The 144,179-nt window shown below is 37.7% G+C and overlaps 1 protein-coding gene and 1 pseudogene across 1 annotated transcript; one reads left to right on the forward strand and one right to left on the reverse strand.

Annotated features, from left to right (window-relative positions):
• Window positions 1-293: 293 nt before the first annotated feature.
• On the reverse strand, window positions 294-113,253 carry SHQ1 (SHQ1, H/ACA ribonucleoprotein assembly factor). The gene is made up of 11 exons (XM_054595814.1): window positions 113,006-113,253; window positions 108,560-108,624; window positions 106,931-107,053; window positions 106,067-106,227; window positions 95,903-96,015; window positions 74,619-74,746; window positions 66,087-66,241; window positions 64,291-64,344; window positions 61,882-62,005; window positions 33,109-33,229; window positions 294-841 (listed from the first exon to the last, which is right to left on the reverse strand). The coding sequence occupies exons 1-11, from the start codon at window positions 113,146-113,148 to the stop codon at window positions 298-300; spliced, it is 1,731 nt and encodes a 576-aa protein (XP_054451789.1). The 5' UTR covers window positions 113,149-113,253; the 3' UTR covers window positions 294-297.
• A 21,816-nt stretch (window positions 113,254-135,069) lies between these two features.
• LOC129088459 (high mobility group protein B1-like) lies at window positions 135,070-135,740 on the forward strand (annotated as a pseudogene).
• Window positions 135,741-144,179: the final 8,439 nt, after the last annotated feature.

The raw sequence follows: 144,179 nt of genomic DNA on the forward strand, positions 1-144,179 counted from the left end.
TCAAGTATGTACAGTTTATTGTATGTCAAGTATACCTTGGTAACACTATTAAAAATACTAATGGGCTCTACATTCTAGAAGTTCTCGCAGAACTATTATTTTCATCCTCAAATATTTATTACACTTTGGTATAAATACTGTAGAAGTTTGCAGCAAGGAAACTAAAAGGTATTAACATTAGCTCATTAAAAAATAATGTATACACTTAGAAAAAGTACAAAATAAAAATGAAGAATTCTCAGTCAGGAAATAAAATCCAATCTGACATACTCTCAACAAGGAATAAACCCCTTAAAATCAATCCTTTGGAGTCTGCCAGTCGTCTCTGCCCTGTACACGGCTGGGGTTCCCAGCAGCAGAGCCCTCGGGTCTGGAAATCTGAACTGTAGACTTCAGTTGTCCTCCAAGCTCCTCTATCAGAGGCCCAAACCCGTCAAGAGCCTGGGATGAGGCCAGTGGCTTTCCCTGACAAACATCAGACCTCAGGATGGCAGAGTTTCTGCACACCCCACCATCATCAATAAGCAGGGCACTGCTTTCCTCAGGAAAGGGATCTTGCAAAGAATTTACTGTCTCAGACTCACTACTTTTGAGCTCCTCTTGTTCTGAACCTGAGTCTTCGGTCTCAGATGATGTGCTGTCTGAGTCCTCTAAATCACATGCCTCAGAACTGGAGGAAGATGTCTGCTGACCAGAAACACAACGGGCTGCTTCCATTGCAGCTTCTTCCTCCCAGACGAGAAGTGCTGCCGCTTCCAGCTCTTCCACTTCTAATCCCAGCTGGTCCTTTGTCAGGGATACTTCTTTCAAGACTTTTCCAAGAGCTGCCAACTTTTTGGACCTTGAAACCATTTTAAGAAGAAATATTAAGACTATTCATTAACTGGCCTGTGACAACACGGTGCACTGTTTAAAGCAATGACAAAATAAAGCTGGATCCATACTTTACATGACATATCAGGATAAATCCCCAAACAGGTCAAAGATATGTCAAATAAAGCTAGTAAACAAGGAAGTATGGGAGATTTCCTTTATGATCCTAGATTGAGGAAGGCCTTCCTAGCCATGATTCAAAATTTAGAAGCCACAAGAAAAAGCAAAGACAGATAAATTCAACTAATAAAGACCAACAATTTCTGTAGGGCAAAAAAGCCATCATAACTAAAGTGAAAAAGCTAATGCAAAATTGAGAAAGCTATCTGCAACTCCTATCACAGAGCAAGGCCTAATTTCCATTACTTAGCAGAAAAATGGGCAAAAGACATAAGCAGACAATTATCACAAAAGAAATACATATGGCTCTTAAATATATGAAAAGATATGCAGCTTAAGTCAAAGAAGAGAAATACAAATTGAAGTCACACTGAGATATATTTGTCACTTATCAAAGTGGCAAAATTCAAACATTTGTAAACAGTGTGAAGGCTATGGGGAAAAAGGTGCCTTCATGCACTAGTGGTGAGAGATTTTGATACCTAAGAAGCACCTGGCAATAGCTTTCAAAATTGAAAATGTACATACTACTGACCCAGCAATACCATATCTAGAAATTAAACATATGTGCTATATACTACAGGCCCAAGGTTTTTTACTACAGTATTGTTTTTAATACTCCCAAATGGGAAGCAATCTAAATATCCATCAATATGGGACCAGTTGAATAATTATATCATATCCATACAAAGGCAAGTCTACAGCTGCGTAAGGAATAAAGCACTCCATGGGCTGAGATATGGTAGTTATTTTTAAACCTCTGTGAATGTACTACTTATTCAAAATTTTAAATGTACAAAAAAGAAAAAAAAGCAGTATTAGAGAGTCTCATAGAGTGCTTTTTTATTTTTAATCAGAAAACCATTTCACATTATTTCAGAGAGATATTTTTCTAAATTTATCACATTTCATTATATTGAATAAATCAACTTTTTTGTTAACTTGGAAGTATTTAGTTGTTTTTTGTTTTTGAAAGAAGCAACACAAGCATACAGCTGTTCTCTAAAAACTATGTCTTTGTTATTCTATAGAGAAAAATCTGATGTGACGACTGAGAGGAGGAGGCAGTAAGTGAAAATGGTCACAGCTTCCATGTTCCCCAACTTCAAAGATTAAATGAATGTAAAAAACATTTAGTGGCTTTGAGGCAAACTGGATAAGGGTGAGTTTGTTAAATAAATTCATTTGTAAAAGTGCAGTCCATCCCATATTGAGAGAATAAGACTTCATTTCAACAGAGCTGGAGAGAATGGGTTCTACAATGGGAACAACTGAACAAAGGTGGGAATTTTTATCTAAGTGTCAACATATATTTGAGACCCTTTTCTCTCAAAGTATTTAGTGTAATAATGAGTTTGTGCAGGCATGCTCCCCCTATCTCTTGCTGCCTTTCACAAATGTAATTATGACCCAGAGATCCACTGCAATCTGTGTCCAAAGGTGGGTGGGAAGTACAATGGGGTGAGTGGGATAAGGGCAACAATTTTCTCTTACACAAGGAAAACCCTGAGTTTCAGTGCTGGAATTTCTAGAGCTTAGCAAAGGAAAGATTGGCTAGGGGAAAGAGGAGACTAGGTGAGACCTGTGGGAGTCAGGAAATAATTCACCAAAAGGCTGTAAACTCTGCATGAACTCGGGTCAGTGTGCAAAATCTTTAAAAGCATAGTGAGGGAATAAGATGATTGCAATATAATTCATATCCATGTTAAAGAGAGCTGCAGATGATGTCCACCATATGCATATAGTAAAAGTTTAACCACCAGAGGGAAAGGATTACGTCTGAGCTGGCGGACCAGTTTAAAATCTCTTTTCCAAGGCTCTGTCAGCCTGAGAACCAGTTCACTGACATCCTTCGCACTGAAGGAGGTCCTGCCTGCATAGTGACACAGCTTTAAGAGATAAATGAAGAGAGTAATGAACTTGGGAAAAACAACAATGTCTCTTATTAAATTATTATATTAGAAATAAAATGTTCAAATAAAAGCTTTTACTGCAGTAAATGTGAGCCTATACATCTTACATTTTTAATAGTCATTACAAATGCTTTCAACAATACACAAAGGATGATGTTTCACAAATGTAACTGCCCTTGCTCCTAAGGACACCCCCACAAATCAGTTTCATTTTTATTCCCACATTGCAGATGACGAAACAGAAGCTTGTAGGGTTAAGAGCCCTGCTGGTCTTCATCTACTAACAAGGGGCAATCAGGACTGGAAGCCCTTGTCTCAGTGCTCTTCTGCTGCACCATTTGGCCCCAGCGAAAAATATCCAGGATCTGAAAAAATTCCACCTTCTAGGATCACATTCTTCACTTTCCCACTTGGAGCTCTTTTCCACATCTTCCAAATAAGCACGTTCTGACTTGCACAGGCTCAGAAATCTCCAAAGACGCTATGGCTGGTATCTTTATCTTAGTAATCACAGAGTTGGTGCTAAATCTACCGCTCCTTGAAGGATATACATCTAAGCTTTAACTACAGAGGTTCAGAATAAGAGGAAAAAAACTGAATTATTTTGGTGGATATTAGTGAATAGATAAGTCAACTCAAGTTAAAACTATTTTGATCTTTGTTATTGTATATTCAATAACAAAGATCAAAAATAAAATAGTTATATCTTTCATTTATAACAATATAAATTTGGAATTTCAAAGTCCTTCACCTGTAATCCTGGCTCTTTTCACAAAGTACACCCCACACATGGTGGTACTAAAAAGTGTGAATTTATGTAACATGCAGGACAGTGGTGAGAATGAGCCATGTGACTGAAACAGAGCTCCTACCTATTACCAGCTAACTTAATTTTCATCCTTCAGAAAAAAGCCTGATTCTCCCTTTTAGTACTATATTACTTTTAAAGTAATCCATTTATCTAAGATATGTAAAAAATGACTTTTATGTTTGTTTTTGATTCTTCACCATTTTTGACTCATCCTATTTCTCATTATCCTACTCTTACTACCTCAAGCTGACTAGTTTCCTTAATTAATATTAAGGTACTGATAGCAATATGAAGTTTATAAAAACATTCTGAACGCTCTCCCTAAAGAATGTTAGGATAAAAGTGATTAAAATTTTCAAATATGGAGAATCAAGATGGCAGAGGAGTGAGTGGAAGTCACTCTATCCTCCTCCCAGGACCAACCTGGAATTACAACTAAATTGTGGAGAAATCACCTGGAACAAGCAACTGAACAATAGCGAGAGAGGAGCCTTGTAACCTTGGAGACAGGAGAATCGGCTTTAGCGCAATCTAACTGGTAAGGAGTGCGGTACAGACCTGAGAAGGAGGGCAGGGCACCCACGGGCCGCAGCACCAGAAGGATATTGAAACAGTCGGTTGGATCTCCCTGAGAAGAGCAGGGTCTAAACCAAAAGGGGGGATCTCTGGCCCACAGCACCAGAGCCCACAAAGTACACAGAAAACAGCCAGCTGCGAAAAGCAGCAGGGTTGCTCTCTGCCAGAGACAGGTGGCTGGAGACACAAAGAACTGTTTAAAGGGCCAACTCATAAATTTTTATTTGCAGCCACTTACCCTGGTCTCCAGCAAAGGTGGGGGCAGAGTGGGATAGATACACCTGAGGAAAGACTGGGGACAGAGGCTTTGGGGAGAGAACTGAGAGACTGGCCGGGATCTTGGTGCTGACTCATCCCCCATGCGGCAGCAGCCATCTTGCTCAGGCAGAGACCACTCTCCCTGAGCAGTACCAGCATCAAAGGACCCAACAGCCCCGCCTCCAGGTGGGATTCCACCCCACCATGTAAGCTGCCTGCTGAGTGTGGAGTGGCAGCCACAGACAGTAGATCCCTGGCTAAAGGGGGCACAGAGAGGTCTGGCGACACTTGAGGAGAGACTGGGGACAGAGGCTTTGGGGAGGGAACAGAGAGAGTAGCCGGCAGGATCCCAGTGTGGACTCTTCCCCCATAACGCGGCAGTGGGAGAGGACCCAATTATTCCGCCCCGAGGAGGGACTCTGCCCTGCCCCCAGCTGTCTAAGGCAGCCTGCAGCGTGCAGAGTGAAGAGATTAACAGCTGAAGGAGAAAGCCACAAACAGTAGATTACTGGAAGTCTCAAACAGACTGCCTATGGTCAGACAGGGACAACGTCTGACATCATCCGAGGCAGATCCAGAAAGTAAAAACAGCAGTCTCCTACCATAGAAGTTCACACCACAAAGTCAGGAAATCAAGACACATCAACTTAAGAATCAAGCAAAAGAGAACAGTCTCACAAATAATGGGAAGACAAAGAAATACGCCCCACTCAAACGGAAAGGAGCAATCCCCACAAAGAGAACTAAATGAAATAAGAGGTGAGTAAACTATCAGATATTGAGTTCCAAACAACAGTTCTAAAGAAGCTGAATGAGCTCAGTGAGCTCAGAGAGAATTACCAAAAACTACAGGGAAACTGTGAGAAACTTACTGCAAACTATATTAGCATGAAAAAGGACACAGAAACTATCAATAAGACACAAGAGGAAATGAATAATACAGTTTCTGAATTGAAGAACAAGCAGAAGGAATCCAAAGCAGGCTAGATGAAGCTGAGGACCGAATCAGCGAGCTGGAGGACAAGGTAGAAAAAAGCTCCCAGAAAGAGCAAGAAAATGAAAAAAAGACTAAAAATGAATGAAGAGGCATTGAGGGAAATGCAGGACAGACAACCTGAAATGTAATAATATCCATATAACAGGGATCCCAGAAGGAGAGAGGCGGAGCAAGGGATAGAGAACCTGTTTGAAAAAGTAATGATGGATAACTTCCCTAACTGGAGGACAGAAAAAGTCACACAAGTCCAGGAAGCACAGAGGGTCCAATTCAAGAGGAACTCAATGAGGCCCACTCCAAGACACAGCATCATTAAAATGGCAAATATCAAAGACAAACAGAGAATCCTAAAGCCAGCAAGGGAGAAAGAGGTAGTAACATATAAGTGAGCCCCGATACAACTAGCAGCTGACTTCTCAACAGAAACACTGCAAGCCAGAAGGGAATGGCAAGAAATATTCCAAGTCATGAAAAGGAAAAGCCTGCAAGCAAGACTGCTCTATCCAGCAAGGCTCTCAATTAAAATGGAAGGTGAAATAAGGAGTTTCCCAGACAAAAGAAGGCTAAAAGAATACACCTCCACCCAACCAGCACTGCAAATTATGCAAAAGGGACTGCTTTAAGAGGAAGAAAAAGTTTCTATGAATACCCAGTCCCTTCCAATACTTGATATTACCAATATTTTTAATACTTATTACTCTGATTGTGACAATGATATTATTTTAATTGTTCCTTCATTATTTGTTGAAACTAAACCTGTTTTTGTATATTTCTTGCCTATTTCTATTTTTTTTTTAAAAAGCTTTAAATGACTTTTTGGTATTCTATATCCGTTTATTGATTAAATTTTGTAGAACTTTTCTCCCTAAAAAAAAAAAAAAAAAAACCCTATTAACCATGCTTTAAATGTGTTGGAAATACTTTTCTATCCTATTCCTTGTCCTTTAACTCTTTTTATATGTATATTACTACACAGTTAAATGTTTAATATAGTCATATTTTCAATATTTACTTTATAGCTTCTGGGTTTGAATATTTTACCTCAGGTCATGAAAAATATTAGTTTGTATTATCTTCAAAAACTCCCTTATTGTCTACATATTGATTTTTAACTCATCTGAATATTTGTTAAATGTGCGAAATGGGGCTCTGTATTTGTTTTATTTCAAGTAATAATGGTCCATGCACTTTATTTGTTGAATAAGCCTTATTTTACCCACTGATTTGAAATATCAACTTAATCATATATTGCATTGTTAGACGGATACATACATTTGCCTCTAGAATGATCATTATAGTTCATTGATCTACTTGATTATTTCTGTGCTGGTGACATGTTGGTTTAATTGCTGAGACTTTATAATGGTTTTAAATTTTTTAAATATTTTATAATTAACTTTGACATTAAAAAGAATCTGCATTTAAGAAGGAAAGAGTAGATGGAACTCCTACCTTTTGCAACAACATGGGTGGAACTGGATAATGCTATGCTAAGTGAAATAAGCCAATTGATGAAAGACAAATACCATATGACCTCACCTACAAGAGGACTCTATTCAACAATAGAAACTAACGAACAAAATAAACCACAGGCATGGAAACATGGAGCAGACTGAAAGTGACCAGAGGGGAGGGGAAACGAGGACAAAGATGGAAAGAAGGGGAAGGGATTAGCCAAAGAACATGTATGAATGACCCATGGACTTGGACATCAGAGTGGGAATTGACTGTGGGAGTGAGGTGTGGGGATGGGATGGGTGGAGGGGGTAAAGGGGTAAAAACTGAGACAACTGTAATATAATAAACATGATTTATAAATTTAAATATAAAAGAGAATACTATTTATAATAGTAACAAAATATATAAAACAATAAATCTAACAAAAGATGTACAAACTTGTTATGGGAAATATAAATTTTTATTGAAAGACATTAAAAAATACTGAAATATAGAGTCATGCCATGTTATTGGAAAGAGACTGAACGTTTTAGTCTCCCCAAACTGCTTAAGAGATTCAAAGCAATTCTAATCTGAATGTTTGTCATGGTACTTGACAGGTTGATTCTAAGATAAAAAGCTACAGTGATTAAGAAAGTATGGTATTGGTACAAGGTAGACAGTGAATCAGTGGAACTGAATAGACAACTCAGAAACAGATCCATGCATATATGTAAACTTGATGTATGACAGAGTGAGCACAGCAGAGTGCATGAGGAAAGGATGGAGTATTTAATAAATGAAGCTAGGATAAGGTTATACATATGGGAAAAAATAAAATTGGTTCCCCTATTTCATAAAATACACAAAAATCAGTTCCAGGTGGACTAAAGACTTTAGATGCTTAACACAAAAGAAAAAAAATTTAGATGATAGTATATGAGAATATCTTTATGACATCTGAATAAAAAAAATCTCTTAGATAAGAAACAAAAAGCACAGCCATAAAGGAATATATTAATAAATTCTACAACATTAATATTAAAAACTCCTGTTTCTGAAGAGAGCTACAGGAGACTGAAAGATAAACAGCAAACAGGGAGAATATGTTTGCAACATATATAACCAATAAAGGACTAGTATCCAGAGCACCAGAAAAATCCTAAAAGTCAAGAAAAGACATTCCTAATAAAAAATAGGCAATACAATAGACAAGCATTTCAGAGAGGAAAGAATACAAATGGCTAATAAATCATGAAAAGATGCTCAGCTTCATTAGTTATGAAGAAAATAAAAGTGATAATTATAAAAGAAACTCTTTCACACCCTGTAGACTATCAAATCTTAAAATATAAACAAATGTTAGCATCAAGTCTGAACCAGCTGAAATAAATTGGTAGACTTATTGGAAAAGAGTTTGTCATTACCCAGTAAAGTCTAACCTACAGGCATTCTCCAAATCCTAGCAATTCCATTCCTAGGTATAGAGAGCTTATTCAAAACATTGCATACAAGTGCACCATGAAGCATGAATAAAGATGTTCAGGGCAGTACTTTCCTAATAACCCAAATTGGAAACCATTGATCAATAATACAATCTACAGAACAACAGATAAACAAATTGCAATACATTCAGATAGTATACAGCAGAAACACCTCTGTACATCAAGGATAAATCTAAAAAAAGTATTACATGAACGAAGCAAGTAATAGAACAACACATACAGTATGATTTCTTTACAGAAAGTTCAGGAGCAGGCAAAAATAAAGCTAAAGTTAGGATACACACATAAATGATAAAACAATAAGGAGAAGCAAGGTAATGATTAACACAAAATTCAAAGTTACCAGAATGAGAGGGAAATACAATTTGGATTGCTCTAGGAAACTGGTAATGCTATTTTTCTTAAGACTGGTTGTAGGTACATATATGTTCAGTTTATTAATCTTCCTTAAACTGTACATCTCTATTTTATATATTCCTCTATATTTCAAAAGAAAATATTTTAATGAAATAACTAAACTCTATAAATATTAAAAAGGCAGACCCAAGGCAATCTTCAATAGATAACTGAGCCCAATAGTTCCTTTAAATAATAAAGAAAACAATAACTGAGGGAAAGAAAGGAAACTAATCATTACCCAGAATTATGAACTAAAGTACAAATGATCCAAAAACAAGCTAAGTTATATAGACAGAGAATTTATCTAAAAAAAGCCAATTATTTGATAATAGAGCTTGATGATTATTTTTTTTTCCAAATTAGGTCTCTTCATTTAGCTATACCAGTCACAAACCCAAGCATCAGGCTCTATATTGTTCTCTCCCTTTCTTCTCAAATCCATTTTCGTTACTAAAGCCTACTTCCCTCTTTAGGCTACAGGCATCCCTGATCAAGAGAACCTTTCTCACTGGCTTAATAAGCTCTTCACACAACACCAGTAATCTTCTCACGTCACATGCTTAAAACCCTTTACTGGCTTCCCAATGCTCTTCAAATAAAGATAAAAATTCTTAATGGTTTCTTAGAAAGCACTATACAGTCTGGGCCTCGCCTAAAATCACCAGACAAATTTAGGCCTCTCTCCAAACCTCTCCCCTTTCTTTGTGCCTCCACTATCCTGGCCTTCTTTCAAATTCTCTCCTGTCATAGAGCCTCTGTACATGGCAGACATACTACATCTTCCCCAAGTCCACCACCTCTCTTCAAGTCAAGTCCCACTTGTACTGCAATACTCAAAGCAAGCAGTTCTCCAGGGAGCATCCCTGACATATTCTCCCTGCCCCAGCATTCACTAGGTCAGCTATCACATGCTTTTACAGCAGCATGAATCTTTTCTTTAGCAGTACTTTCAAAGTTTTTAATTTTACTTTTTGTGTATGTGATTATTTGATTAGCATCTCTCTCCCATTAGAACACAAGTTCCATGAGGACAGGGGGCATACTGGTTTTTTGTTTGCCAACAGTCTCTGAGCCTTAGCACAGAATGCTGAACATAGTAGGAACTTATAACAATTTATTGAATGCCTAAAGCAGCCAAACTTAGGATAATAAAACCCCAAAAGATGTGAGACAAAGTAGATATCTTGCATCATCTCCCACTCCCAAGCCTCAGGGGAGAGCCCACATCATGCTGGTAGATGATTATTAAAAAGTATGACCAATGGACATGTAACATTGTCCTACATAGACAATGAAAAAAATCTGTGTGGCTTTTGTTCAAGAACAAAAACAAAACTGTCTTCACACAAACCTGGAGCAAGGCAGGATCTTTCTGACAAAAAGATTAGAGAAGCCTGGTATTTACCATATGAAAATTTTAGATTTTCATTTGAAGTCATAGATTATAATAACACAGATGGGTAGTGTTGCTGCATTCAGAATGCTAGCTTCACAACTTCTTGAGTTTTGAAAGCTTGGTTTTTATAATTAATCCAGTATTTAGTATAGTAGGAATCCTTTGCCAATAGTTTTATTCTGATGGCTTCAGCTTATAAAACATAAGTCAAATCCTTTTAATAGCTATGTCCAGAAAACAAGTCTACATGACATAGGCTGACAACAGTAATTTGTTAAAAAAGAGTTTAAAAAATTAAAATACATATATATGTTTACTGATTCCAGAGAGAGAGAAAGGAAGGGGGGGCAGAGAGAGAGGGAGAGAGAGGGAGAGAGAGGGAGAGAGAGAGAGAGAGAGAGAGAGAGAGAGAGAGAGAGAGAGAGAGAGAGAGAGAAACATTAATGTGAGAGAGAAATATAGATTGGTTGTCTTCTGTATGCACCCTGAACAGAGATTGAACCAGTGACTTTTGTTGCACGGGATGACATTCCAACCAACTGACCCACACTAGCCAGGCTGACAACAGTAATTTTAAACATCAAATTGAAATGATATCAATTTCCTCCAGTAAGAACTAATTTTTCTGAAGCATTAAGATATTCTAAGGAGAGAAATAAAATCTAAATCGGCTGGCAAGCTTACTTGGTACTTACATGGCACAAGGTATTCAATACTAGATATATGAGTAAAAAGGTGTTTTATTCTTCGCTCAAATAAATTGTCTTTGGATTCTAGAAAGGTATCAAAAAAAAAAATGACACCCCCAAGAATAAGTCGGGGTGTATATGTAGCCTGGGTTATGCAACAAGAAAGAGTCTGGAGAAAACAAGAATCGTCAAAATAGACATTAACTTTTTACACTTCACTCTGTCATTTAAAGCACACCACATAATTATAAATTATAAATTGATGGTGCAAAGTGATATCTCATCCATCACAACACCAACAACAGTTCAACTAAACAAAGGGCAAAAGTGCCATGTCATTTGATGTATATTTTATCAGTTGATGTATTGTTGTGAAACTCAGATAAAACATGCATAGTAGATTTTTAATGGTATGTTATCTTTGTTCTGCTATGTAATTTTATATAAATAATAAAATGATGTAACCAAACAACGAGAGAGATTCTATATTTGAAAATAATGTTAAATTACCATGAGTTAAATGCTAAGTTCATATTTGAGAAATCTCAAATAAGCACTGATAAATTATTTAATTATTATGTTTAATCCATTTCATTCAGAACACAAAGGCTTTCTTTTTTCATTCATTCATTTATTTTGTTGGGTCTTGCGAGTAGACCACAATACTTTTTACTTTATTGAGTTCTGTAATATTGTTACTTGAGAAAAAAATTAACAAGTATTTATACCACTCTTGTAATTTCTTAAAATGCATACCTGGAAAAAAAATATACATGTTCACTCTAAAATATACAAAAATTAAGTATGAAATTGAAAAGCTGCCCATGAATCAACAAACCAGATATAACTTTCATGAACATAATGTGCTTCCTTGTAGGATTTTGTGTGAATATATAGACTTTTAATGTGGCTGAGCCTCGTCAGCGTGCGTGCGTGTGTGTGTGTGTGTGTGTGTGTGTGTGTGTGTGTAGCTCTACACATGCTCCTTTTTGTATTTGGCTTTCTAGTTATAATTTTTCATGACATTATGGTATTGTTGCCTCCTAAACAACAATTTCCAACTAATTTAGTATTTTTATTATTCCAATTAAATTAAAACAATTAATTTTACTAGAGAGCGGGGGCTCCCTGATACAAAAATTTGACCTTGATCTTATCTTCAGTACTCAGTATAATGCTGGCTGGCCACAGCCGGTGTTCAGTAAATTTTGGATTCAATCAGATTCTGAATTTACGCAAACAGATGAATCACAAAAAACAGAAATATTTAAAAGTAATAATTTAATAATTATAATTACTAACTTATTAATACAATAGTAAATATTTCATATAAACATGGTTTGATTTTGGAAGCTTTGTAATTCACATGTGTCTCCCCATATGACAAACAAGATTCAATGTAATGGCTATACATGATATCCTTCAGCTACACGGCAGACCACTCAATATACCTCCTGCTCAGGTGTATAATTTGGAGAAGGTCCTTCTCAACTGGACCATATTCTCTGTCTCTATATATGGGGACAGTACACAGGTGCAGACTCTGGGATCGTCAATTATTGGGCTTCACTCCTCGGAAAGGCTACATGTTTTCCAATGCCATACTCTCTGAGCCAATATTACTCAACAATAAGCAAGACCCATTCAAGTGATCTGAATGTCCATTCACCTGACCAAACATCCATACACTACTCTCTCTCTGCTTCTCTCTGGCAATACTTCCAACCTGCCTTAACTTTCCCAGGGTTAACTAAATAAGCATTCACAGAAAGTTATGTTTTGTCATTTATCTGGATAGATAACATTAGTGTAGGTAAATGCATAGATCCTTGCTTTGTGACTAGGATATAAAGAGAGAACATACACTGAAGATCCTAGAAGTGATAGGTTTAGTATTATGTAAAGTGAGGGTAAAATTGCTTCTTTTCACTGAAGCTTTTTACTAAATTAGAATATCTTCAATTCAACGAACATTTACTGAGCATCCTTAAAAAGTATCTGACATTTTGCTAGGTTTCAGGGTATCACAGTCCAAATGCCCTTTAGGACATTCACAGTCCAGATTTCTTTGGGCTCTTTTTCCTTGGATAACTAATTAACAGTGAAATCACAAAATCATTCCTCAAGGAATTATATACACCTTGTGATTAAACATATGTCACACTCCACACCCAGATATGATTGTCCATTTCAATTTTCTATTTTTTCCCAAATATTTTATTTATTTATTTTTAGACGGAGGGAAAGGAGAAAGAGAGGGAGAGAAATACCAATATGTGGCTGCTTCTCACACACCCCTTCACCCCCTCACCGTCACCAGGGACCAGGCTCACAACCTAGGCATGTGCCCTGACTGGGAATCAAATAGGTGGCCCTCTGGTTCACAGGCCGGCACTCAATTCACTAAGCCACACTAGCCAGGGCCAAATTTCTTTTTTCTTTTTTCCTTAAAAATGATAGTTGGCTTTTTATTCTTTAATATTTTAAATTAACATGTAAGAATCCCAAAGCAAGGAATAACCAAGGCCAATTTGTGCTCAAGAAATATGGGCACTATCACGACAAAGACTTGGCACACATAGGTTAGGTTTCTGTCTCTTCTTCAACAGAAGATAAAGCTGAAGCAAGGAGTGAACATATCATATCTGGCATGAAATCACAAGCTTCAGCAGTTGAATTTCTCTTTCTTTAATTTAGTTCAAGCAACTGGCAGAGAATGACTAGAGTCCCTGAACCCCAACTCCAATTTCCTCCATGAGACAACTAGAATTAGGCTTTGAGAATAAATGTTTGTGCTTCTCTTTGGAAATAAGGGATAGTTGTTCCTCCAAACTTCTAATCAAGTATCCTATCAGTAAAAACATGGTTGGTACTCACAAAACATGATTTTTGCCATCAATCTGATAGAGTAGGCAGACAGACATGGGCAAAACAGGAACAACAGGCCAGGTACAGAATGTCACCAGAACAGAAAGTCTTGGGTGACTACACAGGCAAAACTAGAGAAAACAACTAATATAGGCTAGGATCTCACCCCCAGGGTGACCTTTCCTCCCCTGGCATATCACTAGTTATGTGGTTTAGACTCCCTTAATGGAGGAACAAGGAGACCAGAGAATAACCTTATATGACTCCCATACAAGCCCTTTGGTGACCACTCCCTTATGCTCAGGACAACGAGATTCTAACCAACATCAAATAATCTTAGGAACAAAGACTTGGATCTGTTGACCACAGAGACATAGTTTTGGTCAAATGAGAGATGACATTTAGGCCCTTAGTTCTGTTTCAGCTGCAGGTCCAGAAAAGCAGCAAAACCAGATGTAGGGACACCATGGCCAACTTCAGGACCAGCTGTGATGACAAATGACCCCTAGTGCAGACCAATCAGTACAGGCCATGACCCTGAAAGGACACATCTGAAAAACTAATGAATATAGTATTGAGATCCTCCTTTAAGAACGTCCCTAAAATCCTGCCTTTACAAAACAGATAAAAACCCTTAAGTCAAGGGACCCAGAGCAAGCGCTCGCTCTCTCTCTCAAACACACCTCCACCTCTCCCTCTCTTCTTCCTTCAGGTGTGTTATCTTTGCGTCCTTTCCCCTAAGCTCCAAAGGTCCTTCTTTTGCTTCTGTAACTTGTTTCCTGAGTCCACGCAGCTCAGCTGACTCACTTCTTCTACCTTCATGACTTTTTAAATAAACTTTTGCATTAAGACTTCTTGGCTCTGAATTCTTTCTTAACCAAACTCAAGAACCAAGATCCCCTCTGCTAACAAATCCATATATTAAATACTAGCAAAGCCTAATTTCTTTCTTAAAAAATAAACAGTTAGGTCTGTTACAGTTTTCCTGTACTCCAAAAAGGTGGTTTTATGTGTTTCATGTGGTAAGTGATCTTCACTTTGGAGGCTACTGCAATAAAAGATTTGAAGAATAAATGTAAAAATCAAAATCACAATTTTACAATATTAAAAAATGTTCCAGGGAAAGGGGGTAAGACAAACATAAAATAAAAACAGAAAACACAATGGTTTATAAACGTAATAATTTATCATTTTAACAAAAACATGAGGCTTCCATGAGGAAGACAACACAAACATATGACAGCTCATATTTTCTTTCATTTAAACTTCCTGAAAGGTTATACTAAGTGAAAATATCTAAAAAATAGGTCAGAAATTTCTAATATCCATCCATTTAAACTTAAATCTGTCAAATTTTATCAATACTGTGCAATACTCAGATTTTTTTGATAAAAACTATTTCTTGGCAAGCTGTTTGAGAACAGTAAAATAATAATCAATAAAAAATTATCTAAAATAAGTATCTTATATCACTTAAAAGTTTGGAATTATACCTCAAGAAGGCCATTTCTCAACATCGTCCTCCACCCCAGGCATGATAATATGTTCTATAGCTCTATTTATTATTTTCCAGCTCCTATTTATTCAGGAGAGAAGTCAGAGCAGGAAACAAGACAACTCAAATAGTCAAAATCAATCTCATCATCTTCACAGCATGCTGGGAAATGTAATCAGTCCTCTATTTATTTAGAGGACTTCACACTTCTTACATTAAGGCAACAACTCCTTTCTGGATTATTAAAACAAGGATTGTGTTTTTAATCATAATAGGCAGAAAAAAAGAAAACTGTACTCAAAGCTGTCAGTTTTTTTAAAAAGCTTCCTGGCTACTCTATTCAAAGGAGGCTCATGACAAGACTCCTTAAACAGAGAACTTCCTGATAACCACACATGCACCACATTAATCAATGTAAGCCTCTTCTCTGAATGAGGTGGGAAAATTTTATTCAAAGTAGAGAATACTGGTTTACAAAACCTGATTAAATCAGTCCATACCAGAACTCCCTTGATTCAGTGGGTCTCCTACAGAGAGAATCCTCCAAAAGACCTTTGAAGTGCAAAAATATATAAGGAGGAAGAAGGAAAGGAAAACACCAATTTGCTCACACAGTAGCTAATTATACATTGTAAAAAGCTATAGTTCCAGCAAGCCAAAACCAAGGATTTAAGAAACCTGAAGCCAAGTATCGGAACCAAAACAAGTAAAGACAGGCACAAAACCACCCAGCCACAGCTCTAACATGGGCCTGACGCACACACGCCTCTATGTAGTGACACATGCAGGAACTTTGCAGTTCAGGAGCTGCCTGTGCATTTACCTTTTAATGTTTTTTTAAATAAAAACTCCTATCTACATTTTCTCCTCTAACCTCCACCACCTCAAAAAATTAATATGAAATATAAAGCCTTGCCCACATTTGCCTAAACCTCTATTTTTATTACTACATTATAATCATGATGCCCAAAGTACATGTATAAGTAAAAAAATAATAAATGAATGTCTCCAAATTTCTAAAAATTTTCAAATATGCCAAACTTATTTTTTTTTAAAGCTTGGATGCACAATGATTAGGATTTATGTATTAAGCCTCTCAGGTATCTTAATATCCCAATAATATTTCACTACCCTCCAATAGCATTTCAGCTCTTGGATAATCAAAATGTGCAAGAGACTAGACATTTGAGTTCCAGTTTTTAGTAAAAACAAAACATGGTATCATGAATTAGGAAAAGAACATTAGGTAAAAACTAGGAACACCTAAATAAATTATGGACTTCAGTTAATACTACATCAATAATAGTTCATGAATTGTGACAAATGTACCACACAAATGAAAGATGTTAGTAATAGGGAAGACTGTGTGGGATATCAGGGAACTCTCTGTACCATCTTCACATTTTTTCCTAAATCTAAAACTATTCTAAAATACCAAGTTTACTTTGAGAAAAAAGTGGGATAAAAATTACCAAAACACAAAACAAAACAAAACCCCACCCCAAGCAAAAATGCCAATCAAAAAACACTTCACAAAACATTAACATTTAGATATATAATTATTTTGCTAGTTTTTAAATATGCAAAGTTACAGGAAGCATTAATATCTTCACAAAGGTATTATTTTCATCTGAAGTCGGTAGAAACATTCATAACCCTAAGACATATTGGCATATTTTTTAAGGAAGTCCAACGCAGAGCCATGAAGTAAACCTTGTCTACATGAATCTACTGAGGGATCCAGTGAGTGAATACTGGCAAGTACTAACCCTCCCTTTTTTTTTTAAGGGCGATAAACCGCCCCCCCCCCCCATCCAGAATGAATTTGTGGATTAAATTAAAGATAAACAGCACAACTAAAGAGTAACCTGGCATATCAGAAAAAGCACGTTATGAAGAGTGATTTCAATTCAAAGGAGTTTTAACATGCTTGAAATTATGCACAATTCCTTCTTGAAATTTCTATGCACTAATCATTAGCATCTAATGTAACACCACATTTTACCATTAGCCAGAGAAGTAGCTTTCCATACAAAAATAAAAGCACCTAAAGTGTCTGATATCAGCATTTGGTATGCTGAATTTAACAGACCCCAGAATTGACCTTCAGTATTGTATTTTTATTATGAATACCAGTGACATGGGCAACAGTTGGTATCAAAACTCTTCCCTCAGCTATGGCTCAGAACAGTGTCATAGATGTAGACCTCTTAAGGCGTCTGCATGCTCCACATGCATCCCTCTCTGAGAAATGCCACTCACTAGTGGCAGAGTGGGCCCTGAGGCCATGTGTATAACATTTTGAGGGAACCCCCATCCTGAAGCTCACTATGACCAATGCAACTGGGCCATAAAAAGACACTGAACCACACTAGGCCAACTGCCTTCTCCCTACCTTAGAATTACAAACAGGGGAGTCAAGCTCATCTCTCCTGAAACTAGGAACATGTGAACTGAGGGTTGTAGATTACCATTTTCCATGTGCTTCAGGAAACAAGAGTGGCAGTAACTTGCAAAAAGAAGCAACATAAGAGACCACATGTCATCAGAGTAAGTGATTGCCACACTTCATGACTTGAGCTTATGTGGCCCAGCTCTATCCCCAGCATCTGGACTCATGAAGATGACCTGAAGCTTCCTCATAAAGGCCCCATTTTTACCATAAAAGTCTGAGTGGCTTTCTCTTATGTAACCAACTGATTTCCAAGTCAAGAATACAGAGAATCAAGAAATAAGGATTTCGTATCTGTCCCTGTAACTAAAACATTATGACCCCAGGCTAACTGCAGACTCTCTTATTTAATAATAAAAAGATACTACAAGGAGAGATGAAACTGTAATCCAAATGCAAAGAGCCTCACTCTCATTCTTCTAACACAACATTGTTACAACCAACCAGGAAATCTGTTTGCCATGTTCTTACATATTTCACTTGTTTACTCCTTGGCATGAAGTTATTTCCTCAGCCTGGAATGCATCCATACTCCCAATTATTATTATATTCAAATGTGTAACAGTACTATGCAACCAGATACCATTTTTAATGTTTTGGTATTAAGTCATATGCCTTCTTTGTTCAAACTCTTCTCCATATATCTTTTCCAGCTGTGACCCAAATGTTCTTAACTATTTCTTTATGGATATTCCTTAGAGACCTCAAATTGACATTTCTAAGATTGAACTCCATATTTTCCCCTTCCTCTCACTTCTCTTCCAAATTAAGTCTCTCCAATATTATTTAATTTTAGTAAATGCACCTCCAACAGCCCAGTTAACTGGCCAAGTCAAAATCTGGACCTCACCTTTGACTCCTCCCTCTTCTTACAACCCCTACCCTGCACCCTCCACATCTAATCAATTACTAAGTCCTGTCTTATCTGCTTCTCAAATCTGACCACTAGTCTCCTTCCCTATTCTGACTACCATACCTCAGGTTACTACTGGTTTTTTGCCTGGATCACCAGGTCTCCTAATTAGCCTTTCAGTCTCAAGTCCCATCTCTGCCCTACTCTAGCTTAGTCCCCACAATGTGACCTAATAGATCTTCCCAGAATCTATATCTCATTAAGTTGCTCATAGAGGCACTCTATATCTTAAATTCTTTAGTTGCTTCACACTCTCCCAGGACAAAATGCAAACATCTTTTTATGAGGTCAATGTTCTACATTCAATCTCTGGCTTCATTCCGTTCCTCCCATTCCTATAATATGAGCCGTTCATCCTGCATATTTGAACTCTTAAAAAGGGCATATTCTTCTGTCCCTATTGTCTGAAATACTCTTCACCTCTGATTGCCCACCAGCATCTGACCAACTCTTACACATCTTTTGGCTCTCAGCTTCAACTCTTCCTTCCAGAAGTTGTTTCCTATACTCCAAGACTAGGTGTGTATCCTCCTGGCTGCTTCCACAGCACCCACACTTCCCCACTGCAGCTGCTGTCAGGCCACAGCATCATACTCCCCTTACGTCTGTACTCCTCCTAGAAGTCAGCTTCCAGGTGCCCATTGTTCTACACAGTAGCCCCATCACCTATCTCATTCAGTACCCGGCACATTGCAAGACTCAATAATCAGTGGTTGAAAAAAATAAGTGATTCCACTTTCATAGTCAATATTGAAGTTTTACCTCTGCATCTGAGTTATTCCCATTCCCATAGCTTTTGGCAGATAATACAGGAACAAGAGAGAGCCAAAAGGAAGAGACCTATGCTATTCTCAGGGACATAACCTTATCCTCTCATAGGCACATAGAGGAAGCAACAGAAGCATCACAAAGCAATAATAAGGTTGTAGGTTTTCTACAATGTTAAGATTTCAGGGCCAAAATGGCTTAGGTTTGTTTACAATTGAGAGAGCTGTGGTCTTGGATTTACCAGATGTGCTAAAACTCATGAAGCTGTTTCCCTCTACAAACTTTCCACATTAGTGTCCAAAGAGTCACAAAGTAAGATTTCACTTAGTGGGGAAAAAGTAGGCTAAAAAGCAGTGAAAAAATAAATGTACAAAAGAAAATTAATCAGAGGAAACTACTTATTAGTTCGATGTAAGAAGTTTCAGCATTTCAAACACACCACCTCTGCCCCCAACTACCTACCTTAAAAAACTATATACTAGAGTGAGAAAAAAAAAATATGATTTAAAAATCTTCACAAGCTCAGATTTGTACTGAAGTCAGGATTTTAGATTTTAATTTTGTTTAAAAAAATTTCTATGTAGCAAAAACAAAATAATACCTTACTTGATCCTTGTCATTTCAAAATATACCATGCATTAAAACCATACAGTATCAAATTTTCTTCAGCAGGTATATACTCTTCTTATAATGAAGAATAAATTAGCTATTTTTAAAAAACACTATGTTGTGAATATTATGTTACAAAAGTAAGTAATTTATAGGGCACTATTATAAATATAAAACAAGTCACAAAATATTTTAGGCAATTATTTCCACTGGCTTAAAAAGGTACTGCAAAATAATTAGGATTATTAGAATAATAACATCAGCTACATTAGATGAAGTGATGAAGTGACTTGCTAAAGTCTTATGGCCAATAAGAGTTAGAGCTGGAACATATATTACAGTTCATGATTTTCCACTCCAGTTTATATAAAAGGGTATAAACTGGTAAACTTTCAGAATGTCAGAAGTATCACTGCTACTGATAAGAGCAACCCACCAGCAAAATAATGAGAGAAAGGGTAAAATCTTATATTGAATGAACATAAAAATTTCAAAAATAAGTCCGTACTTTTTAATGTGCTATAATTTTTCTTTTTAAACAATAAGAAATGCTCCCTCAATTGGGTCTCCTAGGTATCATTCAACTAAAATTTACTGTGATGGGCTCAAGTGCTCATTCACACAGAATTTACAATTCAGAGGGTGAAAGGGACGTGCACAAAGAAATCTGCACCTACAATACAAAGCAGGTGTGAGATGTGCCTAAATGATCTCTATACCAAGTGCTATGGGAATATCCAAGAGGAAGATAAATGAATCCTTAATTACCCTTTCTATAGGAAAAACTCTAAAGGGAGGACTTTTTTCTCTTTTTCCCCATATACCATCGGTAAAAACAACTGGTTCTCTACATGGCATATCTGGAAAAATATTAAATACAGACCCAGAAAAACTGAGACTATCACAGACTTATCCCTTATAATCTATGTGACCTCAAGCAAATCGTTTCCTGCAGTGGCCACCCACTTAAAACTTCCAATGAAGATTACAGTGAATAATGGGAGGGAACATTCCTTTTCAGAAAAATAATTTGCAAACTGTGTAACTCAGAATAAAAATACAGAAGTATCTGTTTTTAAGATCTGCAAATATGCTGAAAAAGATACAGATAACACAAGGAAAATTAACTTAGTAGTATGAAAGCAAAATTTATAATAACTATTGCTCTGACTTCATTAATTCAATATAAGAGTGACTCTGCTGCTATCCACATTCCAATAAGTCTTCGCTAAAGTAAATCCTGCCTATAAAAATGGGATGCTGTTCTTTGTGCTAGTCAGAATTTAGCACTTGTATTTCAAATAAAATTTTACAGTCTTTATTATTATAATAAAAAACAAATAGAGACTAAGAAAAATACAGAATTGTCTTAAAACATAAAAATAAGGTGCTAGCTTTCATTGATAAACTATATGGGAAAGAAATAAACCAGGAGATGAAAGGTGAGAAAGAAATAGTCATGAAAATCATGGATATTATTCACTGCAGTATAATTAATTCAGAGTCAAAAAAGTTCACAGCAACAATGATATTAGAAAGCTCGATTAAGTTGTGTTTGAAAAATTACAAATGAAATCAGGAAATTTAACAAACATTACGTAGATGAACAAATATCTTATTTTAAGGGGGAGAAAAACCAGCTGGGTTACACAAGAGTGAAAATACATAAAACCATACAAAGTGAAAATAACAAAGCCTATTTAAGAAAAGGGAGGTTGAGAAGATGGAGGAGGAGTGAATGGGAGTCACGCTGACCTCCTCCCAAAACCAAACTGGAATTGCAACTAAATAATGGAGTAATCACCTGGAAAGCAGTGGAGCGATAGTGGGAGAGGAGCCTTGGTGCCGCGGACAGTGGATTCTACTCTCACACATCCCAACGGGTGAGAATTGCGGTGGAGGCTCGAGAGGGTGGGCTGGGTGCCCACGGGCACTGGCACCAGAGGGACATTGTAACGGCCAGTTAGCTTCCCCCAAGAAGAACGGGGAAAGAAGGGAGGAGGAACCGGGGAGTCCTGACTCCCTCCCCGTTCTGTAGTCTCCATTGTGGGCTGAAAAGGCGTGACCCCAAAGTGGCAGAAGTGGGGCGCGCATGAACCAGACTGCCTGCGATTGAAACGCAGGCCGCACAGGGGGTGGATCCTTGGCCAAAGGGGTCACAGAACTGTCCAGAGACCCCTGAGGAGAGACTAGAAACTGAAGCGTTGGGGAAAGAACGGGAGGAGGAACCGGGGAGTCCCGACTCCTTCTCCTTGCAGTAGTCTCCATTGCGCGGGAAGAGGCCACACCCCCAAAGAGCCAAAAGCCGAAAACCCCACATAGACAGCCCCAAACACCCAGTGCAGGCGCGCACAATTGCACCGAGTGACAGGCGAGGGTTGCCCAGCGTGTATGTGACCTGCGCGGGCTGGCGAATGCTTGCACCAGCTGCCAAGGCTTCCCACAGATTTGCACCGATACCGCCTGAGAGGGAGTGCACAGAGTGGCAAGGGCAGGCGTAAATTGACGAGCCCGCCCGCAACTGCGGAGTGGCCCACAAAATTAGTAGAGCTGCCCAGAGTCCCTGGAGGAGAGACCAGAGACAGGATTAACCGGAGAGTCCTGGAGCTAACTTCCTCCCATTTCCGTAGTCCCCATTTAGCGAGGGCAAGCAACGCACCCAAAGCGCCAAAAGCGGGAAAAATACACAACAGAAGACCCTAAACTAACCAGTGCCACGGAGCTCTCTGGCCATGGGTCCAGATGAGTATGTGAGGTCGCGAATAAGGCCCCTGGTCTGGGGCAAGCACAAGTGATCCCAGGCAGGCGGGTGATCCTGCCGCGCCCGGAGCCCGCTGAAGGTGTCCGCGTGAGTGTGCAGAGAAATCCCAAAAAATAGCCTAACCCTGACCGAAGGGGTCACAGAGCTGCTCCAAGCAGCAGTCAGACACAGACATTAGACTCCTGGAAGGCTCAAACAAACAACCCAAGGTCCAAGAGGGTCAACAACTGACATCATCGGAGGCAGGCCCAGAAAGAAAAGTAAAGGACAAAAATACTTAACAGACTCTCAGAAAAATGGGAAGAAAAAGAAGTTCCGCCCAAAAGGAGTGGAAAAGGGGACTGCCCACAGAGAGAGCTAAATGAAATAGAGGCAAGGGAACAATCAGGTATTGAATTCAAAACAACGGTTCTAAGGAAGCTCAATGAGCTCAGCCAGCTCAAAGAGAACTATGAGAAACTGCAGAGAAACTATCAGGATCTTACAGCAAACTATATCAGCCTGGAAAAGGACATAGAAACTATCAAGAAGACACAAGAGGATATGAAGAATACCATTTCTGAATTGAAGAACACAGTAGAAGGAATCCAAAGCAGGCTGGATGAAGCCGAGGATCGAATCAGTGAGATGGAGGATAAGGTACAAAAAGCTCCCAGAAAGAACGAGAAATAGGAAAAAGACACAAAAAGAATGAAGAGGCATTTAGGGAAATGCAGGACAACCTGAAACGCAATAATATCCGTATAATAGGGATCCCAGAAGGAGAAGAAGAGGAGCAAGGGATAGAGAACCTCCTCGAAAAAGTAATGATGGAAAACTTCCCTAATGGGAGGAGAGAAAGGCTCTCATGGATCCAGGAGGCACAGAGGACCCCACTCAAGAGGGACTCAAAGAGGTCCACTCCAAGACACATCATCATTAAAATGGCAAATGTCAAAGACAAAGAGAATCCTCAAGGCAGCAAGGGAGAAGGAGAAAGTAACATACAAGGGGGTCCCGATACGCCTAGGAGCTGACTTCTCAACAGAAACACTACAAGCCAGAAGGGCATGGCAACAAAATTTCCAAGCCATGAAAAGCAAGGGCCTACAGCCAAGGCTACTCTACCCAGCTAGGGTCTCCATTAAAATAGAAGGGGATATACGGAGTTTCCCAGACCAGAGAAGACTAAAAGAATGCATCTCTACCAAACCAGCACTCCAAGATATGCTAAGGGGACTGGTTTAAGCAGATGACGGAAAAGAATGAGAGAGAGAGGAACACAGGTACAAAGAGAAAAGATGAGTAAGTTTCGATCAGTAATATCTCTCAATGTGAATGGACTAAATGCCCCAATCAAAAGACACAGGGTAGCTGAATGGATAAGAAACCATGACCCACACATATGCTGCCTACAAGAGACCCACCTCAGAGCCAGAGACCTACACAGATTGAAAGTAAAGGGATGGAAAAAAATATTCCAAGCAAATGGGCAAGAGAAAAAGGCCAGGGTTGCCATACTTGTATCAGACAAAGTAGATTTCAAAACAAAGGCCATAAAAACAGACCCAGAGGGGCACTTTATAATACTTAAAGGAAGAATCTATCAAGAAGACATCAACATTGTAAACTTATATGCTCCCAATTTGGAGCCCCCAAGTTTATAAGGAAATTGTTGGATGACTTCAAAGAAGATATAGACAGCCACATACTGATAGTAGGGGATTTCAATACCCCACTGTCAAAAATGGATCGATCTTCCAAACAAAACATGAATAAACATAGTGTGGCGCTGAATGACACACTGAATCAAAGAGACTTAACTGACATATATAGAACCTTACATCCCAAAGAAGCAAAATACACATTCTTTTCAAATGCTCATGGCAGTTTTTCAAAGATAGACCACATGATAGGACACAAAGCAAACCTCAGCAAATTCAGGAAAATTGAAATAATACCAAACTTTTTCTAGGACCACATGGCCTTGAAACTCGAAATCAACATCAAAGAGAAACTTCAAAAACTTGCAAACTCATGGAGACTCAACAATAGGCTATTAAACAATGAATGGGTCAATAATGAGATAAGAGAAGACATCAAAAAATTTCTAGAAGCAAATGAAAATGAACAGACAACAGTCTAAAACCTATGGGACACAGCAAAGGTGGTCCTGAGAGGGAAGTTCATAGCAATACAGGCTTACCTAAAAAAGATAGAAACATTTCAAATACAAGACCTAACACTACAACTTCAAGAACTGGAGAAACAACAACAAATAAATCCCAGAGCAAGTAGAAGGAAGGAAATAGTCAAGATTAGAGCAGAACTGAATGACATAGAGACAAAAAGAACAATTCAGAGGATCAACCAATCCAGAAGCTGGTTCTTTGAAAAGATAAATAAAATTGACAAGCCTTTAAGTAGATCCATCAAGAAAAAAGGGGAAAGGAACCAAATTAATAATACCAGAAACGAAAGAGGAGAAATAACAACTGATACCACAGAAATACAAAGGATCATCAGAAACTATTATGAACAATTACATGCCAAGAAATTTGAAAATCTTGATGAAATGCACAATTTTTAGAAAAGTATAATCTTCCAACACTGAAGGAGGAAGAAACACAAAAGCTTGAACACACCGATAACAGCTGGGGAAATGGAAGCAGTAATCAAGAAACTCCCGGCACACAAAAGCCAGGGCCGGACAGTTTCACAGGAGAATTTTGCAAAACATTTAAGGAAGAGCTAACCCCTGTCCTTCTCAGACTATTCCAAGAAATCCAAGAGGAGGGAAGACTCCCAGACTCTTTCTATGAGGCCAGCATCACCCTGATCCCAAAACCAGATAAAGACCCTACGAAGAAAGAAAACTACAGGCCAATTTCGCTGATGAACATAGATGCTAAAATCTTCAACAAAATATTGGCAAACCGCATCCAGCAATACATTCAAAAGATTACCCCCAACGATCAAGTGGGATTCATCCCAGGCATGCAGGGATGGTTCAATATACGCAAATCGGTAAACGTGATACAAAAACCACATGATCATCTCGATAGATGCAGAAAAAGCATTCGATAAGGTACAGCACCGATTTATGATCAAAACACTCAGCAAAATGGGAATCAATGGGGCATTCCTCAACGTAATAAAGGCCATATATGAAAAACCTACAGCTAATATCATACTCAACGGGCAAAAACTGAAAGCTTTCCCACTAAGATCGGGAACACGACAAGGATGTCCCCTCTCACAGCTTCTTTTCAACATCTTATTGGAAGTCCTAGCTACACCAGCCAGATAAGAGAAAGAGATAAAAGGCATCCCAATAGGAAAGGAGGAAGTAAAGCTATCATTGTTTGCAGATGACATGATAGTGTACATAAAGAACCCTGTAGACTCTACCCAAAAACTCCGCGACCTAGTAAGTGAATTTGACAAAACAGCAGGATACAAAGTCAACATTCAGAAATCAAAGGCGTTTTTGTACACCAGCAATGCAATAGAAGAAGGAGAAATCAGGAAAAAAATACCATTCGATATAGCAAGAAGAAAAATAAAGTACCTAGGAATAAATTTAACCAAAGACACAAAAGACCTGTACGCAGAAAGCAATACAACATTGAAAAAAGAAATTAAGGGAGACACAAATAAATGGAAGCATGTACCGTGCTCATGGATTGGAAGAATTAATATCATCAAAATGTCCCTACTACCCAAAACAATTTATAGATTCAACGCAATCCCTCTTAAGATACCAATGATGTATTTTACAGAAATAGTACAGACATTTCAAAAATTTATATGGAACCATGAACGACCCCATATAGCTGCTGCAATTTTGAGAAAGGAAAACAAAGTAGGAGGGATCACAATACCGGACATTAAACTCTACTATACTCAAAACAATCTGGTACTGGCACAAGAACAGATCCATAGACCAGTGGAACAGAACAGAAAGCCTAGAAATAAACCCAGGTCTCTATGAGCATCGAATATTTGACAAAGGGGGCAGAAGCATAAAATGGAGCAATAATAGCCTCTTCAACAAATGGTGTTGGGAGAGCTGGACGGCTACATGCAAAAAATTGAAATTGGATCATTAGGTGACACCATAAACAGAAATAAACTCAAGATGGAAAAAAGACTTAAATATAAGTCACAACACCATCAAAGTCCTAGAAGAGAACATTGGCAGGAAACTCGCAGATATCCCACGCAGCAATTTTTTCAGTGATATGTCTCCTAAAGCAAGGGACATAAAGAAAGAATAAACAAGTGGGACCTCATCAAAATAAGAAGCTTCTGCACGGCAAAAGAAAACATCAGCAAAATGAAAAGGGAGCCAACCATACGGGAAAAGATATTTGCTAATGATACATCAGATAGAGGTTTGATCTCCAAGATATGTAAAGAACTCACTCAACTCCACTCCAAGATGATAAACGATCCAATCAAAAAATGGGCAAAGGACCTGGGCAGACGCTTTTCCAAGGAGGAGATACAGAGGGCCCAGAGGCATTTGAAAGGATGCTCAGCATCACTAGCCATCAGAGAAATGCAGATCAAAACCACCATGAGGTACCACCTCACACCGGTCAGAATGGCCATCATAAACAGATCCAGAAACAACAGGTACTGGCGAGGTTGTGGAGAAAAGGGAACCCTAGTCCACTGTTGGTGGGAATGCAGACTGGTGCAGCCACTATGGAAAGCAGTGTGGAATTTCCTCAAAAAGCTGAAAATGGAACTGCCTTTGGATCCAGTGATTCCCCTGCTGGGACTATACCCTAAGAACACCAAAACGCCAATACAAAAGAACCTATGCACCCCAATGTTCATAGCAGCACAATTTACAATAGCCAAGTGTTGGAAGCAACCTAATGCCCATCAGTAGATGATTGGATCAAAAAGTCATGGTACATATACACAATGGATACTACGCAGCAGAAAGAAAAAAAGAACTACTAATCTTCGCGACAGCATGGATGGAACTGGAGAGCATTATGCTAAGCGAAATAAGCCAGGGGGCGAAAGACAAATACCATATGATCTCACCTATAAGCGGAACCTAACCAACAATACAAAGATGCAAGGAAAATATGACCAGCAACACTGAAAGGAAAAGAAATCAACAGAGACAAGAGGGAAGGGGGCGGGGGCAGGGAAAGGGAAGGGAAGGGAAGGGGAAAGTCAAAGAACATATAGCAAGGACTCATGGACAAAACCAAAGGGGAAGAGCTGAGGGAGGGAAAGAGGGAGGTGGCAAGGGAAAGTGGTGGGGGGGAAGGTAGAGACAAATGTGTTTAAAAAGAAAAAAGAAATAAAGAAATGCTTGAAAAGAAAATAAATAAATAAATAAATAAAAATAAGCTACCAAATTCAGGAAAAAAAAAGGGAGGTTATGTTCAGACTGGTAAGCTGAAAAAATTTTTCCCACGTAATCTGAAGAGTTTCTGTTAAACTCTCTTTCCTAACTCACTTAACAATGTATTATCCCTTTTAAAAAATTATTATGATAACAATGATTAGAATCTAAAAATTTCATTTCCTACAACTTAAAACCAGGGGGAAAAATGTTCATAAAAAAGTCTAACATTACCCATATCATCCTGAGGGCACCCTTCTTCTTTATGAGATATAATTTTCTCTCTTGTTAACAAGAAATGCAACTCATAGTTATGGGATCCAAGCACAAATCTCAATATTCATTACATGTTTATAAAATCCTCACCCTCAAAGAAAAAAAGATCTAAACCCATACAAATAGACTATCTCAATTTAATTTTATTATGAAAATATGGGGAATGGCAGCAGAGTACATAGTAAGTTCAATTAGCTGAAGGATTTAATGAAATGATGACATGCCATCATGATTCAGGGGCTGGAGATATAATCTCCATCTGGAAAAACCTAAATTTCCACCACAAATGCTGACATCGCCTGCTGAATATTGTTAGGCATTACCTTGAATGGTCCCTAAGCATTTTCTTTACAACAAGTATAGCTTTAAGATTTTTTTCTTATTTCACTCTGCAATATAACTGTTTCTCCTTGAACAGAAATCAGAAATAAATTCCATATAATGGTCTACTTGAAACAGGCATTAGAGCCAAACTAAAGTATTCATTGATCAATCAAAGTAATAATAACAACAGCATGATCATTTTTCTTTTAAGTCATGAATGATATTGTTCAATCGTTTTCCATAGCACCTAAGATTTAATCCAATCAAGAGCCCTCTTTTTGTGTTCTCAAGTAATAGTTTCTTAGTACTGAAATACTTTGCGAAGGTATGATACGAATCAGGTCTAAGGAGGAGAGAATCAAGATGGCGGAGGAGTGAGTGGAAGTCACACTGACCTCCTCACAGGAACAACCTGGAATTACAACTAAATTGTGGAGAAATCACCTCAAACAAACAACTGAACAATAGTGAGAGAGGAGCCTTGTAACCTTGGAGACAGAAGAATTGGCTTTAGCGCAATCTAACTGGTAAAGAGTGCGGTAGAGACTCAAGAAGGCGGACCAGGTGCTGACGGGCGGCAACACCAGAAGGATATTGAAATGGCCAACTGGATCCCCTGAGAAGAGCGGTGTCTAATCTAAAAGGGGGGATTTCCAGCCTACAGCACCAGAGCCCAAAAAATACACAGGAAACAGCCAGCTGTGAAAAGCGGCAGGGTTGCACTCCGCCAGAGACAGGCAGCTGGAGACACAAAGAACCGTTTAAAGGGCCAACTCATAAATTTTTATTTGCAGCTTCTTACCCTGGTCTCCAGCAAAGGTGGGAGCAGAGTGGCTAGAGATGCCTGATGAGAGACTGGGGAAGGAGGCTTTGGGGAGAGAACTGAGAGAGTGGCCGGTGGGATCTCGGTGCTGACTCATCCCCCATGTGGCAGCAGCCACCTTGCTCAGGCAGAGACCACTCCCCATGAGTGGCACCAGCATCAAAGGACCCAATAGCCCAGCCCCCAGGTGGGATTCCACCCCGGCCTGTGCTGTCTAATCCTCCTGCTGAGTGCAGAGTGGCAGTCACAGACAGCAGATCCGTGACTAAGCAGGCGCAGAGAGGTCTGAGACACATAAGGAAAGACTGGGGATGAAGGCTTTGGAGAGGGAACAGAGAGCAGAAAGCAGGATCCCAGTGCTGACTCATCCCCCCATATGGCAGCGGTGGGAGAGGACCCAATAACTCCACCCCCCAGGGGGAATCCGCCCGGCCCTGAGCTATCTAAGGCGGCCTGCTGAGTGCAGAGTGACTAGGTTAACAGCTGAAGGAAACAGCCACAAACAGTGGATTACTGGAAGTCTCAAACAGACTGCCTAAGGTCAGAGAGGGACAACGTCTGTCATCATCAGAGGCAGATCCAGAAAGTAAACACAGCAGTCTCCTACAATAGAAGTTCACACTACAAAGTCAGGAAATCAAGACAGATCAACTTAAGAAACAGAAGCAAAAAAGAAGAGTCACACAAATAACGGGAAGACAAAGAAATACCCCCACTCAAAGGGAAAGGAGGAATCTCCACAAAGATAACTAAATGAAATAGAGGCAAGTAAGCTATCAGATACTAAGTTCAAAACAACGCTTCTAAGGAAGCTCAATGAGCTCAGAGAGCTCAGAGAGAATTACAAAAAACTACAGGGAAACAAGGAACTGACTGCGAACTATATCAGCATGAAAAAGGACATAGAAACTATCAATAAGAGACAAGAGGAAAAGGAGAATACCATTTCTGAATTGAAGAACACAGTAGAAGGAATCCAGGCAGGCTGGATGAAGCCGAAGATCAAATCAGCAAGCTGGAGAACAAGGTAGGAAAAAGCTCCCAGAAAGAGCAAGAAAATGAAAAAAGACTCAAAAAGCATGAAGAAGCACTTAGAGAAATGCAGGACAGACAACCCGAAACGTAATAATATCCATATAATAGGGATCCCAGAAGGAGAGAGGAGGAGCAAGGGATAGAGAACCTGTTTGAAAAAGTAATGATGGAAAGCTTCCCTAATTGGAGGACAGAAAAAGTCACACAAGTCCAGGAAGCACAGAGGGTCCCATTCAAGAGGAACTCAATGAGGCCCACTCCAAGACACATCATCATTAAAATGGCAAATATCAAAGACAAAGAGAGAATCCTAAAGCAAGCAAGGGAGAAACATGTAGTAACATATAAGGGAGCCCCGATACAGCTAGCAGCTGACTTCTCAACAGAAACACTGCAAGCCGGAAGGGAGTGGCAAGAAATATTCCAAGTCATGAATAGCAAAGGTCTGCAACCAAGACTGCTCTACCCAGCAAGGCTCTCAATTAAAATGGAAGGTGAAATAAGAATACACCTCCACCAAACCAGCATTGCAAAATATGCTAAAGGGATTGCTTTAAGATGAAGAAAGAGTGTATGAATACACACTTCCTTCCAGAGTTGCCAATACTTGATATTACCAATATTTTTAATATGTATTAATCTGATTGTGACAATGATGTATTTTAATTGTTCCTTTATTACTTGTTGAAGCTAAACCTGTTTTTGTATATTTCTTACCTATTTCTATTATTTTTAAAAAGCTTTAAATGAGTTTTTGGGTTTTTTTATCCATTTTTTATTAAATGTTTGTAGAATTTCATCCCTAAAATAAAAAACCCATTAACCCTTTTTTAGATGTGTTGCAAATACTTTCCTATTCTATTACTTGTCCTTTAACTTTTTTTATACGTATATTACTATATAGTCTTAAATGTTTAATATTGTCATGTTGTCAATATTTTACTTTATAGCTTCTGGGTTTGAATATTTTACTTCAGGTCATGAAAACTATTAGTTTGTATTATCTCCTAAAACTCCCTTAGAATCTACATATTGATTTTAAACTCACCTGAATATTTCTTGTATAATGTGTGAACTAGGGCTCTACATTTGTTTTATTTCAAGTAATAGTGGTCCTCACACCTTATTTGTTGAATAAGCCTTATTTTCCCCATTGATTTGAAATATCAACTTAATTATATACTACATTGTTAGACATATATATGTTTGTCTCTAGAATGCTCTTTATATTTCATTGGTCTACTTGATTATTTTTGTGCTGGTGTCATGTTGGTTTAATTGCTGAGACTTTATAATGGTTTTAAATTTTTTAATATTTTATAATTAACCTTTGATATTTAAAAAAATAGATAAAATCAATCTGCATTTAAGAAAGAAAGAAAGAAGAGAGAGAGAGAGAGATGGAATCCCTACCTTTTGTGACAACACGGATGGAATTGGAGAATATTAAGCTAAGTGAAATAAGCCAGTTGATGAAAGACAAATACCATATGATCTCACGTCTAACAGGAATCTATTCAACAAATTAAACTAATGAACAAAATAAAGCACAGGCATGGAAACATGGAGCAGACTGAAAATGACCAGAGGAGATGGGGAAAGAGGATAATGGTAGATAGAAGGGGAAGAGACTTGACAAAGAACATGTATGAATGACCCATGGACTTGGACAACAGAGTGGGAACTGACTGTGGGAGTCGGGGCTGGGAGTGGGATGGGTGGAAGGGGGTAAAGGGGGAAAATTTGAGACAACTGCAATAGAATAAACATGATTTATAAATTAAAAAAATAATAAAAAAATAAAATTAAACCACAAAAATAAATCAGGTCTATAGAGCCGTTTCATAAAATGAAAATGCACTGCATTTTTAAACCAAATACAGTTCATTGAGTGAGACAATGGTAACCTTTTTTAAAATTTTACATACCAAGTGTAAGGAGGTCATTTGTGAGTATTCAGATCCTTAGATATGTTACCAAGAATCATGTTATTAGGCTCTGAACATTGTACTTTTTTACACTGAATAATGGATTCTGTAAGCCAGTGGTTAGCCAATGAATGCACAGCTCTGAGATTAGAATTTATTAGGTTTGTGTCCTGAGATGTTTATACAGGTGTGATGCACATACATGCACCCTCACACTGCACTGTAGGATATATTGTACAGTCCACAGTATGACACTAAATACTTATAACTGCCTGTTTTAACATTTATTTTCCAGGCTGTACCAATTTTTTTTTTAAAGTACAATTAACTTTTCAATCTTACCTCCTCCCTAAATAAATTCATCAAGCTACCCATATTGATTCAGTTACTTCTTCAAGTGTTTGGTATCCAAATGGGGCTTCTCTTTCATTAAAACTTATTCCCCAGGTTATTTCATTTTCTTCCTCCTTGGTAAGGAGGTATTTCAGAAATGGGAACATTTAAAATTCATAAATAACTCAAAACTTACTTGGTTTTCTGAATCCACACACAGTAGTCTGAGATGTAGAGATCATTTAGAATGTAGGCTGGGTCGCTTTCCTGAAAAATTTTGTGAATATCCAGTAGACATTTTAAAACTGCACTTTTACCTGAAGGAAATTATAAAAAACAAAATCATCCTTAAGAAAATATATCTAATTTTTTAAACTGAGAAATTCAGACACTGAGACATAATATATTTACAGTAGTTAAGAGTTTTAATTGGTTTTTTACAATATTCTTAATATTCCTTTACCGCATAAAATTACATCAGTACTATTAGGTCCAAAGCTTGTTATTTTTTTCCCTAAGGATTAGGAGTAAACCTTACACTCTACTGTTAAAGCTAGTTAACTGTGGTTATCCAAAAAAAAAAAAAAAAAAGGCACTATGAAACACAGGTAGGTACATTATACAAAAAGAAGCAAATCAAACTAAATGAATATTTACATGTATCATAACTTTAATTAGATAATGGTCTTCTATTCAAACTTTCAAAATACCATTGGAAATTATATTTTAGTTTTCAAACTCATTTTTTATGGCAACGTTTGTTTTTTGTTTTTTTTTTTTTGTCAAGGAATTATCTAGTACTCTGCTATGATATTACCATGGGTACAATAACACGAGGTGATAGGAATTTTTCAGTTCCATTATAATCTTATGGGACTTCCATCTGTCCTTGAAACATAATTATTAGGGGTATGACTGTACTTAGAAAGCCTAAAATTACATTTGATTAAATCAAGGTCAGGATAACTATCAAATGATAAATGTGGATGCCCCCCCGCCACAGGTCAATTTTAATTAGAAAGTAGGTAATGTTGAAGGCAGAATATGAGACAGAAAAGGGAAATATAGCAGGTTGTCAAATAATGTCCTTCTGTTCAACATCATTTCATTACAACTTGTAGGAACTTAACTCTTGTTTATATCAATTAGCCTATGGCAAAATTTTTTTTTTATATGTCTTTCACTTAAAGTTACAGAACCTATTGATGATGTTAAGTGAGGACTTACTGTACAATCAAAACTCACAGAAATGATGAAACCAAATTAGCTATGTTATCCAAATAGAAAAAAATTAAGGGAGAACAAACTAAACTGTAATAATTTTTGAACAGCTTTAATTGCCATAGAGAAGAAAATACCAGGTCAAGCATATGCCGATGTCAATCAATCTCAATCTCAATCTCTCGAGGCCTTCACCCATCTCTACCTCTCTCTTTCCCTCTCTCTGGGTACAGAGGAAGAAGTTTATGTTTATGATAACTACCAACTAAAAGTTTTAAAGTCAACAATATGTCTTTACCAAAAAACCCTCCAAGAAGAAAAAAAACTATTCACCTGAAATTTGTACAAGCACCTTTCCAGTGTTACACTACAGAATACTGCCTCTCACGATCACATCGCTTACTAATATTGCCACGTTAATAGAAAATACAGGATTTGGAGCTGGGCCTCACAGCAAATAATTCAATGAGTGAAGAAAAGGGGGTAGGTATGCCAGCTTGGAGGACAGCAAGAAAAAGTAGACATGGGACTTAAAATGCAGTGGGTTCAGGGAATAACAGAAAAAAAAAATCATTTGGCTGGAGCAGATAGATGATTCAAGTATAGAAACGGGGGTAAATAGGTGAGTTTGGTGGAAGTCGAACTATGATGAGGAGACTAATGCAATCGGACAGTACTGAGGTAAGAAAGCCTAAATGCAGGCTTTGCAGTAGAAATAAAAGACCCTAGTCTAGAATTTCTTTTTTTTATAATCAAGAAAGGTATGGAATTAAGGCCACATATTTAATGAGAATCCACAGCAACCATTACCTAATGCAATTATATAGCTTCACTTAGCAGATATGCCTTTTAAAGGGAGCTTGTCTCCTTACTAAGGGGCCCAGCAAATTTATTAGAAAAGAAGTTACACTGCATTTGCCTGTTTTGAAACATTATTTTCTTAAAAAAAAGACAAATACATATACACATGAAAAAAAAGTTACACACACACACACGCTACCTAAGTGATATTAACAGTGTTTCTCTCTACATTCATCGAATATGTGAGTGCCTGAAGTGTGCTTAACACTGTTTTACATGTGGAATTATAGTTATTTATTTTAATTTGCACTTTCCCTTAATTTCAAAATTCTTCACAATAAACATGTGCTTAACAAAAAAGTAGCCATACTTGATTGCATAACCAATCCTTGAAATACTGACAATACATGCTAAAAATTTTTATTCATACTTGAACATATTCTTAAAAATGTATTTTTGAAGAAGTGAAAAGCAATATTTAGATCAGGAGTTACAAAATTACAAAACTGTATGGAAAACGGTTTTGAAAAGGATGTTATATACTCTTCAAAAGCTTTGTTCTCACTGTAAGTCTCACACAATTTTCACAGTATGCTGTATGACAAATAAAGTAAAAGATAACTAGGTTACTGGCAGCTGACAATCTAGAAAAAAAAGTACACTACAACTGTCCTCCCCCCAACAATGTGTATGTTTCCCCAAGGTCACATTTGACTTCTTGTTCCCACTAAATCACCACAGATGACTAACCATCGTAACCGAGAGACTCAAGAAGCATGCAGCCTTTTTTTTTTTTTTTGTCTCTTCTGTACTGACTGCTCTTTCTGTCAGGTTGGCAACAACTTACCTAACAGCCATCAGCAAAGAATTAAAACTGGCCCTCCTCCAGGCTGTCACATGGCCACTGGCTAGAGCCTCTGGAGAGTCAAAGTACCTGGCTACTATGTGGCTGCATCAGGTCCTGGGCTCATCACACATCACATGGGCATAATAAACTGCACAGGCCTAAGTCCAACAGAATTATTTCTACTCAAAGACACTGCAGGGAAGTGACCATTTTCAGCCAGTCCACTGCTGGGTCCAAAGCAGGAAAAGTCAGGTACCTTATTCAGTAGCCATGGTAACTATTTTTACTGCAGCAATGAAGTGCTTCTCCAGGAAATTTAATCTCCAGAGAGCTAGGATTGACTGGATCCTTGCTTACGCCAACCCTGTCCATGGCAGAAAGGATTCTGGGGTCTCTTAATGAGAATTAAAACTAGTGGAAGTAGTTTAAAACTAATATCCTGGCATATAAATGGTAAGTGCCATGAATATTTTACCTCAGGGAAAATGACTGTCTAATACAAACAGGGAAACCTAATGACAACAAAAAGAAAGTATGGAGGATGGTAACAAGCAGGTGGGCAGTAAACAGTATTTAATACATTCTCTGGCTACTCGCTCTCCCACTTTCCTTTAAGGGAAAGGTAAACTAAGAACAGTGTGCTTTCCTATTCTGGACAGATGTGGCCTTTCAGGTTAATTTATCTTGAAACAGAGACAAGGTTGAGCTGTTTTAAATGCGGAATCAACTGGCTATTTGAAATCTTCCTATTAGTAGACTAGGTTTGGCAATAATCTATCATTGACAACCAGATCATGGTTAGAGGCACTTACATGACTCCCAACTCTAGGAGATTATTAGAATAGTAAATGCTTGTATAGGCTAAAAGCCAAATAATATAAATTGCTAACTCCATATAGTAAGAGCTATAGTTCTTTTCAACTATTGGTACATTATAGTTGCTATGTGGCTATAGTTTTCTGGGTATCTAGTTCTGTCATTTAAAGTTTTGAAATACACAAGAAAAGAAGCCAAAAAGAGTAAAATAAAAAGAGGTAGTTATTCCAAATACCTATAGAAAAGCACTGCTTGGTCTTTATTTGTAAAATTATCCCAGAATAAAAGCAAAGCAAACAAACAAACAAAAACACGGCTATCATTTTAAAGTACATAACTTAGTAGATATCTGGCAAGAATTCTGGCATTTTGATGAGACCACATTATCAGAAGAGAGAATTTATGAATTATTATTAATCCTCACCTGAGGATATGTTTATTGATTTTAGAGAGAGAAAGGAAGAGGGAGAAGAGTGAGGGGGAGAGAGAGAGACAGAAACATCAATTGGTTGTGTTTGCCTCCCATATGCACCCCAACTCGGGATCAAACCTGCAGCCTAGGTATGTACTCTTGCTGGGAAATGCCCTGTCTGGTTTCAGGAACTGTAACCCTGCTGACAGGCTGGAGGGCCCCAAGGCTGGAAATAATCAGGGAGGCCTTGGAGAAACAGGCTCCTAAGGAGACATAACCTGTCCCCTTAGCTCCTGCTAAGCTCCTGCCTCTGCTTTGCCATGGATGATTGGTGATACATGTCAGGTAAGTCATCTCGAGCTGAGGTATACAACCTAAGACAGATGCCAATCAAATATTGGCAGCGGACAAGTAATTGGGGGACATGGAGAAAGGGCAAAAAGGCCCACACCCCTCATCTCGGCTTGGGCATGGCCGGAGTCCTCATTCTATCTGAAAGAAGTCTCCTTGTCTCTTGGTGGCTCCTTCCCGCCGCCTGACTCAGGCTCAAAACAATACCAGCCCTGGGTCCTAAACCAGATCTGGAGGTTCCCAGGAAAATCAGGCCTAAAAGTAAATTCTTTAAAGTGTGCTTTGTTCTTCCCTCAGAAGCTGTAACCAGCTCCTGCTGAGAAGGAAATTTATACTATTCACAGACCCTAACCCTGCTCCCTTAGGCACTCTTGTATTTACTGTGCTCTCAATTTAGTCGTCTCTCTTGTTTACTTGTCTCCTCTGGGACCCCTGTAAATCAGTGTGTTCCTGCCATTTGTTTTCTTCAAAACATCACCCATTCTCTGTGAACATTAACATACGGATGTAATGAGATAACCTGTGCATTCCTGTTACCCAGTCTCACTGATAACCTTTTCAATAAAAGTCTTTGAACAAAGGGACTCTGGGCCTTCCCCATCAGAGGGATGTGCCATGTCCCCTCTCCTGTGTTTGCGATGACTTGTATTTATCCCCCTCATCCCTGACAACCTCAGGACAGGCTCTGCTGGTTCAGAGCCCTGTTCCCATTTCAGCTGGCCCTGGACGGTAACCCTCAGATCCAGCAGTGCCGCGCTCACCCAGACACGCTCTGTCCCCGTGAAGCAGTTGCTGCCTGGACCCGGGATGAGTGGCAACCTGAGTGGTGCTCCCACAGTGGTACGCCCTGTCTCACTGCCACACTACATACTCTGACCAGGAATCAAAACTGCAACCCTTTGGTGTACAAAACAATGTTCCAACAAGTTGAGCCACCTCGTCAGGGCATTATGAATTATTTTTAACATTAAATTTCATTGATTATTAGACCATAAAAAGGGACAACAGAAGAATTGTGTCAAATTAACCAAAATTAAGAGAATGAAAGTGCAGTCATTTGCATCAACACCTGGTCCTGTTAGGAAGTAGCATACAGCCAAGTCCCTAACAATACAAATGTATGTTAAATTTACCTTTATGAAAACTTCTTAGTCCATTTAATATTTTTATCCTCAAATTCCTCAGATGCAATTGAAGTTCTTACATTTCTGAATTGTAATAAGAAACACAGACACTTGAAGATAAAAGTTACTATTTAGAGTCCAAAATTTACAGTCCCCTATCAATTTTAAATTATTGTTATTAAAATTACATATATTATCTGTATAGCCACAAAAAAATTAACACAAAGCTAAAGTATACTCTGTAATTGTTACCTTCGCCTGGAATGCACAACCTCCAAATCCAACCTTTACTTACCATTAGTCTCAAATTGGACATTACTTCCTCTAAGAACTGGGTTCCAACTTTCCCCCAAGCTAGTTTAGGCACTTTCATAATTCCTAGCACAACTATCTAATCTATTGAGGTAGTTTGTAGCTACCTACTTGCTTTGCACCAAGTACCTTCTATACTACATCATTTAACCCTACTAAATTAGGTACTTTCTTGCTTATTTCATACATGAGGAAACTGAGGCTCAAGCATATGAAGGACTTGGCTAAGATCACAGCTAGGAAGCAACAGTCATCTAAAAATAGCTATGCCATTATGCAATAGACAGTGTCAGTATTTATCACGTCATGTGGCAAACTCCTAGATGAGAAAGAACATGACTTTTCAATTTTCTTCCCTGGTCTATAACAATGTCTAGCAAATTGTATTAACCCATTGAACAGAGGCTCGTTTGGAGCACACAGAACCTGGTCAGCTGCTCAGTGACCATATGCCAGTTATAACACCTTTGTGATCCACAGATTTAAGTTATTGTGTAATGCATACAATCTGTTTACACATTCCATTATATCTATTCCTTGATAAAAAAAGAATGCAGGTGTGCCATCTTCCTTACACCACTACACCATCCAAAGTTCAAATGATGAATTTAATCAAAGGCTATTTTTTTGTTCATTCTGTTCCAACAATCCCTGCCAAATTTACTGGTTTGAAAGTACAGCTTTGACATGAACTGTATCCTCCTCCTAAAGTCACCTTTCAAAACAGTAGTTGTGTTAGTTTAGAAATACATGGCCAACAGAGACCCCATCCAATTGCAACAATCCACAGGCCCTGGTGGGGTGGGGGGAGGGGAGGTTGGTTGGCCTCAGCTGGACTTTTGTTTAATGGCCTCAGACCAAGCATAGGCACCAGGTTTGAATATTTATTTGCCCCTACCTAGTGACTCACTGAGAACCTACCTCACATAAATCATGTACCACCAAATGCTGTTTCAGTGACTAAGCCTAACAAGCGGAGGCAGGCAGAGGCATATCTTGGGGTGGACTGGGCTTTTTGCTAAGCTGTCCCTGGCTAAGTGCTGGTGGAAGCTTAGACCCTCTCATGCATGCCCAAGCTCAGGAGAGGCAGCCACAAACTGGGGATCATTTTGTAGCTCCAAAGAGGTAACCCATGACAACCAAAGGCAGCACTTGACATTGACCTGCACCTGTAGTCCTTCCCAGGAGGACCCAGAACCAAGATGCCTGGTAGCAGGATTTAGCCCACATCAGAGCATGGCCAATTAGCTCCACATGTGACACCCCAAATGGAGATCTTGGCAGGCACCAGGCCCTGCTGGGGCAAATTACACTTTCATGGGGTCAGGCCCAACATAGCCACTTGGACACTGTGGTTGAGATTGATTCACACAGTCAGCCAGTCTGAGGGTCAACTACACCCACAGACAAGCCAATAGCCATCAAGACTCAACTACAACATGAGGGCTAACATAACCCACACAAGGGACATTCTTAAAGCAACTAGCTCAGGTCAGGCTGCACCACTGAGCCACACAAGATACCTACTACATAAGGCTACCACACAAACACTGGGAGACATAACAGATCTACCAAATACATAGAAGCAAATGCAGTAGGGCAGCCAAAATGGGGAGACAAAGAAACATGGTCCAAATGAAAGACGAGGAGAAATCCCCCCAAAAAGAATTAAATGAAATGAAGATAAGTAATCTACAAGATACAGAGTTCAAAAGAACAGTTATGAAGATACTCTAAAAACTTAGTGAGATCTTCAACAAACAGACACAAGCATTAAAAAGGACAGAGAAACCATAGAAAAAGAACTAGTCAGAAATGAATACAATAACTAAAATGAAGAATACACTAGAAGGAAACAAAAGCAGATTAGATGAAGCAGAGGGTCGAATCAGTGATTTAGAAGATGAGATAGCAGTAAACACCCAATCAGAGCAGCAAAAAAGAAAAAGAAATTTAAATGAGGACAGTTAAAGGCACATCAGGGACAACATCAAGCATAACAGCATTCACATCATAGGTATACCAGAAGTAGAAGAAATAGAGCAAGGGATTTAGAACCTATTTGAAAAAAATATGACTGAAAATTTTCCTAACCTGAAGGAAACAGACATTAACCCAACATGCAGAGTTTGAAATGGGAGGAACTCAAAGAAGCCCATACCAAGGCATATCATAATTGGAATGATGAAGGATAAAGACAAGAAGAGTATCTTAAAAGCAGCAAGAGAAAGGCAGTTAGTTACCTCCAAGGGAGCCCCCATAAGACTGTGAGCTGACTTCTCAACAGAAATACTTCAGACCAGAAGGGAGTGGCACAAAATATTCAAAGTGGTGAAAAGCAAAAACCTACAATCAAACTACTCTACTGAGCACTGATAACATTTAAAAATTGAAGGACAGAAAAACAGCTTCCTAGACAAGAGAAAGCTAAAGGAGATCTTACTACCAAGCCAGTATTATAAAAATATTTAAGGGACTTCTTTAAGAAGAAAAAAAAAGAGAGAGAAACAGCTATAAAGAATAACATGGCAATAAATATATACATATCAATAATCAATTTAAAAGTAAATGGATTAAATGCACCAATAAAAAGATGTAGGGTAGCTGAATGGACAGAGAAAGACACATAGATATGCTGTCTACAAGGGACCAATCCCAGAACAAAAGATTTACACAGGCTGAAAGGAAAGGGATAGAACAAGATATTTCACAAATAATGGAAACGACAAAAAAAAAGCTGGAGTTGCAATACTTAGACAAACTAGACTTTTAAAAAGGCTATAATGATAAAAGCATCCAAATCGGTAACAAGGAAGTAAAACTGTCATTGCTTGCAGATGACATGATAGTGCACATAGTAAACCCTATAGACCCCACCAAAAAACTACTCAACCTAATAAGTGAATTTGGCAAAAGAGCAGGATACAAAGTCAATATTCAGAAATCAAAGGTATTTTTGTACATCAATAATGAAATATCAGAAAAAGAAATCAGGAAAAAATCCCATTTGCTGTAGTAACAAGAAAAATAAAGAACCTAGGAATAAACCTAATCAAGGAGGTAAAAGACCTATACTCAGAAAAATATACAACACTGAAGAAAGAAATTAGGGAAGACACAAAGAAATGGAAGCATATACTGTGTTCATGGATTGGAAGAATTAATATGATCAAAATGTCCATACTACCCAAAGCAATTTATAGATTCAACACAATCCCTATTAAAATACCAATGACATATTTCACAGATATAGAACTAACATTTCAAAAATTTATATGGAACCATAAATGACCCTGAATAGCCTCAGCAATGTTGAGAAAGAAGAACAAAGTAAGAAGAATCACAATACCTGACATCAAACTATATTACAAGGCTATTGTATTCAAAACAGTCTGGTACTGCTATAAGAACAGATGCATAGATCAACTGAACAGAATAGAGAGCCAAGAAATAAGCCCATGTCTCTATGGTCAATTAATATTTGGCAAAGAGGGCAGAAACATAAAATGGTGTTGGGAGAAGCAATAAATGTTGTTTGGATATCTGGACAGCTATTATGTAAAAAAACTGAATGGATGGAACTGGACTGCATTTTGCTAAGTGAAATAATCCAGGCAGTGAAACACAAATATCATATGATCTCACCTAAAAGTGGAACCTAATCAACAAAACAAACAAGCAAGTAAAATACAGACAGAGACATTGAACTAAAGAACAAACTGACAGTAACCAGAGGGGAAAAGGGTGGGGAGGAATGGGGGAAGGAAGTGGAAGGGTCACCAAGGAACATGTATAAAGGACCCACAGATAAATCCAAAGGGGGGTAGGATTGAGGGTGGGAGGTCGGGGTGCACAGGATGGGGGAGAATAATGGGGAAAAATGAAGACAATTACTTGAACAACAGTAAAAAAATAAAAATAAGAGGCTATAATGAGGGACAAAAAAGAACATTACATAATGAGAAAGGGATCTATCCAAAAAGATGACATGACCCTTGTGAACATTTATGGATTCAATATAAGACCACCTAATTACATAAAGCAAAAATTGATGGACATAAAGGGAGAAATCAACAGAAATACAGTTAGAGTAGGGGATCTGAACAACCCATCGACATCAGTGGATAGATCTTCCAGACCGAAAATCAGAAAGGAAATAGTGGCCTTAAATGACACTCTTGACCAAATGGATTTAATTGATATTTTTGGAGCATTTCAACAGAAAGCAGCAGAATATATGTAATTTTCAAGTGCACATGGAATATTTCCCAGGATAACCATGTTAGGAACAACATAAGTCTCAGTAAATTTAAGAAGACTGAAATTATGTCAAGCATTTTCTCCAACCACAATGGCATTAAACAAGAAATCAATTACATGAAACTAAAAAACGGACAAACATGTGGAAGCTAAATAACATGTTAGTAAACAATAAATGGGTTAGCAATGAGATCAAGGAAGAAATCAAGTTACCTTGAGACAAATAAAAATGAACACACAACAACCCAAAATCTAGAGGACAAAGTGAAAAGAGTTGTAAGAAGGAAATTCATAGCAATGCAGGTGAACACGAAGAAGCCAGAAAAATCTCAAATAAACAATTTAATATTACACCTAAAAGAACTAGAAAAAGAATAACAAAAAAAAGCCCAAAGCAAGTAGAAGGAAAAGAAATAATAAGGAGCAGAGCATAAATAAACAAAATAGTCAATAAAACAATAAAAAAGATCAAGGAAACCAGGAGTTTATTCCTCAGAAAGATAACCTTTAACTAGACTCATCAAGAAAAAGAGATGACACAAATAAAAATCAGGAACAAAAAAGAAGAAGCAACAACTAATAACACAGAAATACAAAAAGTTATCAGAAAATATTACAAACAACTATATGCCAACAAATTGGACAATGTGAAAGAAATGGATAAATTCCTACAAACATACAATCTTCTAAAATTTAATACAGAAGAAACAGAAATTTTGAACAGACTGATTAGAACTAATGAAATCAAAGCAGTAATAAAAATATCCAGGGAAAAAAAAAAGTGCTGGACCAGAAGGCTTCATAGGTGAATTTTACCAAATAGTCAAAGAACTAACACCTGTCCTTTTCAAACTGTTGCAAAAAATTCAAGAGGAAAAAGACTCCCAAGTTCATTTTATGAGGCCAGCATTACCCTAATTTCAAAACCAGCTGAAGACACGACAATGAAATAAAATTACAGGCCAATATCCCTGATGAACACAGATGTAAAAATTCTGAACAAAATATTAGCAAAATGAATTCAGCAATACCTTCAAAAGATCATAATCATGATTAAGTGGGATTTATTACTGGGATGCAAGGTTGGCACAACATCCACAAATCAATTAACATGATACACCACATACACAAAATGAAGAATCAAAATCATTTAATCACATCAATAGACCATGAAAAGCATTTGACAAAATCCAGCACCATGATAAAAACTCTTAGCAAAGTGGGAATAGAGGGAACATACCTCAACATAATAAAGACCATACATGTCAAACCCACAGCTAACATGATAACCAATAGGCAAAAACTAAAAGCATTTACCTTAAGATCAAAAACAAGACAGGGATATCCACTTTCACCATTCTTATTCAACATGGTACTGGAAAACCAATCACAGCAATCAGACAAGAATGAAAAATAAAAGGCATCCAAATTGGCAAGGAAGAAGTAAAACTGTCATTATTTAATGATAATGACACAATATATACAGAACCCTAAAGACTCCACCAAAAAACTACTGAAACTGATAAATGAATTCAGTAAAGTAGCAGGATACAAATTTAATATTCAGAAATTGGTTGCATTTTGATATGCCAATAATGAACTATCAAAAAGAGAAACTAAGAAAGCACTCTCATTTACAATGTGTCAAATAAAATAAAATAAAATAAAATAAAATAAAATAAAATAAAATAAAATAAAATAAAATACCTTGAAATAAATTTAACCAAGGAGGTAAAAAACCTGTACTCGGAAAGTTATAAGAAAGAAATAAAGATGAAACAAATAAATGGAAGCATATATTGTGTTCTGGACAGGAAGAATGAACATCATTAAAAAGTCCATAGTACTGAAAGCAATCTATAGATTCAATGCAATTCCTCAAAATACCAATGGCATATTTCACATAGCCAGGACAAATAATCCAAAAATGTATATGGAACAACAAAGGACCCCCAAAAGCCTCAGCAATCCTGAGAAAGAACAATGTTGGAGGTATTATACCACTGACTCCAAACTATACTACAAGGCAACAGTAATCAAAACATCATGGTACTGGAATAAAAACAGACACATAGATCAATGAAACAGAATATAGAGCCCAGAAAGAGACCCGCACTTATGTGGTCAATTAATATTTGAGAAAGGTGGTAGGAGCATACAATGGGGTAAAGGCAGTCTATTCAAATGGTGTTGGGAAAACTAGACATTATACATGCTGTAAAAATGAAACTAGAGCACCCTCTTACATCATGTATAAGAATAAACTCAAAATGATTTAAAGACTTAAATGTAAAACTCAAAACCATAAAACTTCTAGAAGAAAACACAGGCACTAAAATCTATGACATTTCTCTTAGCAGTATTTTTTTCTGATATTTCTCCTTGGGCAAGGGAAACAAAAGAAACAATAAACAAATGTTACTACATCAAACTAAAAAGTTTTTGCACAGCAAAGGAAACCATCAACAAAATGAAAAGATAACCCACTGAATGAGAGAACATAATTTGCCAATGATACATCTGATAAGGGCTTAATATCCAAAATTTATATAGAACTCATACAAGTTAACATCCCTCCCCTCAGCATCCCCGCCAAAAAAAAAAAAAAAAAAAATCCAATCAATAAATGGGCATAGTGCCTCAACAGACATTTCTCCGCAGTGAACATACAGATGGCCAATAGACATATGAAGATGCTCAACATCACTAATTATAATAGAAATGGAAATTAAAACCACAGTGAGTTAATTACATCACATCTGTCAAAATGGCTATCATCAATAAATCAACAAACAAGTGTTGGTGAGGATGTGAAGGATAGGAAACTCATGCACTGTTGGTGGGAATGCAGACTGGTGCAGCCACAATGGAAAACAGCATGAAGGGTCATCAAGAAATTAAAAATGGAACTGTGTTATAACTCAAGGATTCCACTTCTAGGTTTGTAACAGAGGAAACCCAAAACACTACATCTAAAGAATATATGCACCCCTATGTTCATTGCAGTGTTATTTATAATAACCAAGATATGGAAGCAACCCAAGTGCTCATTGGTAGATGAGTGGACTAAAAACACATATACACATATATGTGCATGCAATGGGATACTACTCAGCCATAAAAAAAAAAAAAAAAATCTGACCAGTTACAACAGCATGGATGAACCTAGAGGGAATTATGCTTAGTGGAATAAGTCAGAGAAAGACTAAAACAATATGATTTCACTTACGTGTGGAATTTAAAGTACAATATAAACAAACAAAACAGAAACAGACTGATAGTTGCCATAGGGGAGGTGGTTTGGGGGACTGGGTCAAAAAGGCGAAGGGATTGAGAAGTACAGGTTGGTAGTTACAAAATATCATGAGGATGTAAAGTACAGCATAATGAATATAGTCAATAGTTTTATAATAACTATGTATGGTGCCCTTTGGACACTAGAAACTTTGGGGGAAGCACTTTGTAAAGTATATGATTGTCTATGCTCTCTTCTATATACCTTAAACTAATACAAAATAATATTCAATGTAAACTGTAATTGAAAAAAGATATATAAAATATATGGCTGGATGCCATTAAAATTATATAATGGTAGCATGTCCAATTTCAATTTCTTTAGATGGTTAAAAGTGAGGCAACCTAGTTCAAGGTAGAACATTAAAAAGATCCCATCTATATAGTAAGTACAAAAACAGAAAGGCTAAGAAGTTGAACAAGCATGGAAAAAAAGCTGTTGAAACAGTTATAATCTAAACACGGATTTTCAAAACTCCAAAAGCATCTAAAACTTCATAAATGTGGCTCTAATTTTAGGTCAACTATTCTACCTTATAAATACAGCATGTTGCTCAATGCCTGGTAGCTCAATTTAAAATAAATTCTTTTTGTTGTTGCTTTAAGACTATTACACTTCCTTTTCCCCACAGATGTTAGTTAATATTAAAAGATTGACTTATTTTTTGGAATTAGCTTAGTTTTGAATTGGGAAAACCAAAACTATGCAGAAGAAGTATATAGAAAGAAAAACAACTGGATTCCTGAAATGGCTCATGAATGGAAATAAACTCCTTGAGATCAGACTTATGAGACCCTTTGGTGATCTGAAATACTTATCATCATGTCAAGGTAGAAGGAAAGAAAATGAACTCTTTGATACCCTCACTGTATTAGAGTGAGTGCTTGCTTACTGTTAAATGGCACACTGGTAGAAGAAAATCTTGCTTCTCTACATTTTAATCAATGTACAGTAATATAATTTAGTAAGAATAACTAGGTATCTCTATCTATATGCAAGTTCAATTTATATTAAAAGGTTACATGACAATTTTGATTACAAAATTAAGATCTTAAGATTCTACTCCTAAATTCTGAAAGACTAAGGAAAGATCATTAAAAGGCTAAGCATAATCTTGTGCAGTTCTTAGCTAATTTCTCTATAAAGTAAAAATGATATTAAGAATCTGTTTGCTCCTGATGTCATGTCTTAGTTGTTTCATAGTTAATCTGAACCTGTTTGTTTCCACATGGATAAATTGAGGGGGAAATGCTTCATAACTACTGTGGCAATTAAGTGAGACAATCGACATGTAAACACCTCATAGATGAAAAGAGAAGAAGGGTAAAAGATTATGCTCAGGATCAAGGGTCCTGGGACTCCCTACCCAACTAACTGCAAAGTATGTGCCACGTATTACTTCTTCCTCCATACCACTGTTGGTGCTCTAGTTCAGTCCATATTAACTGTCCTCAAACTACTTGACTAGAATAGTGGTGGTCTCTCTTCTCCATACCCCATCAGCCTCACCCTCTTCAATGACTATGCTTGGTGCTACTGCCAGATGAAAGTGATTTCATGAGCCTCTCACAGACCACAACACCAAACTCTAGGGGTCCCTCTCTGAACCAGGCCGCATCTGTCTGCAAGCCACTGCAGCTCTCCACAATCCTGCTCCAACATACGCCATTCCCACCTCTTTCCTACAATTCTCTTTTGCATCCCAGCCCTCCAAACAAAACAGAGTATTTCCCATTTCCCAGACATATATAACTTTTATTTTCCTCTCCCTGATTTTTTTTTTTACCTTCTAATTTCCTAGGGAATACCTTCTTCCACTCCTCTTTTCTAAAACCTACACATTATTTAAGTAATAACTGCCAGTACACCTCACTCATCAGGCCTCTGATATTAGCTTCTTCCTTGTCAAACCCCTCTCCTTAGCCATACTCAAAAGCACCCAATGGAGTCAGAGTGAGGTGTTGGTACTGGAGTCCTATGATTGATCCTCTCCACCCTGAAACCCTGACAGGATCTGGCTGACAACAGTAATAATACAAAGTAAATGGAAAGAGAGGTAAGGGATTTTTTTTTTTAAAGGTTTCTGAGAGAATGCTGGACACCTCCTACCTCCTTCCACAACCTAATCTGAGAACCCACACAGGGTTGAGACTCAGTCTCTAGGTAGGATTGAAGGAGCACAGCCTGTCCAAACCCTCAATACAGCTGCAAACCAGCAGGTCCAAAAGAGTATGAGAAACAGCTTGGCACATAGCTTGCTTTATAATAGAAACCAAAAAATAATGACCCATAGAGGCTGACTTGGGCTCTTAGAATTGCCATGGCTCATAAAGTATATTTTAAATCTTTACAACACTGTTCATTTTTAAACTTTTGAAAAATTTTGTATTAAAGATCATTGTTCTCTCTACTTCTTTCTAAGATCCACAAACTAGCAATAGCCAATAGACTACATACACACAGAGCATGTATGTCTCCAGTTCAAACAGGCCTTCATTACTCCCAGTTTTCTTAAACCCTGCCATCCTCATTCATTCACTTGCTTGGTCAAGTAGCCATCTTGGTTTGCTTCTCCTAGTGTTAAGGGACCTCCACGCACTAACAGGAACCAATTAGATCAGCTACATTTCACCCTGTGAGGAGGTGGAAGCAGCTAAAATGATCCTCTTCAGCACTAGCTGTTATTTAGGACAAAAGGCAGCCAGAGCTCGCTCTGAAAGGGCTCGCTTCCAATCTTATATATGCACCTACAGCAGGCTAGGCACATTTTCGTTTTCTGTAAAGAGCCAGAGAGTAAATATTTTGGCTTTGTTGGCCACAATTAGGTGCAACTATGCCATTATATCACAAAAGCGGTCACAGGCATTATGTAAGTGAACAAGTATAACTCCCAATAAAGATTTATTTATGAGCATTAAAATTGAATCACATATAATTTGTATGTCATGAAATACTGTTTTTTCTTTTGATTTTTTTCAACATTTAAAGACATGAGAAAGCATTTTTAACTTACACGTTATACAGAATGAATTTGGCCTATGGGTGGCACTTAAGATAGTTTCTTAAGGGATTTTCTCTTTTGCATTTTGTAAACACTTACAATTTGTATTTTATCTTTTGTCTTATCATTCCTGTTACATTATAACCTTCTTAAGCGCTAAGACTGAGTCATACACATCCTTACAATTCTTGGCTGATTCTGTTATATATTTCCCCCTTATCCATGAGGATCACATTACAAGAGCCCCTGGTGATGCCTGAAACTGCAGATAGTACAGAACTCTATATATACTGTTTTTTTCCTATACATACATACATACCTATGATAAAGTTCAACTTATAAACTAGTCAATTTCATGAGATTTGTTCTTACTGTAATTCTTAGCAACCTCAGCATATGATTTCTTTTCTTTCCTTATTGAGAACTTTCACCTTTTCACTTAAAGGAAGCACTTTACAGCTTCTCTTTGGCATAACTGAATTGCTAGCATCACTATTCTTGCACTTAGGGATCATTATTAAGTAAAATACGGGCTTGTACACAAACACTGCGATACCTCGACAGATGATCTGATGATGTCTTAGAGGGCTACTACATGAATAATGGCAGACAGGACAAAGTGATGACTCATGTCCTGTGTGGGATGAAGCAGGACAGAGAGATTTCATCACACTACTCAGAACAGTGCACTATTTAAAACCTGTGAGTTGTTTATTTCTGGAATTTTCCATTTAATGTTTTTGGACCGTGGATCAGTATGGATAATGGAAACCATAGAAAGCAAAGCAGAGAAGGGGGACAACTGCAATGCCTTGCAGAGAGGTATTTAGTCTGTTGAATAAATGTCTGCTGTTTGTTATTTTTTCACATTAATTCCTACTTAAAGGCACTCTAAATTGCAAAAATATAATTCCTCCCTGTTTTCCAGAAAACAGATAAAGTATTATTTAATTTACTTCATCTAGGTCTCAAAATACTACACAACACAACCAACATTCATTACGGTCAAATGAAATGTTTTTGTTCGCCCAAATCTGTTTTAAATATGTACAATTTTCTGTCTTTATCCTCTTACTTTAAGAAAATAGACTTATAGTTACTTTCTTATAAATTCATATCAATAAAAATAACCTCAAAACTGACTTTAGATTTATTAAAAGAGGCACTAACAATAGAAATTTTTTAAAAGCCATTAATACTCAAACCATGTAACTAACTACCTGAGTAGTTAGTTAAAAATTATGAGCTCTGGCAGGGAGAGTGGGGCTCTGCTAGGGTCCCAACAGATCAGTGCTCAGCTTCTCTCTCCCTGGACTTCTCCATGAGGGAAAGAAAATTCCTTTTCCTCCTCTCGTCTCTTCCTCAGCCCCAATCTGTGTCCCCAAACTCTTAAACTGGTACATTTTTCCTATTTATCTGTATTTTTTATAATTTTTATATTGCTCAACTCAGAAACTGCAGAAATTAACAAAACTTACTTGACATAAAAAGCACAGGATATACAATGTAGATTTAAACTGGATATTAAGTTGACCTTTCAACAACATGAGTTTGAACTGCATGGGTCCACTGTTTTCAGTAAATCTATTGGAACATATTTTGGATTTGCCACAATTTGAAAAAACTCACAGGTAATAATATGATTTTTTTCACATTATCTTTTCATTTTTGTTATCTAGAATTCATAATACATATAACATCTGGAGAATTTTGTATCATATAAGACAATACTACTGTAGGTACTGACTGAATTCATCTTGTAAACAAATGATGTAAACTCATAGTATCAATAAATATAGTACAGTATCATAAATGAATTTCCTTTATGATTTTCTTATCATTTTCTTTTCTCTAGCTTATTTCATTCTAAGAATATAGCATATAATGCATAGCATATAAAATATGTGTTAATCAGCTATTTATGTTAGCAGTAAGGCTTTCCAGTCAACAGAAGCTTATTTGTAGTTACATTTTGGGGGAGTCAAAGGTATATGCGGAATTTTGACTGTAAAGGGGCCAGCACCTCTTAGCCCCTCATTGTTCAAGTGTCAACTGTATGTGTAAGTATTTAAGAGTCAGCTTATTTTGAGCAATTACCCACCAGGAAGCATTGTGATGTAACTCAATTTTCCAAACAACACTTACAATTTAAGATATTTTAAGTAATTGGTTTTTTTTGTAGCAGAATAAGCATAAGCTCTGTATTTGACAATTAAGAGGCAATTTCTTACATGTAAATCATACAGGAAATGCTGCCCACCATGGGGCATTTTAAGAAAACAAAGAATGCTTTATATAAATGTAACCCAGAAATTTTTGTAAGAGCAACCTAAAAAATTTCAGTGATTAACAGAATAGAGGAAAAAGAATTCTATAGAGATAAAGGGAATTTGATTTTCTACCCTTTCATGTTTATGCTCATATACTATAGCCTTCTATACAGGAGTGTATGTATAAACCCACAAATGCTCGGAGGATAAATAATACAGATAAATAGGAAAAATGTACCAGTTTAAGAGTTTGGGGACACAGATTGGGGCTGAGGAAGAGACGAGAGGAGGAAAAGGAATTTTCTTTCCCTCATGGAGAAGTCCAGGGAGAGAGAAGCTGAGCACTGATCTGTTGGGACCCTAGCAGAGCCCCACTCTCCCTGCCAGAGCTCATCTGCAGCTCACAGGCTCCACTTGGACACACCTCCTTTCTTCGATTAATTGGTATATATAAGTAAGTGGTCAGCAAAAACAGGCATAAACAATACTTTAATATTTGACCTGAATTCAGTGCCATTTAAATTTCCTGAAATTACCGACTGTTTCATTCTTAGAAATAGTGTATTGAGTTGGCCAAAAAGTTCATTCGGGTTTTTCCGTAAGAAAAGTGTTTATTTGTATTTCTCAGGTAAGTCACAATCTCCACAGGATTAACTTCATTGGAGACAATCTTGGTAGACTGTATTGTGACAGCTGTCATAGCAATGTGCATTAAAAAAAATCAAAATTCATAAATTTTTGTGTAGCTATTTTAATATTGAAGATGGAAGCAAATCAACATTTTTGGCATATTACACTCTATTATTTCAAGAAAGGTAAAACCGCAACTGAAACACAAGAAAGGTTTGTGCAATGTACGAAGGTGTTGTGACTGATCAAATGTCTCCAAAGTGGTTTGCCAAGTTTTGTGCTGGAGATTTCTCGCTGATGATGCTCCACAGTCAGGTAGACCAGCTGTAGTTGACTGTTGGGGGCCGCTCTGAGTGGTAACAGGGGCTGCAGTCCCACGCAAGCAGGGACCTGGGAGAGGTTCCGTAAATTCTTGGCCGGAAAACCTGTAATCCAGTTGATAGGCAGCACCCAATAACTCCAAGCGCCCCCCTGGGGAAATCAGGCCTAGAAGTAAATTACACTCCTTGAAGCATGCTTTGTTTCTTTCTCAAGCTGTGATAACCAGCTCACGCTGGGAAGGAAATTTACATTACTCATGGACCCTAACCCTAAACCATTTTGGTGCTCTTATGTTTACTCATCTCAGACCCATGTAAATCAGTGTGTTCCTGCCATCTGTCTTCCTCACACATCACCTACATTCTGTAAACTTAAGATACTGATGTAATTAGATTACCTACTCATTCCTACTACCTAGCCCCCACTGATAACCCTTTCAATAAAAGCCATTGAGCACAAGGGCTCGGGGCATTCCCCGTTAGAGGGAATTGCCATCCCCTTTCCTTGACAGACAACCGGTGTCTGGAACAATTCTTCCATCTGCAGGGAATCTGGGGACTTGGCAGGCCAGACTCCCCCATAGTTGATAGCGATCAAATAGAGACATTAATTGAGAACAATCAACGTTATACCACGGGGGAGAGATAGACGACATACTCAAAATATCCAAATCAAGCACTGAAAATCATTTGCACCAGCTTGGTTTTGTTAATCACTTTGATGTTTAGGTTCCACATAAGTTAAGCAAAAAATTTCTTGACCACAGTTCCACATGCAATTCTCTACTTAAACATAATGCAAAAGTTCTGTTTTTAAAACAAATTATGATGGGCGATGAAAAGTGGATACTTTACAATAATGTGGAATGGAAGAGATTGTAGGGCAAGTGAAATGAACCACCACCAACCACACCAAAGCCAGTCTTCACCCAAAGAAGATGATGTTGTGTATATGGCAGGATTGGAAAGGAGTCCTCTATTATGAGCTCCTTCTGGAAAACCAAATGATTAATTCCAACAAGTACTGTTCCCAATAAGATTAACTGAAAGCAGCACTCGACGAAAAGCATATGGAATTAGTCAACAGGAAACTCATAATCTTCCATCAAGATAACGCAAGACCACATGTTTCTTTGATGATCACACAAAAACTGTTACAGCTTGGCTTCGAAGCTCTGATTCATCTGCCATGTTCACCAGACATTGCACCTTCAGGTTTCCATTTATTTAGGTCTTTACAAAATTCTTTTAATGGAAAAAATTTCAATTCCCTGGAAGACTGCAAAAGGTCCTGGGACAGTTCTTTGCTTAAAAAGATAAAAAGTTTTGGGGTGATGGAATTATGAAGTTGGCTTAAAGATGGCAGAAGGTAGCAGAACAAAACAGTGAATATGAACTTTTTGGCCAACCCAATAATCACAATGGAGAACTGACTATTTAGAATGAGGAAGAAAACAGAAGGTAGAAATTATCATCTCCTGAGTGGTAAGCAGGGAATTAAGTGATAATATTAAAGAAGTCAAGAAGTCAATTCTGGTAACCAGTTAACTCAGATAGGAAAGGAACTATTCAACTAATTTTAGAGGCTTCAGGGCAAATCTTGGAATCACATAAAATATCAACTCCAAACTTTCACTGTGTTATTCTATCAACTTCCTTATACCAAAATATTTAGAACACCCTCTTCCCTGCACCCTTCTTTGTCTAAATACTACTCATCCGTTAAGTCCCAGTTCAAATCTCATGTCCTAAATTAAGTTTTCTCTGATCCCTAGTGGGACAGCATCACCTATCCCATTTTTGAACTACTTAGTCTGCATTTCATGTAAGGCACTTGCCACTGTCTTCTATGCATTTTATGTTTTGATGGACATCTTTACTCCCCTACTGGTACACATGCTCCAAATATAGTACATAAATCTCATTTCTGCTGCTCTTCATATTTACAGGGTACTCAGCACATAATGAAGGCCTTTTTACTAGGTAGGAACAAAATACCTGTTGAATAAGTTAAATTCATCAACCAATTAACAAATACTTTAGAACAACAGAGAACCAGAGTGGGGGCTCAGAATCAGAGGTCAAATCAGGCAGAGCTCCCATCTATAGGAGGTCACATGCTTAGGTAACTTAAAGATAAGAAGACAGTTTCCCTGGGTTTATATTTTCACCCACTATATTTGTCCTTTGAGCTACTTGTTAGGAATGCAATTTTTAAAAAACTACATGGTAGTTGTGCAATTCTAGGCCAACCCACCACGCCTTAGAATTCTTAGCTCCCTGAGAGCATGAGTCAGATTCCCTCCTCTTTACTATTTTATCTCCTGACACAGGACGTACTCAACAAATACTTGTTGAGTCACTCTCAAAATAATGTTAGCTAGTGTGCTTAAGGACTCAAATTAAAAGGCCTAACAATTCTTTAAATGCCCATAACTGGGAATTCATAAAAATTAAATACAGGTAAATGTCAACACTGGAAAATCCTAGTGATTTCGTCTTTTAGTTTTCAAGTTTGGGATAATCTTTACAATTCAAATAAAAAGAAGCATTTGGACTTTGGACTACATAGATACAATTGCTGAAAATAAATCCATCTTCAAGATTGCATCAGAATTCAATGCTTACACAATAAAGTTGTTATACCTCAATTTCTTGAACAATAATTTTTCTTAAAGTAAAAAGATCAGCCCCAAGCTCTGTACTATGGTTATTCTTTCCTTTCACATTGATCGTGTCAATATATCTATCTACAGAAAGGCTCAGGAAAGCAGTCATTTCTGAAAAATTGATTACTGAGGCCAGTGATGACTAATATGCAATGGCTGCTATTTGTATGAAATAAAACCAGCTTGTAATTGTTAACAGTAACTAATCTCCTGAAGACTGTTTCTTGGGTTATATTATAGCCTGCCATGTAGCTACTAGTTATCTGACCTCAAATGTTTATAGAAAGGTAGGTCTCTTTTAGCCTTACAAACAAAACAGAACCAAAAAAGCTAATTTCACATGTGTTATTAGCAAAAACAAAACAAAAACAAAAAATCTTTGTACAACGAAACTTACAATATTTCTGTAAAATGATAAATAAATTTAAATTTGAAACATAGATGCATAGTGGTTAAGAGCCCAGGCTTTTAAGAAAATCATTTTATAAAGGAAAAAATGACAATATATACAAAAAGAGACAACAGTATGGTGAACTCTCCTATTCTCACTGCCCAGTGTTAGTAAGCCCCAACTTGTGGCCAACCTTGCTTCATCTGCACCCTGCCCACTTTGTCCCAGCCCATTCTAGATTATTTTAAAGTAAATCCTAGGTTTCATATAATTTCATTTATATATATTTCAGCACTTCAAAGGGCACAGACTTTGAGTCAGAGAGACCTGGCATTAAATCCAAGGTCTACCAACTACTAGCTGTGTGCTTTTGGGCAAGTGACTGAACCTCTATGAGCCTGTCTTCTATCTGCAAAATATGATAGTAATCCCTGCTTCTCAGGATGACAATATGGATGAAATAACATAAGGTATCTAAAGAACTGAGCCTAATGTTGGCATATAGAAAGTAGTCAATTAAGCAGGTGTGGTTATTATTACTGTACTAGCATATTAAGACAGGACTATTTCTGACTCATTCCAATGAGGTTCACGAAGGATATAATGGATATCAAATATTCCCATGTTAAAAAGAGACATTAAACTCTCTATGCTAACCTTGTAAAGAAACTAACAAAAAACTGATCTGTGACTCTTTAAATCAATATTCACCTCCAGGAGTTGAAGGGTGAGGTCCAGAAAAATCTCTGGACAAAGTTATGAGAGTGCTGTGAGGTAGTTCTACCACCTTCCACGTGAGAAGGGAGGATGTCCTTCCCTGTTACTTTAAACCAAGACAAAGCAGATTTTAAGAGGAGCCCCTGGGCAGTGTAATCTACCTCCCCTGGGAATTGTGGCATACAAAGACTAGTGTCTGACCCATACCTGGTAAGAGACTTCCCCTTGGAGAAGCAAGAAGGAGTAGCCTGTGGTGCTGCGTAGAGTGCCTGCTCTGGAAGCAAGTGGCACTTGCCGCAATAGTGAAAGAGGCCTCCTCCCCACTACTGGCTCCCCAAGCAGGTCAGAGCTGGGGAAGGGAAGATTTCTTTTTTTAATCAAGTTCAAAGGGTATATTTTAAGTACTGCAATGAGACTCATAAAGTGACAGAAAAAGTTATAGAATATTTACTGTTTCTTGAGAATATATAATTGTATTTGTGTATGTGTGACATGACTTTTATAGGAGATATACATACACACACACACGCACACACCCACCTCCATCCACAAACAATGAGAAAAAGAATAGACAGAATGAGACCAAAGGGAAATGAAGGAAAAAACTGTTTCCCTTCCACACCCTGATGTTCAGCCCTGTCAATATAAAAGTTATAATACATGTTCAATAGTTGCTCATGAGTATAGGAGAAGAGTGCGAAATGCCTTCAAAAGATTATAAAATCTTATTCTAAAACTCATATGGAGGCTTCCAGTCAAGATGGTGGCGTAATAAGACATGGCTTGTCTCTTCACACAACCACATGAAAATTACAACTAAAATATAGAACAGCCATCACATAGGAACGTCAGAAATCAAGCTGAATGCAAGTCTGATAAGTACGGAACTGAATTGAATGGAAGTCTGACAACTATGGAATTAAAGAAACCACATCCATTCAGACTGGTAGGAGGGGCACTAATGCCAAAAGGGCTTGTCCAACACCCAAGTGTCTAAAAAGTCCAGAGGGGTATCTTGGGAACAAGGAGTCCCAGACCCACACCAGAACCCCCAGCCCAGGATTCCAGTGCCAGGAAGAGGAGCCCCCAAATCTTCTGGCTGCAAAAAACAGCAGGGATTGAGTCACTGGAAGAAACTTCTGGAGCCCCAAGAAGTTCTTAAAGAACTCACACATGTACTCACCTACTCAGACTCACTCCCTCTGAGCTCCAGCACCAGGGTAGCAGTTTGAAAGCAGTGGTATATAGGGAGAAAGTGAAGTGCCTGGCATCAAGGTGAGCAGAGGCCATGGTCCCTTTGATAAACCCTCCCCCTACAGAGCTGGCAAGTGGATGCAATATCTGACACTCCATAAACCTGGCTAACACAGACCCACCTTGGAGATCCCCAGAGGCTCTGCCCCACCCAACTTTCAGGCCTACCCAACCTGCTATTCCGTAAGAATGGCTGGTCTTTGTTCCTAAATCCTATCCAACAAATAGCTGGCTTCAGTGAGCCCTAGCAGCAGCCAAATTAGATTCACAGCTTGGATTTGCCTGGGAATCTCAAAGCCCAGTACAAGTAGAAGCCATCCCAGATTGCTATATAGCTCAGGCAGGGTGCTTATCCTGGCCTGCACCACCCAGGAAATCCCAGGGCCAGCGCACTCAGCAGATAGCTACAGAGCATCACCACCTGCCCCTGCACAGCTGATCCTCCACAGAGGGAAGAGGCTGATGGTCAGTGGCAAGAGTGATGGTCAGTGGTCAGTCCTTGCAGCTGACTGGCTTGGATAAATTCCTCCCATTGATCTGCCAACAGCAACCAAGGCTCAACTACAAGAAGAGGGTGTATTCAGCCCACACAGAGGGCGCACCTCAAATACCCAGCTTGGGTGATAGGGGACATTGTGCCACTGGACCCTACAAGACACCTACTACATTAGGCCACACTGCCAAGACACAGAGTCATGGCAGCTTTACCTAATACATAGAAACAAACACAGGGAGGCTGGCAAAACGAGGAGACAAAGAAACATGGCCCAAATGAAGGAACAGGTCAAAACTCCAGAAAAAGAACTATATAAAATGGAGATAAACAATCTCAGATGCAGAGTTCAAAACACTGGTTATAAGGATGTTTAAGGAAATTAATGAGGACCTCAGCAGCATAAAAAAGACCCAGTCAGAAACAAAGGATACAGTAACTGAAATAAAGAACAATTTACAGGGAAATAACAATAGAGTGGATGAAGCCAAGAATCAAATCAATGATTTGGAACATAAGGAAGCAAAAAACAGCCATGCAGACCAGGAAGAAAAAAGAATCCAAAAAAAATGAGGATAGTATAAATAGCCTCTGAGGCAACTTCATGAGGTCCAATGTTCACACCATAGGGGTGACAGAAGGAGAAGACAAAGAGTAAGAAATTGGAAATCTATCGGAAAAAAAATAGTGAAAGAAAACGTCCCTAATCTGGTGAAGGAAATCGACATGCAAATCCAGGAAGCACAGGGAGTCCCAATTATGATGGATGCAAAGAGGCCCCCACTCCAAGACACATCATAATTAAAAGGCCAAAGGTTAAAGATAAAGAGAGACTCTTAAAAGCAGCAAGAAAAGTTAGTTACCAGATGGTTGCCAGATGGGAAGGGGGAGGGGTAGAATGAGTGAAGAGGTGAGGGGCTAAGAAGTACAAATAGGTAACTGCAGAATAGCCTTGGGGATGTAAAGTACAGCATAGGAAATGGAGTAGCCAAAGAACTTATACGTATGACCTGTGGACAGGAACAAGGGTGGGAGGATTGCCTGAGGGAATAAGGGGCACTGGGTGGAGGAAGGCAAAGGAGGAAAAGTCAGGACAACTGTAATACCATAATCAATAAAATATAATTAAAAAGTAAAAATAATATGGAAGATTATAAAATTAATGAAATGTAGACAGTAGTACAAATAGTAAACTGTATGAATAATATATAATCAAATATTAAACTATGTCACTTCTAAAAAGAGTACAATTTCTGAAGACATATTAGAAAAGCTCTCTTTTGATCCCTTTTTCCTTTACTTTGAATGAGTAATAGCAGCTAAGTGATCCTTCCATGAAAGATGCTATCCACTCTTCCTACAAAGAAGGGAGAAGGAAGTAAAAATTGCTTAAGAAGAGAGGAAAAAAAGAGGGATGATCATGTGCCCCAAGCTAATTTATCCAGAGAGAGCAATTCCATGTGCAAGGTCTAGTATTGAGCACTAAAACAGTACTTAAAGAGGCAAACTAGGTTTTCTGATCTTACAGGAATTTGGATTAGACATAGAGCAACACAGAAAAACAAATATAGTTTTTTGAAACTGGGAAAGGAGAAGGAATACAAAATTAAAAATACCCAGAGTCTCAGTAAAGAATGCTTGTAAAAGTTGTAGTAAAATCAGGTAAAACAAATTCATGGCTCTTTAAAAATGCAGGTCTTATTCAATTAGTTATAGTGAAATATTCTATAGATTCTGAAGCCTTTCTACATTGGTTTTAGAAGCCTATTCCATTTAAGATCAGTATTTCTTTTGGGGAAAGCATAATTTTACTTTCAACTATGGAAACATTATAATGTATAATCTAGCATAACAAACAAAAAATTAATTATGATATGTAATAATAACTCAAGTTCAGCAGTCATTTATAGTAGATTAACTTTTGAAGGTAATTTTTGCAATTCAAGAATTGTCTTGGATGGAAGTCAAAAAGGAGTAATATGAAAAAACAAAGCTGTTTGTTTCCCACTGTTAAAAAAGATAGTTTTATTTATTTTTTTAGATTTTATTATGTATTTATTTTTAGAGAGAGGGAGGAAGAAAGAGAGGGAAGGAATCATCAATGCATCAATGTGTGGTTGCCTCTTGAGAGCCCCCTACTGGGGACCTGGCCCACAACCCAGGCATGTGCCCTGACTGGCAATCAAACCAGCAACCCTTTGGTTCGCAGGCCAGCGCTCAATCCACTGAGCCACACCAGCCAGGGCTGAAGATAGTTTTAAATTAAAGATAGAGACCTTGCTGGACAGCTCAGTTGGTTAGAGCATCATTCCGATATGCCAAGGTCATGGCTTCCATCCTTGGTCAGGGTACATACCAATGTATGTATAAATAAGGGAACAACAAATTAATGCCTGTCTCTCTCTCTCTCTCTCTCTCTCTCTCTCTCTTCTCTCTTCTCTCTTCTCTCTCTCTCTCTCCCCTTTCTCTCTTGAATCAATAAAATAAAAAATAAAATTTTAAGTAGGTTTACAACTGTTAATATAAAAAAATACAATAATAGATAATAATACAAAAATAAACTTTGTTTCATGTAACAACTATAAACTACTTTAACAGAAAAAGGTAATAAATTTAAGACAGATTTCTCAATAGTGGCTCTGCTATCCTATAATCAATCAATAATCCTTCAAAATAAAATATAGCTAGTTTAAACCAATGAGATGAATAAAAAGGTATCTTTCATTTAACTGATTCATTTTTATAATTATTGTCTGCTTTAAAAGAATCTACTTCGAACATGATTCCCTCCCCCACCCCCTAGGGTAAGAAAACTACAGCTTCCACAGAAGTCAGAGAAAAAGAAAAAAACTCAGGCACACTCTAGAAGGGATAAACCATTCAATGTGATTCTTCCCTTTAAGCCAATAAAGCCACCTAGAGCTTTCTTTCCCCTTTTTACCCTGAAGTGTGAAAATTAGGTGCCCAGAGCACTTACATCTACGGACAAAGGAACAATGACACTCCCCAGGAGAGAATATAAGAAATGACCATAAAGTATAGATGACTTTAAAATAAATGTGCCAGAATTAAACTGTACATAGAAATGAATGTCATCCCCATCAAAGTCATCACCTTAAGAATCATTTACTTAATCCAATAACGCTGTTACAGGTACTTTGGAATTTGTTTCCGAGCTTAGAATGTTCCACATCCTTAAAATTAACAAATACTTGTATTTTTAGGTTGGATTAAGCAATAGTCAAACATCCTCAGAGTAGCTGTGATTTTCTTTGGAAAGTCTTTCCTAACCTTCCAGTCAAGATTTCATACCTCTTCCTAGAGAATCACTGCACATGCTCCAGCAAAGCATGTTTCACTCCATACTGGAATTGCTTATTATTTATCATCTGTCATGAGGTAAAATTGTAAACTTCATAGGAACAAGAAATTTATCTTATTTATTATTATACCCACAACCCTAGCATAGTGCCTAGAAAATTACAGGCACCCAGGAAATACTGAATGATGATATGAATCATAATACAAAATTATTTGCAGTATGGTATGTATCTTCTCTATTTACCTCCCCACTCCTTTCAGAAAGAGTACTACACCTCTGCATGATTTGTGTGATTTATATCTGTACAGAGGGCCTATTACTTTATATACCTGGGAGTAAAAGTGATTGGATGAATGATTTTTATTATTTATGCACAGAAAAAAAGAAAAAATCATGATTGCTTCCTTAGACTAAATACTTCTAACTTTTCATTTTCAATTCTGTAATCACAATAATATCTTACCTAGCTGCAATATCTTTATAGTGTCTCTATAGGCTTTCATTACCAGCTTGAAATGGCGATAAAGTGGGTAGCACAAAACTCTTCTTCCAAAAGACACCAGGACTTCATGAACATTAGTCCAAGTCTGTAAAGTATCAGTTAAATAAGTAATCATTTCCATATTACACAAACAAAAGCACATCATGAAATATTTTCTATTAAAAATTGTAAGTTTGGATCATCATGAAGCCAAGTAGAATAGAAATATAAAACTAAAAAATGAGACTTTTATACCCCCTACAATAAAATATTTAACCTTGTTAGTCTTTGTAATTTCTCGTATTTTATCAACATATCACAAATGCTCTTTAAAAATCACATATGTAACAGGAAAGTTTTAAGAAGTCTCTTAAGAATTATAAACATGAATCTAAAACACATGGCACTAAACAAATACAGATGCACATAAAAGACATTTCTAAATGATACATGTTTCATGCTTTTATCCTTTAGGACTATTAAATATAGTATAGATGAAAGGTGTAGGACTTTTCAGTGATATGTGTTCAGTCTCTCTCTCTCTCTCTCTCTCTTTTTTTTTACTTTGGGCATAAGTAAATACAAGGTATTTACTTCAGAAATTTATTTTTATTCATCAAAGAGAAAACTAGTAATGTATGGAAAAAAGAATGTTTTATCTTAAATAGTATTAACCATGAGAAATCCAAAACTTACTGAAATCACAAAGGTGATTTCAACAGTGTACAACAGTTTTTAAATTTGAGTTTTGATAAAAAATGTAACCTATATGTAAAACTTAAATATAAAATTAAAACTAAGAGAGCAGCATAATTTCCATGTTTATTTATCCTTAGCGGAGACCTGATTAAGAATATTGAGTATCTGACAAAGAATAGTTTATATCTAAAAAGAATTATGAATTTTTTAAAAATTCTAGCAAAAACCGAAATACTTATAAAAGTTTGACAGCTATTAACATGTCTGGCAATTCTAAGTTCTCTCAAAAACAATAAAAATTTCAAAATAAAATCATAATTAGGTGAAGTTATTCATGTAGATTTTAATAACTGAACTATGAAATTAATCACCAATTCCGTAATTACCACAAAAACCAGTTTTCCCATTATAGGCTGACCGTGGCACTATGAAGAACCCAAACGAAGTCTAGAGAACAGAACTTCTCCATCTTTAATATGCACATGAATCCCTGCACGTCTGCTATAAATTCTAACTCAGTGTGTCTGGACTGATTCTATGTTCTGCTAACAAGCTCCCAGATGAGGATGCTGATCAAGCTATGGGTCCATGCATCACTCTTGAAGCAACAAGATTCTCTGGTAAAGTTAAATGTTTCAGTTCCTGTTTACATCTTATCTTTTACTTCAACAAAGTGATGCCATCAAACAGCTTTGAATTTACAACTTACAATGTACTATATCTAGGATATTTTTTTAAAAAGATTTTATTTATATTTTTTAGGTAGCAGGGAAGGGAGGGAAAAAGAGACGGAGAGAAATATCCATGTGCAAGAGATACATCAATTGGTTGCCTCTTGCAAGCCCCCAACTGGGGACCTGGCCTGCAACTCAGGCATGTGCCTTGACTGGAATGGAACCAGCGACCTTTCAGTTTGCAGGCCAGCACTCAATCCACTGAGCCACATGAGCCAAGCCTATATATCTAGGATTTTAATTGGGAAAAGAAGTATTTGTCTTTATTGATAACACAACTATCAATTGTTTTAACTGACACTTTTTGAAGCTTCTACTTTTAATTACTGTTTTGATGTATAACTTTCTGTCCATAATAGATATATTTAAAAATACTAGGCTTTCACATGGTAAGAGCTACACAAGTAGTTTATAAAAAATATATATAGAAACAATTATTACTGTATTAAAAGATTGATCAGATCTAACCATACTAATGTAGGACCTAAGAGAAGTTATTTAAGCTATATGACTTAAGTTTCCTTATCTGTAAAATAGCAATAATACTTCTCATAGACTTACTGAAAGGAATTAGTGAGGTAATACATGTAAAATGCTTAGCACAGTCCCTGGTGGTCAATAAGTGGCAGCTAGTACCATTAACGCCTAGGTTAGATTTCCATCTTTCAGCTCTGAGCCCCAATATATGCCAACTCACAAACATGCCTCAAACTCCATCCCACAGTCTTCCAAATAGACCATGTGACCACTCTTTCTCCGAAGTGTGTTCTCCCTCTCCCAATCTCCTCTCTGGTTTCATTAGTATACTATAATTAGAGTAAGAGTAACAAATGGAATCAGAATTTTATTTAAAAATTGGAAAACAAACTGGAAAAAAAATAAAGCTTCCATTTTTAAAAAGTCAACAGAAAAATAACTTTCTTAAGAAACAAAATCTAAATAGTTGCTAAAATCATACCTCAAACCAGCACAGTGTTGGACTCAGTTTTCTGATATTCCATGAAGATTCAACCTTTATTTGTTTTAGAAAAAGAAGAGTACTGTCACATTAGAGGTAAAGTCATTTAATTTCAAAAATAAAGCAAATATATCCATTTATTCAACTAGCATGTAAATGGTGTTGACATATATAAGAACTAAGAAATGTCTTTAATTGCAAAAAAGGAATTGCTTTACTCTTGCAGATGCTATCAAAGGCAAGTTCCTGTCTACTTTCCTAGGACTTCTATAAAGTAATGCTTTTCTACTGATTTAAGAGTCCCATAAAACAAAAGCTTATTTAAGCAGGGGCTTTGAAAGCAAAATTAAAGCAAAACAATGCTTGCTAAATTTCTGTCCTTCTCAACTAAGTTACTTGCCTCCTAGAGATGCTATTAAAAAAATCTGCCAAATGACTCAAAGATAATGTTAATGTGTTGTCCGTGGCACTTCAAAAGCTTCTCAAGAACTTGGCCTTTCACAGAATGCTTGTGAGAATAAGTATATTTTAAAGAAGGTTTTGAAGTTGCAAGACTTCATGATTTCAAATATGTAAATATAAGAATAAAGAACAAATTTTATCGAGTAAAACCAAACACAAACTTTTCTCACACAATAATATGAAGTACTGTTTTGCCAAAGAAATATTTTCTCCAATTGTAGTATCTTTTAAAAATGAATGGAAATAAAAGGCCTTTCCATTATATTAGGCACTTAATACACTCATTAATATTCATTTTGGAATCAAACACAAATCTTGAGTCACTTTTGAAATTTTTAGAATTATGACAACAAAAAATTTGGCAGATAAAATTCCAGTCCTAAAACTATGCTAATGCTAAGTGAGAAAGGCAGATTAAATAATAATACACACATTATGAGCCAATATAAATGCATACCTAATGTGCACAATGAAAGACAGCAAAAGAGAGACATCACTTCATAACAGTGGCTTTTTCTGGTGGCTGAGATTATAGAAAATTTTAATTATTTTCTTCAAGTGTGTACTTTCCTTTACAATGATATGAAGTATTTATGTAATTAAAAAAAAAAAAGCATAGGCTCTACTCAAGAAAAACCCTTAGAGCAAGGACAGTTATAAACAGCTGCAGGGCACACTAACCAGGAGACTTTTTTTGGTGTGTGTGGTTTTCCAGCTTTTCTTTTTTTTTTAATGTATAGGTGAGAAAAAATTTTCCAAAATAAAATGTGATTTAAGAAGAGATACAATACGGGAGTGGATGTGGAAGAATGTATAAGGGAGATAAATGGTAATGGAAAACAATACAATAAAATAACTATTTACAAAAGAAGAGATACAATAAAGCCTATGTTATGACAAAAGATCATTTAAGAATACTACTGTACTTTACTTTTACAATAGGATTTCTTTAAAAGATCCCTACACCTTGCATCTACTAACTGACAGCTCGGAGAAAGAATATAAATAGGTTGGTAAAGTACACCCTTGCCAAATGGCGACAGCCCCCTTATTTGGCCAATTAATCTCCTAAAGATCCTTTTTCTCTACCCTCAGTTTTACTTCCCCATTTTGCTATTTGTAAAGACTGATGCCAAGGGAGAAGAGAAAGAAACCAAATAAGCATTATGCTTTCAAGTTTATACCCATCACCAACAGACATATGCAACTCTGCCTCAGCATCCCCTAAGTAAGTCATCACAACAGGTCTTACTCTCAAGAAGAGGGTAATGTCTTAATACAGTTTACTCAGTACAGTAGTCTGTGCCAACAAGCACAGACACACATGCACTTACATTCTTCTCTCCTTCACTGACACGAGTTTCATAGCAATATGCCAGAAGGATATCAATCAGACTGTAGTACACTTGCCGAAGAGCTCTCTTGTCCAGCAGGTAAGATTTATGGACAAATTTTTGTAGCCGATACTTCTCTTCTTCAGAAAAAGACACTGGAAGAAAACGTATTTAAAAATGAGATGTTCCATCCAGTTGTACAGACATCCCCAATGTGGAAGATTTGTCAAAATCAGAACTTTGGTTACAGAAACTGAAATAAAATTATTTAACTCTGGATATATAAACAAATTGTAAACCAGACTTCATAGTTTTGTTAAGGTCTTTGCATTTGCTCAAACCCTAGTAAGGCTAAAATAAAGGATATCTAAACAATAACTATTCTTTATTTCCAGATTTACCTCCAACTTTTTTGCCACACTGTTCTGTATTCAAGGCATCTAAATGTCAGAATTATTGACTTTAAAATTAAGATAATATATTTTGATGACAAAAAAACTGTAACAGCTAAGTAAAGCACCCTGTACATATTTACTATCCCCTTTTAATGTTCTATTCAAAAAGTAGGAAGTAATATTCTCTATATTAGTCCATTTAAGTGCATAGTATCAATATTCTATATACATAGAAAGAAAATTATACATAAATACACAAACATGATCATATTACACATGAGACCTATGGAAGAGGATTTTGTTTTTCAACACAGTTGTTTCCCTTTTCTGCTTGGAAACTTCTTTTCATCTCCACCAATAGCCTCCTAAACATTTACAATTTAGTACACACGTTTCACATTTTTCTGGACAACTATGTAATCACAGACACACACACAAATGTACATATATACACGGGAGTTTATGCTCTCCTCCCCCACAAACAGATTATTTTCCTCCATCTAGCCTATCTCACTCCGTATTACTTCTGGCAGATCTCATCAAGTCTGTTGGTAGTAAATGTTTATAAAGAAACAACACTGTGTGGTAGAGCACACTCTGTGCAACCACATCCCCTACTGGTGAGCATTCACATGTCATCTTTTAAAGATCATTTCTAATTTAATGGGTGTACAGTAACTGTAGTAGGAAAAACACTAAAATGACTGCCAATGAATCACATTTGAGTGTAGGCAGAAACTGTGACTTGTTTCTATCCAGAAGAATACTAGAAAGGTGATAAGACAGTCCCTGTCATGACCATATTTTGTTATTAGCAGACTGGAGCCAGAGACTCAGCTGCTGGTGTTGAAGAAATAAGATGCCATGTGTGAGAGGGCTACTTAAGAGGGCACTGTGGGGGTCTCTAAAGTCTCAGAGTAACCCTACTGAAACCAAGCAGGGCTGCAGGGGCCTCAGTCCAACAAACTCAGGACTGAAATCCTGCCAAACGTCATGAGAGCTCAGAAAAAGAGCCAGAAAACAAAGCTGCCAACACCTACTACTTTTTTTTTTAAAGATGGCCCCAGCTGGTGTGGCTCAGTGGATTGAGCATGGGCTTGTGAACCAAAGGGTCCCCGGCTCAATTTCCAGTCAGGGCACATGCCTGGGTTGCAGGCCAGGTCCCCAGTGTGGGGGTTGGGAGGGTGGCACATGAAAGGCAACTTCACATTGATGTTTCCCTCTCTTTCTCCCTCCCTTCTCCTCTGCATAAAATTAAATTCATAAATAAATTAAATAAATAAAATACAATCTTTATAAAAAAGAGAAAGAAAGTAAGGATGGACATATTTGTCTACAGCCCTGCAAGATCCTACGCAGAGAACCCAACTAAGCTATACTTGACTCCTGACCCAGAAGAACTAAATCATATTAAGAGTTGTATCTAACTTGAGGTAATTTGTTATGCAGCAAGATGATACTAATATGACATATTGTTACTTCAGTAAGCATTATTTCATAGGTTTGCTGGTACTTTGGCTTTGCTCTCCCATTAAACATTTAGGTGTTTTGTCCATTTTTTCCCTTTGGATGGCTCATCTTGTTAAATTAAGAACTCTTTGTCTATTATAGATATGAACCCTGGTCATGTCTCTAAATCCACAGCGTATCTATTGACTTTGTTTATGTCATCCTGTGTCATTGAATTATTTGTTTTTTGTGTAACCTAATATGTCCATCATTTAAAAAAAAAACAAAAAAAAAACAAGAGTCTGGATTTATAGCCTTTGATAAGGTTTCTCCAAACCATGTATACATGAAGTCTCCTTTTAAGATTTCCTGTTTCCTTTCTTATATTTAAGTATTTAATCCACCTGGAAGTTATTTTTTCATATGCTTTTAAGATTTTAGTTAATTCCAAGTGAACAACTAATTGTGCCAGCAGTTTGTTCAGTAATCCAACTTTTCCCACTGTACCGAATTTAAGTGCATAGTATCCCCACCAAATTTATAAAATAGATCTGTTGTTTTTCTTGTTAAAAATTACTTCAAAACACTTTTTTCAGTTTTTGTCACTTGCATATACAATATTTTCCCCATTTCCATTATTACATACAATTGACAGAGAAGAGAAAAACTATTTCCTTTTACATGTCAACTACCTTTCCAAACGTTGGGTAAGTAGACAAAAAAAAAAGAAAACAACCCTAAGATACTTAACAAATGGTAATCATTTTAAAAAAATGCTATATCTATATTGCTAAGGCAAGAAAAAATGTGACTACAGTCCCCTCTAAATTTCCTTTTAGGCCTACCATTTAGGCAAGTTATCACAAAGTATTTATCTCTAACATGAACAAAACAAGAGCATTAATGGTTCCTCAATACAACACATAGAAAGTAACATATATCTTTGTCTTAGAGCAAGACTTAAAGAAAGAATAACAGTTAACAACATATGTATATTCAGTTCCTAGCTAGTATAAGTAAAACATGGCCTACTAATTGTCTTAGGTTTTATTTTAAAGAAACTTAAGTATTTAGATACATAAAGTACCTCTAAATAAAAGTGTAAATAAAAGTGTTGTCAATCTCCTACCTTGCAAAGTAATCCTTAATTTTTCTTCCATGTCCTATCAGACAATCTCTTTGAAATTGACTTGTTTTTAAACCCCGTAAAGAGGAGCGATTAGCTGCCAGTTCCAGCACTTCATATCTGGGTAATGCTAGGATAACTTTCAAACCTTTATCTCCAGCTTTTAGAATTGTCCATTATTTAATATAGGACAGGCTAAATTGTAAAAAAAAAAAAAGCTCTCAAAAATACCATGGCTTAAATAAGAGAAGCTTCTTTCTCATGCTACTCTCTTGAAGGAAAGATCCAAGACGGGTGGACCATCAGTATCTCCATAATACAACTTTCAGCTATGGTCCATGACAGCTTACTAACTCCAGGTTTTTACTATTTTCTGACTAATCAGAAAGCAGAATAAGAAGATGAAGGCAAGCACCATCTTTCTAAAGACCTGATCCAGAAAGCGCACATAGTACTTCTACTCACTTAGCAGAGCGGTCATGTGTCCAGCTCTAACTCAGGAAGCTCTTAGAGGAGAAAGGACTAATAAAAGACACTTGGCTGTCTCTACTGCCTTTTTAGAGCTAACATTTATTAAATTGCCTTTTTAATACCCCAACCACTCTTTTCATGGCTCATTACCCAGCCTCTTTCTGTCTCTGCTCAACAAAAAACTGGCTTTCTGCTCATCACAGCTGGGCAAAGCCAGGGGAATGGAATGTGATGACTCACATATGATGGCCCCCTGTTCATATAGTTTTCCAAACTCACTTCTGTCCTCTTTTAGCAACCTTAAGTTTCACATGGCTTCTTTTTGTTTGAAGACTTTCTTCCAGCAGGTTTACAGCCTCTCCTCTTGGGGAAAAAGTCTTAAATACACTTACTTGAAATTACTAGAAGCAATGCTCGTTTGCTTATTAAAATACACATAGTGAAAAAAAGTTTTAAAATATATTTTCATAATTACCCTTTTGAATAAGGTTGAAATCCTACGTTTAAAAAATAAAAAATATATGTATTTGCACAATCATTGCTTTCATAAATGACAAATATCTAAGAATGTATTTAATTTGCTGGCCAGCAACATAAAAAACTGTCTATTTTTAAACTTTATGCAGGCAGATGTCAGGTGAAGCATTCTTTAAGAAACATTTAAAAACAAAATTATTAAGACAGATAAACTGAGTGTCGACGGTCCCATTAAAGTGCTCATATGAAGTTTCCTTGATTTAAACAGAAGCTCAGTTCATTTAAAGAGATCTGACTTAACGAAACTCTCAGAAGGAACATACTGCATGAAAAAAGCATACCTGACAGTGTTTTAAGACCCCCTAGTATTCAGCAAGAAGGTCTGAGACCAGTTATTCCCTTAGGTACAGTCTTTGAGATATTCATTAATTTAGCTAATACAGTGGTACCTAAGTACTCATCATTAATTCGTGCTGGAACTCCTGACAAGTACCAAACTGACTCATACAAGTTCTAACAAGTGCAATGAGTTCTGAGCAAGCGCCAAGTGCTGAAACATTTTTTTTCTTGTCAAAATGCATTGAGTACAGGGTTTGACAAGTTCTGAAGCTGACGAGTACCAAGATATGACTACACCAGGAATGAGCCAGATGTTCATGACGATGCTATTATCTCAGTAGGGAAAAATCTTTATATCTTAGTTGACTAATAATGGCTTCTTCAACATAATTCTGAATCACAAGGTAAGTGTGCCCAGAACCATTAAATGACGCATCAACTCATTTACATGTTTATTAAGTAATCACACCTATATATGTTTAATGATGTATAAAGGTTGATCTGAGAATTGTGGGTTCTGATGTTAGGTTATGCACAGGTGCTTCCACGTTTCACAGATCACTTTCCACGACTCTATACATATGAAAAGCCTACTTGAATGAACTCCTCTGAATTATTGGATGCTAGGTAGCCCTAGCCTTTCCTTAAAATACCACCACCTTTTCTGAGTATTTTCAAGTCCCTTTTGGCCTAAGAACTTCATTAATAATACAGACACTTTTAAATTCTGAAATTCAAGCAAAAGAACAGAGATGGTAAATAACAATAATTACAAACCAGGAAATCACTAGAGATATCAAAAATCTGAGCAACCCAAGGTCTTTCTTTATTAAACCTGTAAATGGTATCACCAAGAGGGCACATGGGGAGGTTTGCATCATCAGGTCTGCCCAAGAAGCAGCACTGGAAGTAACTACAGATGCAGTGCCAACAATACTTGGATGATTGCTGCCACAAGAAATATTTGTCAAGCATTTGTACAACTTAGCTACACTGCAAAGTAGCTTTGCATATAGTTCAGGACAGTTCAATTAACTATGCTTCTATAAATAATGTACAGGCATACAAGAGCAAGCTGAAAGCTCCACTCACTGAGGGTAGAAATTGGTGCCCCAGCATTGAAGCAAATAGCCCAAGACCACCTTCCAACATTAAAAACTCCATCAATATGTTTGAAGGACTGCAAAGCAGGCTCCCCGCAAAATGGAAAGTGACCTTCTCACTTCACTTAGAACATTTCCTAGTTTAGTTATTTTACATCTTCCCTTCTAAATCCCCCTCCCAAATACCCCTGTCTTCTGTAGGTCAACAATGAAATCATCCATGATCTGGTTCCCCTCACAGGAATGTCAATCTGTCTATTACATTGTACACTTTCCGGAAACAGATCAAAGGAACCAGAAGCAAATGTGCTGCATTCAAACCCTTGGCCCGAATGGGTAGCTCTACAGTGGCTACAACTTTCAAGTTGAGACTTATAGCTCTACAAACACTGAAGAGTTCATTGGTGCCAAAGAGGATTCTCTTCCAGGAAGTTCATTGACTATAAATGCTACATGGTGTCTTTTCTAGCAGTCACGTGCCAGATTCTTGGGCTGAAGTTAACCACTGAAGGACAACATGGGAATTGTGGGAAGTCCATCCTCATGAAACCAGAGCTCAGTGGAAGCATAGCATAGTTCCATTTACAAGCCTTTGGGGAGAAAGATCAGGATCATGACAAAAATGAATATATTAATAAAAGTCTCTGCATTGTAACTCAGGGCTATGATGAAAATGATGAGATTCATAATGAAGGCAAAAGGCTTATGTGGAATTTAAAACAACTGTAGCTTAACATTTTATGATGAGGATGAGTCAAAAGTCCCCACAAACTTGCACTATTGTATCTGTCCAGCAACATCTGGCAAGAAAGCAAAGAGGTGACACCCTACTGCAGTGACACAGAGAGGAAGGAGGCCTGGAGGCAAAGAGGAAAAGAAGGGAAAACTAGAGAAGTAGTGTGCTCCTTGAGAACTTGAAAGTTTATTCCTTGGTGTATTTCTTTTCTTCCATATTTTATTCTGGTTTATCACACTTCAATTTATTCCTCTAATCTTCGGTGTCTCATATTTCAACAAGAAAAAAAAATGAAAGAAGAATTTCATTAACAAAGAACTCTCTTTTAAAGCTTTGTAAATGTACAAAAATTGTAATTTCACAAAAAAAAGCCATTCAATTTCTGACTCTGCTGCCACTGATTTTACTCTATATTAATCATGTCTAACAATTACAATATGCTAAGGACTTTAAATACATCATCTTACTCAATCCTCATGACAAGTGTATGAGGCAGGTATAGGATTTCCACAGTAAGATCACACAGCTAGCCTGTGGTGACCATAGTATTAAGTCCTGAGCCCTATATTTAGCTTACATTCTATCCTTAACTCTATACTTGACACATTTAGAAGAGGTACTTTTTGTACAACATGGACCTCAAGTTCTTCTAACTTAGATCATAAACTCCTGGTATTTTTAAAGGTGATTTTTAGAATGGATCACCACAATAGTTTAGCAGATTATGATTGTTCTTGAAGTACCAGGCTGGGTATATGCTATGGGACAGATTAAGATGAAGGATCAGGAGGGCCAGTGGTTAAAGAAACAGCCTGGCTTAATCTGTTAAAATTATACACAGAAAACTAACTCATAGCACATCTGACACAGAATAAAGGACCTAAAACAAGTCACAATGAGCAAAGTGGGGCAAATTATAATTTAAATCACATCTACATGTCACAGCTACAATCTATATTGCGTTAGTAATCCTATACCTGAAAATATGTCTATATAATGTGGGAAGTTTCTGAAAGATTCTTAAACTCAAATCAAACATATAACCAAGAATTTGTTGAAAATAATGTAACAAGAATCATTCTTTATAAATGAGTTGCTGCTGTGCAGGAGAGTCAATTCTAAAAGATTACAGGAGCAATTTTTCAATCCAGTAGAAATAACCTAAACTCTATCAAAACCTAACTACAAAAATATTAGTGTGCTATTTATTTGTTCTATAAATATTTATTCAGTACCTATTATATAACAGACACTATGGTAGACACTAGATATAGAGCAGATAACAGGTTATTGCATTGCTATACAGAAAATCAAAATATTATCATGCAATAGATACCCTATAGCTACTTTGTATTTAGTGATCAAAGGAGGTCACTCCAGAAAACTGTAAATAACCCAAATTTCCATCCGTAGTAAACAGCCCAAATGTCTGTCAATCATGATACAAATATACAATAGAATACTGGGCAGATATTAAAAATATCAGGTAGAATTTTAAGTGCTAATACCAAAAGAACAAAACATATATCACAAACTTGAGAAAAGCAAGGTAAGAAGAGAATGTATATGATTCTATGTATATAAATTTCTTAAAACAAATATTTAGATGTGGGTATATATATTAAAAATACCCCAAAACCATTAACAGCGATTACTTTCAGAAAGAGGAATTTAGAGGGGGGAGACCCTATATTCTATTTAATGTGTATGTACGTGTGTATTTCTTTTATTTAAACACTGAAATTTTATTTTTAATATGTAAATAAAAGCCAAATGAGTATGACAGAAAACATGGGCTTTCTATTCCAGATCTTTCTAAAATTTACAGACTTAATATACCAACTTCCAACTTAAAGGTGGTAATAAAATGACCATCTAAAACTAAACTCTTTGTGGATTACATCTGGCTTAATGTTAAATATGGCACAGTCATCTGCTGTGACTCCTAACCGCCCCCTGCCTTCAGCTTTCATCAATAAAAACTGACCCACCCACTCTCTTTAAGGTACAGGTATGAGGATAATCACTCCAACTTCTACATAAAATCAGTTGTGAAGAAATTGAGATGGTCATATCAAATTCATTAAACAGACAAAGTTAATAAAAATCTATCTTTTCCCACATCATTAGCAACACTCAAATGCCCTTCCCACAGAGGAATGTTCAGATCTCTCACGCAGATTCCTCGAAAACTACCAATGTCCTATGTGTTAATGCCCTTAAATTTACTAAAAAATAAATAAAAATTTTTAAAAGGACCCCACTGATTTGAAAGTAAAACATACTCCAGAAGAAATTTAGACAAATAAATTTAATTATTGAGTGGCATTTTCCAGCCCAGGTTGAAGACCCCATTTCCAAAATTAGCAAACCAAAATAGTAATATCTTCGCTCTCATAGGTGGTAAACCAATGAGCCTATTCTTGAGTTTCTCACCTAATGCAGCATGATTTTCTTGCTCTTGACTCTTTCCCAAAATGGTCATCATTTTTGAATATGTATCAGTCCACCAAGGATTATACTTCAAAATCTGTTCAACTGCCTCATCTTCAAAAAAGTCAGCTCTGGAGGAAAAAAACACTGAATGTCAGGTGGGCTTGTTATACAAACTTAGGCTGGTTTTCATGTTTTTAAATTTTATAACCTGTTACATATGCACCAAAAATACAGATTAATTCAGAGTACATTTCAAGGAAAGAGTGAGCACTGAATTTACTTTTTTCATGGTTAGTAAGCATCATAAAATGAAAAGTAAGCAACTGACTATAAGGATATTTGACATTTATGATCACTTCAAATGGAAGTTAAACACAGGCCAGTCATACCCTGACGTCTCCCCTCCCCTCATTGCAGTGGTGTGGGGTAAAGTGAGACCGAACAAACACACGAGGAACTGAAGCCTCAGCACTAGTGCTGAATTTGTACAAACAAACAAACAAAAAAAGAACACATGAGTAGAAAATTTAGGATATTGATGCATGTACCCATACACAGGCTACACACAAACACAGACATCACTATTTAGCATGTGCACTCATATTTTCTGCCAAATATACAACCTATTTTATTTAGTTTTGCTAATCTTAATAGGTCCTTAATTTAAAACTACAGGGGGGAGAAAAGCAAACTTTGTAGAGAACAGAAAATTAATTTTCCTGTACTTCACTGTCCCAGTTTTAACTGGAAAAATAGCTGCTATATTAAAAATATACACTTGGAGGACATTTTTTCAGAAAATAAGCTATCCTGAATTTCTAAGTGAGAAATTGGTATTCTTGGGCAAAGAATGATAAGAAGTATAACTTAGAGTGAAAAATTTGTTTATATTTTAGTTAATTAGAAACTCAAGGGATTGGTTGTTTTGATAAATTGGATTTTCTAGCTGATGGTTTTATGACATCACTTTTTTCTTTCAACTGAGATACTGAAATCTTTGTAATATTAGAAATATCACAGATAACAAGTTCTTTGTATGTGCCAACTACTGCACTAAATGCTTCTCATTCATTATTATTTTTTAATCCTCAGACTATCCCCATGGGCAGGGGATACTCCCTGCTCATTTTACATGGGTGGAAACTGAGGGTCCAAAAAGTTGCAGATCATGGCCAAAGTCAAAAACCAGTAAAAACTGTGGCCAGGATTTGGACCCACTTATTAAGTCTTACTCCAGAATCTAAGCTATCAACCAATATATACATTCTATTTATATGCTTGAGAAAATAAAGTACATAGTACTGGATAAAACTAAATTGCAATTATCTTGAAACAATAATTCTCAATATCAATTTTGGTCAGGTGTGCAAATCCTATGAGACTAGGATAAAGTAGTTGCTTTACAGACTAACCCTGTTAAAAGTCTATTATTAGCCATCTCTTTCTTTTTAAAGTGAAGGAAAACTCAAACTGATGGTTGCCAGATGGGAAGGGGGAATTGGATGAAAAGGTTAACAGATTAAGAAATACAAGTTGACAGTTATAAAATAATCACAAGGATATAAAATACAGCATAAGGAATCTAGTCATTAATACTACAATGACTATGTATGGTGTCAGGTAGGTACTAGAGTTATGGGTGGGGATAATTTATAAATTGTATAATTGTCTAACCACTATGTAGTACATCTGAAGCTAATTTAGTATTAAACACCAACTGTAATTCAAACATTTTTAAAAAATAAAGTGGAGGAAAACTTTTGAATTTATGTTCTACTATAGAATTTCACCCACCAATCAGGATGTAAACTTTTTCTAGGAAATGGATTTCAAAAAAGATAAATAATAAGATTAAGTGGCTAAAATGCTAAATAAACCAACAAAAGTATTAACTTTGTGCTACGTTCCAAGCTCTATGTTAGGCATTGTTACACGGTTGACATATTACATGGCTGACAAGACAGAGGGAGTCCTGGCCCTCACAAAACTTACAGTCTCACAGGAGAGTCAAACAATTACAATCCTGCATAAGTGTTATGACAAATGTTTTGGCAGAATGAAACTGAGATGATAAGCAAGGTCCCTGAAGCAAATAATACTGAAACCAACAGCTGAATAATAATTAAGAGTTAACCAGATTAATAAGAGAGATGGAAGAAAGTAATCTGGGCTCAAAGAATAGTTAGCAAAGGCTAGGAAACAAGAAGGCACATTTAAGAAAAAAAATTGATACTAGCTGAAAATAATGGGTTATGGCAACAATAACCTTGTTAAGTCATGATAAAAACTCTAGATGATTTTTATCCATAAGAACAACTGAATACTTAAAAAAGCTTTTGCATAGGGGACTGACATCATTGCATTTCAGAAACATCACTCTCACTGCTGTCTAGAAAATAGTTTAAAGGGACCTGAAGAAACAGAAATAATGGTGGCCTTGAATAAGATACTGGCAATGGGCAGGGAGGAAAGTGGATAGATTTGACCTACAGTTAGAAGCTAGCTAGAATCCTCTAGATAGATGTAGGAGTCAAGGGAGCCGGGAGTCAAAGTTGATGCCTAGGATTTGGGCCTCGACAATTCGGTGAACAACAGTGACCTTTGTTGAGACAGGAACACAGGATGCTAAACGAACATGACAGGAGAGATGATGACTTCTGTTTGGAACAGGTTGAGTTTAAGCTGTCCTTTTAGGACACAAATAAATCTGTCCAATAGGCAGTTAGACCTGCATGTCTGATGTTCAAAAAAGACATATAGGACAGTTAAGAGGGCCAAAGAGGTCAGAATTGCCCATGAAAAACTGTCAGGGGAGCAAAAAAGAACCCGAACACTGGAGTGCCATGGGCACTTAATGCAAAGGTAGAAGAGTCCATCTGAAAAAATACTAGGATTTTTCCTTGGAAGGAAAATGGTTTAAAAAAAAAATGGCTCCATAAAATAGTATCTCTGCCACCTCCATGCCCCTTCTCTTTGCCCCCCAAAATCTTTGTAATGTTTAAGGGATTATTTGAAGTGAAATATCACTAATACAGTCTAAGTAATTCAACTGTGATGGTTTTTACAGTGTCCATAATTTAAGAGTTTTGTGAATAGATTGGAGGCTGACTGAGATAGTCTACTTTCCAGAAAAAAAATTATTTGCAAGTTTTTAAATGCCATTAAATTTAATAGGGATTTACTGAGTACCCTCTACATGAATGCAGATCAGAGAGATGAAGATTGGCAAGACTCGTCCCCTGCCCCTCAGGACTCCACAATTTAATGAGAACCACAGACACACAAACAGAATGTTTTAAAAACAAGATAAGCCATAACACAGGAACACTGAGGAGCACCTCCCCTACCAGTCCAGGAGAGAAGGTACCAGGGAGTGATGACTGAGCCCAGTCTTAAAAGATCAGTAAAAGTAATTCAGGCAGGGTGGGATAAGCGAGAAAATAGCTGGCGAAGGGATACCATGGATCAAAGTGTGTGAGAAGAGATGCAGGTTGAGAAATGCAAACATTCATTACTGCTGCAGTACAAAAAGTGGGCAGGGAGTGGCAAAACAGACAGTAAGAAGAAGACTGGGTCTAGATCACAGAGAACTTTCTACGTCATCATAAGAAGTTAGAAGCTTGTGGACCCTGAGAAAGAAGATAACCTACTAAAAAGGGCCCCTGGTGGCTAACTGGGTTCAAACTTAAAAAACAAAACAAAACAAAACAAAACAAAACAAAACAAACAACAAAAAAGAGGGGGGCTTAGTAGCGATTTCTACACAGGGGCCTCTCATGCAAACTGTACATCAGGAAGAAGCGTGTACTGAACTGCCTGCCTGCACTATGTTCCTGCCATCTGAGCCAGACCTTATAAAGGAGTTCCTGGAATCCTATTTCATCCAACAGGGCTGAGGCTTTCCCCATCCAATTGGAGCTGGGCAGCTATATCCCCACTAGTTTCTTCAATGATCAATCAGAGTGGCTCTATTGTGACCAATCAGGAGAGTGGCTTTTGCAGCAACCCAGCTGCAAGCATTTGAGCCCTCATTTGCATGAGGATGGACCAACCAGGGATCAGGGGCAAGGAATTCTGTCTATGTAAGTTAGCTCTCCTCTGACTGCCAGTGTACTTTCCTTTTCCACCAAAGACTGTACAACAAACACTGAAGATGTCTCACTTCAGCAGAGTGGACCAGCACAGGGCACAGTAGATCAGCAAGCAGCAAAGCAGAGCTACCCAGTCAGAGAGGGACCTGATCCCAGAGCTGTGTGGCCCTGTGGTCACTTCACCCCAGGTTGACCTAATAGCTGTACTGTTTTCACAGCCCTGATTTTATCACAACGGAGCTATTTTGCACTGAATAAAGTTTCCTTCTTCACCATACCACATATTGTGGATTATTGCTGGCACTGAATTGGTGCCAATGACCACTAGATAACAAAGCTCATGCTTTAATCAAAGAAAAACCTAGTAAGAGTTTAAGCAGATTTTCAGTACATAAGATATTATACTGGTGGTTTTAGAGTTTATGGATTTGCAGAATTTCAGGCTGGAGGAAGAGATTAGTTACGCAGTAACTAGGAGACTGCTGCAATAAGTAGGACACAGATGAGGCTCAGAAAGAGATGGAGTAATGGTTTATTTCAAAGGTATGTTAACCTAAATGCACAGAAAAAAAATGGACAGGGCTTGTTTAAGGCAAAGATACACCTTTAGTAAAGAGGCTGTATCTACCTTTTAGATAGATATGCTTTGCTTCCTCACACAACCAAACGAAGGACAACAAATTTTAAAACAAAAAACAACCAGAACTGCCAGAAAATCGAACTGTATGGAAGTCTGACAACCAAGAAGTTAAAGAAAAAAATTCATCCAGACTGGTAGGAGGGGCAGAGACGGGCTGCTGGGGATAAAGAGGACACTCAGCAAGGCAGCCTACAGGGCGGGTGAGGCTGCGGCTGTGACCGCAGTTGCAGCTGCAGCTGGCAGATCAGGAAGTCCCGCATTCGCATGTGAAAAGTTCTCATGAAGAACAACAGGGAAGCAAGAGAGACCACACAACTCAGGGTTCCAGTGCAGGAAACTAAAGCCTCAAAACCTCTGGCTGTAAAAACCTGTAAGAGTTGCAGTGCCCGCAGAAACTCCCAGCCTCACAGGAGAGTTTGTTGTAGACAGCCACAGGGTCCTAGAACGTACACAAGCCCACCCACCTGTAATTCAGTACCAGAAGGGCCCAATTAGCTTGTGGGTAGTGTGGGAAGTGACTGAAAGTGGGTGAGAGCAGAGCAAGCAGCTTTGTTCCCTCTCTCACCCCTCCCACATACAGCACCGCAACACAGCAGAGTGGGTTGTCCTGCCCGGGTTAATACCTAAGGTTCTGCACCTTACAATGTAACAGGTGTGCTGTGACATAGAAAGAACAGATCAAAACTCTAGAAAAAAAACTACGCAACAAAGAGATAGACAACCTATCAGATGCAGAGTTCAAAACACTGGTAAATCAGGATGCTCACAAAATTGATTGAGCCTGGTGACAAAACGAAGGAAGAAATGAAGGCTATGCAAAGTGAAATAAAGGAAAATATACAGGGACCCAAAAGTGAAGGGAAAGAAACTGGGACTCAGATCAATGATTTGGAACAAAAGGAAGAAATAAATATTCAACAGGAACAGAAAAAAAAAACAAGAATTCAAAAAATTAAAGAGAGGCTGAGGAACCTCGGGGACAGCATGTCAACATCTAAATCATAGCGGTGCCAGAAGAAGAGGAAGAGCAAGAAATTGAAAACTCATTTCAACAAATAATGAAGGAGAACGTCCCCAATCTGGCAAAGGAAAGAGACTTCCAGAAGTCCAGGAAGCTCAGAGTCCCAAAGAAATTGGACCCAAGGAGGAACACACCAAGGCACATCATAGTTACATTACCCAATATCAGCGATGAGAGAACATTAAAAGCAGCAAGAGAAAAGGAGACAGTTACCTACAAAGGAGTTTCCATAAGACTATCAGCTGATTTCTCCAAAGAAAAATTACAGGCAAGAAGGGGCTGGAAAGAAGAATTTGAAGTCATGAAAGGCAAGAACCTACAGCCAAGATTACTCTATTCAGCAGACTAGCATTTAGATTGCAAGTGCAGATAAAGTGCTTCCCAGATAAGGTAAAGTTAAAGGAGTTCATTATCACAGGCCCTTATTATATGAAATGTTAAAGGAGCTTATTTAAGAAAAAGGAGAGTATCAAAACTATTGGTAGGAACAGTAAAATAACAACAAACTCACAACTGTCAACAACTGAACCTAAAAAACAAAAACAAACTAAGCAAACAACTAGAACAGAACAGAATCACAGAAATGGAGACCACATGGAGGGTTATTACTGGGGAGTGGGAGGATGAAGAATGTAAAGGTATATGGCATAAGAAGCATAATTGTTAGGTATAAAATAGACAGGGGGAAGTTAAGAATAGTATAGGAAACACAGAAGCTAAAGAACTTATATGTATGACCCATGAACTAAGCACAGTGGGGAGGAAATGCTGCAGGGTGTGATGGTGTGGAGAGCTGTGTTGGCCCTGTGGTCACTTCACCCCAGGTTGACCTAACAGCTGTATTGTTTTCACAGCCCTGATTTTATCACAATAGAGCTATTTTGCACTGAATAAAGTTAAAGGGGAGAAAAATGTGAGACAACTGTAATAGCATAATCAATAAAATATACTTTAAAAAGAGAAAAAAAGAAATAGGTGGAGTAAAGGAAACAGCAGAGGTAAATACAACTTTACGATAGATTAGAAGTATGGGATAAGAAAGAAGTCAAAGATGAATCCCAAGTTCTTAATCTGAATGAATGGAGTGAAAAATCAGGCACTTCATCATGGAGGAAATTCAGGAAAACTTTAAAGGTAAAATGATGAGTTCAATATGGAAATGTTGAAATAGAAAGGTCAGTGAAATGCCCAGTTGCTCTCTAAACCTTTAACCTGGCACTTATCACAACTGAAATACTCCATACCCCCCCACTAGAATATAAGCCCCGTGAGTAGAAACCTTGTCATATTCACAACATGCTCCTTGCTATCTGCAGGACCATCTAGTACCAAGTTCATTCTAAAATTATTTGTTGAACAAATAAATGTATACATGAAAAAAATGAATAAATGAAATTGTACTCTAATGTGTTCTCCTAAGCTTGGTGTTTTGAATAGAAAGACACTTTGGAGGTAGGTGATCCTCTTCTCAAGCTCATAATTACTACTTGTTGCATTGAATTCTCCTCAATAAATCCAAAACCCTGCTCAGGATACGATCTTCTTTAACAAATTTATAGCATTGAAAATTATAACTTAAAATGGGACCCCAAGTGATATTTGATCATTTTTGTCCTTTTTATTATCACAGATATTTTATGTTGACTAAATTATTTTATTTTCTCCCAAAAAAGGAAATAGGCAAGATTTTATTAACTGGTTGAAGTAAAAAATATGCCAGCGGTTGAAAAACAATTTGCCTGGGAAGGAAAACAGAAACACTCTCAGCAAGAGAAATACAAAAACTTGGCTATAAGAAACAAATGAGGAAAAACTATAAAGAAATGTTTTAAGATGTCTTCAACATATTTTAATGTAAAAGTAATACCCAAAAGGTATCATAAATGGCATTTATATGCCCAGCATTCAACTGGGCTGCAAAACATAGCAGGAAAAATCATATATGACATCCAGATATTATAACAAAAGATTTTAAAACAACAATAATAATCCAAAGTCATTCATATGTGCCTTTGAAATATATAATTTTTAAAAAATATATAATCAGTTTACCTCACCATTCTGCTTTAGGGAAAGTAAGATGAGTTTTCCTTAACCTCCTAAAAAACCAGACAACATGGGGAGAAATCATGACTTGGAAAGAGGATAAGTCAAACTTGACAATGGCATCTACTAAACTAATGTAATATATATTATGCACTACATGTGTATATTACATTACATAGATATATAAATGTGCACTATAATACACTCAATGTATTGTCTACATGGTAGGTAAGAATTTACAGTAAACTTTTTTTTTCCATTGCATTAACCATTGCAAACAACAAAAAAAGCACCAACCAAATTAAAAATTTAAAAGAATTTTACTTGCACTTCATTTAATATTAACACATTTGGGTGCCTAAGTCAACTAGTATAAATTGTAGGTAACAAGGTTCCTGATCCTGTCAGCAGCATAGTGGTATGAGACATCCTTCAGGGCTCTTCCCTTGAAGTTATAGGTTGGACATCTATAATTCAACAAAGGATTACCTGGTCAACATACAAACATGTATGAGAGATCCTCATATAGAAACATCTGAAGGTGTGTATATTGGAGCAAAAGGGTGAGGAGAAAAGAAGAAAGTACAGAGATGCGTGCCACAGACATAACTCAGTCCAAAGCTCACTGTATGACTCGGCTGCATGGCAGGAGTCAGTCCTAAGTAGGAGAGGGGTAGAATTAATATTCCTGCCTGAGTGGTCAGCACATACTGGGGCTGCTTTAGGGAAAGTAAGATGAGTTTTCCTTAACCTCCTCAAAAACCAGTGACGGGCACAGAGACTAAAGACAAAGGTGTGGCAGCTGGCCATTACCAGGCAAAACAAAACCACAAACATGTAGCTGCTTCCCCTCTCCCTTCCAGAACTTGCCTCCTTTCACCATCCCAGAGCTCACAGCAGGTCCCGGCAGAAGCTGTACCAGAGAAAGTGTCAGGTTATGGAGCATATTTTCAACGTCCTAAGGACTGGAAAAGCGGAAATATTTCTCCCTGAGTGGAAAACTCACACTGTGGACAATCCCAGGGCAGGGGCGGAGAGAAAGGTCTGGCAGCTACGATTACTGGGAGGAGGATAAAACCGCAAACACACAATGTGGCCTATTCCAGGGCACCCATGCCCCACCCATGACAACGAGCCCAGTAAAAGCACCAGAGATACTTCAGGTAGTGCAGCAATGATGAAACATCTAGTTATAGAAAGCAGTGTTGGGATCTCAGGGGCCCAGAACCCCATCGCCTACCACATTCACCCCATGGGGATAGTGCCTTGAACTAAGGCAACCTGGTCAGAGAGGGGACACTCCCCCTCCCAGGGGATACAGGGCATTTTCCATGGAAAGAGGGACAACTTCCCACAAAAATCCCTGAAGCCCCAGCAACGCAAGCTTATGCATCAGCACCACCTACAGGGAAACAAAAAGACCTCTTCTTATCTAACTGCTAAATAGAGAAGTGGTACTCATTTAAAAAAGCAGTTTTCAGTGTCCCACACATATGCTGCCTACAAGAGACCCACCTCAGAGCCAGAGACCTACACAGATTGAAAGTAAGGGATGGAAAATAATATTCCAAGCAAATTGGCAAAGGAAAAAGGCCAGGGTTGCCATACTTGTATCAGACGAAGTAGATTTCAAAACAAAGGCCATAAAAACAGACCCAGAGGGGCACTTTATAATACTTAAAGGAAGAATCTATCAAGAAGACATCAACATTGGAAACTTACATGCTCCCAATATAGCAGCCCCCAAGGTTATAAGGAAATTGTTGGACGAATTCAAAAAAGATATAGACAGCAACACACTCATAGTAGGGGATTTCAACAACCCACTGTCAAAAATGGACAGATCATCCAAACAAAACATTAATAAACATAGTGTGGCGCTGAATGACACACTGAATCAAAGAGACTTAACTGACATATATAGAACCTTACATCCCAAAGAAGCAAAATACACATTCTTTTCAAATGCTCATGGCAGTTTTTCAAAGACAGACCACATGATAGGACACAAAGCAAGCCTCAGCAAATTCAGGAAAATTGAAATACTACCAAACTTTTTCTCGGACCACAAGGGCTTGCAACTGGAAATCAACCTCAAAGAGAAACTTCAAAAACTTGCAAACTCATGGAGACTCAACAGTAGGCTATTAAACAATGAATGGGTCAATAATGAGATAAGAGATCAAAAAGTTTCCGGAAACAAATGAAAATGAACAGACAACAGTCCAAAACCTATGGGACACAGCAAAGGCAGTCCTCAGAGGGAAATTCATAGCAATACAGGCTTACCCACAAAAGATAGAAACATTTCAAATAAAAGACCTAACACTACAACTTCAAGAACTGGAGAAACAACAACAAATAAATCCCAGAGCAAGAAAAAGGAAGGAAATAGTCAAGATTAGAGCAGAACTGAATGACAGAGAGATGAAAAGAACAATTCAAAGGATCAACCAAGCCAGAAGCTGGTTCTTTGAAAAGATAAATAAAATTGACAAGCCTTTAAGCAGACTCATCAAGAATAAAAGGGAGAGGACCCAAATTAATAATATCAGAAACGAAAGAGGAGAAATAACAACGGATACCACAGAAATACAAAGGATCATCAGAAACTACTCTGAACAATTATATGCCAAGAAAGTTGAAAATCTTGATGAAATGGACAAATGTTTAGAAAAGTATAATCTTCCAACACTGAAGGAGGACGAAACAGAAAGCTTGAGCAGACCGATAACAGCTGGGGAAATGGAAGCTGTAGTCAAGAAACTCCTGGCACACAAAAGCCCAGGGCCGGATGGTTTCCCAGGAGATTTCACAAAACATTTAAGGAAGAGCTAACCCCTGTCCTTCTCAGACTATTCCAAAAAAAAAAAAACAAGAGGAGGGAACACTCCCAGACTCTTTCTATGAGGCCAGCATCACCCTGATCCCAAAACCAGATAAAGACCCTACGAAGAAAGAAAACTACAGGCCAATTTCGCTGATGAATAAAGATGCTAAAATCCTCAACTAAATATTGGCAAACCGCATCCAGCAATACATTCAAAAGATTATCCACCACGATCAAGTGGGATTCATCCCAGGCATGCAGGGATGGTTCAATATACGCAAATCGGTAAACATGATACATCACATAAATAAAAGACAAGACAAAAACCTCATGATCATCTCGATAGATGCAGAAAAAGTATTCGATAAGGTACAGCACCCATTTATGATCAAAACACTCAGCAAAATGGGAATAAATGGGGCATTCCTCAACGTAATAAAGGCCATATATGAAAAACCTACAGCCAATATCATACTCAACGGGAAAAACTGAAAGCTTTCCCACTAAGATCGGGAACACGCCAAGGATGCCCACTCTCACAGCTTCTTTTCAACATCGTATTTGAAGTTCTAGCCACAGCGGTCAGACAAGAAAAAAAGATAAAAGGCATCCCAATAGGAAAGGAGGAAGTAAAGCTATCATTGTTTGCAGATGACATGATAGTGTCCATAGAGAACCCTGTAGACTCTACCAAAAAACTCCTCAACCTAGGAAGTGAAATTTGGCAAAACAGCGGGATACAAAGTCAACGTTCAGAAATCAAAGGCATTCTGTACACCAGCAATGCAATAGAAGAAGAAGAAATCAGAAAAAAAATACCATTCGATATAGCAAGAAGAAAAATAAAGTACCTAGGCATAAATTTAACCAAAGACGTAAAAGACCTGTATGCAGAAAACTATACAACATTGAAGAAAGAAATTAAGGAAGACAGAAATAAATGGAAGCGTATATCGTGCTCATGGACTGGAAGAATTAATATCCTCAAAATGTCCATACTACCCAAAGCAATTGATAGATTCAACACAATCCCTATTAAGATACCAATGACGTATTTCACAGAAATAGAACAGACATTTCAAAAATGTATATGGAACCATAAACAACCCCAAATACCTGCAGCAATTTTGACAAAGAAACACAAAGTAGGAGGGATCACAATACCGGACATCAAACTCTACTACAAAGCCACTACACTCAAAACAATCTGGTACTGGCACAAGAGCAGATCCATAGACCAGGGGAACAGAGTAGAAAGCCCAGAAAAAAGCCCAGGTCTCTATGGCCATCTAATATTTGACAAAGGGGGCAGAAGCATAAAATGGAGCAATAACAGCCTCTTCAACAAATGGTGTTGGGTGAGCTGGACGGCTACATGCAAATAATTGAAATTGGATCATCAGCTGACACCATACACAGAAATAAACTCAAGATGGATAAAAGATTTAAATATAAGTCGCAACACCATCAAAGTCCTAGAGGAGAACATTGGCAGGAAACTCGCAGATATCCCACGCAGCAATTCTTTCACTGATATGTCTCCTGAAGCAAGGGACATAAAGGAAAGAATAAACAAGTGGGACCTCATCAAAATAAGAAGCTTCTGCACGACAAAAGAAAACATCAGCAAAATGAAAAGGGAGCCAACCATATGGGAAAATATATTCGCTAATGATACATCAGATAGAGGTTTGATCTCCAAGATATGTAAAGAACTCACTCAACTCCACTCCAAGATGATAAACGATCCAATCAAAAAATGGGCAAAGGACCTGGGCAGACGCTTTTCCAAGGAGGAGATACAGAGGGCCCAGAGGCATTTGAAAGGATGCTCAGCATCACTAGCCATCAGAGAAATGCAGATCAAAGCCACCATGAGGTACCACCTCACACCGGTCAGAACGGCCTTCATAAACAGATCCACAAACAACAGGTGCTGGCGAGGCTGTGGAGAAAAGGGAACCCTAGTACGCTGTTGGTGGGAATGCAGACTGGTGCAGCCACTGTGGAACTCAGTGTGGAGTTTCCTCAAAAAGCTGAAAATGGAACTGCCTTTTGATCCAGTGATTCCCCTGCTGGGACTATACCCTGAGAACACCAAAACGCCAATACAAAAGAACCTATGCACCCCAATGTTCATAGCAGCACAATTTACAATAGCCAAGTGTTGGAAGCAACCTAAATGCCCATCAATAGATGATTGGATCAATAAATCTTGGAACATATACACAATGGAATACTACGCAGCAGAAAAAAAAAACTACTAAATTTCTCGACAGCATGGAACTCGAGAGCATAATGCTAAGCAAATAAGCCAGGGAGCGACAGACAAATACCATATGATCTCACCTATAAGTGGAACCTAACCAACAATACAAAGATGCAAAGAAAATAAGCCCAGCATCACCGAAAGGAAAAGAAACCAACAGAGACAAGAGGGAAGGAGGGGGGGTGGCGGGGAAAAGGAAGGGAAGGGGAAGTCAAGGAACATATAGCAAGGACTCATGGACAAAACCAAAGGGGAAGAGCTGAGGGAGGGAAGGAGACAGGGGGCAAGGGAAAGTGGTGGGGGGTAGGCACAAACGTATTTAAAAAAATAAATGAATAAATAAATAAATAAATAAACCCAATATAATCATCAATCTAGGGTTTTATATTCACTGAAAATATTTTTTAAAAATTAGGGCAAAATAAAGATATTTTCAGGAAATAAAAGCAGTTTTCATTTCCATAAATGGTCTAGGCGGAGAAATAATCTATCAAATACTATGAATAAGCAAGATAACAAGGTTGCTCAGTGAGAATATGAACAACCTTCAGGACAAAAACTTTAATGACAGAGAATTCAAGATCAGTGTTTTAAAAAAAAATCAGTGATACAAGAAAGCTCAGAAAGGTAGTTTAATGAACTCAGAACTAAAACCAATGAATAAAAGGAGTATTTGACCAAAGAGATAGAAACTTTGAAAAAGAACCAAACATAAATTTTGGAGATGAAGAACTAAATATAAAAGATGAAGAATGAACTAGTGAGCTTAGGAAATAGAGCTGACCTGAAGGGGGAAAGAATCAGTGATAATGAAGATACAAATCTAGAAATGATATGCATAGAAAAGAGAGACTGAAGAGTTTTTTTAAAAAATGAGAGAATTCTACAAGAGCTATCTGACTCAATCAGAAAGAGCACTGTAAAAATGCTGGGTAAACCAGAAGGAGAAGAAAGGGAGAAGGGAACAGAGAGCCTATTCAAACAGATAATCAATGAGAATTTCTAAAACCTATTAAAAAAAAACAACACTGGATCCTTGAATCCAAGTAGCAAACAGAATACCTAATTATCTAAATCCACAAAGGCCTTCCAAGGAACCATATATTAAAACTGTCAAAAATTAATGACAAAGAAAGAATTCTCAAGGAAGCCAGCAAAAAGATGATGATAAACCATTGTATTATCATCAGTTTTTTCAGTAGAAATCCTACAAGCTAGAAAAGACTGAAATCAAATATTCAAATTAATGAAAGAGAAAAATTACCAGCCAAGAATAATATATCCCGCAAAGATATCTTTTAAATACAAAGGAGAAATAAAGACTTCTCCAGACATACAGAAGCTGAGAAAATTTACCACCAGAAAACCTGCAATACTGAAGGATATTCCACCTAAAACAAAAAGACAAAAGAATACAAGACTATGAGTAAGATGACTAACAAACAAAAGTGGGAAATTGCAACCCTTGTTAAGAAGATAATATACACTTAAAAATAGCATGAAGGTCAGCAGAGGTAAAAACATAAAAAGAGAGAAGACAGTATCTACTGCAATTTAGAAAAGAACTCACAGCACAAAAAAAAAAAAACAATTTGTGACAAAAACAAAAAGGGAAGGAGGTAAAGGTCTGAATATGCACAAAGAAATAGAGATTAGATGCAGGCAGAAGAAAAATGACTACTGCATATATATAACTTTTTTTTACATAAACCTAGTACTAACCACACACAAAAAAATCTAGAACTAAGAAAAATAACAAAAAAAGAGGAAAGAAAGGAAAAATCATAGAATACCACCAAACTTTTAAAAATAATAAAAAACAGAAAAACAAGAAAAAAGGAAAAATGGATACAGATACCAGAAAACAACAACAAAAAAATGGCTATAGAAAAATCCTTAAATATCAATAATCACCCTAAATGTAAAAGGACTTAATTAATCAATTAAAAGTCACAGAGTAGCAAGTTGGATCAAAACACAAAACCCAACTAACTACATGCTGCCTTCAGGAAACACGTATCAGTTGGAAGTACAAATAGATTCAAAGTGAAGAGGAGGAAAATGATACTACAATCAAATAGCATTAGAGAAAACATATCTGACAAAAATTTTTAAAAAAAAGTAAGACAAAGATGAACACTGTATAATGATAAAAGGGACAATACTTCAGGAAGATATAACACTTCTCAATATATATGCACCTAATCTGGGAGCACCAAAGTATATAAAGCAACTACTAACAGAACAAAAGGGAGAAACTGAGGAAAACACAATTTATAGTATAGGACCTAAATACCCCATTGACAGCAATGTGTAAATTGTCCAAACAGTGGGGGGAAAAAAGGAACCTGACCATTTTGGCTCGGTTGGGCATCATCCATACCAAAAGGTTGCAGATTTGATTCCTGGTCAGGGCACACACCTGGGTTCTGGGTTTGGTCCCCAGTCAGGGCATGTGCATGAGGCAACCAACTGATGTTTCTTTCTCATATTGATGTTTTGTCTCCCTGTCTTCCTCCCTCCCTTCCCCTCTCTCTAGAATCAGCTAAAGAAAAAAAGAAAGCATTCATTCCCACCAGTGATTATCCAGTATCTCTGAACCCTCAAGAAAAAGAAGGAAGGGAGAGAGGGAGGAAGATTTACGTTAAATAATGCATTAGACCAAATAGAGATCAACATTTAAGAGTTTTTCATCCCATAACACCAGATTGCATATTCCTCATTAGTGCACATGGAATATCCTTAAAGATAGACCATAGGCTGGACACAAAACTAGCCTCAGAAGATTAAAATAATACCAAGCATGTTCTCCAACCATGATGCTCTCAAATTAGCAATAAACTGAAAGAGGAGGGAAAAACCAGAAATAGGTGGAAATTGAAAGAACATGCTACTAAATAAGGACTGGGTCGAAGGAGAAATAAAAGATCAAAAATACATAAAGATAAAACAGAATAACAGTACAACATAGCAAAATTTGGGGGTTAAAGCAAAAGAGTAATAAGAGGGAAGTTTATATCATTTCAGGCCTACCTCAAGAAACTACAAAAATGTCAAAGAAGCTAACATTTTACTTCAAAGGACTAGAAAAAGAAATACAAATGAGGCCCCAAATCAGTAGAAGGAATAAAACAATAAAAATTAGAGCTGACTTAAACAAAATAGAAAACAAACTACATAAAAAAAATAAATGCAACAAAGAGCTGCTTCTTGAAGATTAATAAACTGACAAACCTCTGGCTAGACTCACTAAGGGAAAGAGAAAAGGCTCAAACAAAATCAGAAATGGAAGAGAAGTTTCAACAGACACCACAGAAATACTATGACTATACAAGAATACTGCAAAAGACTATATGCCACCAAATTCAATAACCTAGAAGGAATGAACAAGTTTGTAGAAATATACAACCTTCCTAGAATGAATCAAAAAGAGCTAGAAAATCTAAATAGACCGATCAACAGTAAGGAAATTGAAATAGTCATCAAAGACCTCTCAAGAAGTAAAAGTCCAAGACCAAATGACTTCTCTAATGAATTCTACCAAACATTAAAAGATTTGCCGTGGCTGGTATGGCTTAGTGGATTGGGTGTGGGTCTGTGAACCAAAAGTTCACCAGTTCAATTCTCAGGCAGTGCATATGCCTGGCTTACAGGTCAGATCCCTGGTTCGGGGCATGCGAGAGGCAACCAATCGATGTATCTCTCACATATTGATGTTTCTCTCCCTCTCTTTCTCCCTCCCTTCCCTGCTCTCTAAAAATAAATAAATAAAATCCGAAGGAAAAAAAAGATTTAATACCTACCATTCTCAAACTCTTCCAGAAAATTGAAGAGGCAATACTTCCTAACTGATTTTATATGGCCAACATTACCCTGACCCTAGCAAAATCACACAAAACAAAAAATAAAATTATAGATCACTATCTGTGAGGAATACAGATCCTAAACAAAAATCCTAAACAAAATACTAGCAAACTGAATATAACACTACCGTAAAAAGATAAAGTGGGCTTCATTCCAGGAGCACAAGGATAGTTCAACATATGCAAATTGATCAATGTGATATGCTGCATTAACAAAATAAAGGACAAAAAGCATATGATCAATATCAGTAGATTAAAAAGAAACATTTAACAACTTACAATATCCATTTATGATTAAAACATTCAATAAAAGAGGTATAGAAGGTAAGTTCCTCAACATAATGATGGCCATATATGACAAACCCTCAGCTAATATTATACTTAATGATGAAAAACTGAAAGCTTTTTCTCTAAGACCAGGAACAAGACAAGAAAGCCCACTCTCACCACTGTTATTCAACATAGTACTGGAAGTTCTAGCCACAGCAATCAGCAAAAGAAAGAAATAAAAGGCACTCAAATTGGAAATGGAGAAGTAAAATTACCACTCTTTGTAGATGACGTTTCATTACACAGAAAACCCTAAAGACTTCACCAAAAAACTATTAAAGACAATAAACAAATACAGTAAAGTGGCAGGATACAAAATCAATGTACACACACACAAAAAATCCATTGCATTTCTACATACTAACAATAAAATTTCAGGAAAAAAATAAACAATTTCCCTGGCTGGTGTGGCTCAATGGCTTGAGACCCAGCCTGCGAACCAAGGGTTGCTGGTTCAATTTCTAGTCAGTGCACATGCCTGGGTTGCGAGCAAGGTCAGGACCCCAGTAGGGGGGTATGCAAGAGACAACCACACATCAATGTTTCTCTCCCTCTCTTTCTCCTTTCCTTCCCCTCTGTCTAAAATAAATAAATAAAATCATTAAAAAATAAACAATTCCCCTTGCAATTGCAACAAAAAAAAATAAAACACCTAAAAATAACTTAGCAAAGAATATGAAGGACCTATACACTGAAAACTACAAGGCGTATTGAAAGAAACTGAAGACACAAGGAAGAAATGGAAAGATATCCCATGGTCATGGGTTGGAAGAATTAACATAGTTAAAATGTCCATGTTACCCAAAGAAATACACAGATTTAATGCATTTCCCATCAAAATCCCAATGTCTTTTTCAAAGAAATAAAACAAAAAAATCGTCAAATGTGTATGGAACCATAAAAGACCCTGTATAGCCAAAGCAATCCTGAGATAAAAACCAAAGCCAGAGGCATCACACTTTCTGACTTCAAATTATATCACAAAATTACCATAATCAAAATAGTATGATGTTGGCCAAAAAAAAAAAGAAAAGAAAAAAAAGACACACAGACCTATAAATCAGAATTGAGAGCCTAGAAATAAACCCACATGTATACAGGGAATTAATTTTTCACAAAGTGGCCAAAAACATATAATAAAGAAAAGAAAGCCTCTTCAATAAATGCTGTTGGGAAAATTGGAAAGCCACGTGCAAAAGAATAAAACTAGATTGCTGGCCCTGGTCAGGTGGCTCTGTTGCTTGGAGCACTGTCCTGTACACCAAAAGGTTAGAGGGTGATTCCCATTCAGGACACATATCTAGGTTGCGGGTTTGATCCCTGGTTGGGGCAAATATGGGAGGCAATATTGTACATCAATGAGTGTGTGTGCGCCTCTCCAATCCATAAACATATCCTGGGGTGAGGATTAAAAAAATTTTTTTAAAAACAGATTGCTGTTTGTCCCTATGTACAAACATTAGCTCAAAATGGGTTGAAGGCCTAAATATAAGACCTAAAACAATGAATTACATAAAAGGAAACATAGGTACTAAACTTATGAACCGTGGTCTTAGAGAGGATTTTATGAATTTGACTACAAAGGCAAAGGAGGTAAAGGCAAAAATAAATGAGTGGGACTATATCAAACTAAGAAGCTTTTACACTGCTAAAGAAACCCTCAACAAAACAAAAAGGAAACCCACCAAATAAAATATTTTTGTAAACAAGAGCTCTGAAAAATATATAAATAACTCACACAACTCAACAACAACAAAAACAAAACCCAATTTAAAGATAGGCGGAGGACCTAAACAGACCCTTCTCCCAAGAGGACATACGAATGGCCAACAGATATATGAAAAGATGCTCAACTTCACTATTAGGAAAGTGCAAATCAAAACCACAATGAGATAATCACCTCACACCTGTTAGAATAGCTATTATCAACAAAATAAGTGTTAGAGAGGTAGTGGAGAAAAAGGAACTCTCATTCATTGCTGGTAGGAATGTAAACTGGTACAGCCATTATGGAAAACAGTATGGAGACTTCTCAAAGAAGAGTTACCATATGGCACAGCAACCCCTCTTTGGGTGTTTATCTGATAAATTTGAAAACATTTATTCTTAAAGATATATTCACCCCTATGTTCACTGCACTATTAATCACAGTGGCCAAGGTATGGAAACAACCTAAGTGTCCTTTGATGTATGACTGGATAAAGAAGATGTGGTACATATACACAATGAAATTTGACTCTCATACAAAAGGATGAAATACTTCCATTTGTGACAACATAGATGGATCTTGAGAGTATCATGCTAAGCAATGTCAGACAGGAAAGGACAAAAAAAATATGATTTCACTCATATGTAAGATATAACACAGAAAGTAACAAATGAACAAAACAAACAAAAAAACTGATAGACACAGACAGCAGTATGGTGGTTACCAGAGGGAAGGAGGTGTGGGAAGACGAAGAGGGTAAAGGGAGTCAAATATAAGTTGACAAAAAGAGACTTGAATTTGGTTGGTAAACACACGACACAATACATAGATGATGTGTTTTAGAACTGTACTCTTGAAACATGTAGTATTATTAACCAAAGTCATGCCAATAAATCTAACTTTTAAAAAATGAGTAACACAATAGTCAGTCTTATGGCTATCAGATAACTCAGAAAGAACCTTTAACTCATGATTCCCACTCTCCAACTTTACCCATAACTAAATTTAACCACTTCCGTAAGAACTCTCCCTTGAGAAATGGAAAGAACTTTTCATGCATATTATTAAATCTCTTAGATGTCCTAAAAAATAGAACATACTCTGCTCTTATCCAGTTTCTCTTAGGATGTTGAATGGTTCGACCATTTGTCACAACCATCACTCAATGCATATGCACACCACAAGATACATGAGGATTTCTGCCATTCCAGTTGGTCTCCCACTGTGTTACAGGAGATAGAAATGTTAATCACAAGAGCAATAGCAGTTAAACTGAAATAATATAAATAAAAGAAAATACAAAACTCTAAATGGAAAGACTCATTTTCAATTCCTGGCCAACCCACTTAGTAGTGGTGTGACCTTGGGCAAGTCCCTTAACCTTTCCCCATCTGTTGTGAAAGCTGAATAATCATATGAGAGCACCTCATAAGCTGAAAGCACTATATTAATATAAGAATTATATAAAATTATAGCTAAATGTATAATAGTTTAGAAGTTGCTGGCACTAAAGTTGGGAAGAATGATAATTTAGGTCTAAATCAACTTATATTAGGAGAGCCCAGCATACACAGAGGCCAGGTGACACTCACTTCCTTGGAAGAAGTGTTGCTATCATAGACAATGAGACACAGCACAATCTCTCTCAAGTAATTATTTAATTATCCATTAATTACATAAGTCCCTTAGGAAAATTTAAGCCTGATAGAGATGCATTATATAGCTAACGATACAAATAATGCATGCAGGAAATAAAATACAGCCAGATTTAATATTAGATTTTATTTATATCTTACTACAAAAAGTAATTATTTATTAATTTGAAACAGGTCCTTGATTACTGATGCTAGGGGTTTAAAATGTTAGGAAAACCCTGAATTGGCCAAGAAATGAAGTAAATGTTGATTCATATTCTTAAAGACAATTAATCACAACAAAAAACCTACATAGCCCAGTATGGCATGGCACAGTTGGCTCGGTGTTGTCCTGAAGAGCGAAAGGTTGCCAGTTTGATTCCCAGTCAGGGCACATGCCCAGGTTGCAGGTTCAGTCCCTGGTCGGCAGGGCACATAGGAGAGGCAACCAATTGATGTTTCCCTCCCTCTCTTTCTCCCTCCCTTCCTCTCCCTCTAAAAATAAATAAATGAAATCTTTACAAAAATAAAAAATAAATAAAATCTTTTAAGTCTACTAAAAAAAAAAAAGTGCAAAAGTGCTTGAATTCAGTGTTCTATTTTTAAGCCTGGAGAAAATACTCAAAGAAGCATGTTAGAAGAGTTCTCTGCTGGAACAAAATGCTAAGAAGCAATATTCTACAAACATCACAGATGTATAACAGTGGTAGGTTAATTCAAATGTCAGTTAAAACTTTGAGCCATCACTAATTTCCCGAACCCAAAAAGCACATGCCTAGCATAGTTAAAAAGACAAACTTTTAAAATAAATGTCAAGTAAATTATTTAATCCTCAAAAAACTCAATACTCACAGATAATGATCAGGATCAAATTTGGCCATCTCAGCTGCCAGGCGTTTCTGCCTTCGTTCAGCTGCAGGAGTAAAATCTGGATCCTTAATATCGATGACATCACTGAATTCATCCTAAGGATATCAAGAAAGAATAATTGCTATTTCTTATTTTAGCACTCACAAATCTAATTTTTCACAAAATGCCAAAACAGAGGAAGACTCTAACTGATCAGTAAGTCACAATGCTACCTGTGACATTTAGATACAAATCCAGCAAGTGTTTGTTAAACATCTACTACTAGCCAGGCCCTGTTGGAAATTTTAACTTAAATTACCTCATTTAATCCTTACAGCAAACCTTTTAAAATATATTTAAGCTATAGAAGTTTAACATAAAAAAACAGAAGAGAATAAAGCCCCGCAAGCAAGCAGGAACATTTAATTGTCCCTTATTACCCCATTTACTCCTACAGATTTGAAAGTTATTAAAAGTATGTTGAAATAAATTTCTAGACTCTAGATGGAGCTATTCCTACCCTGGGTGCCATGGCAGCACACCAACACTTAAATGGAAACTTTCGTGCCCCTATAAATGCTCTACTTGACTAGAAATGCAGAGTATTCATTCAGTCAGGCAATCCTCAAACACCAAGTCAACTCTGCACTCTGCTTAGTTTCTTATTCCTTCTAACCTCAAACAAGGTTGACTATGTAGCCCCCCACCAATAAGTTATTTTCTGTTTTTCACTTCTCCAAATGAAGACTGCTTTATGAAGTGTTAAAGTTGTTTGTATCACTTAAATTGTCTTCTTTAATAATTTTTAACACACAAAATGGTTTGAATATCAGACATCTATACATAGACTTTCCTTTTGTTTCTTCCTATGGTCTAGCTCAGCACTACATAAAACTTACACACAAAACTATACATTCTACTTTATGAGCAGATTTATGAATTTTTAAGCACAATTTTAATGTATAGATTTTCCATCTGAAAAGTTAAAAATCAAATCCTAAGTAATATTCAACTTTACTGTAATCACTTTCATCTAGATTTATACATATTGATACATAGCATGTTTCCAAAGGCAAATCCTACAGAAAACAGGCAGATAAGGGAAACTGCCTACAATACCATATGGTCTTTTCTCTTTTCATCAGAACTGTGAGGTAAAGAAACCCATACCACACAAAATATTTTAAAACTATAACTTTTTTCTGTCTCCAACCTCCCATTTCCACTACCAACCCCAAGTACAGAAATTAGAAAAAGCTTAAAGAATATTAGTGAAAATAAATCAAGGGAAGTAATTTGGTAGAGAGTTGTAGAGCAAACTATTAAATCAGATTTGCAGGTGGAATGACAGGTTAGTGACTAATAATCAGGCTTCAAGTCCACAGTTGTAATGCAAAATCGCTACAGTGAAATGAGCTATGCTTCATTAGCTAGGGAGAAACTAGTGTGCAGACTCTCCACATAATCAAAATTTCTGCATGATTAAAAAAATCTCTCATCCCTACCCCAATCCATTTAGCTTCAGTAGTACCTACAACATTTAATCTAAGCACATTCTAATACAATATAAGGACCCAGGGACCTTTTTGGAAGTTATATCCAGAACATCTTAATACTTCTAAACAAACATTCTGAGCAAAAACCAGATTACTGGCTGTCCCCAAACTTAATAAAAATGTATATTCAAAAAGCTCTTTTGCAATTTACTTTCTAAAAACTTAGAATGTATTTTGCTATAGAAATACTACTATAAATAGTTAGATTCTTAGGGCAACCCACAAATTTATTCAACTAATAATAATAGTACTCGAAATAGAGTACTCAAGATAAACTATTTAATGAGCACCCAGCAATGTTTCCATAGGAAAATACTTTCAAAGATCCAGTTTAACCCCCCTAGAAATATCTCTTCCCAAGGAATGCAACCTAGCATCTTCCTCTCTTCCTAACCTTCCTCACCTGCTAAAATTAGCTCTTCCAGCCATAGAGCATGAAATGGCATTGATGCAGGCCATGGGGGAGGTAAGTTATATGGTACCTGCAGGACTTACCTCAGCTAGATGAATACTATGAAGGCCGTTTCCTGCCCATTGATCCCACATCCCTCTCCCCAGAATTCCTGAGTCACCACTTTCTTTGCTTATACTAGCCCCAAGGAGTTCCCTGCGCACGCACACACACACTCTTCTGAAGCAACCTGATGAAGTAGAAAAAGCATGACTCTGGAGTTAGACAAACCTGGATCTTTAAATTTTTATTTATTTATTTGTTTGTTTGTTTGTTTTTATTGAATGTATTGGAGTGACATTGATTAATGGGGTCAAATAGGTTTCAAGTATACATTTCTATATCTGTATATATTGCATTGTGTGCCTACCACCCAAAATCAAACCATCTTCTGTCACCATATATTTTGCCCTCTACACTCCACCTCCCCAATTTTTTTATTTTTAATTTTTTAATTTAAGTATAGTTGGTATACAATCTTATATTATTGGTTGTACTGGTTTCAGATGTAAATATAGTGATACAACATTTTTATACCTTACAATGTGGTAATCCCAATAATTCTAGTAATCATCTGTCACCATGCTAACTTATTATTGACTATACTCCCCCTTACCTTTTCCACCCATCTTCCCACCCCTTCCCCTCTGGTAACCATCTCTTTGGCCTCTTTTTACATGAGTCAAACAGAGAATAATAAATAACATATGGCTTCACTTATATGTGGGATCTGAAAAAACAAAACAAAAACAGACAAACCTGACTTTAAAACCCAGCTCCAGTCTAACTATACAACCCCTCTGAACCTCTCAGCTTCCTTACTATAAACACGAGTCTAGTGATTCCATCACAGGATGGGTATTAGTTTCCTCCTGCTGTTATAAGAAATTACAAAACACTGAGTGGCTTAACACAACACATATTTTTTCTCTGATAGTTCTGAAGATCGGAAGTCCAAATTCTGGTTCCTTTTTGGCAGTTCCAGGGGAGAATCTGTTCTTTGCCTTTCCCATGTTAGAAGCAGGCTGTGCTCATCCTGGGCTCATTGTCCCACATCACAATGCCTTTCCTCCCTCAGCTTCCGTCATCACTTGGCCTTCTCTTTTTTCACTGTTATTCTCTTACTTCCCTCTTATAAGGATCATGTGATTAGACTGGGTCCACCTGGATAGTCCAGGATGATCTCCCCATCTAAAGACCTTTAATTTAATCAGAGCTGCAAAGCCCTTTTGCCATGTAAGGTAACAACATATTTACACGTTCTTGGGATTATCATGTGGACATTTGGGAATGGTGGATGCAGATCATTCTGTCTACCACAGGCTATTGTGAGGATTCAATGAAATTATGTACAGGGCTTGATACATGATACGTTCAATAACGCCAAGTTTCTTTTCTCTCTGTCTCCCTATCTTACTGCTGTTCCTGGTTACTGGTTGACTTCTTACTGAGAGTCAGCCAGTAGGGAGTCCTATCCTCCCTCTCCTTAAGTTTCCTCACTTACTAATAGCAATAAAAAAGAAAAAAAATTGGGATTAAAATGTCCCAATTCATTATGTCACCTGGACTAGATATAACATCATAAATAGTATATAATCTGTGAGTCTTTATAGATAAGTCTACAATTCAGAGGATAAATGGATTAAAGTGGCCCTGGGCATTTTAAAACACTAATAGTACTGAGAATAAACTCAGATTTTTACCACATGACTCAAAGCTCTGTATAATCAAGCCCATCATTCTCTTCAAACTCATCTCCTATTTTCCCCCTTTGCTCAAATACGCCTAAGCTACATACCAGACTTATTTCCATTTCTGGAACTCCAAGCTCCTGCATTTACAGTTAAGTATCTTTCTCATCATTATTCAGTTCAAATTTGACTTTCTCAAAGGGGCCATCTCTAGATACCCTAGTTAAAGTAGTTAGCACCCTGCGGTTTCTCACATCACCCATTCTTTTTGTTCACTTGTCACTTTTTGAAATTATCTTGCTTATTTGTTGTTTTCATGATTACAGTCTATTTCTCCAATAGAATATTCCATGAGGGCAAGGGTCTGGCCTATCTTCCTTCTCATGATAGCCCCAGTATTAAATCATTCATCCAGCAAATAATTCATGAGGGCCTTCTCTGGTTTATAATGCTGAAGATCCAGAAATAAAAATGTAGACAAGATCCCTGTCCTCATGGGATAAATGGTAAGAAAGCAGTCATCCTTTCTTCCTTTCTCCTCCTCTAGCCCCTTGTCTCCAGACTCAGGACCTCCATATGCAGCTATGTGACTGATGCCCAACAGAACGTTAATGCCCACAGCAATGCCAGCCAGGCTTGTCCTATGCACAATCATATGCAGTGGCCCTGTTCAAACGAGACCCTCAAGAAAAATTGGAACAAATGGAAATTCAAGTAAAGTTAGCTTATGCTAGAGAAATCTAAGGCATCAATCAACCAGAGGGAAAGAAGAAAAGAGGATGAGATATGTTAAACTACAGCAAGTCAAAGGTGATTTAAAAAAAAAAAAAAAAAAGGATTTCCATGGCCACTGTAATTAAAAGTAGTTAAAGATGGGCACTGCCAAGGAAAGGATGTGCAGGGTTTAAGTCAGGCTTATGTAAGTTTCAGCATAGTTAACGCAGTGACTATCCAGAGAGATGAAGAACCTTGTGACATCTGGCCCGTGGATCTCCTGAAAACAATGTCCCCAGGTCACCAGTGTAGCCAAGGGAAGGACAGGGACAGCAAGCAGAGTCCTGAGCTGCTGGCAGCAGCAGTCCTGGGACATAGCTGGGTTGGCAAGCAGAGACTCTAGGACTGTTGTTGCTGGCAGCTGACACCACCAGGAGCTGTAATGAAGCCCTGACTTTCGGCAGACAAGGCGATTTTCCAAAGGCACCCTGGTGGCTGGCAGCAATTTCAGAAAGGAAAGAAAGATGGGGTTGTGGGGGGAGGGGACAGAAGGGAAGAATGCTGAAAGAGAATTTGTTTCAGCAACAATATTATTTTCTTCTCATCAGTATAAAATACAAAGTTCACAAGCAAACCCTGTGTAAATAGTTGGAGGGAAAAAGAAAAAAGAAAACCAGGAAAGACTCTACAGCCCCCCATAAAGAGTTATATTTGTCAATTAACAAAAGGTACCTGGGTACTGGAATTATGGATGTTCTACTTTCTTTGTTATATTGTATTTTTATAATGAGTACATATTGCTTTTATCATCAGAGGAAATAAAGCAATTTTTCTTTTAAGGGAAAAGACAAGACTAAAAATACTACTAAAATAAGAGTAGCTAACAAAACTTTACAGATATTTCTCATCCAGAGGCAGAGCTAGAAAAACTCTAAACTTCAGATAAAACATTAATTTGAGAAAATGGTGATGTTTCTTAAATACATCATTTAAATTAGAAGTGATTCTTTTAGTGCTCTTATTTATGCAGTAATTGTTTCTTTCAGCTACTTGAGTCACAGAAGTAGGGTTATGTGATTAATGTTCCATGGTCACTCAGTTTTCACCTGTATGGTATAAATGTCACAAATATAGCATCTGTAAATGCCAAAGAACGCTGCAAATAATACCAATTATGTAAAAATTTTGTGGCACTATCTCCTAAAACACATCCACCTGAATACCTCACAGAGGGCAGCCTTCAGTTCTTGCCAGTTTCTTTTCTCCCTGTCTCCCTATCCAACTGCCATTCCTGGTTACAGGTTCACATGATTCTCAAAAGTTCTGGTATTTCTTCATTCTCATGTACGGCACAAGTCCTCAAATTTAATTCAAGAAAGACATCAATATATTCTTGGAAGATGACATATGTCTAGTGGTGCATCCACAGGTGCAATGTGCAACGATGCCAGGATGGAGGAATAGCAATGTGGAGCTGATGTGCACAAGAGCCTAGCCAGGCCTGGCATAGGAACATGCTCAGGAGCTATCAGTCACTCAGGTGCAGAGTGGGAGGTGCACTTCCATGAACCAAATTCCCTGCAGAAGGCTGAGTTTCAGGATTCAACTCTTTGAAGAGTTTAGAAAAGTAATATGATACACATACATGCCATGTTTTATTTAACCCCCTCTAAGAAGTCTAAGTCAGCACCCTTTATTCAAATTCATTATTATTTCGAGTTCCAGCCAAGATGGAGACATAGATAGAAACACTCCACTTCCTTGCACAACCAAAAGAAAGATAACCACCAATTTAAAAACAATAAACAAACAGACAATAAACAAACAGAACTGCCAGAATAGCAAGCTGCATGGAACTCCAACAACCAAGGAGGAATAGAAACATTCATCAAGACCAGTAGGAGGGGCAGAGACAGGCAGCTAGGGAGGCAGAGAGGACCCATGGCAAGGTAGTGGACTGTGTGGGCGAGGAGGGGCTGGCTGACCGGGAAACTGAAGATTCAAAACCTCTGGCTGTAAAATACTATGGGGGTTGCAAAGGCGGGAGAAACTCCCAGTCTCACAGGAGAGAGTCTGTTGGAAATAGGCTAGAGCAGAGCAAAAGAGCAGCATTGTTCCCTCTCTGACCCCTCCCACATACAGCATCACAACGCAGCAAAGTGGGTTGCCCTGCCCTGGCAACTTCCTAAGGCTCTGCACCTTACAATGTAACAGGTGTGCTGAGACAAAGAACTATGGACCAAATGAAAAAAAAAAAATCAAAACTCCAGAGAAAGAGCTAAGCAATGAGGAGATAGACAACCTATCGGATGCACAGTTCAAAACACTGGTAATCAGGACACTCGCAGAATTGATAGAGCTTGGTCACAAAATGAAGGAAGAAATGGAGACTACACAAAGTGAAATAAAGGAAAATGTACAGGGACCCGAAGGTGAAGGGAAGGAAACTGGGACTCAGACCAATGATTTGGAACAGAAGGAAGAAACGCATATTCAACAGGAACAGAATGAAGTAAACAGAATTCAAAAAAATTAAGAGAGGCTGAGGAACCTCTGGGACAACTTTAAACGTTCCAACATCCAAATCATAGGGGTGCCAGAAGGAGAAAAGGAAGAGCAAGAGACTGAAAACTTATTTGAACAAAGAATAAAGGAGAACTTCCCCAGTCTGGCGAAGGAAAAAGACTTCCAGGAAGTCCGGGAAGCTCAGAGAGTCCCAAAGAAATTGGACCCAAGGAGGAACACACTAAGGCACATCATAACTAAGTTACCCAAGATGAAAGATAAGGAGAGAACCTTAAAAGCAGCAAGAGGAAAGAAGACAGTTACCTACAGAGGAGTGCCCATAAAACTATCAGCTGATTTCTCCAAAGAAAAATTACAGGCAAGAAGGGGCTGGAAAGAAGAATTTGAAGTCAGGAAAGGCAAGGAGCTACAGCCAAGATTACTCTATCCAGCAGGCTAGCATTTAGAATGCAAGTGCAGATAAAGTGCTTCCCAGATAAGATAAAGTTAAAGGAGTTCATTATCACAAGCCCTTATTATATCAAATGTTAAAGGGGCTTATCTAAGAAAAAGGTCAAAAACTAGGAACAGTAAAATGCCAACAAACTCACAACTGGCAACGCCTGAACCTAAAAAACAAAAACAAACTAAGCGAACAACTAGAACAGGAACAGAATCACAGAAATGGAGACCACAAGGAGTGTTATCAGTTGGGAGGGGGAGGAGGAGAATGGGGGGAGGAAGGTACAGGGCATAAGAAGCCTAACTGGTAGGCACAAAATAGACAGAGGGAGGTTAAGAATAGTATAGGAAATAGAGAAGCCAAAGAACTTATATGTACAACCCAGGGACATGAACTAAGCGGGATGGAATACTAGAGGGTGGGGGGCGGGGTGCAGGGTGGAGGGGAGATAAAGGGTAGAAAAAAATTGGGACAACTGTAATAGCATAATCAATAAAATATACTTTAAAGAAAGGAGAATAAGATATGAAACAGAACTCCTTACTGAAGAAATTAAATGAGTTCCTTTGCATTATAAAAAAAGAAAAGTACAAATTCATTATTATTTCTAGAGCAAATTTTTTGAATATGAACACTGAATTGGAATAAAAAATATTAAAAGACTAAAATCAGTTCAGATCATGTTTTGCCACCAAGATTTTATTTATATGTGTGTGTGTATATATATATATATATATATATATATATATATATATGTGTATATATATATATATATCACTTTGTTTCAGAACTTTTTGTGATCCCAGTGTTATATACATGGGGTTATAAACCTTTACAACTAGTGGTATTACTATTTATATCACCCCTTAGAGTTACGTCACATGCATAACTTTTTTCCCCCCTACATTGAAGAAAATATGCATTCAGATTGTTTAGAATAGCAATTTTCATTCCATTAAAATCTGAAGAACAGTTTAATGATTTTAGACAATCAAGCTAAATGCACGGGAGTAACAAAAATTTAATTCAATGGTTCATTTCTGCTGGAAAATAGAAGGAGGTAACCAGAAAGGGACAGAGAGGGGCTTCAATTATGCTGTTAATGTTTTCTCCTTTAAGCTGGGTGATGGGTATCTAGAGATACGATACATTTGTTAAGACATTCAGAAAGAGATAAAAAATAGTTGATAATAGCTTTTTGTATTAACCTAAATTACTTACTTTGTAAACATTCTATTAGATGTGAGAACTTCTAACTTAACAGGGACTTGGCTAAGGCTCACACTGTGACATTCCTTCATCTTCTCAGCATCCTGGCCCTTTTAAGAGTCTCCCCTCAGCAGCAGCAGCACTTAAGAATCCAGGTTCCCTAGCCTCAGGAAGCACTTTCAATCCAAATGTACAACCCAGACTTACCCTGCGTAATTTTTATGTTTATTCATTAATGGCTTTAGACAGGCAAGCCCAAAACAGACTGACCACAAACTAACTCAGCCTAAAAATGGAGGTCCGTTCACTGTATGTATTTTCTGCAGTAGACAAAACTGACTCTATTCTTACTACCTCAATGTAATTAGGAAGAGAGAATACAGAGACATCATAATGCAGCAGAAAAGCATTTCAGGTTTTTGAAGAAAATATTTCATCAGCCATTATTTGCTCCTAAGTAAATCTCAATATTATTCCCTTTAAAGAATCTTGAGAGCCTTTTATATTTTTAAAGGGCAGAGATCTTTCTAGCATCTTATAGCTGTTTTCAAAAAGTTTACACAATGTAGCATCTCCTTAAATTTTCTAAATGGCCTTATAAAGAGGTGAACAAAGTTATCTCTGTTTTATAAAGAGGAGATGACATTTGCTTTTAATCAAGTAATTGGAATGGCATCCTAAGTCTAGACAGAGGTAGAAGTGGGACTACTACATAGATCATTTACCTTTCCTTGGTAGACTCACATGTCTTACTATAATAAACCACATTCTAAATAGGTTTAACATCCTCTCCCCAGGCAGAGATGAAGTTTAAAAAAAAACATGAAACAGCAAAACCCTGTTCATTGCTGTTTCTTTCATTTAAAAAAAAGTTAAAAAGGTTAGTAGTTCACCAACATTTTCATCATATAGCACTCTCAGAATATGTTTTCTATAAAATAATGCAACAAAGTAATTTAACATCTCTCCTCTCCATTTCATTTATTTCAATCTCCCTAGATAGCCTAAAATAAAGTAGAAAATCCTACACTGAGGAAAAGAGAGAAAGTGGTGTCATTCCTTTCCAGCTTGACATGTAATCAAGTTTTAACAAGAGATTACCTTTAACCCTCATCAAGAGTAAGGAGACAAACATGCCTATTGTACACCAAAAACTAAACAATTTGATCAAACAACACAAACTCATTCTTACCAGGAACATTTACCTATAAAACAGGAGACACATTAGGCCATTAGTGCATGATTTTCATATAAAATACAAGGCTTTTCAGGAAGTATGAGGAGAGGGGGGTTCCATTTCATATTTTAAATACCTAATGTCTAGAACACTAAATGAAGTAGAGAAAATATTTAAGAGAATGTCTTCCATCTGAAATTGCACTACAAGTGGGCAGAACAGCCAGTGCAATGAAAGGGGGTGAATACCTGTGTCATGTGTGCATATAAGGAGCTATGCTTCATACTCGAAATAGTTCACCTCTTATAATGTATACGGACGCCCATTATAAGCAGAACTGAGATTACAATATCCATGTGGTAAAACCTTAGATACCCAGGTCTTTTGGGAAGACAGCATACCTGTAATCGCTGAAATACTCCCGATCGTAGGCCTCCAAATCCATAGTGGCCCTGCAGGTTCAGAGCACTTTCTGACACCTCTTTATAGGGGGACTGTTCAATTTCCCAATCAAACTCATCGTTGTCATCTTCTAGATCTTCCTCAGAAACATCAGAAGCACCTAAATGCATCAAATATTTATTTTTTACAACTGAATTTTCTAGGTTCAACTTGGGGATGTACCAAAGATGGTACAAGAATCTGTATATTCTTGACAGCCAATAAAATGGATCTAACCCACAGGTATATCAGTGATAGAATGTGTAAGCAATAAATGAAATGAAAGCAAACAGACCTCAGCCATATATATGCATAAATCTCACAAAAAATGTTAAGTGAAAGAAGCCAGATTAAAAAAAAACACATACTGTATGAAAAATAGACACAATTTGAAAACAGGCAAAACTGAGGATAGTGGGTACCCTGAAGAGGAGAATTAAGCAGCAAATGAGAGGAGGTACCATGGTAGGATCCCAGGGTATTAGAAATTTCCCATTTCTTGACTCAGGTGGTGCCTCTTTCCTGTAACTCACTGAATTGTACACTTCTAATCTCAGCTCAAATGATCAATACTTTGCCAAAGACAGAGATGCTGTTTCAATTGGTCCAAAATATGACTGACCTACTGGTTCAATGGAGTACTTTATGTCTTTAAACCATATGTTAACAATGATCTATTTTCACATTTTCACATGACCTCCTTATGTTGTTACCTGAACTATTTTCTCCAATTTCATATTTGCTATATCCCTTTTCCCCTAGAAACAAAGAGCATTCCAAATACTCTGTTTTCCTTTATTTTCTCCCAACTGCAATAAACATACCTATTTCTTCCACAAGTGGTTTTGCAGTCCTGGATTTCCTTGGCGCCAGAAGAACAGTTAACATGTTCAGCCCCTCAAAATACTGGCCAGGAGTTTCTTTGGGCAATTGAATGGTAAAAATTCCTTAAAGATAAATTTGTTTTATACTTAGCAAGATTAAAATATTCAAAGGCTTCACAAATACATCTATGTAATATATATCTTATTAAACATAATGCTATTTTATAGAGCTTCAAAATTATACCCTTACGCAAACTTAGTAAATAAATATCAAAATAAGAAAAAGGTTCTAACAGGGCTTTTCAGAACCAGTGATACAGCTGCCACTACTATAAAAAATTAATCTGTTAAAGCTGCAGAATGCTTTAGTCATATGCAATATCACCCTAATTTACTAATACTAATACTAATTATTGACAGTATTAAAATGCAATGGCCTGAGAAGGTAATAGCTTAGAATTAACCAGTAGCTACTGATAAAATTTATTTGTGAACTAGAGAGGTAACAACAACAAAAAAATATCAGGATACATTATCCAATGGACACTAGCAGGAATTTCAAAAATACACAAAATCTTAAATACAGCAGTTATGGCTTCATAAAGTTCTTTACAATCTCCAGAGCTACATCTTAGTCTATCTAAGGCAGACACAAATTCTACCTATGTACTTCTTTTCTTTCCTTGACTGGACTTACCAACTTCATCTAGGCTCTTCTATGAACTTATTACATTATTTACTACTCTTACATTTTAAAACATTTTGCTTCTTTCAGTGTGCTGAACCTTATCCTAATATATCAAATACAACTTAACCCAAAATATCTCTACATATAGCAACCTTCCTGAACCCCAGTGTACTTTTAAAATGTAATAACTTTGTTTCAATATGCAACTTATCTGCAATTAAAAACAGATTTACTACCAAGGAAGAGAGTTTCATTATACTTCATTATCACATTAATTATATTGCATTATTGGTTAGAACTTTATCATTTAACATTTTCATCCCATTTTTCTTCCCTTATCCTAGTTCATCAAGGTCAATAAATAACACAAGAGTATACAGTGTATTCTTATTCCATATCCAGTAACAAAGTAAAATCCAGGAGCTTCTATAAAGGGAAAAATAAGTGGTTTCACTGCTGGTTGAAATGATGAACTTATCAATTACATGAAGAAAATTCAATCAGCCTTTAAATGCCACCTATGGATAGCTTCCTTCTCACCTACATATTAGTAAATTTTAAGTTTGAAATTCTAGAAGTTTTGACTCACAGTTAAAATCACTTATATCTTTTATTGCCTCACACACTCTAACCTTTACTTTTAAAGACTTAATAAATGTAGGGGGAATAGGAAATAAATACTTGTAGAAAAGAGAACCAGAGTGTTTAATTTAACTTTACTGTGAAGAATACTGTGATGTACTTTAAAACACTGAAGAAATTGTCATTGTTAAGAAATCCATGAATAACAGCACTGAACACTGGGGAACTTGAGTGATAGGAACAGAATGCACTTGTAAATCACCCAAAAGGTCCTCACAGTATCATGAAAGATTTTTATGTAGTTATTCTAACATGAAGAATCCAAAGAACAAAACTAACAAAGTTTCCAAAGTAAATACCTTTATCTGCATCATAGGACCCTTGCTCATTTCCATTTTCTACAATTCTTCCAGGAAGAGTTAATCTGCAGATTTAATATAAAGTCGCATGAAGTCCTTAAATTACAAAGTATAATAAGTGACCATCAATGACAGTATACATTGAAACCCATCAACCATTTTAAAAGGAAATCCCTCAGCATGTATTTAACATTTCACAAACTAAATAACTTAGATTTCTTTCCTAGCTAAGAAAAAGGAAATCAGAGATGATTCACTCTCTGTCTGAAAAACTACTAGTTGGTCACCAGCAAAATATATACTTAAAAAGAAAAGCCACAATAAATATTAGTTATCACTATTGGTATAGTACTTCCCCTTCCCTAATGAACAGGTTAATTTACTAAACTGAGCCTGACTCACCAGGGGCTCAGTAAAAGTAGACTAACTGGCTTCCAAAAAAAGAAAACAATAAAGAAACAATAAAACCAATTGCTCCTATTGGTCAAATTACGATTCTAAAAAAAAAAAAAAAAAAAAAAGCAGAAAGCGAAAGTGTTTTCCTCAAATCTCATAATTACTATATAAGGATTTCTCCTTTCATACTAAAGGAAAAGAACTGATTTCCCTGTTTCCAGTTTTATCCTGGTTCAGTCAGCCTTGCATTGAGGCCCCAAAAGAATTTTTCTAAAACAGAAGTCTGACTGTCACCTTTCTATATGAAAAAGTTTCAATGACTGCTCCTCGCTAACTAGACAATTTAAATTAATCAGTACAGTATATCAAGCCAGCACCATTCCATCCCAAACTGAAAATGTGAGCTTCCTTTCCTCCTATAACCCCTTCTAAGCCCTTACTTCCTATTCTAACAGTAATAATAATAGTAATAATAATCTTGGCAGACCCTAAAGGGCACAGGACTTCACAACTTAGCTACTGCTGATCCCAACATTTCCTGGAGCTGCAATGCATTTTCCAAACCAAGGTCCCTTCTAAACCCAATATAAGGAGTCAGTTTATGGGTAAATTAGTTATAATTTTTACAAATACTAACTTTATTATCAGAATCTAATTGCATGCCAGCTCTGCCATTTTACCAGCTCTACAACTTACTTTATACAAGTTAATTAATTTCAATGCTCATATTCCTCATCTGTAAAAAGAGAAAAATAACAGAATCTATCTCAGGGTTACTATGAGAAGAAAATGCAAAGAGCTTAATGGCTGGTATAGTAGGTAAGCATTTAAAAGATGTAAACTATTACTATCAGCTCGTCTCTCTTTGACTCTTTATAAGTATAAATTCTTACTATATAATAGTGAAATCATATCTGTTCACAGATCTGCTGTTGGGAACCGTCTCACCTGGTTTCAGGGACTGCAGCCTCTCCAACAGGCAAGAGGGCCGCAAGGCTGGAGCTAAGCAAGGAGGCCTTGGGAAAATAGGCCACTTCGGAAAATAGGAAACAAAACCTGTCCCCCTAGCAGAGGCGCAGCACCCGCCTCCCTCATATCACCCTGCTTGGCCCCGGAAGATGGCTGGTTAGTTAACGACAGGTAAGATCCCTTGATGCCAGGGACATTAGTCGCAGACACAGTCACCAAGGCCCCATGGGGAAGGGGCAAAAGACCCTCACCCCTCGGCTTTGTCATGGCCAGAGTCCTCATTCTATCTGAAAGCAGTCTCTTCATCTCTTGGCTGCTCTGTTCCCCTCATCTGACTTAGGCTTGAACAAATGCTAGAGGCAGGTATAGCCCTACACTGGATCAGGTGGTTCCCAGGGACAATTAGGCCTGGAAAAGGAATGCATTAAATCCTATGAAACCTGCTTTGCTAAGAACGCCCTTGAGTTCATGAGTAATAGTGTTTGGGGTCCGAGCATAGGATGAGTTTATTTCCCCAGGTTTTAGGACCAAATGTGCGTCACTCTGTCTACCAGATCCTGACTCAGAAAGAATCTTATAATCCCTTTACTGTTCTCCTTAAACCATTTCTCCTTCCTTTAATCATTACTGTTTATCATTGCTTGATGAGTCTGACAAGCATGCTACTGTTTCCCTAAAGGAGCTAAACTCAATAAAAGCTCAAAGAGAAAGGTGCTCGGGGGTCTTCTCCTCTGACAGATTAGCCAGCCTTTTCTCCCCAAGAGGATCTTGCATTGGGCATTTTCATTTCATCTGCGATGCTGGGGGACATCACAGGACAGAACTCCCCCTTCAATCTGCCTCCCCTGCTAGACTCTCAATTCGTCAAGGAGAGGGGCAAGGTTTTATTCAACTTTGATGTACTATAACAAACTGTATTTTCAAAGATGGCCCATCTCACATCACTCCTCCCAACAGTGGGCTCTATGTCTCTGCCCTTTAAAACTGAGTGGGCTTTCAGAACTGTTTTAACCAATACAATAAAGCAGAAGTGACACTGTGATTTCTGAGGTTAAGTCATAGAAGATAATATGGATTCTGCCTTGGTTTCTGGAATACTCATTTTCAAAACCTTCTACTACCATGTTAGTAGTCCAATTCCCTGAAGGAATCACAAACCAGACCATGTAAAAAGGCTACACAGGGAGAGGTCCTGAGACAGCAGAAAGAGAAATACCCTCCCTACCCTCACCTGACTAGTCCCCAGTTGCTTAGGCCCTTGCTGTTCCAGATTCAGCCACCATGTGACCACAGGTGAATTAAAAACATCAAGCCAGAACAGTTCAGCCAAGCCCTCACCAAATTCCTGATACACAAAAACCAGGACAGGGAGTTAAATGACTGTTGTTTTATACCATTAAATTTGCTTGGTTATGTAGCAACAGATAACCGGAACAGCAGGCCCTTAATAAACAGAACAAACCTACTGATTATTGAACAACTGGATAAATATCAGGCATGGTAATGAAAACTATTATATGCATTATCTTAATCTCACATCAACTAATATTAGTTCAATTTTACAAATTAGTAAACTGAGACAGTAACTTGCCCAAAGTCACAGCACTCAAAGTGTTCTGAGACACAGATGTGGGTACCCAACTCCTAAGTCTCTGCTGTTATCAACGGAATGAATGAATTTGTGTGAAGAGTAAGTACTCTTTAAAAAGTTTCACACATTAAGAAAAAGTTTCTTAAATTCTCTTCACTAAAACTCCCCAACTTAAGCAGAGTGATTTTTACTTTGAAATTTTTTATTTTATTGTATTTATTTTGCAATCCTATCTCATTTAAGAACCCTCCAAGTCTCTGATGCCTCATCGGTAACATGGGTAAACAACAGAACCTACTTTGCAGAACTTCCCTAAAATCAAATGAGATAATCCACATAAAACACTAACCTGGAGTAAACCTTCAACAAATGTTTGCTAACACCACCATCATCTTCCCATTCTTAAATGTCTTAAATATCACCTCTTCAAAGACTTTCTCTGGCCACTTTATATAAACAGACTCCCTTTTATTCTCTATGGGTGCAATTTACTTCCCTTCAGAGTACTTCCTACAATTTGTAGTTATATGTTTACTTGTTTATTATTTTGCTTTCCCAGTTATAATGTAAACTTATGAGGCACCATTACATCCCCAATATTGAAAACAGAGCCTGGTATATACCATGGGCTTGATAAATAAATCAAAGAAGTAAATTAGAAAAGAAATAGGGAAGTGCAGTATATTCAAATAGGTGGATATGTGAGCAAAACTGGTTCAGGACCAGCGACGGAACCAGCTTGACTGGAGACGAAGGTTTGTATTAGGAAAGTACCTGGGCAGGAAAAGTAGTCTGTAGCTACACTTAAATGAGAAATATTAGAATAGATTTCTCCCTCCTGGGGAAGGAAGAACAAGGAATTGACAATGTTTAGGAATCATCTGGCAGTCTCCTCTGTAAAATAGGGCTAATAATTATGTCTATCTCTAAGAATCGCTATCCTGATTAAATGAGGTAATGTACACAAAGGACTTAACGCGTAGCTTGCCAGAACCCAGGGGACGACAAAACCAGAGAAGTAGCTAACGACGAGAAGGTAGGAGAATGAAGTTATTTTGGTGTCAGGCAGGCCAAGGAAGCCGAAAATTTCAGGAAGTAGGGGCCGCTAAGACAGAAGAGTCGATAAACAGGACGTGGATTGAGAAAAGTCAAATACGCCAGGCAGCTAAACAATCAGCACGCGCCGTCCCGGGCAAGAACAAAGGCAGAACGCTATAAAAGAGCAGAAACTGGAAACGTGGCATGGTCCCAAACGCCATGCTTTAAAATGACTCAGATATCTCTTTAATGTCGGGATTTAAGAAGGCTGAGGAAGAACAGCATCTAGAACGCAAGCCTAAAAGAGTTCACTTCCTCACCGTCAAAGAAGCTGCGAGGACTTCGGGGAAAGGCCCTAGTTCTTTCACCCTCCCTCGCTAAGCAGTTATCGATCTGTGAATGAATGAGTGTCCCCAAAATACACTCCCAGTGGCCAAACATCCGGAACTCGCCTGAGAAAATACGGCTTGGCGTAGAACTTGAAGTCGACCCCCTGGAAATAGACATCGAACTCGGAGACCCGAGCGTAGGGCACGCGGATGGCGATAGTCAGGAAATCCGGGTCCTGGCTGAGGTCGAACGCAGGTGTCAGCATCGCCACGCTAGCTCCAGTGCCCAAGTCGGTCACTGTAGTCGCCGCTGCCGCCCACCACCCAGACTCCCCCAGAAATCCCCACGTTCAAGTGCTGGTTTGGTTAGCCCCCGCCGCTTCCGACTAAAAACGGAAGTGCTCCTTCAGGGAAGAGGAAGTCCCGCCCCTCCACTATCTCCGTGGAGACGGGACGCTGTTTGTGAAGAGCAGGGGGAATGCGAAAAGCGGCTTTCTGCGTAGGTAGTAAGCCCAGATTGTAATTTGGAAGAAGGCGGACAAATCTTCACCTTAGACTCATCTACCCTCTTTCGATGTTCTTGGAGGCAGCTTAACAGCATTGGCTTTCCAGGAAGAAACCTGTGTTTGAATCCCTTCTGGGCCACTTCCCATCTGTAAGACTTTAGAAAAGTTACAAAACCTTCTATGCTTCAGATATCCCTTCTATAAAATGAGTATAGCACTAAGACCTAGCCTCATAGAGATACCGTGAAGGTAACATCAAATTATGGAAAGCTCTAATAATGTACCTGGTAAGTTGTCAATAGCAGCACCCTTATCGTGGTTTTCCTTGGCTGCCATCGGTTTGGTCAGCAATTCCCTCTTCTCACTTTTCCCCTTCGTTTTTCCCTGCCAGTGTCTATCCTCTTCCCGTCCCCCTCCACATTTGTCTCCCTTTTCCTCTTTCTCTTTCATAATTTCTTATGTGAATAGAGTTTTGCTGTTGACAGAGCATCCATCCAAATACTGTCTTTTAATCTGCACTATGGACTCTGAAGAATACAACTCAGAGAGATTAGTAGTATGTCTTATTATAATCATGGATTTTACAATTATCAGAACTCAGAAAGCCTGACTCTTAAACCCAGTTAGTGCCTGCAATGATGAATTATGATCCATCTGTAATTTTCCCTCTTTCCCTTTTCTTGACTTTTCTTCTTAGGCTTGTTTGGGGTCCTCTTTCCCGTCTCTTTTTCCTACTCTTCCTTGTATTCCCCCTTTAGACTATGCTCCTCATACTCTCCCAGTCCTCTCCAACTAATCTCTCTCTTTGCTTACATATATTTCCTCTTATTTTATTTCCTGTTATTCCACTAATAGATAGAATAGTCCAGGAAATAGTATTGATTTCCTGGTTTTAAATATGAGTAGAACAGGGGTGAAAGTCATCTCCTAAAATAGTGGACCAGATAACCTCAAAAGCCTTTTCAACCTCCAGTTTTTCATCAGTGCTGGAAATTAACTAGTACTCAGAAGAAAAACCACATTAACAGAAACAAATAAAAAATTTAAAATAAAAACCACTCTGCTTAAGTCTGGGGGTTTTGATAACAACGAAATAAGAGGTAGTCTGTAAAACAGTTTAAAGAGTGCTCTTTACACATTCATCTATTCCTTGGGGAGCAGAGAGATTAATTGAATTAATGGATACTTAGTATGTGCTAGCTCTGTACAAAATCCTTTAAACTGGTCTCATCTTCCCCTTCTATGAGGTAGGCATTATATATCCCCTGATTTACACAGGGTTGAACAACTAGTGAGTGATGAAATGGGAATTGAAAACCAAGTGAATCTGATTTCTGAGTTCAGGCTCTAAAATACTACAGACCTCCCTCTAATATTATCACCTACCCAACTTGTTTCATATCATGAGCCCAAGCCTCCCTACTTTAGGCCATATTGAGCTTTACAAACAGTAGTGTTACTGAACACAGGTCTGGCTGCCTTCCACTATGAAAGCCAATACTTGAGAGGCAAGTGTTGATGTAAAGGAAAGTGGTATACTTTCAGGTGCTGGTCACCTGTAAGATGAGGGACTCATGTCTCAAAACCCATCTCCACATCTCAGTGGAGGCTGAGGTATTTATAAGGAAGGCGAAGGGAACAGAACAAAGGGATCAAGGAAAGGGACTGAAAAGCTCTCTATGTGCTGACTAGCACAGTCCATCCCAATAAAGCAAGTGATAGTGCAGTGTGCATCATCCTGGTTTAGTCATCATAGATTTACATCATACTGACTTTATATCATCCTGGCGTCATGGTCAAAGCTCAGCAAATCTCCCGGAGCTTAGAAACCTGAAGGTTAGAGTCTGTATCTTTTAGAGTTAGTTCTTAGGATTCTTATACAAATATGCTGTTCATCTACATGCTACATATTAATCAGAGTCAGCACTTATAAACACAATGTCAAAAGAATGGTGGGATGGGTTACAATTTCCAACAGTTACAATTTTCCACTGTTACAGTTGGCACTCAATATTGTAACTGAATTGATACAGACTTGGAATTAGTAAAGTCCTCAAAAGGTCCCTTGAGATAGGCCTTTGGCTGGATCATTCCAAATTAGCTTCTCTATAAGGACTCTTTACAATTACCAAGAGACCTCATTCCTATAGGTCACAAGCATTAATACTTTTAAATTATTAATGTAAGAACATTAGCTGAGACTAAAGCTATGCTATCCACAAGGAAATTCTAAATTGAAATCACTTATCAAAGTAGAGCTATGAGCTTTTTAGATATTTTATTCTGGATTTGGCAACCCATACGCACAGGCTATACAGTTCATTGCTGCTGTTATTTATAGGAGATATATTCAGTACTGCATCTGCTGTATCACAAAATATTGATAGCTGCAACTATCAATATATTAATTATATTATAACAGGGTTTTGTTGGTATTTTTTTGCAAGTTATAGTTCACTTCAGTTTTGTATTTCTAATTAGTGGTAAATTATACAAGCTATAAGTTCTGTTAAAAAAATATGAACAAAGTCACTTTAAAATTGTATCAGAGTTACCATCCCAGGGGGATTTCCTTGCATGTCTTATGCCTCAAACCTTTGCAATATTAAAACAGGGCAAAATAACCTTTGGGGTGGCCCTAACTCAAGATTGTGTCCCAAAGAACTGTTTACAAGGAAAACAGGAAAGCAGATATTATGGCTACCAACTGATGACTACCAGAATAAAAATTAAAAGTATTCTTTAGAATAACTGTCACTATATGCACCAGTTGAAATGCCTTCAATGATGTAATCATTCCCCTTCACTTTCTCATAAATTCCCCTTGCCTTTGTCTCTTAATTGGAACGATATTTGAGTTTCTGCTTCCCAAATAGCTATTTTTCTTATCTCAAATAAATGGTTATTACTTTTCAATTTGGGCTTTTATTTTTAGGTTAACATATCTGATATTAGGAATGGGATCTGAAAATGGTTTTACCTTCAGGGACCGGCATTCCTTGGAAACAGTTATGGTACCTACAGAGCCTCTTTTGTGCTCACTGTTGCCACAGGCCACTATCTCCTTGACTAAAGCCCTCCTATGTTTGGAACTCCCTCCTTTTTTGGCTGAGGTCAAATACCTTTACCTGAGATAGGGAAGGGTTTTTCCCTCATTTCCCTCAGGGATCTAAGGGCAATTGCCCTGGGGATGATTGTCCTGGTGTTGGCATGCAGCATGTAGCAGGGGACTGTAGGAGCTTGCTGCTTCCTGTGAAACGATCTCTTTTTTTTCTCAAGAGGGACATTTCACAGCTCTCATGTTAGTAAGAAGCGCCCTGGGGGTGAGAAGTTCACAGGGGTTTCCCTGGTGGGTGAGGACTTAGGTGTTGCTAGCACTTTGATTTCTTTGTCTTCTCTCTGCCTATTATGTTGTTTGTCATAAGAAAAAGATTTCATAAAGAGATAAATCCAATCCTCTCTGGAACAATGAAATACATTCTTTGATTGATAAGCAGAAGTTTCTAAAAGATAAAATAATTTCTCTAAAACAACCCAATAAGAAACTTTGGCCATTTGAGTAGATACTTTAACATTTCGTACTGTTTGTCGTCCTGCCCAAAACCTGACAAGATATTACAAAAAATTTAATAACTATATGATTAGAAATTTGGCAAAATTAGAAACTGATTTTTCAAAGTCAACTAGGATTTTAAAGCTTCCTCAGGATCTTTCCAAGGCCTTCCTGACAGATATAATCAGAAATGTAAACACAGTCCACAACTGCCTGAGACTAAAAAAATCAAAGGGACAAAATAGGAAAGAAAAGCCTTTTAAAAAAAGCATAAGCAGCTGAAAAGATTCCCTTGTCTAAGCAGTCACTGCTAATGTATTTAAAAATTATTTATCGAGGACAAATACAAATCTTAGTTTTGAACATACGAACAGTAACTTATTATGTTATAACTTAACAAGGTTTTGCATTATTGTACCTGTTTCATGCCTGAAGTTTTTAAAACAACAAATCAGGTCTCTGGTTTTGTGTATATGTGTGTGCACCTTCAGAAGAAATTGTTAGAATTTTTTATAAAGAGCTCAGATTAATTGGCTTAAATAAATTAAGCACTTAGATAAATTAAGAAATATAATAGTCTGCTTCTTGAGCTCCTGAGTAGAGTGGATTTGGCCGTCTGCTGCTAACACAAGCCTAAGTAAGACAAAAGTTGGTGGGGAAAGAAAAAGGTCTTTATTAAAAATTTTCCCCAATTTGGGGACTTGGGAGACTCCCCAACTCCAGCCCAATCTGTCCCACAAAACAGAGAAAGAACCCAGCCACCCCTAGAACCAGAGAAAGTGTTCAGAAACCCCACTTCATCTTTATCTGTACTTCTGGAGCCCGCGGCTGCTGTATGGGCGTCTCTCTGGCTTCGGGCTCCCTTCCTGGAGTGTGCACTGGTGAGGCCGGCACCGTCATGCCCTGCCACAGCTGCTTTTCTTGGCTGGAGGGGCCCAGGGCCGCTGCCAGTCACGCTGCTGGTTGTGCAGGGGCTCCACCGCTGGGACGCAGCATCTGAGGCTGCTCATGCCCCCAGGGCTGGTGAGCACTCCTGCACCTATCTCAGAGGCAGAGAAGGGCACACAGCTGCAGCATCCTATTGGTAGCCACCAGGGTATGCATCCCCGTGGCATGGCCTAGCACACGGGACTCAGCTTTGGCACAAGCCACCCCCGACTGGGCAAGTGAGGGGCAGCAGAAGAGCCAAGTCTCCACCTGCCCTCTGTTTGAAAATCCGGGTCACAAAGTTACACACACACGGCAGAAACGTCATTCTTCCCAGCCAATCCAGGCTAGACTGGCAAGTATGTACCTCCCCTTGAACTCTAAAGAGGGCCTTTCCTTTCATCTATCCTGGTCGTCAGCCTGCACGGTATCTCTACACTGGGCAGGGAGTCTTGGGCCATGCTAGGTCGGTTGCGACGCAATGTGACACCAACAAGGCTTGCTTTGTTTACCCTTTACCAGGGGTATGGAAGTCTATCCTATGCTGCACTGCAGCATTTTTTCCTGAAACCCTGCGGAAATGCAGACTTCCATGAGCTGTCCCAGGCCTCCCTGCCTGTTCCCAGTGATCTCACCAGATCTCTCTGTATCACTTGCACTTGTAGAATTGTATTCCCTTCTGCTTTGCCATCTTTTTAAAAATATATGTAACTGTATCAGTACTTGGTTACATTATTTTTTCCTTCTCTTTGGGCCATAAGCTTTAGAGTAGTAACTTCTAGAGCAAGCTAACTTAGAAGTTTAGTGATGAGACCATTACATGGAGAATTAATTTGCATGTATGAGGTAAGAAGGTGTTATTTAGGTATGCTACAGGCTTACCTTAAACCACTTAACTTATTCTTCAAAATACAGCAGTACCTCGGAACTCGTCATTAATTTGTTCCAGTACTCGTGATGAGTGCTGAAACAGATGAGTACTGAAACAATTTTTCAAGTGACGAGTGATGAAGCATTTTTCTCTTGTGGGACGGCATCGTTACTCATACAAGGTCTAGCAAGTGCCAGGAGTCCCAAGCAAGTGCTGAGTGCTGGATCATTTTTTTTTTTTTTCTCATCAAAATGAAAGGAGTAGAGGGTTTGATGTGTTCTGAGGCTGACAAGTACCAAGATATGACTGTAACTATAATGTTGGTGATAAAGCAAATTATGAATAGCTTTAATTCTATGTTTAAAAGTTATATGTTGCACAAGCTTAAATCTGGACATTGGAATTTAAGCAATTCTTGAAATGTGTGAATGTCTCCTTGATGTACTGTTACACAGCAAAACATATTTATATATATAAAACAGAAGTAATACAAATTCTTTTCAATAATACATAATGTTGAAAAACATTTAATATTAAAGCTAACTTTAAGCTTGTTGGTTTAATTAAAACAGACACATCTTTAGAATTATTAACATTTAATATAATATTTTTATTTTACCTGGGTTTACAAAAATGAGTTTATGTTATTTTTGTTATAGCTTGGGATAAATTAATAACTAATGTCACATCAAATTTTTATGAATAACTAAATATCATTATTAAAAATTAGTTAATGTAAATAGAATAAAGGGGTTTCAAGGAAAATTTTTAGCAATAACTCTTTTATGGTATTTGTACTTAATAATAGTACTAATTAGTAGAATCTTACTTTCCCTAATTAGTAAAACCTTAGTTTTACTATTTAAGTTAAAAGATGAAAAATGACATCGAGATCATTTCCAAATAAGATGAAATACTGAAATATTAATTGTTAAATAAATCAAAGTTTACCTATTTTTTGGCCTCTTAATGCAGAAAAACTAAAGACATCTGGATCTACTAATAAAAGGATCATTTTGATGTAAGAAATGTTCAAACCTGTAAGAATTTTTATGAGTTACTTTGAGCCAAACTGACAATTGCCAGAAAGCAAAATCTCAATGGACTGAGAAAATGCTGTGGAGAATAGCAGTTTTGCATCTTATTTTTATACATTAGAATCAAAAGGACAGGGCTCTGCATTCTATTTTCAAGGGTTTTTAAGGGTGGATAATTTTTTTTATTTATTATTTTTTATTAATTATTTTTTCAAATACATTTGGCTCCGCCTTCCCCCCACCACTTTCCTTTGCCCCTCCCCCCTCCCTCCCTCAACTCTTCCCCTTTGGTTTTGTCCATGAGTCCTTGCTATTTGTTCCTTGACTTGCCCCTTCCCTTCCTTTTCCCTGCCCACCCCTCCCTCCTTCCCTCTTGTCTCTGTTGGTTTCTTTTTCCTTTCAGTGTTGCTGGTCTTATTTTCCTTGCATCTTTGTTTTGTTGGTTAGGTTCCACTTATAGGTGAGATCATATGGTATTTGTCTTTCGCCTCCTGGCTTATTTCACTTAGCATAATGCTCTCTAGTTCCATCCATGCTGTCGCGAAGTGCAGTAGTTCTTTCTTTTCTTTCTGCTGCATAGTATTCCATTGTCTAAATGTACCATAATTTTTTGATCCAATCATGTACTGATGGGCATTTAAGTTGCTTCCAACATTTGGCTATTGTAAATTGTGCTGCTATGAACATTGGGGTGCCTAGGTTCTTTTGAATTGGCATTTCAGGATTCTTAGGGTATAATCCCAGCAGGGGAATCACTGTATCAAAAGGCAGTTCCATTTTCAGCTTTTTGAGGAAATTCCACACTGCTTTCCACAGTGGCTGCACCAGTCTGCATTCCCGCCAACAGTGGACTAGGGTTCCCTTTTCTCCACAGCCTCGCCAGCACCTGTTGTTTGTGGATCTGTTTATGATGGCCATTCTGACCGGTGTGAGGTGGTACCTCATGGTGGTTTTGATCTGCATTTCTCTGATGGCTAGTGATGCTGAGCATCCATTCAAATGCCTCTGGGCCCTCTGTATCTCTTCCTTGGAAAAATGCCTGCCCAGGTCCTTTGCCCATTTTTTGATTGGATCGTTTGTCTTCTTGGAGTGGAGTCATGTGAGTTCTTTATATATCTTGGAGATCAAACCTCTATCTGATGTATCATTAAGGGTGGATAATTTAAAGGTGGTCCCATGGGAGAATCTCAAAAAGAATATTCATCATCTTTCCAGGTGTGTCATTTCAGGGTCATAGTCTGCACTGATTGCTTGGCCCCAGGGCAGGAATTCATGGGTCATTGTAGCTGGTCCTGATGTCAGCCATGGCATTGCTTACCTGGTTTTGGTGCTTTTCTGGGCCTGGAGCTGAAACACAACTGAAGGTTAGATGTTATCCCTAGGAGTTAACGCTTCGGTGAGTGGTCATAAAAAGATTTGTATGGGGTTCCTGTGAAGCTATTTTCTGCAACTTGTTCCGCCTCTAAAGATATCTAATCTGCATATAACTAGTGACATGACAGGGGATGAAAGGTCAGGGGTGGATCTGAAACCTATGACTAGCAACACGAAAGGTCTAAACCATATGATCAGCATTGTGCTAAGGGAGGAAAGACCAGGTCCTTGTGTTCCTAGTTTTGCCTGTTGGGCCTTTTTGCCCTGGTAACCTTCCTCATCTGGCCTATTGTTCTTGCCTATCTAACTACCTACTACATAAGGAGGAAGCTAAGAAAGGTTACATGAAATTCATTGATAATAGATTAGGGAAGCAGAAAAAAGCAAAGGAGGGAAATCTCTGGGATTGGATAAAAAGTAAAATAGATAAACACATAAATATTTTACATTGGTGGATGTGGGATAGTTAACAACTATTGGGTTGACCAAAAAGTTTATTTGGTGTTTTCTGTAGGATGGCTCTAGTATCATTTAGTTGTCTTTAACTTCTTTCAAAACAATTTCATTAGATTGCATTATGACAGCTGTCATATCAGCATGCATTTAAAAATCTTATCAAAGTCGGTGCATTTTGTGTAGTCATTTTATTATTGAAGATGGAAGAAAATATGCAACATTTTGGCATATTATGCTTTATTATTTCCAAAAAGGTAAACATGCAACTGAAATACCAAAAAAAAAAGATGTATGCAGTATATGGAGAAAGTGCTGTGACTGATCAAACATGTCAAAGCGGTTTGTGAAGTTTTATGCTGGAGATCTCTTGCTGCATGATGCTCCATTGTTGGGTAGACCAGTTGAAGTTAATAGCAATCAAATCAAGACATTAATTGAGAACAGTCAATGTTATACCACATGTGAGATAGCCCACATACTCAGAATACCCAAATCAATAAAGTTACGGGTGAAAATGAAAAATGTATCTTTTATTTTACAGAAAAAAAAACTACACAGACTTTCTGGCCAACCCAATATATTTACAGCACATCGGTGTGCACAGAACAAGATAACAATGAGATATTCCATGGACTGTGCCCATAGGGGCCTAGAAAAAGGAGATTACTCTGACATTCTGACATTCCAAAGGCATGTTATCTTAGATGCAAAGATAATAGACTCAATTAAGGTAAAGACTCAACTTTGTCAAGGAAGATGCTAGCGTAGGACATGACTACCTGCCATGACTCACTTTTTAATTAGGAAGTTTTAATATCAGACTATCTCACGTAGTCTCTGAGTTTGTAGGACCACCATGCAGACATCTCCAGAGCTTGTCAGGTTTATTATGTGGCCTTTCTTTCATCCACAGTCTTAAACAAAACTGAAACTGTGATAAGTTTAAGTAACGGGTGGTAAAGTGTAACTTGTTTTGTTTTCCCCAACAGTACTAAAATCACTTGCACTTTTCTTCATTTGCTATAGAAAAGAAAATCCAGTTTGCTTCCTAGGAATAATTTAGAGTCAGGTACACAAAGCTTGTTGAACATTGAGTATTTTTCCAAAGGAGTTTGACAAAACAGAAGCTGCTTGGTCCCTATTCTGCCTGCCAGGTCACAAGGATTAAGGCCATGTGGCTGGGGTATTTGTGTCACATACAGAGAGGGCAGTGTCCCTCTCCTACTTCTGCCAAGATGCAATTGAAGGTCAAGTTGACTTATATACTTGAAGTACAAATTGGCTGGTACTTCTCATGCTAAAAAGAAATTTAGAAGAGTTTTTTTTTTTGTTTTTTTTTTTTTTTTTAACTAGGCATGTGATACGGAGGTAGGACAGTATCTGCTAAGATGGGAAAAATACTGGAGGTAGGAGAGCTACCTGGCCCCAGAGAACCATGGTGAAGTGGAAGAGAGCTCTCCTCCTGAATCTTCAAACTAGCCTAGCTTTCCTAAGTCTACTGTTTTCTCAGCATCCTGTGAGGTCGTTCAATGTGCTGATTTCCCCTTGTGCTGACTATATCAATATTGTGTGTTTTTTTTTAAATTTCAACTCAATCATAATTTTAGGTATAAAATTTATAAACTTGAAGATGGAGGCATAAGTAAACATGCTTCGCTTCCTCGTGCAACCACAAGAAAAATCACAACTAACCTCAAAACAAAACACACCCAAAACTGCCACAAAATTGAACTGTATGAAAGTACAACAACCAAGGATTTAAAGAAGCCACATTAATCCAGATGGGTAGGAGGGGCAGAGACAGAGAACCAGGACAGAGAGGATGCGGTACAGTGCAGAGAGATGGCAGTAGCAGTGGAATGGATGGTCCATCATTCATGTGTGGTGGATAAAAATGAGGAGGGATACCTTGGGAGAGAGCAATCCCAGTCCCAGGTAAGACTGTGCAGCCCAGGGTTCCAGTGCCAGGAAGATGAAGACTCATAATCTCTGTCTGTAAAAAACAGTAGGGTTTGGGGCAGCGGAAGAAACCGCCAGTTTTTCAGGAGAGTCCATTTAAAGGCCTTCATGGTCCTAGAATGTAGGCAAACCCACCCACTCTGGGGATCACCACAATGTCGGTAGCTAGAAGGATGCCAATCGCATACTGGAAGTGGAAGTGCTTGGAAATGGGGCAAGTGCCAGACAAGCCTCCAGAAGCCAGGCAGCAGCATTGTCCCCTCTCCAAACAGTCTCCTCCACAAAGCAGTAAAGTTGGTTGCCGTGTCCAGAGCCAAATACCTAAGGCTCTGCCCCTTACAATTTAACAGGTGTGCTAAGACAGAGAGTCGAAGCAGCTCTACCTAATAAAGAGAAACAAACACAGGGAGGCTGATAAGTTGGGGAGACAAAGAAGTACAGCCCAAATGAAAGAACAAAAAACCCCAGAAAAAGAACTGTGTTTTGCTATGTATAATGTGCACCCATGTTTTTGTGTGCATTATTATGCCCATTATTATACCCATAGTATGTAATCATTATACCCATGTATAATGTGCACCCAGATTTTTCCCTCAGAAATTTGGGCAAAAAAGTGTGGATTATACACAGCAAAATACAGTATGTGAAACAGAGAGCCAACTTATCAGATGCAGAGTAAAAATGGAGGTGATAAAGGATGATCAGAGAACTCATTAAGTATGGCAAAAACATAAGGGAAGAAAGTGAAGGCTAAACTAAGTGAATAAAGAAAAATCCTAAGCAAACCAACAGTGAAGGGAAGGAAGCCAGGATTCAAATCAACCATTTGGAACATAAGGAAGAAATAAACATTCAACAAAAACAGAATGAAGAAACAAGAATTTTTTTTAAAAATGAGAGTATAAGAAGACTCTTGGACATCTCGAAAAGTGCCAACATCTGAATAATAGGGATGCCAGAAGGAGAAGAGGAAGAACAAGAAATTGAAAACTTACTTGATAAAATAATGAAAGAAAACTTCCCTAATTTGGTGAAGGAAATAGGCATACAAATCCAGGAAGCACAGAGAGTCTCAAACAAGTTGGACCCAAAGAAGACTACACCAAAACACATCATAATTAAAATGCCAAAGGTTAAAGATAAAGAGAATCTTAAAAGCAGCAAAAGGAGAGAGTTACCTACAAAGGAGTTTCCATAATACTACCAGCTGATTTCTCAAAAGAAACTTTGCAGGCAAGAAGGGACTGGCAAGAAGTACACAACGTGATGGAAAGCAAGGACCTACAACCCAGATTACTCTATCCAGCAAAGTTACCATTTAGAATGGAAAGGCAGATAAAGTGCTTCCCAGACAAGGTAAAGCTGAAGGAATTCATCATCACCAAGCCATTATTACATGAAAAGTTAAAGGGACTTATTTAAGAAAAAGAAGATCAAAACTATGAACTGTAAAATGACAATAAACTCACAAGTATCAACAACTGAATCTAAAAAATAAAACAAACTAAACAAATAACCATAACATGAATAGAATCATAGACGTTGAAATCATTTAGAGGGTTATCAGCTGGGAGGAGGAAAGGAGAATGGGGAAACAGGTATAGGAATTAATATACATAATTGGTAGGTACAAAATAGACAGGGGGATGTTAAGAACAGTATAGGAAATGGAGAAGCCAAAGGACTTATATGCATGACCCATTGACATGAACTAAGAGGAGGGTTGCTGGAGGGAATGGGGGTACCAGGACAAGGGGGGGTTAAGGGGGAAAATTGTGACACCTATAATAGCATAATCAATAAAATACACTTAAAAGTTTATAAACTTAAAACTACTTTTAATGTATTTTTAACCATTCGGTGTAGCATTGTCGATTTTATTTTTGTAAGACTTGGGAACAAGATGTGCCACTTCATGAATTTTCCAAGATGCTGGGCCTTTGGACATACGTGGTAAGCAACCTAATGCGGATGTATAAAAAAGTAATAAAAAAATAAATAAATAAAAAGATTTATGCTATGTTGAGGAGATAAATGTTTCTAAGTGTTGTGAAATTTAGTTGCCAGAAAGCCTATATTTCTAGAGATTATGAAATGCAGTCATAGATTTGCCAATTGCTTCCTTTTAGTTGTCACTAGAAATTAAAGTTTCTAAGGATTAAAAATACTATACTACTTAATATGGAAAGAATTAATATAATTTTCAGAAAATGATGGCTTAAGATACAGAGACATATTTTCATTAAAAACACAAAAATAATTTGTCCTGGTTATTTCAAAATCAGAACAGAGAAAGAATCATCTATCATAATTACACTGGCTAAAGTTAAATTGTTATTAAGTTAATATAAATATTGTAGTGATGGAAAGCTAAAACAATGCAAAGCTAAAACCAAAAAAAAAAAAGTACTATTAGCATGTTCTTAATAAGATACTATAAAGGGAAAACCAAGATTTTACATTTTATTTAAATAATCCCCTAGGCTTTTTATGATCCGTATTAGTTGCTAAAGTAAACCTAGTTTTCTGAATATTACATTTTGTTTACAACTATTCAATTTTCTGATTACCTGTATAACTTATGCATTGTTTTATTAAGTATTGCTACACAATGACCTTTAAGTCTATTTGACCAAGTGTTTTAAAATTTTTGATATTTTGACAAGCTTCCCAAAATTCAAAAAATTGAAGTTTTTTTCTTGATCTTTAAGAGTTTTGAGAACTTTGAAATTTCACAGATGTGTCTCTGAAACACTGTAAAGAATATTTTTTTACTCTTTGTAAAAGAGAAATATTAACATAATTAGGCTTATTTAATATATTAAATTACATGAGAAGCCTTGTCAAGTAAATAATGCTAAAACTTTGTTTATACTTATGTAGAGATGTTATTAATATTAATGTCCTAAAAATTATATAAAATTTTCCTAAAATCTAACATGTCCATGGGTAGTGCTAAAAAACTTACAAGTTTCCTCCGTCTCTTTAAAGTTGTTTATTTTCTCTGTTGTAATTCTTCTCATGTCTTTCAAATGTAAATATGCCCAAGAGTTAACGAAAACATTGTCCACAAAGAATAAAGAAACAAAAGATGTTTTTTAATTAAATTTTTTTCCTTTTATTGATTCTAGAGAGAGGGGAAAGGAGGGTGAAAGAGAGAGAGAGAATCATCAATATGGTTTTGCATTTTTCCCAGTAGCATTTGTTGAAGAGACTGGGTTTTTTTCTGTTGCATGTTTTTGGCTCATTTGTCAAAAATTAGTTGCCCTTAGACATGTGGGTTTATTTCTGGGCTCTCAATTCTGAAACATTGAGTGTCTGTTTTTCTGCCAACATCATACTATTTTGATGATTGTAGCTTTGTAGTTTAATTTGAAGTCAAGGGGTGTGATACCTCTGGTTTGTTCTTTTTCTCAGGATTACTTTTGCTATTCAGGGTCTTTTGTGGTTCCCTATACATTTGGTGGTTTTTTTTGTCCTATTTCTTTGAAAAATGCCATTGGGATTGTGATAGAGATTGCACTAAATCTATATATTGTTTCGAGTAATATGGCCACTGTAACTATGTTGATTCTTCCAACCCATTAAGATGGAATAACTTACCATTTCTTTGTGTCTTCTTCAATTTCTTTCAATAATGTCTTATAGTTTTCAGTGTATAGGTCTTTCATATTCTTTGTTAAGTTTAGTCTTCAATATTTTATTCTTTCTGTTGTAATTGCAAATGGATTTCTTTTTTCATTTTTCTCTGAAATTTCATTGGTAGTATACAGCAACAAAACAGATTTTTTTGCACATTGATTTTGTACTCTGCAACACTTGTATATGTCTATTGTTTCTAATAGTTGTTTTCTGTGGAGTCTTTAGGGTTTTCTATATAAAAGATTATATCATCTGCAAAAGTGACAATTTTACTTTTCCATTCACAATTTGGATGCCTTTATTTCTTTCTCTTGTCAATTTTTCTGGCTAGGATTCCAGTGCTATGTTGAATAACAGTGGTGAGAGTGGACATCCTTGTCTTGTTCCTGACCTTAAAGAAAAAACTTTCAGTTTTTCTCCATTGAGTATGGTATAGCTGGAGGTTTGTCATATGTGCCCTTCATTATGTTAAAGTAGTTTCCCTCTATACCTCTTTTAGTGAGTTTTAATCATAAATGGACATTGTAAGTTATTAAATGCTTTTTCTGAATCTATTAATATAATCATGTGATTTTTTTTCCTTTATTTTGTTAACCTGGTATAGCACGTTGATCAGTTTGTGTATGCTGAATCATCCTTCTGCTCCTGGAATGAACCCCACTTGATAGTGATGTATTATCTTTTTACATAGTGCTCCACTACATTTGCTAGTCCCTGCCAGGTATTGAGTCAGGGTAATGTTGGCCTCATAAAATCAGTTAGGATGTATTTCTTCTTCTCCAATTTTATGGAAGAGTTTGAGAAGGATAGGTATTAAATCTTCTTTAAATATTTGGTACAATTTACTAATGAAGCCATTTGGTCCTGGCCTTTTATTTTTTGAAGGTTTGAATTTCCTTATTGTTGATCAGCCTATTTAGATTTTCCAGTTCCTCATGATTTATTCTAGAAAGGTTACATATATTTTACAAACTTGTCCATTTCTTCTAGGTTATCAAATGAGGTGGCATATAGCCTTTCATATTATTGTTGTGTATTTCAGTGGTGTCTATTGTAACTTCTTGTCTTTCTGATTTTTTTTATGTCTTTTCTCTTTTTTCTTTGCGTGTTTACCAAGAGGTTTGTTAACTTTATTAATCATTATGAACCAGCTCTTTCTTGCATTATTTTTTCTGTTGTGTTTTTGTTTTCTATTTCATTTAAGTCCTGTCTAATTTTTATAACTGTCACTTTTTTTATTGTTGGTCAGTTGCAGTTGTCCTGCCTTTTTCCCCTTTGCTCACTCCTGACCCACTCACCCCCTACAGTCAATGCTCACCATATTGTCCATGCCTATGAGACCTTTATTCATATTTCTTGACTTGCCGCTTCCCATTCTTTCCCCCCAATATTCTACTGCCTCCTACCCTCTGGTCACTGTCAGTTTGTATGTTACTTCCATGTTTCTGGTTCTACTCTGTTCATTTGTTTGCTTTGTTGATTAGGTTCCACTTATAGGTGAGATCATTTGATATATGTCTTCCACTCCCTGGCTTATTTCACTTAGCATAATACTCTCCAATTTCATCCATGCTGTTGTGAAGAGTAGGAGTGCCTTCTTTCTTTCTGCTGTGTAGTATTCCAGTGTGTAAATGTACCACAGTTCCATGATCCACTCATTAACTGATGGGCATTTAGGCTATTTTTCAGCACTTGGCTATTGTAAATAACGTTGCTATGAACATTGGGATGCATAGGTTCTTTGAATTGGTGATTCAGGATTCTTAGGGTATAATCCCAGCAGTGGGCTCACTGGATCAAAAGGAAGTTTCAGTTTTAGTTTTTTTGAGAAAATTCCATACTGTTTTCCACAGTGAGTGCCCCAGTCTGCATTCCCACCAACAGTGTACTAGGGTTCCCTTTTCTCCACAATCACACCAGCACTTGTTCTTTGTTGATTTATTAATGATGGCCATTCTGACCAGTGTGAGTGGTACCTCATTGTGGTTTTAATTTACATCTCTCTAATGGCTAGTGATGTAAAACATTTTTTCATGTGTCTCCTTGGCCGCATTGTATGTCCTTCTTGGAGAAGTGGCTGTTCAGGTCCTTCACCCATTTTTTAATTGGATTTTTTGTCTTCCTGGTGTGGGGTTGTGAGTCCTTATATATTTTGGAGATCAAACCTTTGTCCAAGGTATCATTGGCAAGTATATTTTCCCAGGAGGTTGGCTCCCTTTTCATTTTGCTGTTTTCATTAGCTGTGCAGAAGCTTTTCAATTTGATAAAGTCCCGTTTGTTTATTCTTTCTTTTATGTCCCTTGTCCTAGGGAATGTATTGGTAAAAATATTGCTGTGCGGGATATCTGAAATTTTCCTGCCTACCTTCTTTATCTATCTATCTATCTATCTATCTATCTATCTATCTATCTATCATCTAGGATTTTTATGGTGTTATGACATATTTAAGTCTTTTATCCATCTCAAATTTATTTTTGTATATGGTGTAAGTTCGTGGTCTAGTTTCATTTTTTTGCATGTAGCTGTCCAAATTTCCCAGCACCATTTATTGAAGAGGCTATTTTTACTCTATTTATGCTTCTGCCCACTTTTTTGAATCTTAATTGACCATATTGACATGGATTTATTTTGGGCTCTTTATGTTATTCCATGGATCTATGTGTCTGTTCTTATGCCACTACCACTCTGTTTTGATTATAGTGGCCTTGTAATATAGTTTGATACCAGGTATTGTGATCCCTCCTACTTTATTGTTCTTTCTCAACATTGCTCCAGATATTCGGGGTCATTTATGGTTCCATATAAATTTTTGAAATATTTGTTCTATATCTTTAATATATGTCATTGGTATTTTGGTAAGGGTTGCATTGAATCAATAGATTGCTTTGGGTAGTATGGGCACTTTAATGTTAATCCTTCCAATCCATGAACACTGTATGTGCTTCCATTTATTAGTGTCTTCATTAATTTCTTTCTTTGGTGTCCTGTAGTTTTAGACTACAGGTCCTTTACCTCCTCCATTAAGTTTATTTCTATTTTGTTTTTCTTATTGCTATCCTAAATGGGATGTTCCCTCCTAATTTCTCTTGCTGATATTTCATTGTAGTGTACAAAATGTCTTCAATTTCTGAATGTTGAATTTGTATCCTGCTGTTTTGGCAAATCCCCTTATTAGGTCAAGTACTTTTTGGTGGAGTCTGTAGGTTTTTTTTTTTTTTTCACTTTTAAATCATGTTTATTCTATTACAGTTGTTTCAATTTTTCCCCTTTTTTCCCTCCTCCATCCATCCCATCCTGTCCCCTGCCCCCATAGTCAATTCCCACTCTGTTCTCCATGTCCATGGATAATTGATACAATTATAATTGTATAATTGATAATTGTTCTTTGTCTAGTCCCTTCTCTCCACCCTTGTCCACCTTCCTCATCCCCTCTGGTCACTTTCAGTCTGCTCCATGTTTCCTTGCCTGTGGTTTATTTTGTTGATTAGTTTATTTTGTCGAATAGATTCCTCTTATAGTTGAGATCATATGGTATTTGTCTTTCACCAACTGACTTATTTCATGGGGCATAATATTCTCCAGTTCCATCTATGTTATTGCAAAGTGCAGGAGTTCCTCCTTTTTTATTTTTTAAGTGCAGAATGATTTTCTTCATTTTTTTATATGTCAAGGTCCATTATAAAATATTAAAAAATTTAAATCCATTATAAAGTCTGAGCAATTAAAACATGACACCAGCACAGAAATGACCAAGTAGATCCATGAAATAAAATGAGTATTCTAGAAACAAACATATACATCTGTTTAACAGTGTAATATATGATTAAGTTGATACCTCAAATCAATTGGGAAAATAAGGCTATTCAACAAATAAGGTACATGGACCACTATTACTTGAAATAAAACAAACATAGAGCCCTAGTTCACACATTATAAAAAAAAACAATATTCAGATGAGTTAAAAATCAATATGTAAAATCTAAGGAGTTTTAGGAGAAAATACAAACTAATATTTTACTTACCATGAAGTAAAATATCAAGCCCAGCAGCTTTACAATAAAATATTGACAATATGGCCAATATGACTATATTAAACATTTAAGACATTACAGTAATATATATATATAAAAAAGTTAAAGGACAAGTAATAGAATAGGAAAGTATTTGCAACACATCTAAATAAGGGTTAATAGTATTTTATTTTTAGGAAAAAACTTCTACAAACATTTAATCAAAATATGGATAAAGAGATTGGAGGTAAAGAGAAGGCAGAGGAGTGAATGGGAGTCACGCTGACCTCCTCCCCCAAGACCAAACAGGAATTGCGACTAAATAGTGGAGTAATCACCTGGAAAACAATGGAACGATAGTGGGAGAGGAGCCTTGGAGCCCCGGACAGACAGTGGATTCAACTCTCACACATCCCAAAGGGTGAGAAGTGTGGTGGAGGCTCAAGAGGGTGGGTTGGGTGCCCACCAGAGGGACATTGAAACAGCCAGTTAGCTCCCCCCAAGAAGAACGGGGTCTAAATCATAAACAGGGACCCCTAAACTACGGCAGCTAAAGCCAAGAAAATACAGACAAAAACGCAACCCCGAAAAGCTTAGGGGCGCTCTCTGCCAGAGACAGGTGGCTGGGGATGCAAAGAAACATTTAAAGGGCCAATGCAAAAATTGCAGTGGCAGCCACCTTCCTTGATCTCTGGGTAGAGGTGGCAGCAGGGTGGGCCGGTGCCTCAGTAAAGACTGCTGAGGAAAACTGTGTGAAGAGAACTGAGACATCGGCCGGTGGAGCCCCAGTGATGACACAACTACCACTCTGCAGCTACCATCTCTCTCAGGCATAAGAGAATCGATACACTTGCCTTTTGTGCGCTCCGCACACAGCTTGTGCACATGAGAGCTGGGCGGCTGAGTGCACACTGTCTGGGAGGGCCTTGAGGAGAGACTAGAGATGGACACGTTGGGGAAAGAACGGCAGAAGAATCCAGGGAGTCCCAACTCCTTCTCCTTTCCATAGTCTCCATTGTGCCGGAAGAGGCCACACCCCCAGAGCCAAAAGCCGAAAAGCACACATAGACACCCAAAAACCACCCAGTGCAGGCGCGCACACTTGCCCTGAGTGGCCGGTGAGGGTTGGCGAGCGTGTGTGTGGACCCGCGCAGGCTGGCGAGGGCTCGCACGGGCTGGCGAGGCCTCCCACAGATTGGCACCAATATGGCCTGTGAAGCAATGCGCAGAGCGGCAAGGGCAGGCGTAAATTGACCAGGGGAGCCCGCAATTGCGGAGCGGCTTAGAGAATTAGTAGATCCCAGGCTGAAGGGGTCACAGAGCTGCCCAGAGTCCCTGGTGGAGAGACCGGAGACAGGATTAACCGGAGAGTCCTGGAGCTGACTTCCTCCCATTTTCGTAGTGTCCATTTGGCGAGGGCAAGCAACGCACCCAAGGAGCCAAAAGCGGGGAAAGCACACAATAGAAGATCCTAAACTGACCAGTGCGGGGTGCCCACCGGCCAAGGGGGCCAGATGAGCACGCAAGGTCGCGAATAAGCCCCCCTGGCCTGGGGCAAGCATGATAGAGACCAGGCCGGGAGGGGTGTGCAGGAACCTGCCCCACTGGGAAGCCCGCCGAAGGAGCCACAGTGAGAGTGCAGAGCGATCCAAAGAAATAGTCCATCCCTGACCGAAGGGGTCACAGAGCTGCCCCAAGCAGGACTCAGACACAGACAGTAGACTCCTGGAAGGCTCAAACAAACAACCCAAGGTCATGTAGGGTCAACAACTGACATCATCAGCGGAAGGCCCAGAAGGAAAACTAAAGAAAAATAAATAAATAAATAAATAAATAAATAAATAAATAAATAAAAAGACCCACCTACTACCATAGAAGTTTAATCCACAAAGTCAGGAAATCTAGACAGCCCAATTGAAGCAGGAGTAAAAATAAATAAATAAATTAGTAAATTGATTAAAAGACTCTCACAAAAATGGGAAGAAAAAGTTCCCCCCAAATGAGTGGAAAAGGGGACTCCCCACAGAGAGAGCTAAATGAAATAGAGGCAAGGGAACTATCAGGTATTGAATTCAAAACAACGGTTCTAAGGAAGCTCAATGAGCTCAGCCAGCTCAAAGAGAATATGAGAAACTGCAGAGAAACTATCAGGATCTTACAGCAAACTATACCAACCTTACAGCAAACTATATCAAGGAAAAGGACATAGAAACTATCAAGAAGACACAAGAGGATATGAAGAATACCATTTCTGAATTGAAGAACACAGTAGAAGGAATCCAAAGCAGGCTGGATGAAGCCGAGGATCGAATCAGTGAGATGGAGGATAAGGTACAAAAAGCTCCCAGAAAGAACGAGAAATGGGAAAAAGACACAAAAAGAATGAAGAGGCATTTAGGGAAATGCAGGACAACCTGAAACGCAATAATATCCGTATAATAGGGATCCCAGAAGGAGAAGAAGAGGAGCAAGGGATAGAGAACCTCCTCGAAAAAGTAATGATGGAAAACTTCCCTAATGGGAGGAGAGAAAGGCTCTCATGGATCCAGGAGGCACAGAGGACCCCACTCAAGAGGGACTCAAAGAGGTCCACTCCAAGACACATCATCATTAAAATGGCAAATGTCAAAGACAAAGAGAATCCTCAAGGCAGCAAGGGAGAAGGAGAAAGTAACATACAAGGGGGTCCCGATACGCCTAGGAGCTGACTTCTCAACAGAAACACTACAAGCCAGAAGGGCATGGCAACAAAATTTCCAAGCCATGAAAAGCAAGGGCCTACAGCCAAGGCTGCTCTACCCAGCTAGGCTCTCCATTAAAATAGAAGGGGAAATACGGAGTTTCCCAGACAAGAGAAAACTAAAAGAATACATCTCTACCAAACCAGCACTCCAAGATATGCTAAGGAGACTGGTTTAAGCAGACGAAGGAAAAGAATGAGAGAGAGAGGAACACAGGTACAAAGAGAAGAGATGAGTAAGTTTCTATCAGTAATATCTCTCAATGTGAATGGACTAAATGCCCCAATCAAAAGACACAGGGTAGCTGAATGGATAAGAAACCATGACCCACACATATGCTGCCTACAAGAGACCCACCTCAGAGCCAGAGACCTACACAGATTGAAAGTAAGGGATGGAAAATAATATTCCAAGCAAATTGGCAAAGGAAAAAGGCCAGGGTTGCCATACTTGTATCAGACGAAGTAGATTTCAAAACAAAGGCCATAAAAAGAGACCCAGAGGGGCACTTTATAATACTTAAAGGAAGAATCTATCAAGAAGACATCAACATTGGAAACTTACATGCTCCCAATATAGCAGCCCCCAAGGTTATAAGGAAATTGTTGGACACTTCAAAAAAGATATAGACAGCAACACACTCATAGTAGGGGATTTCAACACCCCGCTGTCAAAAATGGACACATCTTCCAAACAAAACATTAATAAACATAGTGTGGCGCTGAATGACACACTGAATCAAAGAGACTTAACTGACATATATAGAACCTTACATCCCAAAGAAGAAAAATACACATTCTTTTCAAATGCTCATGGCAGTTTTTCAAAGATAGACCACATGATAGGACACAAAGCAAGCCTCAGCAAATTCAGGAAAATTGAAATAATACCAAACTTTTTCTCGGACCACAAGGGCTTGCAACTGGAAATCAACCTCAAAGAGAAACTTCAAAAACTTGCAAACTCATGGAGACTCAACAGTAGGCTATTAAACAATGAATGGGTCAATAATGAGATAAGAGAAGAAATCAAAAAGTTTCTGGAAACAAATGAAAATGAACAGACACTTGCCCTGGCGCTGTCTCTATGGAGCTCAATGTACTCCGGACGGGCACTGGGCGACTCTGTGCTCGCTGAGGAAAAGTAATTAGACATGGGCAAAGGAGATCCTAAGAAGCCGAGAGGCAAAATGTCATCATATGCTTTCTTTGTGCAAACTTGCCGGGAGGAGCACAAAATAAGCACCCAGATGCTTCAGTCAACTTCTCAGAGTTTTCTAAGAAGTGCTCAGAGAGGTGGAAGACCATGTCTGCCAAAGAGAAAGGAAAATATGAAGACATGGCAAAGGCGGACAAGGCTCGTTATGAAAGAGAAATGAAAACTTATATTCCTCCTAAAGGGGAAACAAAAAAGAAGTTCAAGGATCCCAATGCACCCAAGCGGCCTCCTTCGGCATTTTTCTTGTTTTGTTCTGAGTATCACCCAAAAATCAAAGGAGAGCATCCCGGCCTATCCATTGGTGATGTTGCAAAGAAGCTGGGAGAGATGTGGAATAACACTGCTGCAGATGACAAGCAGCCTTATGAAAATAAGGCTGCTAAGCTGAAGGAGAAATATGAAAAGGATATTGCTGCATACCAAGCTAAAGGAAAGCCTGATGCTGCAAAAAAGGGAGTTGTCAAGGCTGAAAAAAGCAAGAAAAAGAAGGAGGAGGAGGAAGATGAAGAAGATGAGGATGAAGATGAAGAAGATGAAGATGAAGAAGATGATGATAATGACTAAGCTGGTTCTAGCGCAGTTTTTTTTTCTTGTCTATAAAGCATTTAACCCCCCTGTACACAACTCACTCCTTTTAAAGAAAAAAATTGAAATGTAAGGCTGTGTAAGATTTGTTTTTAAACTGTACAGTCTCTTTTTTTGTATAGTTAACACACTACCGAATGTGTCTTTAGATAGCCCTGTCCTGGTGGTATTTTCAATAGCAACTAACCTTACCTGGTACAGTATGGGGGTTGTAAATTGGCATGGAAGTTTAAAGCAGGTTCTTGTTGGTGCACAGCACAAATTAGTTATATATGGGGATGGTAGTTTTTTCATCTTCAGTTGTCTCTGATGCAGCTTATACAAAATAATTGTTGTTCTGTTAACTGAATACCACTCTGTAATTGCAAAAAAAAAAAGTTGCAGCTGTTTTGTTGACATTCTGAATGTTTCTAAGTAAATGCAATTTTTTTATTAAAAAAAAAAAAGAAAATGAACAGACAACAGTCCAAAACCTATGGGACACAGCAAAGGCAGTCCTCAGAGGGAAGTTCATAGCAATACAGGCATACCTACAAAATATAGAAACATTTCAAATAAAAGACCTAACACTACAACTTCAAGAACTGGAGAAACAACAACAAATAAATCCCAGAGCAAGGAGAAGGAAGGAAATAGTCAAGATTAGAGCAGAACTGAATGACATAGAGATGAAAAGAACAGTTCAGAGGATCAACCAATCCAGAAGCTGGTTCTTTGAAAAGATAAATAAAATTGACAAGCCTTTAAGCAGACTCATCAAGAATAAAAGGGAGAGGACCCAAATTAATAATATCAGAAATGAAAGAGGAGAAATAACAACGGATACCACAGAAATACAAATGATCATCAGAAACTACTCTGAAAAATTATATGCCAAGAAATTTGAAAATCTTGATGAAATGGACAAATGTTTAGAAAAGTATAATCTTCCAACACTGAAGGAGGACGAAACAGAAAGCTTGAGCAGACCGATAACAGCTGGGGAAATGGAAGCAGTAATCAAGAAACTCCCGGCACACAAAAGCCCAGGGCCGGACGGTTTCCCAGGAGATTTCACAAAACATTTAAGGAAGAGCTAATCCCTGTCCTTCTCAGACTATTCCAAGAAATCCAAGAGGAGGGAAGACTCCCAGACTCTTTCTATGAGGCCAGCATCACCCTGATCCCAAAACCAGATAAAGATCCTACGAAGAAAGAAAACTACAGGCCAATTTCGCTGATGAACATAGATGCTAAAATCCTCAACAAAATATTGGGAAACCGCATCCAGCAATACATTCAAAAGATTATCCATCACGATCAAGTGGGATTCATCCCAGGCATGCAGGGATGGTTCAATATACGCAAATCGGTAAACGTGATACATCACATAAATAAAAGACAAGACAAAAACCACATGATCATCTCGATAGATGCAGAAAAAGCGTTCAATAAGGTACAGCACCCATTTATGATCAAAAACACTCAGCAAAATGGGAATAAATGGGGCATTCCTCAACATAATAAAGGCCATATATGAAAAACCTACAGCCAATATCATACTCAACGGGAAAAACTGAAAGCTTTCCCACTAAGATCGGGAACACGCCAAGGATGCTCACTCTCACCGCTTCTTTTCAACATCGTATTGGAAGTCCTAGCCACAGCGGTCAGACAAGAGAAAGAGATAAAAGGCATCCCAATAGGAGAGGAGGAGGTAAAGCTATCATTGTTTGCAGATGGCATGATAGTGTACATAGAGAACTCTGTAGACTCTACCAAAAAACTCCTCAACCTAGTAAGTGAATTTGGCAAAACAGCAGGATACAAAGTCAACATTCAGAAATCAAAGGCGTTTTTGTACACCAGCAATGCAATAGAAGAAGAAGAAATCAGAAAAAAAAATACCATTCGATATAGCAAGAAGAAAAATAAAGTACCTAGGCATAAATTTAACCAAAGACGTAAAAGACCTGTACGCAGAAAACTATACAACGTTGAAAAAAGAAATTAAGGAAGACACAAATAAATGGAAGCAGATACCGTGCTCATGGACTGGAAGAATTAATATCATCAAAATGTCCATACTACTCAAAGCAATTGATAGATTCAATGCAATCCCTATTAAGATACCAATGACATATTTCACAGAAATAGTACAGACATTTCAAAAATTTATATGGAACCAAAAAGGATCCTGAATAGCTGCAGCAATTTTGAGAAAGAAAAACAAAGTAGGAGGGATCACAATACCGGGCGTCAAACTCTACTACAAAGCCACTATACTCAAAACAATCTGGTACTGGCACAAGAACAGACCCATAGACTAGTGGTACAGAATACAAAGCCCAGAAATCAGTGCAGGTCTCTATGGGCATCTAATATTTGACAAAGGGGGCAGAAGCATAAAATGGAGCAATAACAGCCTCTTCAACAAATGGTGTTGGGAGAGATGGATGGCTACATGCAAAAAATTGAAATTGGATCATCAGCTGACACCATGCACAGAAATAAACTCACAATGGATAAAAGATTTAAATATAAGTCGCAACACCATCAAAGTCCTAGAGGAGAACATTGGCAGGAAACTCTCAGATATCCCATGCAGCACTTTTTTCACTGATTTGTCTCCTAAAGCAAGGGACATAAAGGAAAGAATAAACAAGTGGGACCTCATAAAAATAAGAAGCTTCTGCGAGGCTAAAGAAAACGGCAGCAAAATGAAAAGGTAGCCAACCATATGGGAAAAGATATTTGTTAATGATACATCAGATAGAGGTTTGATCTCCAAGTTATGAAAGAACTCACTCGACTCTACTCCAAGAAGACAAAGGATCCAATCAAAAAATGGGCAAAGGACCTGGGCAGACGCTTCTCCAAGGAGGAGATACAGAGGGCCCAGAGGCATTTGAATGGATGCTCAGCATCACTAGCCATCAGAGAAATGCAGATCAAAACCACCATGAGGTATCACCTCACACGGGTCAGAATGACCATCATAAGCAGATCAACAAACAACAGGTGCTGACGAGGTTGGGGAGAAAAGGGAACCTTAGTACATGTTGGTGGGAATGCAGACTGGTGCAGCCACTGTGGAAAGCAGTGTGGAATTTCCTCAAAAAGCAAGAAACAAGGGTTTTGGTATGTGGTTAAGAAATTTCTTGAACGACTAAGCTATGGCTGGGGAACACAAAATATGATATATAAATGATGTATTATAGAATTGTACACTTGAAACCTGTTTAATTAATCAATGTAACCCCAATAAATTCAACTAAAAATAAAAAAAAAAAAGCTGAAAATGGAACTGCCTTTTGATCCAATGATTCCCCTGCTGAGACTATACCCTAAGCACACCAAAACGCCAATACAAAAGAACCTATGCACCCCAATGTTCATAGCGCACAATTTACAATAGCCAAGTGTTGGAAGAAACCTAAATGCCCATCAGTATATGAGGGGATCAAAAAATTGTGGTACATATACACAATGGAATGCTACACAGCAGAAAGAAAAAAACAACTACTAAACTTTGCGACAGCATGGATGGAACTGGAGAGCATCATGCTAAGCGAAAGAAGCCAGGGGGCGAAAGACAAATACCATATGATCTCACCTATAAGCGGAGCCTAAGCAACAATACAATGATGCAAGGAAAATAAGACCAGCAACACTGAAAGGAAAAGAAACCAACAGAGACAAGAGGGAAGGAGGGAGGGGGGGAGGGGAAAGGAAGGGAAGGGGCTAGTCAAGGAACATATAGCAAGGACTCATGGACAAAACCAAACGGGAAGAGCTGTTGGAGGGAAGGAGGGAGGGGACAAGGGAAAGTGGTGGGGGGGAGGCAGAGACAAATATATTTAAAAAGTAAATTAAAATAAAATTAAAAAAAGAAATAGGCAAGAAATATAGAAGAATAGTTTTAGTTTCAACAAATAATAAAGGAACAATTAAAATATCACAACATTGTCATAATCAGATTAATAAGATTAAAAGTATTAATAATAACAAGTATTGGTAACTGTGAAAGGAACTGGTTATTCAGACTCTTCATCTTCAAGCAGTCCCTTTAGCGTATCTTGCAATGCTGGTTTGGTGGAGATTTATTATTTTAGCCTTCCTTTGTCTGGGAAAGTCCTTATTTAGCCTTCCATTTTAATTGAGATCCCTGCTGGGTGGAACAGTCTTGGTTGCAGTCCTTTCCTTTTCATTACTTGGAATATTTCTTGCCTCTCCCTTCTGGCTTATAGTGTTTCTGGGGCGAAGTCAGCTGCTAGCCGTATCGGGGCCCTCTTGTATGTTACTACCTGTTTTTTCCTTGCTGCCTTTAGGATTCTCTGTTTGTCTTTGATATTTGCCATTTTAATGATGATGTGTTTTGGAGTGGGCCTCAGTGAGTTCCTCTTGAATGCGACCCTCTGTGTTTCATAAACTTATGTGACTTTTTCTCTCCTCCAATTAGGGAAGTCTTCCATCATTACTTTTTCAAACAGGTTCTCTATCCCTTGTTCCTCCTCTTCTCCTTCTGGTATCCTATTATATGGATATTATTATTTTTCAGGTTGTCCTTCATTTCTCTAAATGCCTCTTCATTCTTTTTTAGTCTTTTTTCATTCTTGCTCTTTCTGGGGGCTATTTTCTACTTTATCCTCTAGCTTGCTGATTCAATCCTATGCTTCATCTAGCCTGCTTTTGATTCTTTTACTGTGTTCTTCAATTCAGAAATTATATTCTTCATTTCCTCTTGTCTCTTATTGATAGTTTCTATGTCCTTTTTCATGCTAATATAGTTTGCACTAAGTTCTTTGTAGTTTCCCTGTAGTTTTTTGTAGTTTTCTCTGAGCTCTCTGAGCTCATTGAGCTCTTTGAGCTTTCTTAAAACCATTGTTTGGAACTCAGTATCTGATAGTTTACTTGCCTCTATTTCATTTAGTTCTTTTACTGGGGATTCCTCCTTTCCCTTCTACTGGGGGTGTTTGTCTTCCCATTATTTGTGAGACTCTTTTCTTTTGCTTCTGCTTCTTAAATTGATCTGTCTTGATTTCCTGACTTTGCAGTGTGAACTTCTATAGCAAGAGAAAGCTGTTTTTTCCTTCTGGATCTGCCACTCATGATGTCAGATGTTGACTCTGTCTGACCCTAGGCAGTCTGTTCGAGACTTCAAGAAATCTACTGTCTATGGCTGTCTCCTTCAGCTGTTAATCTAGTCACTCTGCACTCAGCAGTCAGGCTTGGACAGCACAGGGCAGGGCAAAGTCTTTCCTGATGGCAGGACTATTGTGTCTTTCAAGCTGATGCCACTTGCAGTAGTGGTCTGCGTAAGCTAGATGGCTGCTTCCATATGGGGGATGAGTCAGCACCAGGGTCCTGCTGGCCACTCTCTCAGTTCTCTCCCGAAAGCCTCCCTCCCCAGTCTCTCCTCTGGCATCTTTAGCTCACTCTGCCCTTGCCTTTGCTGGAGACCAGAGTAAGTGTCTGCAATAAAAATTTATGAATTGGCCCTTTAAAAGACTCTTTGCATCTCCAGCTGTCTGTCTCTGGCAGAGAGCAACCCTGTCACTTTTCACAACTGGCTGTTATCTGTGTCTTTTTTGGGCTCTGATGCTGTAGGCTGGAGATCCCTGCTTATGGTTTAGACCCTGCTCTTCTCAGGGGATCCAAAGCCATTTCAATATCCTTCTGGTCCTTCCACCCATTCATGCCCTGCCCACCTTCTCGAGTCTCTACCACACTTCTTACCAGTTAGGTTGTGCTAAAGCTGATTCTTCTGTCTGTCCGAGGTTATAAGGCTCCTCTCTTGCTATTTATTGTTCGGTTGGTTGTTCCAGGTGATTTCTCTTCAATTTAGTTGTAATTCCAGATTGGTCCTGGGAGGAGGTCAATGTGACTTTCCTTCACTCCTCCGCCATCTTGATTCTCTGTAGGGTGTTCTATGTAGGCTATCATGTCATCTGAAAACAATGACAGTTTTACTTCCTCCTTTCCAATTTGGATGCCTTTTATTTCTTTTTCTTGTCTAGTTGCTGTGGCTAGAACTTCCAATACTTTGTTGAACAGAAGTGGTGAAAGTGGACATCCTTGTCTTGTGCCTGATCTAGGGGAAAAGCTTTTAATTTTTGTCCATTGAGTATGACGTTAGCTATAGATTTATCATATATGACCTATATTATTTAAGGTATGCTCTGTCTACTCCCACTTTGCGGAGTGTTTTTATCATAAATAGGTGATGTCCTTTGTCAAATGCTTTTTCAGTATCTATTGATATGATCATGTGGTTTTTGTCTTTCATATTTTTTATGTGATGTATTATTTATTTGCAGATATTGTACCATCCTTGCATCCCTTGGATGAATCCCACTTGATCATGGTGTATGATCTTTTTAAAGTGTTGCTGGATCCAATGTACCAATGTTTTGTCGAGGATTTTAGCATCAATTTTCACCAGCAATATTGACTTGTAGTTTTCTTTCTTTCTTGTGTCTTTACCTGGTTTGGGGCTTAGGATAATACTAGCCTCATAAAAAGAGTTTGGCAGTCTTCCCTTTTCTTGGATTTTTTTGGAAAAGTTTGAGAAGAATCAGGGTTAACACTTCTCTAAATGTTTGGTAAAATTCTTCTGTGAAGCCATCCCATCCAGGTCTGTTGTGTGCCAGGAGCTTTTTGATTACTGCTACAATTTCAGTAGTTGTCATTGGTCTATTCAGGTTTTCTACTCAGTAATGGAGGATTAGATGTTTCTAGAAATTTGTCCATTTCACCCAGGTTTTCAAATTTCTTGGCATATAGTTGTTTGTAATAATTTCTTATGATCCTTTGTATTTCTGTGGTATTGCTTGTAATTTCACCTCTTTCCTTTCTGATTTTATTTATTTGGGTCCTCCTTTCTTCTCCTTCTCCTTCTCCTCCTTCTCCTTCTCCTCCTCCTACTCCCTCTCCCCCTCCTCCCTCTCCCCTTCCTCCCCCTCCTCCCCCTCCTCCTCCTCTTCTTCTCCTCTACCTCCTCCTCCTCTTCCTCCTCCTCCTCCTCCTCCTTCTTCTTCTTCTTCTTCTTCTTCTTCTTCTTCTTCTTCTTCTTCTTCTTCTTCTTCTTCTTCTTCTTCTTCTTCTTCTTCTTCTTCTTGTCTTCTTCTTGTCTTCTTCTTCTTCTTCCTAGTTAAAGGCTTGTCAATGTTCTTTATTTTTTCAAAGAACCAGCTCCTGGATTTTTTTATTATTTGGATTGTTCTTTTAGTCTTTGTGTCACTTAATTCTGATCTTGATTATTTCCTTCCTTCTACTCACTCTGGGCTTTGTTTGTTGTTGTTCCTCTAGTTTTTGTAGATTTAGTGTTAGGTGATTTATTTGAAATTATTCTGTCTTTTTTAGGTAGGCCTGTATGGCTAAGAACTTTGCTCTCAGGATTGCCTTCGCTGGGTCCCATAGGTTTAGGATTGTTGTCTGTTCATTTTCATTTGTTTCCACAAACTTTTTGATTTCCCCTTGATCTTGTTGTTTACCCATTCATTGTTTAATAACATGTTATTCAGTCTCCATGGATTTGATTGTTTTTGAGTTTTTTCCTTTACATTGGTTTCTAGTTTCAAGCCATTGTGAACTGAGAAAATGCTTACTATGATTTCAATTTTCCTGAATTTGTTGAGACTTGTTCTGTGTCTTATCATGTGGTCTGTCTTTGAAAATGGTCCATGTGTATTTGAGAAGAATGTATATATTGCTTCTTTGGGGTGAAATATTTTTTATATTTCTCTCAACACACACACACACACACACAGAGTTAAGCTCAGTTTATCTAGCATGTCATTCAGTGCCACAATGTCCTTCTTGCTTGTCCATTGTTGACAGTGGGTTGTTAAATCCCCTACTATAAGTGTGTTTCTGTCTATATCTTTTTTGAAGTCCTCCAAGATTTTCCTTATATATTTGGGTGCTCCTCTGTTGTGTAAACATATGTTTACAATGTTTATTGCTTCTTGCTGGATTCTTTCTTTTAGAATTATGAAGTGACCTTCTTTGTCCCTTGCTATGGCCTTTGTTTTGAAATCTATTTTGTCGGATATAAGTATTATTACCCTAGCTATTTTTCTTCTCCATTTGCTTGGAATATTTCTTTCCAATGCTTCACTTTTAGTCTGTGTAGGTCTTTTGTTCTGAGGTGGGTCTCTTGTGGGCAGTATATATGCAGTTCATATTTTTTATCCATTCAGTTGCCCTGTGTGTTTTGTTTGCAGCACTTAATCCATTTACCTTTAAGGTTATTATTGACAGGTACTTATCCATTGCTGTTTTTTTCCTTTTACCTGTATTCCTCTTTCTTACACTCTTTTCCTTTATCTTCTTATAGTAGTCCCTTTAGCATGTCTTACAATGCTGGTTTGGTGGAGGTGTATTCTTTTAGCCTTCTTTTGTCTGAGACACTCCTTATTTTACCTTCCATTGTAA

Source organism: Pteronotus mesoamericanus, unplaced genomic scaffold (assembly GCF_021234165.1).
Source record: "Pteronotus mesoamericanus isolate MK-2021 breed Mesoamerican mustached bat unplaced genomic scaffold, CSHL_Meso_final scaffold_54, whole genome shotgun sequence".
Taxonomy (NCBI): domain Eukaryota; kingdom Metazoa; phylum Chordata; class Mammalia; order Chiroptera; family Mormoopidae; genus Pteronotus; species Pteronotus mesoamericanus.

What these genes read in the sequence shown, in the direction of transcription:
- SHQ1 (XM_054595814.1), bottom strand. Translation starts at nt 113,148, where the DNA reads ATGCTGACACCTGCGTTCGACCTCAGCCAGGACCCGGATTTCCTGACT. An exon ending in GTCCTATGATGCAGATAAAG is followed by an intron (nt 107,054 to 108,559) that starts GTATTTACTTTG and finishes TTTATCTTTAAG; the next exon opens with GAATTTTTACCATTCAATTG. An exon ending in CAACACTGTGCTGGTTTGAG is followed by an intron (nt 62,006 to 64,290) that starts GTATGATTTTAG and finishes GATACTTTACAG; the next exon opens with ACTTGGACTAATGTTCATGA.